We start from the raw sequence: 144179 nt of genomic DNA on the forward strand, positions 1-144179 counted from the left end.
GATGGACATGAGTAAGAGACTTGACTCTAAAGGACCCTGATTTAAATTACCTCTCAGCACCAGTTCAGAGGTTTTTTACCCTTGAGACTTGTGCTTCATGTTCAGACCAACCTGAACAACGTTGGAAGTCTCAAGCGCCTTCAAACCAGTTCTTTTGGCACCAGAGGAAGATCCTGAGTCTTCAAACATAGGCCATCTGAACTGGGGTTGTGGTTTGCTCCGGCATTCACAGCCATTGAGGAAAGAGGAAGCTTGGAAAGGCTTCTCAGCTTCAAACACCTTGGACCCAGGACTAACTGAGACTGTAACGTATATTTTCCTTCACTCCTCTGAAGTTTCCAGCTCATTGCTTTAAAGAAATAACTCTTTGTGATCAATAAAACTTATTTTGAGATATTTACAGTGTTTTGGGTTTTTCGAGAGTTCCAGTTTCCTATAGGAGGGCAAGAAGCAATCCCTTGGGGGAAAGATGCCACGTCCATGCCTCCTTCATTAAGAGTTATAGCCCCCAGGCACGATAGCACAATTAGTGTCCTTTACTGCAAAAGTTCTTTCCACCCTTCCCCCTCTTCTCACTCCATCTGAATTTACTGGACATGAACTTCTGGAGTCTTTGAAATCAAACTCGTGTTTCTTGCCCTTCTTATATTTGCCCTTCTCCAAATCTTGGCTGCAATGTTTTACCGGGGAGAGAAAATAGACTACATAAATCAATCAGTGCTGTTGGCACCCAAAGAACTGAACCAGTTTTAATATTAAGATGTCACTGATTTGAAAAAATAAAGTTGTGACATCTCAGTATTTTGAAGTAGGAATAGAAGAATATGAAAGGGTACAAAAGGAGAAGAAAGAATCCTTTCAATGCTTTAAAAAAATGTTGCTGTTATTTAGTGTTTATCCAGCGCTAAAACAGAGTAAGAAACACGGTGGCGTAAATCTAATTATGGTACTAATCTCAATTTGCAATCAATGGGATTTAAATTGGTGCAGTTTACTATACAGAGGTGTTGATTTGCCATTTAATAACTGACGCAATGCTCTGTCCTGGTTGGAACTTGCAATTGCATGTAGGCCAATGGCCAAACCCAGACTGTCTTCAGTAGCAAGCTTGTTTTCTGCTTCCTTGGAGACTAGGATGCAGAACAATGGCTTCAAACTACAAGAGAGGAGATTCCATCTGAACATGAGGAAGAACTTCCTGACTGTGAGAGCCGTTCAGCAGTGGAACTCTCTGCCCCGGAGTGTGGTGGAGGCTCCTTCTTTGGAAGCTTTTAAACAGAGGCTGGATGGCCATCTGTCAGGGGTGATTTGAATGCAATATTCCTGCTTCTTGGCAGGGGGTTGGACTGGATGGCCCATGAGGTCTCTTCCAACTCTTTGATTCTATGATTCTATGACTTCAGCCCTTTGAGATACTGGAAAGCAGGTTCTCTCTTTTCCACCACTATCTACTATGGATCACTTTTGGTTACTCATTGAATACATAGATCAGCCATCTGCAACACTGCTTTCCAGATGTATAAGACTAAAACTGCTTTCATTCTTGGTTATAGCCAGGAAGGTTGGGGATTATAGGATGTATAGTTTGGATATCCAGCGGGAATGTCCAAATGTCCAAGGGGCCATACATCTTCCTCTATTCTTGGGCCCCTTCTACGCTGCCATATAATCCAGATTATCAAAGCAGACAACCCACATTATCTGCTTTGAATTGGATTATATGAGTCTATACTGCCATATGGAGCCCCCGGTGGCGCAGTGGGTTAAAGCACTGAGCTGCTGAGCTTGTTGATCGAAAGGTCGCAGGTTCGATTACGGGGAGCGGCGTGAGCTTCCGCTGTCAGCCCTAGCTTCTGCCCACCTAGCAGTTCGAAAACATGCAAATGTGAGTAGATCAATAGGTACCGCTCCAGCGGGAAGGTAACAGCGCTCCACGCAGTCATGTCGGCCACATGACCTTGGAGGTGTCTACGGACAACGCTGGCTCTTTGGCTTAGAAATGGAGATGAGCACCACACCCCAGAGTCAGACATGACTGGACTTAATGTCAGGGGACTAAATTTACCTTTATACTGTCATATAATCCAGCTCAAAGCAGATAATCTGGGTTTTATATGCAGTGTAGAAGGGGCCATGGTTTGCTTCAATTGCTCTAATTCCCTCTATTCATATCTCCCTACTTTTCCAAATCTTTCTCTATTTATCTCCTTCTCATTTGGCTGCATTGTACACCAAACAAAACAGAGTGGTGCTAACAAAGTTGGAACTCACTTGAGATCAAATGAAGCTTCTTTGATACTGACATTATTGATTCCATGTGGCCATTATTGCTTACTCTAACACATTTGTAATACATGTGTGTTTGTGCAAAGTTGCTGTTTTTTGCTGGAAAAATGCCTTCCTTTTTGCACCATAATAATAATAATAATAATAATAATAATAATAATAATAATAACTTTATTTGTACCCCACTACCATCTCCCCAAGGGACTCGGTGCAGCTTACATGAGGCCAAGCCCACAGTACATAATAAACAAAAGCAATAATACAAAACAGTTAAAATAAACTCAAAAACAGAAAATACACAATAAGCAATAAACAATAACAATATCAAAACATATGGCATTTAAAATCTATGGCCGGAACAAATGTAATAATTCAAATTTAAAATTAAAAAATTAAAAATGCTGGGCATTAACAAGGTAAGGCAAATTAGGATAGGGTTTTCAAAGAAAGTTGAGGGCACGCAAGCAATCCTAAGTCAATATTAAAGTGCATTTGAGGACATATTGCTAAGAGTTTTCCTTATTCTGGGAGGCACACTGGAACACAAAAAGTTTTTTAAAAACAAAAGTACCCTATAGGAGCATCTAAAAACAGTTGTGGAATGTATTGTCGAAGGCTTTCATGGCCGGAATCATTGGGTTGTTGTAGGTTTTTTCGGGCTATATGGCCATGTTCTAGAAGCATTCTCTCCAGACGTTTAGCCTGCATCTATGGCAAGCATCTCAGAGACCTCACTACCTCTGAGGATGCTTGCCATAGATTCAGGTGAAACGTCAGGAGAGAATGCCTCTAGAACATGGCCATATAGCCCAAAAAAACCTACAACAACCCAGTTGTGGAATGTTTATAAAAATTGTTGAAAAACACATTTCTCTCACTCTTTCTCTCTCTTATATACACACACATACACAACTGTTCTAGAAAACTCACATAGTTTTTTCTGCAAGAATTGCACTTTTTGCACAAACCCTACTATTTTATAATGAAATATTTTTGTGGATTTCTGGGTGTTTAGTTATGTTAAAAATGGCTTTTGCACAAAACATTATATTTCATGCAATACCCAATTTTCGAAGAAATTAAGTTTTGTGTGCAAAGTTGCTGGGCTTTCAACAAAAAACCAAGCGACGATCAAACTAAGCTATACATTTATCATGTCTGTTTGTTTTTTAGTTTGTTTTGCATAGGTCAATGTAAGGAAGTGGCAATGCTATCTCTGAGCATTCCTTGCCTACGAATCTATATAAATAAAAATGTAATGTTTGTTTGTGGAATTAACATAACACAGAAACCACTGGACAAATTGCTACCAAATTCGGCCACAAGACACCTACTAATCCAAGGAGTGACCATCACTCAAAAAAATGATTTCGTCATTTGGGAGTTTTAGTTGCTGGGATTCATAGTTTATTTACAATCAAAGAGCATTCTGAACTCCACCAATGATGGAATTGAACCAAAAGTGGCATACAGAACTCCCATGGCCAACAGAAAACACTAGAAGGGTTTGGTGGGCATTGACCTTGAGTTTTGGAGTTGTAGTTCACCTACATCCAGAGAGCACTGTGGACTCAAACAATGATGGATCTACACCAAACTTGGCACAAATATTCCATATGTCCAAATATGAACACAGATGGAGTTTGGGGGAAATAGACCTTGACATTTGGGAGTTGTAGTTACTGGGATTTATAGTTTACCTACAATCAAGGAGCATTCTGAACCCACACCAATGACAGAACTGGGGCAAACTTCTCACACAGAACCCCCATGATCAACAGTGTCACAAGAGATCCCAGCAACCTTGATAGGCTAGAAATTTCTTTTCTGCTGCTACCTGTGATAAGAAAATGTACCAAACATGTTTTTCTTTTTTTATTTGGATCATATAAGTAGAATATAATATATCCACCTTTTGTCATGAGAATGTTTAGAAAACAACAAAGGCGACATATACAATGTGTGTGTGTGTATTCCATATGTATTTGCCCCCTTCTGGTATCACCTATTGTCCACACCTTATTAATTCTCTATTTGTCTCCTATTTATATCAATCCATTTTCCATCGTACTCTCTGCATGTAGGTGAAGTACAACTCCAAAACTCAAGGTCAATTCCCACCAAACCTTTTCAGTATTTTCTGTTACTCATGGGGGTTCTGTGTGCCAAGTTTGGTTCAATTCCATCATTGGTGGAGTGCAGAATGTTCTTTCATTGTAGGTAAACTATAAATCCCAGCAACTGCAACTCCCAAATGTTGAGGTCTATTTCCCCCAAACTCCACTAGTGTTCACATTTGGGCATATTGAGTATCTGTGCCAAGTTTGATCTAGATTTATACCAAACTTGGCACAAATACTCAATATGACCAAATGTGAACACTGGTGGAGTTTGGGGGAAATAGACCTTGACATTTGGGAGTTGTAGTTGCTGGGATTTATAGTTCACCTACAATCAAAGAGCATTCTGAACCTCAGCAATGATAGAATTGGGCCAAACTTCGCACATAGAGCCCCCATGACCATTAGAAAATACTGTGTTTTCTGATGGCCTTTGGTGACCCCTCTGACACCCCTTCATGACCACCTCAGGGGTCCCGACCCTCAGGTTGAGAAACACTGTGTTAAGGGGAATGTCCCTGTAGTTAATGCAGAAGAACTACAGCCTCTTCCCTCCCACCACGCCAGAAAGCAATTGCCATGACTTGTAGGAGCAGCTATTATATGACTGTATCCTCACAGCAGGCGCAAAATGATAAGCAGGGCTGAGGCTTTTGGAAAGAATACAGTGGATCTCAGTGCTGTTGTAATCATTTCACATCTGGCTGTAGGCACATAGCCAGACACCTCTCTGATCCTTCTCAATAATAATAATAACAATAACAATAATAATAATAGAGAGCCAAATTGACAAAGAAAAAACATGGCTGTGGCTCTCAAATGGAACTTTGAAAAAGGAGACGGAGGGCCTGATTCTGGCAGCCCAAAAACAAGCCATTAGAACCAATGCCATCAAAGCCAGAAGTCGACAACAGATCCCAAATGTAGACTCTGCAAGTAAGCAGGTGAAACAATAGATCACATCCTCAGCTGCTCAGGCCCGTAGCCAGGATTTCGTTTCGGGGGGGGGCTAAAAAAATTTTCAGGGGGGGGGGGTTTCGGGGGGGGCTGAGTTTTGGGGGGGGCTGAGTTTTGGGGGGGGCTAAGTCTGAGTGAAAGAGGGTCTAGCCTAGCAAACCTTTTGTATCATTACCCCAATACCCCCATGCATATGGGATATATTGAATATGGTGATCAGATCATGATATGAATAAACATAACAGTTTCAATAATGCACCAATAAGGCCTTTTCGCGAACCACCATGAAAATTTCGGGGGGGGGCTGAAGCCCCCCAAGCCCCCCCCCCCCTGGCTACATGCCTGCAGCTGCTGCAAGAAGATCGCACAGACAGACTGCAGATGAAACAATAGATCACATCCTCAGCTGCCATAAGAAGATCGCACAGAGAGACTACAAGCAGAGGCATAACACCATTGCTCAGATGATTCATTGGAACTTGTGCCACAAATACCATATGTAACTGTAAACAACATCACTGAAAAGGCCCTCTCCCTCGTCCCCACCAACCGTGTTTGAGACGACGGAGGGAGGGAGAGCAGTGCCTCCCCAGATGATCTCAAGGTACACGCTGGTTCATAGGGGGAAGATGCGATCACGGAGATAATCAGGTCCCGAACCGTTTAGGAATGTCTGTGGGGAGATTTCAAAGGCTGCAGAATTCTGAGATGTGTAGTTTGATCTGGTACTTAGATTTCTCCACCTGATATTTCTAGGGCCCCTTCCACACTGTCACTATATTACCAGAATTTGATCCCAGATTATACATTAATCCTAAACTATCTGTCAGTGGGGACACATATAATCCAATTAAAGGAAGACAATCTGGGATCAGATCCTGTGATATAGGGCAGTGTGGAAGGGGCCTAGAATTCTAAGTATCTTACCAAATTACAACTCCCAGATTTCCATATGATGGAGCCAGGGCATTTAATATGGTATCAAAATGGTATATACTGTGTAGTGTGGACACACCCACTGTGGAGCAATTTAATTATGTCTAGCAATTCAACCTTTGGCTTGAGAAGAACTGCAAGCATCCAAAATAGGTGCATTTATAACATCAGGAATATTACCGTGTATTTTTCATGACTTCCATAATCACAGTACTTCTATTTTACAAAATAATGCATTAACAATCTCTTCATCATAACCTTCAAAAGTAATGATGCAAGGCATAGGACAGTAGCGTATTGCATCAGGGAAAATGTACACACAGAGCTATGTAATGAGAGATGCAAGGAGAAGATGCCAATTCACGACAGAGTCAATCAAACCTTAGAATGTGCTCTTGGGTTTCCAGAACATTGCATTCTGGAAACAACTGGCCACACTTAGGGGAGGGACTGAACTTGTGGAATAGGTGACATTTAGTGTATTTAGATCAGGGGTAGGAATCATGTAGCCTTCCAGATGTTGTTGAACTGCAACATCTGGAAGACTGGGTGTTTCCGGATCCTAGTTTAGATCCTTCTGAATTTAAAATAACTTGGGAAAAGCCTTTCCTTCACAATCAACAAACAAGTTGGACATTCTGATTTTCCAGATTTTTTTTAATCCTCCCAATCTATCTATATAAATAAAAAATGTAATGTTCATTTGTGGGATTAACATAACTCAAAAACCACTGGACGAATTGACACCAAATTTGGACACAAGACACCTAACAAGCCAATGTATGCCTTTCACTAAAAAAATTGATTTTGTCATTTGGGAGGTGTAGTTGCTGAGATTTATAGTTCACCTCCAATCAAAGAGCATTCTGAACTCCATCGACGATGGTATTGAACCAGACTTGGGACACAGAACTCCCTTGACCAACAGAAAATACTGGAAGGGTTTGGTGGGCATTGACTTTGAGTTTGGGAGTTGTAGTTCACCTACATCCAGAGAGCACTGTGGACTCAAACAATGATGGATCTGGACCAAACTTGGCACAAGCACTCAATACGCCCAAATATGAACACACATGGAGTTTGGGGAAAATAGACCTGACATTTTGGAGTTGTAGTCACTGGGATTCACAGTTCACCTACAATCAAAGAGCATTCTGAACCCCACAAACGACAGAATCGGGGCAAATTTCAGACACAGAACCCCCATGAACAACAGAAAATACTTAAGGCCATCCAGTCCAACTCCCTTCACCAGGGCAAGAACACGTAATCAAAGTCCTCCTGACACACAGCCATTCAGCCAAAGAGAGAGAGAGAGAGAGAGATGTGATTCACACACACAGAGAGAGATATATAGTATCATAAATTTGAAAGGGATCCTTTAAGAAGGGCAATTACATGTTGCATGTTCCACGATGGGCAAACCAGACACTCTCCACATCAACGATGACAAAGAAACAACAAAAAATATTGTTTACCCACAAGCATAAAGAAATGACATATATTAGAAACCAACACTTTCTCATTACTTTATTTTCCAGAACACCAGACTGGGCCACAGCAACGCGTGGCAGGGAATGGCTAGTCTATATATATATAAATGCTCTTTTCGTTTTGAGTGACTTCATAACTCAAACTCCGCTGGACGAATTGCCACCAAATTTGGCTACAAGACAAACCAACCCAAGGAGTGACCATCATTCAAAAAACATATTGTCATTGGGAGTTGTAGTTGCTAGGATTTATAGTTCACTTACAATCAAAGAGCAAGAAATTCTGACAAAAAAAACAGCAAGAAATTCTGTTTACCCACAAGCAGAAGGACATTACATATATTAGAAACCAACACTTTCTCATTACTTTATTTTCCAGATCAACAGACTGGGCCACAGCAACCCCTAGCAGGGGACGGCTAGTATTAGATAAAAGTGTTTTAAAAATCCAAGGATATGAAAGACATAAAATACGTTGAATTTTTTTTATTTGTTCAAACTGAGCATTTTAAGTGTGCATTTTCAAATTGCATGAAATCTGAAAACAGATATAAATTTCAAGGTTTATTTCGCTCTCTTCAGCTTTATGCAATAAATGTTCTAAGAGTAAGACCATTCTTCCTGCAACAAAATTTACTGGTTTTTATACAAAATGCATTTCACAGAATTAGAAAATTGACTGCTATTCTTTGGATCCTTATAATTAATTGTGAACAGCTTGTTTGAAATAGCAGGTGTTGTTTCACTAAAAGACCTCTAGTTGCTTCTACAGTCTCAACTGCTCATATAGATACAATATTCAATACTGTGCAACGTTGTGCTTCTTTCTATGCACAATGCACAAGAACCCTAGATTTCACGTTAGGAGGATGAGATTAAGGGTTAGGAAATTGCCTAAGATAATTTAGCAAATTCACAACAGATACTCTAAAGTGGATTAGTCACTCTGCTGGGTCACTCTAGACCACTGCATCCCCTTAGTTCAATATTGAAACCTTTAAGAAACCAACAACTGAACAAAAATTGTCACTGTGCTATAGAGAGGGTCCTAACCTACTGCATCTGTGCATGGTTTGGTAACTGCACAGTGGCAGATAGGAAGGCGCTCCAAAGGATCACCACTTCTGCACAGAGTATCATTGGTTGCATTCTACCCTCTTTGAAAAATCCTGCAGATCTCTTGGGAAGACAAGCGGACAAATGTCAGCGTGCTGGAAGAAACAAAGACCACCAGCACTGAAGCGATGGTCTTCCACCATCAGCTCTGCTGGACCGGCCACATTGTCTAGCTGCCCGACCACCGTCCCCCAAAGCAGTTGCTCTATTCCGAACTCAAGAACGGAAAACGAAATGTTGGTGGACAGGAAAAGAGATTTAAAAATGGGCTCAAAGCCAACCTCAAAAACTCTGGCATAGACACTGAGAACTGGGAAGCCCTGGCCCTTGAGCGCTCCAGCTGGAGGTCAGCTGTGACCAGCAGTGCTGTAGAATTTGAAGAGGCACAACTGGAGGGTGAAAGAGAGAAACGTGCCAAGAGAAAGGCGCATCAAGCCAACCCCGACCGGGATTGCCTTCCACCTGGAAACCAATGCCCTCATTGCGGGAGAAGATGCAAATCAAGAATTGGGCTCCACAGTCACCTACGGTCACCACCAGTACACTGATCTTGGAAGACTATCCTACTCGGACAACAAGGGATCGCCTAATGAAAATGACCCTCTTTGGAAGAACTTTGTAGGTCCTGCAGCCTTAAGAAAGTTCAGTGCATTCTTGGGGATCCATCTCAGCTGACATATTTGTTTCTTAAATTATTACCATTTGGCAAATGGTACAGAGTGACAAACAAACTGAGAGACAATTTTTATCCTAGAGCTGTAACTATATTGAACTCCATGGCTTCGCTTTGATGTGGCATTGGAAGCTATGTGGTGGTGGTGGGAGTGTGGAGGGATGAGCGTGTTGTTTTGTGGTGTGTGCTGGGGAAAGCATTGGATTTCATTGTACAATGACAATAAAGTTATTCTATTTTATTGGCATCACAAAAATTTTGGGAGGTTTTTTGAATGCCGCTCACACGAATCTGTTGGCAACAATCTGCAATATTTACAATGGATTCTGCAGAAAATGCTTCAGCTGTATTCTGCAAAAAGGAAAATCAGCCTATTTAGTAAGCCTTGCAAATGCTGAGTTATTATCAATAAATCTTTGTACCTACTAGCCATCCCCTGCCACGCATTGCTGTGGCCCAGTCTGTGTATATGTGCTTTGTATGTATATATGTGTATATATTTGTGTATATGTGTGTGTGCATGTGTGTGTGTGTGGTTTTGCACATGCGTTGTAATGTGGTGAGGTTTTTTTGGGTTTTGTTGTTGTTGTTTTTTGTTTGTTTTTTTGCTTTTTAGGATGGCTCTTTGTCAGGAGGGCTCTGGTTATGTTTTCTTGCCCTGGTGAAGGGAGTTGGACTGGATGGGCTTAAGGCAGTATTTCTCAACCTGAGGATCGGGACCCCTGCAGAGGTCATAAAGGGGTGTCACAGGGGTCACCAAAACCATCAGAAAACAATATTTTCTGTTGGTCATGGGGGTTCTGTATGGGAAGTTTGGCCCAATTCTATCATTGGTGGAGTTCAGAATGCTCTTTGATTGTAGGTGAACTATAAATCCCAGCAACAACAACTCCCAAATGTCAAGATCTATTTTCCTCAAATTCCATCTGTGTTCATATTTGGGCATATGGAATATTTGTGCCAAGTTTGGTCCAGATCCATCATTGTTAGAATCCACAGTGCTCTCTGGATGTAGGTGAACTACAACTCCCAAACTCAAGGTCAATGCCCACCAAACCCTTCTAGTGTTTTCTATTGTTCATGGGAGTCCTGTATGCCACGTTTGGTTCAATTCCATCATTGGTGGAGTTCAGAATGCTCTTTGATTGTAAGTAAACTATAACTCCCAGCGACTACAACTCCCGAATGACAAAATCAATTTTTTGAGTGGTCACTCCTTGGTTTAATAGGTGTCTTGTGGCCAAATTTGGCAGCAATTCGTCCAGTGGTTTTTGAGTTCTGTTAATTCCACAAACGAACATTAAATTTTTATTTATATAGATATTTATCTATTGTTTTTTATTCCTCTTTTATATACCTATATATATCTGGGGTCACATGAACATCTCTCAGGTGGGAAAGGGTCATGAGTGGAAAACGTTTAAGAAGCCCAACTGCAGACTAGCCCAAGTTCCTGAGAAGTATTTCTCACATCCTGAAATGCTCATCATCTTATTAATAAATAACATCCCAAGTCATGCAACAAATTCCATACGGTCAATTCACCAGCTCTTTCATGTAGTCTCTCCTTGCTTCACTGCAACACCATTGTCATTTTTCTTTCTTACCTGTCAAATACTACTGCAGCATAGGCTCGTTCTGCAAAAATTACATCTCCAGCCCAAAATTCCTTGCTTGTCTTCAGCCCCCTGCCTTTGCCATCCGTGTCAAACACCTCCACTGTTTCCATGCCTCCTTTTGTTTCCTCAGGCTATCCAAGCTTGTAACACGGGACAATTCCAAGTGACTCAAATCTCTTATCACTTCTGCTCTTTAAAGCTTTCAAAGGACCACTCCTCTCAATGGGCTGTCTCTGTGCACCTCCCATCTAGTACTGCATTTCCATAGGGAAAAGGGGGGCATTATTCAGGTTGCCAAAGTGGCTTTGTAGGGGATGGGGGTTAGAGAAGAAAAAGGTGAGCTACATCTATCTATGGTAAGTGTTTGCTTCATTAGGAAAATGAAGAAACAACCTTCTTTCCAAAATCCAACATTCTTGTGCTTCCAACACAACATTTAGTTTACACTCTCCTATTGGGAAGATAATGCGTGTTCTTGGGAAGTATTTTTAGAAACCACATGCTTCTGCCTGTCAGGGGCCAACAGCTGAGAAAGTGCTAAGTAGCATGGCTGGTATGCAACACGCAGGAAGAGTCTATGCTATCTGCTTTTTTAAAAAACGAACTGAAACAATGCTACGTTTAGTTGACACAAAAGACTTCTCTGTGTGGCTGTATTTTGGAAGATCACAGACTGAAAATATACTCTTTGCAGCACAGAAGTTGCTCACAGGACACCAACTGAAACGATGGTAGAAGCTGGGTTGTTGTAGGGTTTTTTCGGGCTATATGGCCATGTTCTAGAGCAGTGTTTCTCAACCTGGGGACCCCTGAGGGGGTCGCGAGGGTGTGTCAGAGTGGTCGCCAAAGACCATAAGAAAACATAGTATTTTCTGATGGTCATGGGGATTCCATGTGGGAAGTTTGAGCCAATTCTATTGTTGGTGGAGTTCAGAATGTTCTTTGATTGTAATGAACTATGAATCCCAGCAACGACAACTCCCAAATGTCAAGGTCTATTTTCCCCGGACTCCACCAGTGTTCACATTTGGGCATATTGAGTATTCATGCCAAGTTTGGTCCAGATCTACCATTGCATGAGTCCACAGTGCTCTCTGGATATAGGTGAACTACAACTCCCAAACTCAAGGTCAATGTCCATCAAACCCTTCCAATGTTTTCCATTGGTCATGGGAGCCAAGTTTGGTTCAAATCCATCGCTGGTGGAGTTCAGAATGCTCTTTGATTATAAGTGAACTATAAATCCTAGTAACTACAACTCCCAAATTACAAAATCAATCCTCGCCCAACCCCACTAGCATTCACATTTGGGTGTATTGGGTATTTGTGCCCAGTTTGGTCCAGTGAATGAAAATGAATCCTGAATATCAGATATTTACATTATGATTTATAACAGTAGGAAAATGACTGTTATGAAGTAGCAATGAAAACAATATTATGGTTGGGGGTCACCACAACATGGGGGACTGTATTAAGGGGTCACACCATTAGGAAGGTTGAGAACCACTGTTCTAGAGGCTTTTCTCCTGACGTTTCACCTGCATCTATGGCAAGCATACTCAGAGGTAGTGCCATAGATGCTTGCCATAGATGCAGACGAAATGTCAGGAGAAATGCCTCTAGAACATGGCCATATAGCCCGAAAAACCTACAACAACCCAGTGAATCCGGCCATGAAAGCCTTCGACAATACGATGGTAGAAGCTGGTGGAAGGAGTTCGAAGGTTTCAGAGAAGTCTGGCACCACCTTCTGAAGCAGATGTGACAACGTCAGGAGAAAATGCTTCTAGAACGTAGCCATACAGCTCGAAAAACCTACAACAACCCAGACGTGACATCTTTGCTCGTCTCGTGGGTAAATGCTAGGTTATTCTCAAGCCAATAGGAACCCGACCAAGAGTGTAGGTAGGTCTTGAGTGCTAAAATAAAAATGAAAAAGAAGTTTTTGCATCACATTAAGTCAAATTCTGTGTTCTGCAATGGGTAGATTCCACAACCTAGTTGTGAAAATTAAACAAATTTGATTGGTTAATGTTGTTGTTGTTGTTGTTATTTTCCTGTTTTCTCTTAGAACTGTGATCCAAAGTGGCTCACAACTTTAAAATTTTATAATGGAAAAACCTACAAAATATAAATATAAATAGAGTTAAATGTTACAATTATTAAAAGAATTTAGTTAAAAAACTCACTAAAATGAGTAAGTGAAAAGCTGTTAACAACGCATTTATATTGCAAGTTCCACTATTCTATAATATTTTCAATGTTTCTGATTCATAGTAAGGGTGGGCAATGGGTTACATGCAGGCCCGTAGTCAGGATTCGAGGGGGTAGGGTCAGTTTGATTTGGGGGGGGGGGGTGAGGATCTACCCTAGTAAACCTTTTGTATCATTATCCCAATACCCCCATGCATATGGGATATATTGAGTATCATGATCAGATCATGATATGAATAAACATAACAGTTTAAATAATGTACCAGTAAAGCCTTCTCACGGACCACCCTGAGAATTTCGGGGGGGGGGGGCTGAAGCCCCTCAAGCCCTGCCCCCCCCCCCCCCGGCTACATGCCTGAAGGAGAAGAAAGCTTGCAGCTTAGATGCTGGGAGCTATAGTCTGAAAGAAAGTGTGTATAGGCCTTCTCGTGGATCACCCTGAGAATTTGGGGGGGGGGGGGCTGAAACCCCTCAAGCCCCCCCCCCCCCCCCCCCCGGCTACATGCCTGGTTACACGGCTTCTAGAGGTTACTGGACCACAGCTTCATCTCCCTAAATTAATAAAGCTCAGGACAATAGGACTTGCAATCCAAGAAGCATTTGGAAGGCCACAAGTTGCCCACTCCTTGTGAAAACCCTGATGCTACTCTTGCACCTGTTGGTTGTATTTAAAATACTGGAGGAAGGACAATATTTAACAGTGGTTTTGGCAGCAATATTTTTAAGTTTCTTCCTAATAACGGAGTGAACTAATTATATCAGTTTGCTGATATAATGCGGCATGTCCCATTAAGAGCCACATCCACTGTTTTAGAGTGGTGAGATGTGTTCCACACTGGGCATGCATACTCAGCAGCAGAGTAGCATAGCACAAAGGCAGATGTCTTCACTGTGTCTGGTTGTGATCCCCAGGTTGTGCCAATAAGCTTTCGTATGATATTGTTTCTAGCACCCACTTTTTGCTTGATATTCAGGCAGTGCTTCTTGTAGGTCAGAGCATGGTCCAGGGTGACTCTCAGGTATTTGGGTGTTCTGCAATGCTCCAGTGGGATTCCTTCCCAGGTAATCCTCAGAGCTCGGGATGCTTGTCTGTTCTTAAGGTGAAAGGCACATGTCTGTGTTTCAGATGGATCAGGGATCAGCTGGTTTTCCCTGTAGTAGGCGGTAAGGGCACCTAGAGCTTCGGAGAGCTTCAGTTCTACTATCTCAAAGCTCTCTGCTTTGGAATAACTGTCTTGCTGAAAATAACTGAAAAGCAGAAGGTTATTAAATGCCAGCCAGGGTTCTGGCTTCAACACAAATCACAGCTACAAGACAAAGCCTGTACTTGACCTGTTGGAGAAGAGGTGAGCTTTATTACTGAATTTGTCTAGTATACCACTCGGTAGAAACACATTCCACTAATTTAAGACATTAATTTCATTCTTATCTCGGGTCAGAGAGAACTCAGTAAAATAGCTCCATCATGTGGTGAAGAATGAGTCAGCCACTGTCCTAAAAATCACTAAGAACTTCAGAATCTGTCATGTCTTTTCTCTCTTTCTTTATAAAAGACATGACAGATTCTGAAGTTCATGTCTTTTATAAAGAAGGAGAGAAAAGACATGACAGATTCTGAAGTTCTTAGTGAATACATCACATGTATTTATAATATGCTACTTGGCTGGAAGACGGAGACAGAAACAGTCAAGGAGTGTATGATAAAATGGGCAAGGAACATCGGCAGACCCATCAAACTAGAAGAATGGGAAAAAATCTGGAGCAAGAAGATAAAGTACACCTACTCCACAGATTTAAGAGAAAATTGGTATAAGCTCTTCCACAGATGGTATATGACGCCCCAGAAATTGGGACTCATGTACAAAAACATCAAGAACAACTGTTGGAAGTGTGAAAAGCAAGTCGGAACTTTCTTCCATCAGTGGTGGACTTGCCCTATAGCCCAAACATATTGGAAGAAGATAAATGACTCCTGCGAAGAAATACTGGAGATGAAGTTATACACCAAAGCAGAAAGTTACCTGCTAGGTATCTTTGAAGAAGAATGGGAACTGGACACGAACAAGGATATTCTACTAACCTATCTAACAACTGCGGCGAGAATAGTTTTTGCGAGATACTGGAAATCGAATAAAGTGCCATCAAAAGAAGAATGGATAACAAAAATATGTGAAATAAGAGAGATGGATATTTTGACCTTTGCTCTGAAGGACTCGTACGGTCGCCCTCTGAAAAGAACCGACTGGAAACCCTTTGACAACTTTATCATAAAAAACAAAAAATAATATATAATAAAAAAAAGGGGGGGAATAGAAACAGATCGTCCGCCACCCGCATCTTTGGAACACCTCAATTAAATAAAAATCTGCTTTCCCCAGGGGTAACAGGGGTAACAGAAACTCAAACAAAATGAAAGACAGGGTATATACCACTAACAGAAACACTAATAACAAGAAGCAAAAGGAACTCAGGAAAGAGGTGAGAAGATACAACAATGAGACGAAGAATGGGTCTAAAAGGGAAAAACTGCAAGAAGAAAACATACAAAGAAAAGAAAAAAATTGCATGAAGACCAAGACGCGGAAAAGGAAGACATGGAAGTCGCATTCCCTCCCCCCTCCCTCCCTCTTACCTCCCCCATCCTTACCTGATCCTTCCCCTCACACACGCTTCCCTCCCTTCCCCCCTCCCCTCCCTTTCCCCCCTCCCCCACCCCTCCCTACCTTCTCCATTTTATATATGTACTGAAAAATTTTTGAATAAAGATTATTTAAAAAAAAAAAAGAACCTGTCATGTCATAACTTAAAATGGCTTTGCTCTGCTGAACAAGAATGGTATTGCAAAAAAAGAGAGAGAGAAAAGAAGTAATACTGATCCTTATTTAACTAAGTTTATTGTGACCACCAAAAGCAAAGTGGAGTTTTTAATTGTAACTACCTAGAGTCCCACGGGGTTGAATTAAACACAATTTCCCCTATAAATTTTTGGAATATACGAAGAACATGTTTTAACTAGACCAATGTGGGAATGCCGTGGATGTAGTGTACCTGGATTTCAGTAAAGCCTTCGACAATGTCTCCCATGACCTTCTGGCAAACAAACTAGTCCAATGTGGGCTAGGTAAATCTACGGTTAGGTGGATCTGTAATTGGTTAAGCGGACGAACCCAGAGGGTGTTCACCAATGCTTCCTCTTCATCCTGGAAAGAAGTGACAGGCGGAGTGCTGCAGGGTTTCATCCTGGGCCCGGTCCTGTTCAACATCTCTATTAATGAATTAGATGAGTGCTTAGAAGGCATGATCATCAAGTTTGCAGACGACACCAAATTGGGAGGGATAGCCAATACTCCAGAGGACAGGAGCAGGATTCAAAACGATCTTGACAGATTAGAGAGATGGGCCAAAACTAATAAAATGAAGTTCAGCAGTGACAAATGCAAGATACTAAACTTTGGCAGAAAAAAATGTCAGGACTGAAGACTGACAGGTCGCAGGTTCGAATCCGGGGAGAGGCGGATGAGCTCCCTCTATCAGCTCCAGATCTTCATGCGGGGACATGAGAGAAGCCTCCCACAAGGATGATAAAAACATCAAATCATCCAGGCGTCCCCCGGGCAACGTCCTTGTAGATGGCCAATTCTCTCACACCAGAAGCGACTTGCTCCTGACACGACAAATAAATAAATAAATAAATAAACATGTCTTTATTCCATCATAAAGTTCAAATGTAATTTCTTTTTAGAAATTGTCCTTTCATTTTTTTTACCTTAAACTCCTTGAATATATGAATTTTTTGATGTACCATTGTAAGATAACACAGGTTGAAACACAACAGATGTATAATCTTATATTTGTTTAAAAGACGACATTTATTATTAGTACATTAGGAAAAGACACAATAGTCATAGTCCTTTATAGTCCTGTCATTCACAAGTCTAAACAGAAATCCCAATGAGATCAATGGGATTTATTCTCTGATAAGCAAATAGAGAATCGTATCTGGGTATATTTAATGAACGCTCCACAGTCCTTGTCTGATGTCACTTTTGTGAATTACACGAAAGGGGTTTTGTCACTTGCTCTGGCAAACACTGTAGGATGCAGGTGATTTCTGGGTCCAATCTTAGTTCATCACCACCAAAGGAGAAGATAGCAAACTAAAATAATTATGTACAGTTATAAGAGAAACAGTATTGCCTTTGTCCTGGTCTTCAGAGGATGATCTAGTCCTGTTTTGCAGGAAAAATCCAGGAATGAAAGTGTTGCAGACAGAAAAGGACAGCATCAGCAGTAGTGGAATCCATACACAACATTAGATACAATTCTTCTAGGCTACACTCCCAGAAAAACCAATGTATATTCAATTTTGCAGATACAACAGTACAAGGCGTTAGTGAAAATTAACTCAACAGTGATTGAATATGGTGTGAAATAAATATTTAAAGTCTTCTTCAATTGTCTACTGCAGAGCTAAAGAAGGGATGGGAAACATGTGGCCCTCCCAATACTGATCAAGTGTATTTACTAGGCTTGGGCAATCCATGGTTCTAAATGGTTCTAAAGTACTTACAAAACTAAAATTCTGGTGGTGAAAATTTCAGAACTCTAACAAAACTCTCAAAATTTCATAATAAATGGCAGTTCCTAATTGGTTCTGTCATTAAAATCACCAATAATGAAATAATAATTAAATTTTGAAAGTTTTGTTAGAGTTCTGAAATTTTCACCACCAGAACTTTAGTTTTGTAAGTACTTTAAACCCATTTAGAACCATGGATTGCCCAAGCCTAATATTTACTAGGCATGTGCAACCATGGTTCTAAATGGTTCTAAAGTATTTACAAAACTAAAGTTCTGGTGGTGAAAACTAGGGGGCACTGGTGCTTTGCTTCTACAGTGTTGTGAAAGTTCTAGTGGTGAAACTTTCAGAACTCTAACACAACTTTCAAAATTTCATTAAACAGCAGTTCCTAATAGGTTCTGTCATAAAAATCACCAATAATGAAATAATAATAAATTTTTGAAAGTTTTGTAAGAGTTCTGACATTTTCACCACCAGAATTTTAGCAACACTGTAGAAGCAAAGCACCAGCGCCCCCTAGTATTCACCACCAGAACTTTAGTTTTGTAAGTACTTTAGAACCATTTAGAACCATGGTTGCACACGCCTAATATTTACTATGGGTTGCTGTAGGTTTTTCAGGCTATATGGCCATGTTCTAGAAGCATGGTCTCCTGACGTTTCGCCTGCATCTATGGCAAGCATCTTCAGAGGTTGTGAGGTCAGACCCCACAACCTCTGAGGATGCTTGCCATAGATGCAGGCGAAACGTCAGGAGACCATGCTTCTAGAACATGGCCATATAGCCCGAAAAACCTGCAACAACCCAGTGATTCCAGCCATGGAAGCCTTTGACAATACATTGCATATACTATCTTTGACCAATAGCCAAGTTGGCTGAAGTAGATTTCAACTGAAATCTAACAATGTATTGTCGAAGGCTTTCATGGCTGGAATCACTGGGTTGTTGTAGATTTTTGGGGGCTGTATGGCCCTGTTCTAGAGGCATTCTCTCCTGACGTTTCGCCTGCATCTATGGCAAGCATCCTCAGAGGTAGTGAGGATGCTTGCCATAGGTGCAGGGGAAACATCAGGAGAGAATGCCTCTAGAACAGGGCCATACAGCCCCAAAAAATCTACAACAACCCAGAAATCTAACAATATCTGGAGAGTCGCAGGCTCTTCACTCTAAACTATAATTTACGGGATGTATGTTTCTTTAATTGCCTTGATGATACCCCTAAATTGTAATTACATTTTTATACAAAAAAGCAGCCATATACATTCTTATAAAAGTAATTCAAGAAAGTATTTACAGACAGTTTGAAACAAAGGATTAACCATCATTTTTCATATCTTCTTCTCAAGACATCAGCCGTATAGGGAAGAAAAAAAAATCTAGGCATGCACCTCAATAAAAGCAATGCAATACTTTCCATAGGACCATCTCAATAGTACATCAAAGGTCATGGTACAAAATAACATTTTAGTAAAGTCACATAACTCTTGTTTAAGATGAGACGCATGGCCGAGAAAAATTGTTATGGCTTTTTTCGGGTTTGCAGCTTTTGCCACCCAATTCTAACAAGAGTGTACACAATGAAATAATGATTAGAAGGGGGGAAACTGCCAATTGGCAGAGAAACACATTGACTGATCATGCAAAGAAGCCTCAAAAACAATGCTATCTCATAATAAAATATCCCACTTTAATACTGTAATAATAGTGTCCCCGAGTAATAATGAATCCTAGGTGTGTGGCATACATTTGCTCATCTTGATATTCTAGTTCCATTGAATCAGAGCAATGCTCAATTGCATTATGTATCCGAAGACACTCTAAAAGTCACAATTTCTCAACTCTTTTCCATCATTGAAAAGATACTCAACATGGCATTTCCAAACTCTCATCAAACAATTATAATGCATCTCTTTCATATGCCAAACCAAAATATAAAAGGGGTCAGATGTTTTGAGCATCACCAGCAAAATACATCCCTGCCATATAAAAAAACAGAAACACATTAAATTATCATTATAGCTCTTTGTAAAAATACAACATTCAAATCTAAATGTCATTATATTTATTCCTGAAAGCATTATTAAATTTCACGATTTATGAGATCAGTCTTGTGCTAAGTATGGCTACAATTTCCCTTTCATCCTGATGAACTCAAGAAGTTGAGAAGAGTTTCTCTCCTGAAAACCGTAAGGCATTTATGAAAATCCCTGGTTTCCCACACAAAACAGATCCAATTCCACAAAATACAGGGTTACAAATAAACTGTAAACAATAACCTTTGTTCGTTCTGCTGCATTTATTTTCAAGTCACTAATGCTATGAAAAAGATCAAGATGAAAGGCCGCTTGTGAGAGTTCGGAACCTGCCAGCAGGCGTCTTTGACAATCTGTAATGTTGAAATAGAAAGTAACTGTCAGAATATGTTTGATGATGATAATGGTGATTCTATTTCCGACCGATTTTATTTATTATTTATTATTTATTATTATTTATTAACTTTATTCATACCCCGCTACCATCTCCCCAAGGGACTCGGTGCGGCTTACATGAGGCCGAGCCCAACACAACAACAAAAGCAATAAAACATCGATACAAGCAATTAAAAAACATAGACAATAAATACACAACATCATTAAAGAAGCAACACATAATTAAAACAGTGGGAAGGCCAAATGTAGAGTTAAAATTGGAAATAATGCTGCGCCATAAGCGAAAGGTGATACTAGTGTTTGTGGAGGGCATACGAGCAGACTCAGGGAAATGTAAAGTGCTTTGGAGGACAAAGTGCTATGGGATTCATTATTCTGGGAAGGCACACTGGAACAACCACGTCTTCAAGCTCCTCCTGAAGACTGCCAGGGTTGGGGCCTGTCTGATGTCTTTAAGGAGTGAGTTCCAGAGTCGAGGGGCCACCACCAAAAAGGCCCTCTCCCTCGTCCCCACCAAACGCGCCTGCGATGCTGGTGGGATCGAGAGCAGGGCCTCTCCGGAAGATCGAAGGGATTGTGTGGGTTCGTATACAGAGATGCGATCATGTAGGTAGGCAGGTCCCAAACCATTCAGGGCTTTATAGGTAAGAACCTGAACCTTGAATTGGGTCCGGTAGATGAATGGCAGCCAGTGGAACTACTTGAACAGGAGGAATGACCGCTCTCTGTAAGGTGCCCCAGTTAACAACCTGGCTACCGCCCATTGGATCATCTGAAATTTCCGGGCCGTTTTCAAGGGCAGCCCCACGTAGAGTGCATTGCAGTAATTCAGTCTAGAGGTGACTAAGGTGTGGACCACCTTGGCCAGATCGGCCTTCCCAAGGTACAGTCGCAGTTGACACACAAGTCTTAATTGTGCAAAGGCCCTCCCGGCCACCACCGACGCCTGAGCTTCAAACGTAAGTGAAGAATCCAGGAGGACCCCCAAATTGCGGACCTGTGACTTCAGGGGGAATGCAACCCCGTCTAGCATAGGTTGCCACCCTATACCCCGGTCTGGTTTACGATTGACCAGGAGGACCTCTGTCTTGTCGGGATTAATCTTCAGCTTGTTTGTCCTCATCCAGACAGCCACAGCGGTCAAGCACTTTTACCTTTTATCATGCAGATTAGTGCCTTGCAGAAATAATTCCTTTTATAAAATATTTTTTATTATTTTATCGTAGTTCAATACATTTGTTATACATTATTTATTTTCCAGTAGATTCAATACAACCTACCATACTTTAACTATTGTCATCTGCTGTTATTTTTCTGCTTATACATATTATCTATCTCTCACCGCTGTGCTCCTCTCCACCCCTTCCAAGCCACAGGTTTCCTTCTTTCTTTTTTAATCCTTTTTCAATAAATTTTCTCCATGCATCATCAAAATCATTTTGTTTCCATATATCTCTTTTAACTTTTAATACACATGTCAGTTTATAATTTATTGCCAATTTCCATACTTCCTTGTACCACTCCTCTATTTGTATATTTATTTCGCTTTTCCAATTCCTTGCTATAAGCAGTCTTGCTATCTATATAAATAAAAATCATAGAATCATAGGATCAAGGAATTGGAAGAGACCTCATGGGCCATCCAGTCCATCCCCCTGCCAAGAAGCAGGAATATTGCATTCAAATCACCCCTGACAGATGGCCATCCAGCCTCTGTTTAAAAGCTTCCAAAGAAGGAGCCTCCACCACTCTCCGGAGCAGAGAGTTCCACTGCTGAACGGCTCTCACAGTCAGGAAGTTCTTCCTCATGTTCAGATGGAATCTCCTCTCTTGTAGTTTGAAGCCATTGTTCTGCGTCCTAGTCTCCAAGGAAGCAGAAAACAAGCTTGCTCCCTCCTCCCTGTGGCTTCCTCTCACATATTTATACATGGCTATCATATCTCCTCTCAGCCTTCCCTTCTTCAGGCTAAACACGCCCATCTCCTTAAGCCGCTCCTCATAGGGCATGTTCTCCAGACCCTTGATCATTTTAATCGCCCTCCTCTGGACACATTCCAGTTTGTCAATATCTCTCTTGAATTGTGGTGCCCAGAATTGGACACAATATTCCAGGTGTGGTCTAACAAAAGCGGAGGGGTACAATGACTTCCCTAGATCTAGACACTATGCTCCTATTGATGCAGGCCAAAATGTAATGTTTGTTTGTGGGATTAACAGAACTCAGAACCCACTGGACGAATTGACACCAAATTTGGACACTGCACACCTAACAGACCAACAAGTGACCATCACTCATAAAATCCCACAAAAAAAGCAGTGGAAAGGACTTTAAAGCCCCCAAAATGCTAAATGACGATACAGGAAAAAAGGAAGGAAGAGGGAAGGAAAGAAGGAAGGGGAGAAAGAAAGAAAGAAAGAAATAGTATAATAATAATAATAAACTTTATTTTTACCCCGCTACCATCTCCCCAAGGGACTCAGTGCGGCTTACATGAGGCCAAGCCCAAAGTACATCAAACACAACATCAATAAACAATCAATAAAATACAAATCATATAAATCACATAAACAAAAAACAATCAATAGTGACATAAACAATTTTTAAAATGGCCGGGCCAAATGTAATAGATTAAAATTGAAATATGCTGAGGTGAACAAGGTAAAATATAACTAGGATAGGATTTTTTTGAGAGAAATGAGGGAGCACAGTCCATCCTAAGTCAGTATTAAAGTCCATTGTGAGGACATATTGCTGAGAGTTCTCCTTATTCTGGGAAGGCATACTGGAACAACCACGTTTTCAGGCTCCTCCTAAAGACTGCCAACGTTGGGGCATGTCTAATGTCCCTGGGAAGTGAGTTCCAGAGTCAGGGGGCCACCACCGAGAAGGCCCTCTCCCTCGTCCCCACCAATCGCGCCTGCGAAAGAAAGAAAGAAAGAAAGAAGCATGGAAGCATGGAAGCAAAGAGCGAAGGAAGGAAAGAGGTAGAGAAGGAAGAAAGGAGAGAAAGAGGAAAAGAAAAGGGGAAGGGAAAAAAGGGGGTAGAGAAGGAAGGAATGAGAGAAGGAAAGAAAAAAGGAAAGAAAGGAAAGAGGGAGCGAAGGAAGAAGGGAAAGAGGTAGAGAAGGAAAAAAGAAAAAGAGGGAGGGAGGGAAGGAAAGATAGAAGGAAGGATGGAAGCAAAAAGAGAAAGAAGGAAGGAAAGAGGTAGGGAAGGAAGAAAGGAGAGAAAGAGGAAGGGAAAGAAAAGGGGAAGTAAAGAAAGAGGGAGAGCAGGAAGGAAGGAAGGAGAGAAGGAAAGCAAAAAGGAAAGAGGGATTGAAGGAAGAAGGGAAAGAGGTAGAAAAAGAAGAAAGGAGAGAAAGGGAAGGAAAAGAAAAAGGGAGGAAGGAAAGAGGTAGAGAGGGAAGAAAGGAGAGAAGGAAAGAAGAAAAAGGAAGGAAAGAGGGAGCGAAGGAAGTAGGAAAAGGAGAGAAAGGGGGAGGGAAGGTTGGCCACAGCAACGTGTGGCGGGTACAGCTAGTTGTTAATATATTTGTTATCGCATCTTTATCCTCTTTTTTCCAATGTTTATAATTATATAATGATACTAAAGCTATACTAGGACTTCTTTCTATTTTAATGTTCATTATAACCTCTATTTCTCCAAATACTTTCCCCCCAAAATTATTTACATATTTACATTGCCACCTCATATGTATATATGTTCCTGATTCTTGGCATCCTCTCCAGCAATTTTTGAGTAGTTTTTTTATTTATATTTGCTATTCTTACTGGTATTAGGTACCATTTTCATATTAACTTATAGTAATTATAGTAAAAACCCCAAAAGGGAACATTTACATGTACAATTTTATTTGTAGCGCCAGAGCATATAGCACTTCTGCAATGCCCTTACCTTCACACAAGGTCTGTCTCTAGTACATCCTCAGTTTTAACAGGCAATCCCTTTTCATATGTTCCCATTTCGTCCGCTTTTCTCTTCCGACATTTCTTTTTGAAATAACTTGAAAAAGAAGATGAAAATTACATCTCAACAAAGTGATTTGTACCAGGAGCTCCAAATTTATTTGCTTTGTATTAAATGTTTGCTTGCAGCCCTGGGTTTCAGGGACTCTGCAGATAGGTGGCTTCCTTTGGTTGCAGTCGTAGGGCAAGTCACCTGTCCATCATCGTTAAGTTTTGGTTCCGCCCCTTGCTCAGGGCAATTGGGAAGGGAGCCATTTTTAGTTAGTCTCGGCAAGGAAAGCTAATGTACAGGACGTGTGCAAGCTTCCCCTGTACAAAAGCTTCAACCCTTAAGACTTTCCGGGGGGAAACAGTCTTAAGAGCATCAAGACATTCCTAGGGAAAACAGTCCTAAGAGTCTCCAAAGATTTCCAGGAAAACAGCCCTAAAGACCAAAGAACTCCAGCTGAAGAATATCTAAACCTTTACTGGTAGGTCCACTCGGTGCTTAGAGACGCAGTTCGACCCGGCAGCGGAGCCCACATCAGTAAGGGTTAGATTACAGTCAGCCTGGGAGAAGTTAAAAAGGGGATTTTCCTTTAAAGTAAAGAAGAAGTTATTGAAGACAGTTGCCTGTCCTTCATGGGCAAGATTAGGAAGTCACCAGTTGCATAAAGCCTGGAAGCATTTGTTTAGCTTTATTGTAGACAAGAAAAGTTTCTGTTTGATTGTTCATTAATAAAAGACTTTGTTATACTTCACAAGCCATCTAAAGTTCATTTGTGGTGGAAAACCTCTGAGAACTTCTCCTTGGGCCCCCTGGCTTCCCGTTGGCCAAAGGTTGCACGCCCTGTTCTAAAGGAAATTCTTTACAGGCCCAGCACACAACAGAACAGCCCAAGACTATTCAACTTTTTTCCAGTGTGGTCCTCCATAGTTTTTCTGGGTGTCCCCCTATCCCCTGATATTTGCCCATCCTACTTTAGATTAATGAAAGGAATCTTGTATATTAATTGATCAACAACTGTTGATTAACCAAATACACCTAGTGTGAGTTCACTTGGGGTACTATGCCAATCTGATCTTGAATGTAGCGCCTCAGCACTATTCAATATGGCTACTAATTATTTAGATGAGAGAACAGAAGAAAACAGGGAGGAACTGCAAAAGCAGGATCATAGAATCATAGTATCATAGAGTTGGAAAGATACCTCATGAGCCATCCAGTCTAACCCCCTGCCAAGAAGCAGGAAAATCACATTCAAAGCACCCCCGACAGATAGCCATCAAGCCCCTGTTTAAAAGCTTCCAAAAAAGGAGCCTCCACCACACTCCAGGACAGAGAGTTCCACTGCTGAACAGCTCTCACAGTCAGGAAGTTTTTCCTAATGTTCCAGTGGAATCTCCTTTCCTGTAGTTTGAAACCACTGTTCTGTGTCCTAGTCTCCAGGGCAGAAGAAAACAAGTTTGATCCCTCCTCCCTATGACTTCCCCTCACATAATTTATACATAGCTATCGTGTCTCTTCTCAGCCTTCTCTTCTGCAGGCTAATAATGCCCAGCTCTTTCAGCCGCTCCTCATAGGGCTTGTTCTTCAGACCCTTGATTGTTTTAGTCACCCTTCTCTGGACAGCCTGTCAACATCTCCCTTAAATTGTGGTACCCAGAACTGGACAGTGTGATTCCAGGTGTGGTCTGACCAAGGCAGAATAAAGGGGGAGCTTGACTTTCCTGAGACACTATACTCTTATTTATGCAAGCCAAACAGATTAGTACAAGTCCATACATTTCATATGAAAGAATCGGTCTCAACAATAATAAAGTTGAAAACTTGGATTTGCAAGAGCACATATTAAGAAGATGTAGGCAGCTTAGAATCTTATCACATTGAGATATAATCCATTTATATGAGTATGCATCCTATTATTATTATTATTATTATTATTATTAGGACTGGGTCCATACTGTATTGAGACAGGATGCGTACTCTCCTCCTCGCACCTGATTCTTACGATTCTTACGATTTGAAAATACTGCGCTTTGACTCATCGTACCACAGAAGGCTGGCTCTTCCCAATCCATTCAAAACACTGCTTACATCACTCTATGACCTTTTTAAAAGTATTGTTGCTGACGGGATGAACTCAGATTTTTGCTATCACACACAAAATAGCATTTTAGCAATGGAAGAATACGTAGTATTTCAAAAAACACAATGAGAATTCCTTCTGCAAATTATTAGTTTCTACGACGCTTTGCAGATGGATCCTGACGGAATACTGATGGGATGAGGCAAACATGTGATGGGACCTGTTCTAAATAATTCTCAAACAGTCTCAGAAACAGAGTATTTCCTAATGTGATAAAAAACAGAATATTTCCTAATGTGGCCATGGTGGTCCATGCCATAGTTGCCTCTAGGTTGGATTACTGCAATGCACTCTACGTAGGGTTGCCCTTGAAGATGGCCCGGAAGCTACAGTTGGTCCAGAGATCTGCAGCCAGACTACTCACAGGAGCTGGTTACAGAGAGCAGTCAACCCTCCTGTTTAAACAGCTCCACTGGCTTCCAATAAGTTTCCGGTCCCAATTCACAGTGCAGGTCATCACCTATAAAGCCCTAGATGGTTCGGGACCTGCTTATATTCGCGATAGCATCTTCCCCTATGAACCAGTGCGTACCTTGAGATCTTCTGGGGAGGCACTGCTCTCTCTCCCCATGCCGTCACATGCACGGTTGATGGGGACGAGGGAGAGAGCCTTCTCGGTGGTGGCCCCCAGGCTCTGGAACTCCCCCCCAAGGGAGATCAGACAGGCTCCCACCTTGTCCTCCTTTCGTAGTCAATGAAAAACCTGGATGTTCCAGTGCGGTTTTGATTAAACAGCTCACCAGTAACTTTCTTGTCCCTAACTTGAAGTTCCGCACTTTACACCGGCCCGCACTTTACACCAGCCCACACTTTACACTGGCATACGTCTACCTCAACATGTGTTATGACAGTATTTCCTGCCCAGTTTACTGTATTGTTGCACTTTCCTGCACTCCTGTAAAAATGTATTGCACTCATTGAATCTGTACCTCAGCTATGTTTCTTTCAGCCGTATTGTTTTTATATTGCTTTCAACTGTGTTGTTATTTGTTTTATCTGATATTTTAATTGGTTAAAGTGTTTTACATGTGTGTTTTAATTGTAATCTTGGGCGTATCCATTGTAAACCACCCCGAGTCCCCTAGGGGAGATGGTTGGCGGGGTATAAAAATAAAGTTATTATTATTATTATATTATTATAAGGTCCATAGTGTATAAGAAGCTGAAGCCTTGGTATTGGATCAAATGCCCAAGAAACCCAGATTTCTGGTGCTACTGTAGTCAATCAAATGTCTATGGAAGCAATTGTATTTATTTATTTCAACTGCATGAACTAAATTTATTAATTTATTTATTGGGGTTCTTTTACCCCGCTCTTCTCATCCCGAAGGGGACTCAGGGCGGCTTACAGAAGCAAAGGCACAATTTGATGCCTGCAGCACAGAACAATCAAGACACAAAATTACATCAATTCACAATTCACACTAGTTCATGCATTATACAAATAAAATCAATAAAATCAATAAAACCAATACAAACCCAATTCCTCCTCTTACATGGTCAGTGATCGCTAACTCATAGTTCTAGTTTTCCGTTCCACTTCATCAATCCTTTTGGTCTTACTCACCTGATTGTCTTATTTAATTGCCAGATTGCCCAAAGGCCTGGTCCCATAATCACGTCTTCACCCTCCTCCTGAAGGAGAGGAGGGATGATGATGACCTGATTTCCCCAGGAGTGAGTTCCACAGGTGAGGGGCCACCACTGAGAAAGCCCTGCTCCTCGTCCCCACCAGCCTCACTTGTGACAGTGGTGGGGTCGAGAGCAGGGCCTCCCCAGATGATCTCAGACTTCGGGATGGGACGTAGAGGGAGATACGTTCGGACAGATACACTGGACTGGAACCGTACAGGGTTTTGTAGGTCAAAACCAGCACCTTGAATTGTGCTCGGAACTGAACCGGCAGCCAGTGGAGCTGGCACAATAGGGGGTGGTATGCTCCCTGTATGTCGCTCCGGTGAGCAATCTGGCTGCCGCTCGTTGGACTAATTGAAGTTTCCGAACAGTCTTCAAGGGCAACCCCACGTAGAGCGCGTTGCAGTAGTCTATTCGGGATGAAACAAGAGCGTAGACCACCGTGGCCAGATCAGACTTCCCAAGGTACGGGCGCAACTGGTGCACAAGTTTTAATTGCGCAAAAGCTCTCCCGGCCACCGCCGAGACCTGGGGTTCCAGGCTCAGCGGTGAGTCCAGGATCACTCCCAAGCTGCGAACCTGCGTCTTCAGGGGGAGTGTAACCCCATCCAGCACAGGCTGTAACCCTATACCCTGTTCGGCCTTACGACTGACCAGTAGGACCTCTGTCTTGTCTGGATTCAATTTCAATTTGTTAGCTCTCATGCAAAGGCATGTAGGCTCTTCAGATGCAGGGGGAGAGGGGGTCATAAGTATTTTTACGTCATTGTTTCTAGTCTTATCCCCTTCACAAGGGAAGTCATGAAGGGATGAGTGTGTTTTGTCTGAATCACGAAGGATCTTCTTTTGTTCCTGGAACCGATCTCTCCTCCAACTCCATCCTCACATACATACACAGACACAATTAAAAGTTTCTGAATGGGATGAAGTTTGGCCTGGACAGGTGACATCAAAAATTGAACAACTTCCGTAATATACAAGGGGTATTTTTTAAGTAAGGTCCGTTTTGTTGTAGACACTAGTAGTTTGCGCGCATACGTCGGTACAACGAGCACATGCGTCGTGTACCGGCATGCCTCGGGAACAACTGTGCTCAGTTTCCCCTCTGTAGCTAACCTGTACGGTTCTGTTCTGTGCTTTAAAAATGTTTAAGACTATCAACTCACCCGCCGCATGTGAGGTTCGCTCAGTGATACGGTTTTTGTCAGCAAGGAACCTGCCTGCTGCAGAAATTCATTGACAGATTTGTGAAGTGTACGGTGATACTGTTATGAGTGAAAGCAAAGTGCGTAAGTGGGTACGACAATTCAAAGATGGCCGTGACAACGTCCATGATGAGGACCGCTCTGGTCACCCTTCTTTGATTACAGACAATTTGATTTGATCGCACACTCAAATCTTTGGTTTTTGTGGTCCTCTGTCAGGAGTTTCGGGACCCAACGGGAGCACAGTTTCCTAAACTTTAGGTGTTCAGAAACAATGTTGTAAAGCAGTGATCTTGACACGTCGGGAAATTCGTTTGTGAGACCTGTTATTGTGAAGCGCCTGTTCTCACGAATCCTCGCTGAATCCTCACGAGTTCCCACGGAAGCCACCAAATCGTCTGTAATCAAAGAAGGGCGCTCGTTGCGGTATGCGCGTGAACTACTATTTTATTATTATTTATTTATTTCGGTTTCTTCTACCCCGCCCTTCTCACCCCAAAGGGGACACAGGGCGGCTTACAAAGGCACAATTCGATGCCAGCATCACATAACAGTAGTAAAACAAAATAACATCAATTAAACAGTTAACAATTGAACAGTTAAACAACAATTCCTGCATTACAACCCTAAAACCAATAAAAAAAATACAGACCCAATTACTCCTCATAGACGGTCAGCGTTCGCTATCTCATAGTCCAAATTCCAATTCCACATTGTCAGTCCTGTCAGTCCTAGTCATTTGATTGTCCTTATCTAGTTGTCAGATTGCTCAAAGGCCTGGTCCCACAACCACGTCTTTACTTTCCTCCTGAAGGAGAGGAGAGATGTTGATGCCCTAATTTCTTCCGGGAGTGAGTTCCACAGGTGAGGGGCCACCACCGAGAAGGCCCTGCTCCTCGTCCCCACCAACCTCACTTGTGATAGCGGTGGGGTCGAGAGCAGGGCCTCCCCATATGATCTCAGACTCCGGGGTGAGACACAGAAGGAGATATGTTCGGACAGATATATTGGACCGGAACTGTACAGGGTTTTGTAGGTCAAAACCAGCACCATGAATTGTGCTCGGAACTGAACCGGCAGCCAGTGGAGCTGACACAGCAGGGGGGGGGGGGTGTGCTCCCTGTATGACACTCCAGTGAGTAGTCTGGCTGCCGCTCGCTGGACCAGTTGAAGTTTCCGAACAGTCTTCAAGGGCAACCCCACGTAGAGTGCGTTGCAGTAGTCTATTCGGGATGTAACAAGACCACTGTGGCCAGATCAGACTTCCCAAGGTACGGGCGCAACTGGTGCACAAGTTTTAAGTAGTGTCTACAACAAAATGGACCTTACTTAAAAAATACCCCTCGTAATACATCTTTGTAGGGAAAAAAATAGTGATATTTGAAGCATTAGAGATTGTCTACTTATCTGCTTTCAGGGGACATAATACTTACTGAGTGCAAATGCATATGCAAACAACCAGGATTATTAGTATCACCATGACAGCTATCAAGGAAACCACCATGAGTTCACCCTGTTCACCGGTCTGATAAAACAAGTCCAGTCTGTCACATCTTGCACCAGTGAAACCGTCCTCACATCTGTAAAGAAAAGATGAGAGATGTTAAATAATGACGCAGTGTATACTCCTCGCCTACTAAAACATATGTCTTCTAGTTGACCACTATACCAAGCAAATACTTAGCCTAGAGAGATAAATTGCTGAATGTACAATCCTGTTGCTCCCTCATTTTAAAAGAGGAATAAATCAATATCATATTCCTTCCTCCTTGCTTTCCTGGGAACTCCACTATTTATCAGGTTATGTCGGAGGAAGTGAAGTGTACTGTCTTTTCTTTGGCAACACCACGACTAAAAAATTTATTGCTTAGATTAACTACAGGAATTGTTAAACTGCTCCTCTTTTTAACATTTAATTAATTTATTTATTTACAATATTTATATTCCGCCTTTCTCACCCCGCAGGGGACTCAGGGCAGATTATAACGTACATATACATGGCAAACATTCAATGCTATAGACACACAACATATATATTTCAGGGCATTACTCCTGAAACAGCTGCCTTGTTGGAAAACTATTACAGGCTCCACAACGAAGACCCATTTAGTGAGCAGACCCTTCAGGCAGCACAGAGCATTGTGTCCTCCATCTCTGAAACCAAGAAAAAACAGTGGATCAAGCTGATCACAGAGGTCGACATGGGCAGGAGCAGCCAGAAGGCATGGAGGCTGCTAAGACGGTTGAGCAATGACCCCTCACAAACGAATACCCATGCCAACATAAAGGCAGATCAGATAGCACACTAACTCTTGAAGAATGGGAAACCCAACCTTGCCACCAAAGTAGGAAAGAAACCAATAGCCAGACAACCAGAGATGAGAACAACAACCTCCACGAACCCTTTACATCTACTGAATTGGACATGGCTCTCAATAAATGTAAGAATGGCAAAGCAGCTGGCCTGGATGATCTATGGATGGAACAAATCAAAAACTTTGGTCCAAAAGCAAGGCGCTGGCTGCTGGAGCTGATGAACAACTGCACTGCATCCTGTCAGATCCCCAAAATGTGGAGGAAAGCAAGAGTCATCGCCATCCTGAAGCCAGACAAAGACCATAATGATCCAAAAAGCTACAGACCAATCTCTCTGTTGTGCCACCTCTACAAAGTTCTGGAGAGACTTATTTTGCATAGAATTATGGAAAAAATACACCCCTGTCTGATTCCACAGCAAGCTGGCTTCAGGAAAGGCAAAAGCTGCACATCACAAGTGCTGAACCTAACTCAGCACATAGAAGATGGCTTTGAAAGGCAGCAAATCACAGGAGCTGTCTTCATAGACCTGTCAGTAGCCTATGATACTGTGAACCACCACCTCCTCCTGAGAAAAATGTATAATATCACAAAGGACTACCACCTCACCCGCCTCATAGGAAACCTGCTACAAAACAGGAGCTTTTTTGTTGAGTTCCAGGGCCAGAGAAGCAGATGGCGGAAACAGAAGAATGGCCTGCCTCAGGGGAGCGTGCTTGCTCCATTCATGTTCAACATCTACACAAATGACCAGCCACTGCCAGAAGGGACAGAGAGTTTCATCTATGCTGATGATCGTGCCATCACCGCTCAAGCAGGGAGCTTTGAGATGGTAAAACAGAAGCTCTCTGATGCTCTAGGTGCTCTTACTGCCTATTACAGGGAAAACCAGCTGATCCCCAACCCATCTAAAACACAGACATGTGCCTTCCAACTTAAGAACAGACAAGCATCCTGAGCTCTGAGGATCACCTGGGAAGGAATCCCACTGGAGCATTGCAGCACACCCAAATAGCTGGGAGTCACTCTGGACCGTGCTCTACCTACAAGAAGCACTGCCTGAACATCAAGCAAAAAGTGGGTGCTAGAAACAATATCATACGAAAGCTGACTGGCACAACCTGGGAGGTTGTGAAGGGCAGGGTAGAAGCGCTCGAAATAAATAAATAAATTATCCGGGTGGAGGCCACATGGGGGTGCAAGAGAGAGAAGGATAGTCCATTTTACAGGGGTAGAGTGTGGGTTGAAGTAGTAAAATCATTTCCCCTTGTTTTCTGTCGCCATTGTGGAAACAACCCTCTTTTATGAAATGGGTAGTGGGGAGGGGGAATAACCAGCGAAAACGGAGAACATGGTTTTCCTCCTTCAACTCCCCCCTGTAAAATAGACTATCCTTCTCTCTCCTTGTGGCCTCTGCCCGGATAATAGAACAGTGCCAAATATGCAAACTTAGCACATCTAGGTTATTGTAGGTTTTTTCGGGCTATATGGCCATGTTCTAGAGGCATTCTCTCCTGATGTTTCGCCTGCATCTATGGCAAGCATCCTCAGAGGTAGTGAGGTCTGTTGGAAGTAGGAAAATGGGTTTATATATCTGTGGAATGACCAGGGTGGGACAAAGGAGTTTTGTTTGTTGGAGCTAGGTGTGAATGTTTCAACTGACCACCTTGATTAGCATTTAATGGCTTGGAAGTGCCTGGGTGGAATCTTTTGTTGAGAGTGATTTGATGTGCCCGATTGTTTACTCTCTGTTGTTTTGCTGTTGTAATTTTAGAATTTTTTTAAAATATTGGTAGCCAGATTTTGTTCATTTTCATGGTTTCCTCCTTTCTGTTGAAATTGTCCACATGCTTGTGGATTTCAATGGCAAGGATCCTCAGAGATAGTGAGGTCTGTTGGAACTAGGAAAAAGGGTTTATATATCTGTTGGAACTAGGAAAAGGGGTTTATATATTGGAGCTAGGTGTGAATGTTTCAACTGACCACCTTGATTAGCATTCGATGGCCTGGTAGTTGTTTGGTGTGGTTTGTTGGTGCCTGGGGCAATCTTTTCTTGAGAGGTGATTAGATGTCCCTGGTTGTTTCCTGTTTTGCTGTTGTAATTTTAGAGTTTTTTTTAAATACTGGTAGCCAGATTTTGTTCATTTTCATGGTTTCCTCCTTTCTGTTGAAATTGTCTACAAGTTTGTGTATTTCAATGGCTTCTCTGTGTAGTCTGACATGGTGGTTGTTAGAGTGGTCCAGCATTTCTGTGTTCTCAAATTTTAACAGGAGCGGAGCGCAGGGAGCATACAACCCCCTGTTGTGCCAACTCCACTGGCTACCGATTTGCTACCGGGCTCAATTCAAAGTGCTGGCGTTGGCCTTTAAAGCCCTAAACGGTTCCGGCCCAAGATACCTATCCGACCGCATCTCTGCCTATGAACCCACCAGGACTTTGAGATCTTCCGGGGAAGCCCTGCTCTCAATCCCGCCTGCTTCTCAAGCACGGCTGGCGGGGATGAGAGATAGGGCCTTCTCGGTGGTGGCTCCTCGACTGTGGAACGCCCTTCCTACGGATATTAGACTAGCACCATCTCTAATGGTATTCCACAAGAAAGTGAAGACCTGGCCGTTTGAGCAGGCGTTCGAATAATTAGTGCAATGATTGCTTAATGAACATTGGAACGGAATAATGGATGTCAAATCTGGATCATGTTTTTGATGATGAGACGATAGTGAATAGTGAATGGTTATTGTAGTAATTGTTTATTAATTATGTAATATGTTAGGTTGTTAACTGTTTTTACACTGTAGCATTGAATTTTTGCTGTTCTTATTTGTTGTGAACCGCTGTGAGTTGCCTTCGGGCTGAGAACAGCGGTATATAAGTAAAGTAAATAAAATAAATAAATAAATAAAATGCTGTGTCCAGGTTGGTTCATCAGGTGCTCTGCTATGGCTGACTTCTCTGGTTGAAGTAGTCTGCAGTGCCTTTCATGTTCCTTGATTCGTGTTTGGGCAATGCTGCGTTTGGTGGTCCCTATGTAGACTTGTCCACAGCTGCATGGCCATATAACCCCCCCAAAAAACCTACAACAAACCCAGTGATTCCGTCCATGAAAGCCTTCGCCATTGTGCTTTTATGTTTTTTTATGTTTTTTATGCTTTTAACTGTATACTGTTGATTGTTATATTATGTTGTAAACCGCGTTGAGTCGCCGGCTAAGCTGAGAAACGGCGGTATATAAATATAGCAAATAAAAATAAATAAATATAGCAAATAAATACATTAGCACGTCTATTTTCCCTATAAAAAATAATTTGGAACACATCTTTCTCCAGATTCTGTTATATCCAACTGCTCTACTCTTGGAAGAAATTTGAATCTTTCTCTTGACAAAACTTTTTGATCACTCGTCGCCATATAAAACAATTTGGGGGTGAAATAGAATCAAAGTTTCCACATAAGTATTTCATCATTTTCATACTATGGAAGAAGCCCCAGAACTCAATTAGAAAAAGAAGAAAAACCTGATCCAGTTAGCAAATAGATTAGTAGCCAAACAGGTCCAGAATCCATCTTGACAGAAGTCAACTACTGCTAAATGCAATATTTTGAATGCTTTGAAATTTCCACATACAAGCATGATGGTGTCTCTTCTACTGCAATGTAACGACATCTCCCCTTGAAGCAGTAGTACTTATATTCCTCAGGACACAGAGAAAAATGTCCCCCTTTTCGCCATCCTGTGGTGCCATCTAGAGATTTTAAAAAGACAAAAATATTTTAAAATTTTCATTATAAAAATAACTATGCATTCAAGCAACTTCAAACAACTATGCTCCTGTATTCATTTCTAATCCAATTTTCCCATGTCCGTTAAACCATTGCTTCTAAATCATAAATGCTGTATATTACTTTAAGCATTCACATACATTCTCTACAAGGCGAAGGAAAAAATAGCACCAAATTCACTGATCTTGGAAGTTAAACAGGTTTGGTTCTGGTTAATAATTGGATGGAAAGTTACCAGTGAATACCAGGATACATTTTATTTTTATTTATTTACTAAACCCTGCCACGCGTTGCAGTGGCCCAGTCTGGTGATCTGGAAAATAAAGTAATGAGAAAGTGTTGGTTTCTAATATATGTAATTCCTTTATGCTTGTGAGTAAACAGTATTTCTTGTTGTTTCTTTGTCAGTGTTGATGTGGAGAGTGTCTGGTTTGCCTACTCTGGAATATGCAACATATCGTCCTTCTTTAGGGGTCTCTTTCAAATCTATGATACCATATCTCTCTGTGTGTGAGAGCATCATATCTATCTATCTATATTTATGACTGGATGGCTCTTTGTCAGGAGGGCTCTGATTACATTTTCTTGCCCTGGTGAAGGGAGTTGGACTGGACGGCCTTAAGTATTTTCTGTTGGTCATGGGGGTTCAGTGTGGGAAGTTTGCCCCATTTCTGTCGTTTGTGGGTTTCAGAATGCTCTTTAATTGTAGTGAACTATAAATCCCAGGAACTACAAATCCAAAATGTCAAGGTCTATTTCCTCCAAACTCCATCTCTCTTCATATTTAGGTACATGGGATTTTTGTGTCAAGTTTGGTCCAGATACATCATTGTTTGAGTCCACAGTGCTCTCTGGATGTAGGTGAACTACAACTCCCAAGCTCAAGGGCAATGCCCACCAAACCCTTCCAGTGTGTTCAGTTGGTCATGGAAGTCCTGTATGCCATGTTTGGTTCTATTCCATCACTGGTGGGGTTCACAATGCTCTTTGATTGTAGGCGAACTATAAATCCCAGCAACTACAACTCCCAAATGTCAAGGTCTATTTCCCTTAAACTCCATCTGTGTTCATATTTGGGCCTATGGAATATTCGTGCCAAGTTTGGTCCAGATCCATCATTGTTTGAGTCCACAGTGCTCTCTGGATGTGGGTGAACTACAATTCCCAAACTCAAGGTCAATGTCTGTAGCAAATTGCTGTACAAAAAACATAACTTAGCAAATAATCTGGATTATCCTGGTATATAATCTGGGATAACAGAACGTTCAAGCAAACTGCTTCAAAATCACAGGGTTAGAAAACACAAGGAAACAAGGTGGAAGCAAGGAAACGTGTTATCAAAAAACTGTCCCAAGCCCATAGCACGTCCAAAGGCAGAAGATTAAGTCAGAATGAGATATCCATCCAAAAACAATCCGAAGTAACAATGGAGTCAGCACTTACAGGAATCCAGTCTTTAAAACGCTTTAAAACGGCTTGTCTTAACCCCCCAAAATATCCATCCTTTTTCACCTTGTCATGCCCAGCATTTTTAAACAAAATTTAATCTTTACATTTGGCCCTGCCAGGTTTTTAAATTGCGTCGTGATATTTTGTTAGTGTTTTTGTTTTGCTATGAGTTATTTATTGTTGTATTGTATTGTTGTGGTTGTGTTTTTTGTTCTGATGTATTTTGGGCTCAGCCTCTTGTAAGCTGCACCGAGTCCTGCAGGAGATGGTAGCGGGATATAAATAAAGGTTATTATTATTATTATTATTATTATTATTATTATTATTATTATTAAATGCAGTGTGGAAGACTCTGGAGCCCCAGAGCCAACATTATTTGGCTAATGTGATTATTTAGCACAAACTGTCTAGTCTGAGTTTTCTGTTTTAAAAAATGGAAATGACATGAACTCTTGGACAAAGGAGGGGTCACCATTGGTTCTGGTCTCCCTCTTACTAAAGACAGTTTGTGGACCACACAATTCACATCACTGCTGGAGATAGAGGCAGACAACAAGTGTGAGTAAACAAAACTCAATCCAGAATGGAAGAAACTATAGCCTAATGCTTAATACAGTCCCTCATGTTGTGGTGACCCCCAACCATAATATTATTTTCATTGCTACTTCATAACAGTCATTTTACTACTGTTATAAATCATAATGTAAATATCTGATATGCGGGATGCATTTTCATTCACTGGACCAAACTGGGCACAAATACCCAAATACACCCAAATGTGAATGGTAGTGGGGTTGGGGGAGGATTGATTTTGTAATGTGGGAGTTGTGGTACTGGGATTTATAGTTCACTTATAATCAAAGAGCATTCTGAACTCCACCAGCGATGGATTTGAACCAAACTTGGCTCCCATGACCAATGGAAAACACTGGAAGGGTTTGATGGCCATTGACCTTGAATTTGGCAGTTGTAGTTCACCTATATCCAGAGAGCACTGTGGACTCATGCAATGGTGGATCTGGACCAAACTTGGCATGGATACTCAATATGCCCAAATGTGAACACTGGTGGAGTCTGGGGAAAATAGATCTTGACATTTGGGAGTTGTAGTTGCTGGGATTTATAGTTCATTACAATCAAAGAACATTCTGAACTCCATCAACGATAGAATTGGCTCAAACTTCGCACATGGAATCCCCATGACCATCAGAAAATACTATGTTTTCTTATGGTCTTTTGTGACCCCTCTTACACTCCCTCGCGACCCCCTCAGGGGTCCCGACCCCCAGGTTGAGAAACACTGGGAGCTTCTCAGTCTTTATAATGTGAGAGACAGACAAATTGTCAGGAACTGATACTATTTGTGCTCCTTTTCATAGAAACCTGAATTTAATGAACACAGCTAGAGCATTCATAATCTTCTGCATGCCAGGAAGATGTTAATGATGCCATAGTAAGGCTGGGCAGAAAGACAGGTCATTCTGCAAATAATTTCGTTGATCAGCTTCCTTTGCACTGAATCTTTATACAGCCTTGGGCAATGTTAGAAACTGGCAAGTCCTTAGAACCAGAATTTAAAGTTCAAGTTGCACAATTTATTGGGCCTTGACAAAACGAAGGAATGAAACACACCTTCTAACCTTTTTGATTATATCATATCTGAGCATGATATCAGTTCAACAGCCAATCACAAGATCCTCCTGTTACACATCCATGAAATACTGACAGTCTGTGCCGAATTGATACATTATACCATCTTTGTAGTGTGAGGACAGTGGCACATCCACTCTTCCACCAATCAGATTTTTCAGAAAGTTGGTTTAACTTGCAATAAACTACTGTATATACTCATGCCTATAAATGTTGGTTAAAAAAAATCCTCCCAAAAACCTATGTTACTTTATCTCAATCTTCCTAATGCCGTGACCCCTTAATACAGTTCCTCATGCTGTGGTGACCCCCAACCATAACATTATTTTTGTTGCTATTTCATAACTGTCGTTTTGCTACTATTATGAATCGTCATGTAAATATCTGATATGCAGGATGTATTTTATTCATTGGTCAAAATTTAGCACAAATACCTGATATGCCTAAATTTAAATACTGGTGGAGTTGGGGGGGGGAGGGGAGTGATTGATTTTGTCATTTGTAGTTTCTGGGATATATAGTTCATCTACAATCAAAGAACATTCTGAGCTCCATCGATGGTGGAGGGTTTGGTGGGCATTGCCTTGAGTTTGGGAGTTGCAGTTCACCTACCTCCAGAGAGCATTGTGGACTCAAACAATGATGGATCTGGACCAAAGTTGGCACAAATACTCAATAGATCCAAATGTGAGGTTGGGGGGGGGGGGGGATAGACCTTGTCATTTGGGAGTTGTGGTTTCTGGGATATATAGTTCATCTACAATCAAAGAACATTCTGAGCTCCATCGATGGTGGAACTGAACCGAACTTGTCACACAGAACTCCCATGACCAACAGAAAATACTGGAAGGGTTTGGTGGGCATTGCCTTGAGTTTGGGAGTTGTAGTTCAAATACATCCAGAGAGCACTGTGGACTCAAACAGTGATGGATCTGAACCAAACTTGGTATGAGTCCTCAATATTCCCAAATGTGAAGTTTGGGGGGGGGGGGGGGATAGACCTTGTCATTTGGGAGTTGTAGTTTCTGGGATTTATAGTTCATCTACAATCAAAGAACATTCTGAGCTCCATCGATGGTTGAACTGAACCGAACTTGTCACACAGAGCTCCCATGACCAACAGAAAATACTGGAAGGGTTTGGTGGGCATTGCCTTGAGTTTGGGAGTTGTAGTTCAAATACATCCAGAGAGCACTGTGGACTCAAACAGTGATGGATCTGAACCAAACTTGGTATGAGTCCTCAATATTCCCAAATGTGAAGTTTGGGGGGGGGGGGGGGATAGACCTTGTCATTTGGGAGTTGTAGTTTCTGGGATTTATAGTTCATCTACAATCAAAGAATATTCTAGACCCCACCAACGATAGAACTGGGCCAAAATTTCCCACACAGAACCCCTATGACCAACAGAAAATACTGTTTTCTGATGGTCTTTAGTGACCCCTCTGACACCCCCTTGTGACCCTCCCCAGGGGTCCCGACCCCCAGGTTGAGAAATGCTGATCTAAGAGTTAATGTGATGTTGTTGTTGTTGTTGTTCATTCGTTCAGTCATTGCCGACTCTTCGTGACTTCATGGACCAGCCCACGCCAGAGCTCCCTGTCGGTCGTCACCACCCCCAGCTCCTTCAATGTCAATCCAGTCACTTCAAGGATACCATCCATCCATCTTGCCCTTGGTCGGCCCCTCTTCCTTTTTCCTTAACTACTGCATCTTAACTTTTATAAAAAAGAAAACAGCTCCTTCTCTGAGTAGAGTGGCAAATGGCAAATGGCAATAGCTTAGTCCATCTTGGGAAAACCTAAAAGAGAAAAGCAGTATCGGCCCAAAGCAGCTGGTCATCTGAGTTGGCATTGGCACCTTCCCCTTCTCACGGAATGACCCTTGATTTATCCACAGTCATATCAAAATCCATACGCCTGCCCCCCAAATATGCCTTAAACTTATACATGAGGTCAACTTATACAACAATTAATTTAAAATATTCATTTCTAATTGGCAACATATATTCAGATTGAGATATTTTATTCCGCATTCTTGCTTATACGACTTCCTTATTAAAGAAGTTGATGGCAGCGGTAAACTCAAGCAAAGTGCCAGCTGCATTTAGTATTCATGAAGGCAACAATACCTGAAAACTGAACTGAGAAGTCTTGAATGCTCTGTACCATAATCTTTGGAAATCCAACAGCACATGAGAACAGAAAACCAATCTCTTGCATTCCAGAAACTATCATCAAGGGGGTTAAAAGTTAATGCTGCTACAAAAGAATAATTAGCTGTACAGATAGGGTTACTAGACTGGGTACTAAATGACACTTTGTTAAGAATGCACAGCCAGAACCAGGGCAGATTAGGATCTCCACAAAGGAATCGCTTAAAACTGAGAGTTTGTGAAAACATACTTTTGCATAGCCAACAGGTTGTCGCACGCTTAAAACAGGCATGAGCACTGGCCATTTGGGAACCCCTCAAAGAACAACTTAAGGTAGTGGGTGACTGCTATGGGGCAATTAATTTGGCTCTTTCATTAGGAGCCACTGTTTATAGCAGTGTTTCTCGACCTGGGGGTCTAGACCCCTGGGAGGTATATTTATTTATTTATTTCGAGCGCTTCTACCCCGCCCTTCTCAACCCCCTAGGGGGGACTCAGGGCGGCTTACAAAAGGCACAATTCGATGCCCAACAGTTCACTTAATACAATATACAAAATACAATATAACGACAACAGTTATAACTAGTTAAAGCAATCAAATTAATACAATGGTAGCAATAAAATCATCTTGTGGTCAACGTTCGCCAATTCATAAATCCATAATCTATCCAGCATCGTCATTGTCCTTTCCTACTCTGGTCGTCATTGTCTTTTATCCATCTGCCAGCTTACCCAAAGGCCTGGTCCCATATCCAGGTTTTTAACTTCCTTCTGAAAGAGAGGAGGCATGTTGATGACCTAATTTCCCCAGGGAGTGCATTCCACAGGCGAGGGGCCACCACCGAGAAGGCCCTGTACCTCATCCCCACCAGTCTCACTAGTGATAAAGGTGGGGCCGAGAGCAGGGCCTCCCCAGAAGATCTTAAACTCCGAGGTGGGACGTAGAAGGAGATACGTTCAGACAGGTATGCTGGGCCAGAGCCGTATAGGGTTTTGTAGGTCAAAACCAGCACTTTGAATTTTGCTCGGAACTGGATCGGCAGCCAGTGGAGCTGACATAACAGAGGGGTGGTATGCTCCCTGTATGATGCTCTGGTGAGTAATCTAGCCGCCGCTCGTTGGACTAATTGAAGTTTCCGAACAGTCTTCAAAGGCAACCCCACGTAGAGCATGTTGCAGTAATCTATTCGGGATGTAACAAGAGCGTGGACCACCGTGGCCAGATCAGCTCTTCCAGCCACCGCCGAGACCTGGGGTTCCTGGCTCAGCGATGAGTCCAGGATCACTCCCAAGCTGCGAACCTGCATCTTGTGGGGGAGTGTAACCCCGTCTAACACAGGCTGTAACCCTGTACCCTGTTCGGCCTTACGACTGACCAGTAGGACCTCTGTCTTGTCTGGATTCAGTTTCAATTTGTTAGCTCTCATCCAGTCCGACACAGCAGCCAAGCAGCGGTTCAAGATCTGGACAGCCTCCTTGGTGACAGGTTAGAAGGAGTGACAGATTTGGACATCATCTGCATGGAGATAACACCTCAGTCTGAAACTCAGAATGATCTCTCCCAGTGGCTTCATGTAGATGTTGTGAGGGGGTGTCAGAAGGGTCACCAAAGACCATCAGGAAACACAGTATTTTCTGTTGGTCCTGTGAGTTCTGTGTAGGAAGATTGGCCCAATTCTATCATTGGTGGGGTTCAGAATGTTCTTTTATTGTGAGTATACTATAAATCTCAGCAAGTACAATTCCTAAATGTCAAGGTCTGTTTTCCCCAAACTTCACCAGTGTTCACATTTTTTTACAGTATTTCTATGCCGCTTTTCTCACCCTTAGGGGGACTCAAAGCGGTTTACACATAACTGGCAAAATTTCAATGCCATACATTGGACACTAACACGATGCCAATCCATAACAACTACAACAATAAAATGACAATTAAGCATAAATCATAATTAGACAGTACATAAGCAATCATTAAAGCAATCTATATAAATAAAATGTAATGTTTGTTTGTGGGATTAATGGAACTCAAAAGCCACTGGTCAAATTGACATCAAATTTGGACACAAGACACCTAACATGTCCTTCACTAAAAATATTGATTTTGTCATTTGGGAGTCGTAGTTGCTGGGATTTATAGTTCACCAACAATCAAAGAGCATTCTGAACTCCATCAACGATGGAATTGAACCAAATGTGGCACACAGAACTCCTACATCCAAGAGAAAATAATGGAAGGGTTTGGTGGGCATTGACCTTGAGTTTGGGAGTTGTAGTTCACCTACATCCAGCAGGCACTGTGGACTCAAACAATGATGGATCTGGACCAACTTGGCACAAATAATCCATATGCCCAAATATGAACACAGATGGAATTTGGGGGAAATAGACCCTGACATTTGGGAGTTATAGTTACTGGGATTTATAGTTCACCTACAATCAAAGAGCACTCTGAACCCTACCAATGACAGAATTGGGGAAAACTTCCCACACAGAACCTTGAGGACCAACAGAAAATACTTAAGGTCATCCAGCCCAGCTCCCTTCACTGGGGCAAGAAAATGTAATCAAAGCCCTCCTGACAAAGAGCCATCTAGCCATAGATATAGATAGATAGATATGATTCATACACACACAACCATATAGTATCATAGATTTGAAAGGGACCCCCCAAAAAGGACAATTATATGTTGCATGTTCCAGAGCAGGCAAACCAGAAAATCTCCACATCAACACTGACAAAGAAACAACAAGAAGTACTGTTTACCCACAAGCATAAAGAAATTATAAATATTAGAAACTAACACTTTCTCATAACTTTATTTTCCAGATCACCAGACTGGGCCACAGCAACGCGTGGCAGGAGACAGCTAGTAAATAATAAAAACAGTCTCGCCAGTCGTATTGTCATTCTAGTCCATGTCCTTTACAAACATCTACTGTCCAAAGGCCTGGTCCCAAAGCCATAATTTTAATTTCTTTCTGAAAGCCAGGAGGGAGGGAGCAGATCTTACCTCATTTGGGAGTGTGTTCCATAGGAGAGGGGCCACCGCCGAGAAGGCCCTGTCTCTCGTCCCCGCCAGGCGCATTTGCACAATTGACAGGAGCGAAAGCAGGGCCTCCTCGGATGATCTTAGATTATGAGATGGGACGTAGGGGTGGATGCATTCGGACAAGTAAGCTGGGCCAGAATCGTATAGAGCTTTATAGGTCAAAACCATTACTTTGAATTGGGCTCAGAGATGGACTGGAAGCCAGTGGAGTTGACACAACAGGGGGGTGGTATGCTCCCTGTATGTCGCCCCAGTTAGTAATCTGGCTGCTGCCCGTTGGACTAGCTGAAGTTTCCGAACCATCTTCAAAGGCAGCCCCACGTAGAGCACATTGCAGTAATCTATTCGGGATGTAACCAGAGCATGGATGACCATGGCCAAATCAAACTTCCCAAGGTACAGGCGCAGTTAGTGCACGAGTTTTAACTGTGCAAAAGCTCCCCCGGCCACTGCCGAAAACTGGGGTTCCAAGCTCATTTGGGCATATTGCATATTCAGGCCAAGTTTTGTCCAGATCATTGTTTGAGCCCACAGTGCTCTTTGGATGTAAAACTACAACTCCAAAATGTTGGTCAATTCTCTGGGAATTCTATGTGCCAAGTTTGGTTCAATTCCATTGTTGGTGGAGTTCAGAATAACTAACTACAACTATAAATCCCAGAGTTCAGAATGTTCTTTGATTATAGGTGGACTATAAATCTCAGCAACTACAATGACAAAATCAAACTCCCTCCCCCCCAACTCCTCCAGTATTCAAATTTGGGCATATCGGGTATTTGTGCCAATTTGGTGCAGTGAACGAAAATACATCCTCCATATCAGATAGTTACATTATGATTCATAAGAGTATGAAGTAGCAATGAAAATAATGTTATAGTTGGGGGTCACCACAACATGAGGAACTGTATTAAGGGGTCACAGCATTAGGAAGGTTGAGAAACACTGGTCAGAGAATACCAAATTATCATGGAGAGTGCAACCACAAAATCGATACTTTATTTCTCTGAAGGACTCATCACAATGGAAAACACTTTATGGTAAATTAAATTTAATGGCTCTACAAACTAAAGATTGGTTAAGTTCATTTCAAAGTGGTAAACAAATTAGTTACAATCAGCTCTCCACATTTGTTGGGGTTAGAGGAAACGGGACCCCCATAAAAGTGAAAAACAATGACTAACGGCTGTCTTACCTGAGAGAATATATCTTTAAGGGAATCCCCTGGTTCTTCACTACGACTCTATGATCAACATCTGCTGGACGTTGACCATAAAATTGCAATGGATAACCTAGAGATTTCTAGAGAGACTATCTAAATCAAATTTGTGGTTAATGGAATCAATAAAAGGCAAACCCACAAAGGTAGAGGGTTGAGTGTACATGGATGTTGTTGTTCATTCGTTCAGTCATCTCCGACTCTTCGTGACCTCATGGACCAGCCCACGCCAGAGCTCCCTGTCGGCCGTCACCACCCTCAGCTCCTTCAAGGTCAGTCCAGTCACTTCAAGGATGCCATCCATCCATCTTGCCCTTGGTTGGCCCCTCTTCCTTTTGCCTTCCACTTTCCCCAGCATAATTATCTTCTCTAGGGTTTGCTGTCTCCTCATGATTTGGCCAAAGTACTTCAACTTTGTCTCTAGTATCCTTCCCTCCAGTGAGCAGTCGGGCTTTATTTCCTGGAGGATGGACTGGTTGGATCTTCTCGCAGTCCAAGGCACTCTCAGAACTTTCCTCCAACACCACAGTTCAAAAGTATGGATAAGATGTGTGTATTAATTACACAGTAGTAGTCATGGTTTTTACCGATGAGCAAATTCTCTTTTCTTTTTTACAAGATGCATGCACCAGCCTCACATATGACAATAAGCCATGTGTTACCTGTACAGTTTTCATTTGGGTAGCTGCACGAGATTTTCTTGGTTTCTTGTTCAGTTGTTGCATTCCCATTGCCGGTTACACAGTTGAAAACAGCAAGACCTTTGTGGAGACAGGAAAGGAAAAGAGATTGAATTAAACTATGTTTGTTCCAATGAAAATTACATTTTGGAAATAAAGTTAGCCTTTCCCTTATACTTCAAGTTATATCCCATTTTCATGACTTCCTGATTGCGGCTTTATTGCTGAAATAAAATGTGCATTCCAAGATCATTGATAATTTCAAGATACAGGGGGTATTTTTAAAGTAAGGTCCGTTTGACCATAAGTACACAACGAAAGTTTATTTCAAAAAAGTAAATTTATTTTCAGAAAGTACATACTTCACTCTATTTTTCAACATAGTTGCCAAGTTTGTTCAAACACTTATCATACCTCTGAACCAATTTTAAAATACCCTCTTCATAAAAACTTGCTGCCACCAAAAGCCACCAAATCGTCTGTAATCAAAGAAGGGAGACCAAAGCGGTCCTCATCATGGACGTTGTCAAGGCCATCTTTGAATTGTCGTACCCACTTACACACTTTGCTTTCACTCATAACAGTATCACTGTACACTTCACAAATCTGTCGATGAATTTCTGTAGCAGGCAGGTTCCTTGCTGACAAAAACCGTATCACTGAGCGAACCTCACAAGCGGAGGGTGAGTTGATAGTCTTAAACATTTTTAAAGCACAGAACAGAACCGTACAGGTTAGCTACAGAGCGGAAACTGAGCACAGTTGTTCCCGAGGCATGCCGGTACACGACGCACATGCTCGTTGCGGTATGCGCGCGAACTACTAGTGTCTACAACAAAACGGACCTTACTTAAAAAATACCCCTCATAGAATCATAGAATCATAGAATTGGAAGAGACCTCATGGGCCATCCAGTCCAACCCCCTGCCAAGAAGCAGAAAAGTTCATTCAAAGCACCCCTGACAGATGGCCAATCCAGCCTCTGTTTAAAAGCTTCCAAAGAAGGAGCCTCCACCCCTCCACCACACTCTGGGGCAGAGAGTTCCACTGCTGAACGGCTCTCACAGCCAGGAAGTTCTTCCTAATATTCAGATGGAATCTCCTTTCTTGTAGTTTGAAGCCATTGTTCCGCATCCTAGTCTCCAGGGCAGCAGAAAACAAGACAAAGTTGTATCAGCCGTTAAGGTAGCAATCCTATGTACGCATACGTATATGTGAGTACATTTCCCATGTATTAAACATGCATTATGCTTCAGCCAGACTTATCCCAAGGAAACCTCCTTCCAATGAGTGTTGTAATTATACAATATAATTACAACCACATCTGTTCTTTGCTGCCAAGCTCTATATTACAATACAGGAGTTTTCCATAAGTCTTGCACACCCATATATTAGATATCCAATACCAACATTTAGCTCATTCATATGATGTAGCGCTGCCCCATAATTGTTCTCTTCTGGAAATTAGCTTTGATAATGATTCCTATGATGCAAAAAATGTGATATAGGAATATGCATATATTTCGCTGATTAAAACTTTCCAAACAGATTCTTCATACATGGCAATCAGCCAAGCATATGATATACTACATGGGAAGAGGAATCCATATCCTCAACCCAATAACTCCACCCTTCTATTTTTGAACTTGCATTCTATCCCCCCCAAAAGTGTCAAGAAACTCATGCAAAAATTTGATTGGCTCTTACACACATGTGCAGCTTTTGCCTTTTCTGAAGCCAGCTTGCTGTGGGATCAGACAGGGGTCTATATTTTCCATAATTCTATACAAAATAAGTCTCTCCAGAACTTTGTAGAGGTGGCACAACAGGGAGATTGGTCTGTAGCTTTTTGGATCATTACGGTCTTTGCCTGGCTTCAGGATGGCGATGACTCTTGCTTTCCTCCAGATTTTGGGGATCTGACAGGATGCAGTGCAGTTGTTCATCAGCTCCAGCAGCCAGCGCCTTGCTTTTGGACCAAAGTTCTTGATTTGTTCCATCCGTAGATCATCCAAGCCAGCTGCTTTGCCATTCTTACATCTATTGAGAGCCATGTCCAATTCAGTAGATGTAAAGGGTTCATAAAGGTTGTTGTTCTCAATCTCTTGTTGTCTGGCTATTGGTTTCTTTTGGGATGGTAATGTTGGTATTATTTCATTGACTCGTATACGTATATTTTTATTTGTCTCAGTGCTTTAGATGGAGAAGAAGCAAGAGCAAAAAGGCTCCAGACCAGAGGGAACTCTTCCTCAGGTTCAGGCTTCTACATCCCAAAACCCTGAACCTTTTCTAGTGGAGATGGAGTTGGTTCAAGTCTAAGAGCCTTCAACACTAATCTCTGTTGAATCCAGATGCTCAACTCATTTCAATGAGCCTCTAGCTCAAGAACCAGGATGTTCATGTAATGACTGTGTATGAAAGTGACAAGGTTGATTCTTCTCAAAGGGTTCAGAGATCACCAGCTTCAGATCTCTTCCTTCTAACTCCATCAACAACAACAAAAAATCATTTCTCCTTGGTCAACTTATCTGCCTACTTGACATCATCTCTCAGTTTCCAGATCAGATCCAAGCAGTTCCCACAAGCTTCCAGTTTGAGATTGTATAGTTCATGGTGGTGGTCTCCATCGCACTGTCAGCACCATTATAACGCTGAGCACCACTGTTTATTGTTTATTGTTTCTCTTGAGCTAACTGCAAACCTGTCCACAGGGCATAACTAGGGATCATGAACCATACCAAGCTGCCTTATGGCGATCCCTCTTGGGAAAAGTGAGGTGTCCCAAGCATCACTTAAATGGCTTTCCAGCACCTGTAAATAGTACATTTGGACATAGATAATAACAGACAGGAACAGGAACAACACAATCTACATTCAGTGAAGGCAAAACACCCCCTTCCTTCCTGGCGCAACAAACTAGACCAGTGGTTCCCAACCTGTGGGTCTCCAGATGTTTTGGCCTTCAACTCCCAGAAATCCTAACAGCTGGAAAACTGGCTGGGATTTCTGGGAGTTGTAGGCCAAAACACCTGGGGACCCACGGGTTGAGAACCACTGAACTAGACAATATAAACATGTGCCTGAAATTTGGCAGCAATACCCGCCCCCGCCCCCCACTAGCCCCATACACATCATAAAATGAGCATTTCCTCCTTGTTTTGAAGAAAGGGTTCCACAATTAATCTTAAAATTCAGCAACACCATTCGCAACTGATTTTCAGTCTCATGGCACCACTCTTGCTCTCTTTTCTCCTGGCCAAGTTCCTCTCCTGCCTTTTCATGGGCAACAAAGTTGGGTTGAGGTGTCATGTGGGGATAGGAGAGTAGAAGAAACACAAAACAGATGGGCTGGCAGCCTTTTTACTCTTTACAAAATCCCTGCCCCCCTAACAGTACTATATCACCATATGCTGTCATGAGCACTTTAGGATATAAAATATAAGCAGGTGTCAGTAGCCACTTGAAGTAGTCCTGCTGTCTCCATAAAGCAACAAAGAAAGCTAAGCTAGGGTTTTCTCCCAAAAATAATCCTCAAACTTCAAACTACAAGAAAGGAGATTCCATCTGAGCATTAGGAAGAACTTCCTCACTGTGAGAGCTGTTCAGCAGTGGAACTCTCAGCCCCATAGTGTGGTAGAGGCTCCTTCTTTGGAAGCTTTTAAACAGAGGCTGGATGGCCATCTGTCGGGGGTGCTTTAAATGCAATTTTCCTGCTTCTTGGCAGAGGGTTGGACTGGATGGCTCATGAGGTCTCTTCCAACTCTATGATTCTATTAATTATTCCCCAACTTTGAGTCCTAAATCCTTATCTATGACTTCATTACACACAATTAAATAAGCATTTCTACACTCTTAAGAAACTGCCGCCAATGGTGCCTTTCACATAATGCAAGCTTCAAATGTGGGGCAGAGGTATCCTGCTTTTTCTAAAGGGTGGGTTTTTCCCATGATTCTTGAGTTGATTGGCTCAATTTCTCAATTCCCCACGTAGAAACATGTAAAAACGACCAATTTAACATATGAAGGGAATCCCCTCTTGCCGGTTGGTTAAAAAAAATGATGTTGTCATAGAGGGAGGAGACGAGATGGGGAGAATTGATTCCTTTCAGCCGCCATTAAAATTTGGGACTGAGGAGGTATAACAAACAAAATATTCAAAACATTCAGGATTAAATAACAAGCATGCAAATCCTGAGCTTTGTGTCTTCTTAGCAAGCTCCCTCTTTCAGTGGGGGAAACAGGTCTTCATGGATTCAACCAGTGCCTTGGACTGCGAGAAGATCCAACCAGTCCATACTTCAGGAAATAAAGTCCAACTGATCCTTGAAGGGAAGGATATTAAAGTGATGGTCACTCCTTGTATTGTGAGATGTTTTGTTGCCAAATTTGGTGTGATTTTGTTCATTGGTTCTTTTGTCTTTATGGTACTCATTATGCACCGAGCATTTATATATATATATATATATATATATATATATAAGGCTTGGGCGGTTTCATTCGTTAATTTCGTAATTTGTTATTAATTCGTATTTAAATTAGCTTACGATCCAATATTGAGCCATTTTGGAATAGTGTGAGGAGTAATTAAGAATCGAAACAATTTTTCCAATTTTCGTAATTATTTCGTAATTATTTTCGTAATATAATATAATAATATATAATATATAATACAATATATTATTATAATATAATATAATATAATATAATAATAATATAATATTATAATATTATAATATTATAATATATATATTATAATATTATAATAATAATATAATAATATTATATTATATTATATTATATTATATTATAATATATTATAAGAAGAAAGCGCAAAAGCCGGGTTGCAGCTAAACGTCAAAAAAACCAAGATTATGGCAACAAGAATGATTGACAACTGGAAAATAGAGGGAGAAACCGTGGAGGCCGTGACAGACTTTGTATTTCTAGGTGCAAAGATTACTGCAGATGCAGACTGTAGCCAGGAAATCAGAAGACGCTTACTTCTTGGGAGGAGAGCAATGTCCAGTCTCGATAAAATAGTGAAGAGTAGAGACATCAGACTGGCAACAAAGATCCGCCTAGTCAAAGCCATGGTATTCCCCGTAGTCACCTACGGATGTGAGAGCTGGACCTTAGGGAAGGCTGAGCGAAGGAAGATCGATGCTTTTGAGCTGTGGTGTTGGAGGAAAGTGCTGAGAGTGCTTTGGACTGCGAGAAGATCCAACCAGCCCATCCTCCAGGAAATAAAGCCCGACTGTTCACTGGAGGGAAAGATACTAGAGACAAAGTTGAAGTACTTTGGCCACATCATGAGGAGACAGGAAAGCCTAGAGAAGACAATGATGCTGGGGAAAGTGGAAGGCAAAAGGAAGAGGGGCCGACCAAGGGCAAGATGGATGGATGGCATCCTTGAAGTGACTGGACTGACCTTGAGGGAGCTGGAGGTGGTAACGGCCGAAAGGGAGCTCTGGCGTGGGCTGGTCCATGAGGTCACGAAGAGTCGGAGACGACTGAACGAATGAACAACAACAACATAATAATATAATATTATAATATATAATATAATAATATTATAATAATATAATATATATAATATAATATTACAATATATAACATAATATTATAATAATATAATATAATATATAATGATATAATATAATATAGTTGTTGTTTGTTTTATCACACCAACAGTCAACAACAGAGGGAGAGGGAAGCTTCAGAAGTTCCCCCTGTCCCATTTGGAGGTTTTTTTTAGCATATTGCGCAATCGCGTCCGCCATTAACGAATCAATTCGAAATTTACAAAATTTCGTAATTTCGAAATTTTTTAAAGAAAAAAATCAGAATTCTTAAAAAAAACGAAACGCAATGGACCCCTAAAAACGAAACGAGTTTAGAAAAAAAATTTCAGTTGTTACCCAAGCCATATATATATATATATATACACACACACACACACACATTAAATTATTGGTGGGATTCTACGAAGGAAAATAAGCAGGCCCAGAAAGGTATGGAATTGTATCACCAAAACATTTTGCCGTTCAGCTTAAAAGGGTTGGTATTAAAACATTCCAGGAGTTCCAGAAAAACATGTCATCCAGCTTCATCGCTGGCAACATCCCAAAGTAAATGTCACATAACTAGAATAGGTTCCAACTTTTAAAGACGCCACCAAAGGAATAATACCACATGCAGCTGAACTAGCTTCTAGTGCCTTTCAAATGATTACTGATCAGATAAGGCCGAGCTCAAGACAGACAAGAGTGTTGTAATGCTCATTTGCTTTAATCATCCTTGAGCAATTACGCAGTTGTGTATGACCTGACACCAGGTGGGAGAGGGCTGTTACCAAGAGTATAATTTAGGAATTATAGTTTATACTCTTGAATACTGATGGGTTCATTAGGTGTGGCAGGATTTGGATGGAACATCACTGTTAGATTACTGTAAAACAGCACATTGCACCATATGGATAATATTCTTACACCCAAAAGGTTGTAAATGGTTTGAAATTACACTTGATTATGCGAGCACTAGGACCCCTCAATATGTGTAACTCTCTCCAAGCGTTGCTAGATCCTATGGCATCTTAAAATAAACACACAGGGCTAAATATAGAGCTTGCTCTTGTTCAGTGGGCAGGCTGGCAGGTAGGACTGTTCAACTGCGATGAACTGGTATAGCATGATCCAGCATTGTATCCCCACCACCGCTACCACTAATTTAAAATTATGAGACAAGTCCTGTTATTCAAGAAAAATTATGGTGTTAAGACCCCCATCTACACTGCCATATAATTCGGTTTCCAAATCCAGATTATCTGCTTTGAACCAGATGATATGGCAATGTAGATTTATATAATCCAGTTCAAAAAAAAAAAAGCTGACTGGCACAACCTGGGGATCACAACCAGATACAGTGAAGACATCTGCCCTTGCGCTGTGCTACTCTGCTGCTGAGTACGCATGCCCAGTGTGGAACACATCTCACCACACTAAAACAGTGGATGTGGCTCTTAATGAAACATGCCGCATTATCACAGGGTGTCTGCGCCCTACACCACTGGAGAAATTACACTGCTTTGCACCACCTGACATCCACCGGGAAGTAAGCAGCCAATAGTGAAAGGACCAAGGCAGAGACATCTCCAGCTCATTCCCAGTTTGGGTATCAGCCAGCACGTCAATGACTTAAATCTAGAAATAGTTTTCTAAGATCTACAGAGACACTCGCTGGAACACCTCAGCAAGCGAGAGTCCAAAAGTGGCAGGCTCAAACCCAGAACCTCAACCAATGGCTGATACCAAATGAGAGACTCCCTCCTGGGCACACAGAGGACTGGGCGACTTGGAAGGCACTGAACAGACTGCGCTCTGGCACCACGAGATGCAGAGCCAACCTTCAGAAATGGGGCTACAAAGTGGAATCCTCGACATGCGAGTGTGGAGAAGAGCAAACCACTGACCACCTGCTGCAATGCAACCTGAACCCTGCTACATGCACAATGGAGGACCTTCTTGCAGCAACACCGGAAGCACTCCAAGTGGCCAGATACTGGTCAAAGGACATTTAACCAACTACCAAACTCACAAGTTTTGTATTTGTCTGTTTCTTTGCTTTGTTCTGTTAGAAATGTAATATAATGGACTGGTTGCTCTGACACGACAAATAAATATAAAAGTCTCCAGGGAAGCAGAAAAAAAGCTTGCTCACTCCTCCCTGTGGCTTCCTCTCACATATTTATACATGGCTATCATATCTCCTCTCAGCCTTCACCTTCTTCAGGCTAAACATGCCCAGCTCCTTAAGCTGTTCCTCATAGGGCTTGTTCTCCAGACCCTTGATCATTTTATTCGCCCTCCTCTGGACACATTCCAGCTTGTCAATATCTCCCTTGAATTGTGGTGCCCAGAATTGGACTCAATATTCCAGGTGTGGTCTAACCAAAGCGGAATAGAGGGGTAGCATGACTTCCCTAGATCTAGACACTATGCTCCTATTGTTGCAGGCCAAAATCCCATATGGCAATGTAGACTTATGTAATCCAGATCAAAGCAAAAAATGTGGATTCAGAAACTGGATTGTGAGGTTTTTCCATCATTAGAACCACAAAAAGTCTGCTTTTTGAATACTTCTTTAACAACAATACCTGGGATTTCTTCGGAATCTCAAATTTTATTGGCCAAAATTTCTATTGTTAAGATAAATAGCAGGGGAGCAAGAGAACATCCTTGCCTAACTCCCCTCTAGATTGGAAAATACTCAGAGTGTACTCTGTTATTTTGTACTGTTGTTGGAGTATATTCTCTTTAGTTCAATAACTCAGTTGAGGAATTTGTCATTGCAATTTATCACTTTTAAGTTCTCCTCCATGAATTTCCAATTGATCTTATCAAACACTTTTTCCATATCCAAGAGCAGAAAGGCTGCCTGTCTATATTACATTGTAGAAATTCAATTAAGTTATCATTCGCATTTTATTTTTGGTTTGCCTACAAGGCAGGAAACCTTCCTTGTCCTCATTTACCCAAGTTCTTAATACTTTTTTATTCTGTTGGCCAATATGGTTGCAAATAATTTGTACTCTATGTTTAGAACGGAAAACAGAATGTTGATGGGCAGGAGAAGAGATTTAAAGATGGGCTCAAAGCCAACCTTAAAAACTCAGGCATAGACACTGAGACACTGAGAACTGGGAAGCCCTGGCCCTTGAGTGCTACAGTTGGAGGTCAGCTGTGACCAGCAGTGCTGTAGAATTTGAAGAGGCACGAATAGAGGGCGAAAGAGAGAAATGTGCCAAGAGGAAGGACCAGGATGACCTTCGTCTTGTCGGGATGTTAAACATAGATTACTTACTTACTTACTTAGGCGATCCCTCGTAGTCCGAGGATGATGGTCCTCCAAGATCGGTGTTCTGTTGGTGGGTCCATAGGTGACTGTGGAGCACTATTCTTGTTCTGCATCTTCTCCCACAGTGAGGGCATTGGTTTCCAGATGGAAGGCGGTCCCAGTCGGGGTTGGCTTGACATGCCTTCCTCTTGGCACGTTTCTCTCTTTCGCCCTCTATTCGTGCCTCTTCAAATTCTACAGCACTGCTGGTCATAGCTGACCTCCAGTGGAGCACTCAAGGGCCAGGGCTTCCCAGTTCTCAGTGTCTATGCCTGAGTTTTTAAGGTTGGCTTTGGGCCCATCTTTAAATCTCTTCCTCTCCACCGACATTCCGTTTTCCATTTTTGAGTTTGGAATAGAGCAACTGCTTTGGGAGATGATAGTCAGGCATCCGGACAACATGGCCGGTCCAGTGGAGTTGATGGCGGAGGACCATCGTTACAATGCTGGTGGTCTTTGCTTCTTCCAGCACGCTGACATTTGTCCGCTTGTCTTCCCAAGACATTTGCAGGATTTTCTGGAAGCAGCGCGGATGGAATCATTCCAGGAGTTGCATGTGACGTCTGCAGACTGTCCACATCTCGCAAGTGTATAGCAGGGTTGGGAGGTCAATAGCTTTATAAACAAACTCTCTGCTTCATTCGGAAAAAAGCTGCACTCACAGAGCTCAGGCAGTTTTGAATTTCAGTGTCAATGTTGACTTTTGTGGAGAGGTGGCTGCCAAGTTGGTGGAAATGGTCAACATTTTCTAATGTTACTTGTTGAATGTTAGCAAACCAACCCCTTATAAGAAATAAGGATTCATACATGAACTGTAATAACAAAATTACAGAACCTAAGATAACTCATATTTCATTTATATTTTCAGAAATTCAAATTTTATTGCTCACAGACACAGAGGTTTGGCGTGGCCAGGGAACGCCGGCTTCCCTGGCCCGTAAGCCCCACACAGGAGGGAGAAGCCTGGCCCGGCGCGACCCCGCTCAAAGCAGCTCCGGAGGGAAGAGAGGGAGAAACACCGCTGATGCTAGTGGGGAGGGGCTTTGCGCAAGGCCAGGCCAGGCCGCACGGGCCGGAGAAATGCCCCCGGAGGGCCACATATGGCCCACGGGCTGTAGTTTGAGGATCCCTGGTTTAAAGCTACTGACAATAATAATACTTTATTTATAAGCCCGGTCCTGTTCAACATCTTTATTAATGACTTAGATGAAGGGCTAGAAGGCATGATCATCAAGTTTGCAGACGACACCAAATTGGGAGGGATAGCCAATAGTCCAGAGGACAGGAGCAGAATTCAAAACGATCTTGACAGATTAGAGAGATGGGCCAAAACTAACAAAATGAAGTTCAACAGTGACAAATGCAAGATACTCCACTTTGGCAGAAAAAATGAAATGCAAAGATACAAAATGGGGGACGCCTGGCTCGAGAGCAGTACGTGTGAAAAAGATATTAGAGTCTTCGTGGACAACAAGTTAAACATGAGCCAACAATGTGATGTGGCGGCAAAAAAGCCAATGGGATTTTGGCCTGCATCAACAGGAGCATAGTGTCTAGATCTAAGGAAGTAATGCTACCCCTCTATTCTGCTTTGGTTAGACCACATCTGGAATATTGTGTCCAATTCTGGGCACCACAATTCAAGAGAGATATTGAAAAGCTGGAATGTGTCCAGAGGAGGGCGACTAAAATGATCAAGGGTCTGGAGAACAAGCCCTATGAGGAGCGGCTTAGGGAACTGGGCATGTTTAGCCTGAAGAAGAGAAGGCTGAGAGGAGATATGATAGCCATGTATAAATATGTGAGAGGAAGCCACAGGGAGGAGGGAGCAAGCTTGTTTTCTGCTTCCTTGGAGACTAGGACGCGGAACAATGGCTTCAAACTACAAGAGAGGAGATTCCATCTGAACATTAGGAAGAACTTCCTGACTGTGAGAGCTGTTCAGCAGTGGAACTCTCTGCCCCGGAGTGTGGTGGAGGCTCCTTCTTTGGAAGCTTTTAAGCAGAGGCTGGATGGCCATCTGTCAGGGGTGATTTGAATGGAATACTCCTGCTTCTTGGCAGGGGGTTGGACTGGATGGCCCATGAGGTCTCTTCCAACTCTTTGATTCTATGATTCTATGATTCTATAACCCACCCTCTCTCTTCCTGAAGGGACTCTAGGCGGTTTCCAAAAATATAACAAAAATGGCAAACATTCAATGCTCAAAAACAGGCAACCAACAATCAAGGAGAAACATGAAATAAAATGAATTCAATATAACTTATAAACAACTGAAAACCGAGGGTTACACATAATAAACACAAGGAGTCAGCCCAGTTAAAACACAACACATCAAGAGCATAATATGGTATATCACATCAGCGGTTGCTGTTGCCCGTTTTTAGTCTAAAATTATTTAGCCGCTCTATTTTATCAGTTTTAGACTTGTTTGTTCATGCAATGCTTTTGACATGAAATAAAATAGATAAATAACTATGAAAAAAAAATGTGTTACATAGTGTAGTAATAATCTATATAAATACAAATGTAATGTTTGTTTGTGGGATTAACAGAACTCAAAAACCACTGGATGAATTGACACCAAATTTGGACACAAACAACCCAATGTATGCCCTTCACTCAAAAAAAATTGATTTTGTCATTTGGGAGTTGTAGTTGCTGGGATTTATAGTTCACCTACAATCAAAGAGCATTCTGAACACCACCAACGATGGAATTGAACCAAACATGGCACACAGTTCTCCCATGACAAACAGAAAATAATGGAAGGGTTTGGTGGGCAGTGTCCTTTGGTTTTGGAGTTGCAGTTCACGTACATCCAGAGACCACTGTGGACTCAAGCAATGATGGATCTGGACTAAACTCTACATGAATACTCAATATGCCCAAATGTGAACACTGGTAGAGTTTGGGGAAAATAGAATCTTGACATTTGGGAGCTGTAGTTGCTGGGATTTATAGTTCACCTACAATCAAAGAGCATTCTGAACACCACCAACGATGGAATTGAACCAAACTTGGCACGCAGTTCTCCCAAGACCCACAGAAAATACTGGGTTTGGTGGGCAGTGTCCTTTGGTTTTGGAGTTGTAGTTCACCTACATCCAGAGATCACTGTGGACACAAACAATGATGGATCTGGACCAAACTCTACATGAATACTCAATATGCCCAAATGTGAACACTGGTAGAGTTTGGGGAAAATAGAATCTTGACATTTGGGAGCTGTAGTTGCTGGGATTTATAGTTCATCTACAATCAAAGAGCATTCTGAACACCACCAACGATGGAATTGAACCAAACATGGCACACAGTTCTCCCATGACAAACAGAAAATACTGGAAGAGTTTGGTGGGCAGTGTCCTTTGATTTTGGAGTTGCATTCACATACAGCCTGAGATCACTGTGGACGCAAACAATGATGGATCTGGACCAAACTGTACATGAATACTCAGTATGCCCAAATGTGAACACTGGTGGAGTGTGGGGAAAATAGAATCTTAACATTTGGGAGTTGTAGTTGCTAGGATTTATAGTTCACCTACAATCACAGAGCATTCTTCCCCTCTGGGCACATAGAAGACTGGGCGACTTAGAAGGCCCTGAACAGACTGCGTTCTGGCACCACAAGATGCAGAGCCAATCTTAAGAAATGGGGCTACAAAGTGGAATCCACGACATGCAAGTGTGGAGAAGAGCAAACTACAGACCACCTGCTGCAATGCAACCTGAACCCTGCCACATGCACAATGGAGGACCTTCTTGCATCAACACCAGAGGCACACCAAGTGGCCAGCTACTGGTCAAAGGACATTTAATCAACTACCAAGCTTGCAAATTTTGTGTGTTGTCTGTCTGTTTGTTTGCTTTGTTCTGTTAGAAATGTAATACAATTGTCTGGTTGCCTGACACGATAAATAAATAAATACAGAGCATTCTGAACCCCACCAACGATAGAATTGGGCCAAACCTCCCACACAGAACTCCCATGTTGGCCACAGCAACGCGTGGCAGGGGACGGCTAATAATAATAATAATAATTTGAATAGAAACAACTGGAAAAGCTGACACGATATGAGGATTTAAAGATCGAACTGCAAAGACTCTTGCACAAGCCAGTAAAGGTTGTCCCAGTTGTGATCAGCACACTGGGTGCAGTACCTAAAGACCTTGGCCTGCACTTAAATACAATCGGCGCTGACAAAATTACCATCTGCCCACTGCAGAAGGCCACCTTACTGGGATCTGCATGCATTATTCACCGATACATCACACAATCCTAGACACTTGGGAAGTGTCCGACGTGTGATCCGATACAACAGCCAGCAGAATGATCTTGTTTGCGGTGGACTCATCTTGTTATGTTCCAAATAATAATAATAACAATCATCATCATCATCTATATAGGAGCCCCCGGTGGCGCAGTGGGTTAAAGCCCTGTGCCGGCAGGACTGAAGACCGACAGGTCGCAGGTTCAAATCCGGGGAGAGGCAGATGAGCTCCCCCTATCAGCTCCAGCTCCTCATGCAGGGACATGAGAGAAGCCTCCCACAGGGATGATAAAAACATCAAAATCATCCACGCGTCCCCTGGGCAACGTCCTTGCAGACGGCCAATTCTCTCACACCAGGAGTCACTCCTGACACGAAAAAAAAATCTATATAAATAAAAATGTAATGTTTGTTTGTGGGATTAACATAACTCAAAAACCACTAGACACAAATTTGGCCACAAGACACCTACTAGCCTAAGGAGTGACCATCACTCAAAAAAATGATTTTGTCAGTTGGGAGTTGTAGTTACTAGGACTTATAGTTTACTTAAAATTAAAGAGCATTCTGAACTCCACTAATGATGGAATTGAACCAAACGTGGCACACAGGACTCCCATGATCAACAGAAAACTCTAGAAGGGTTTGGTGGGCATTGACCTTGAGTTTGGGAGTCGTAGTTTACCTACATCCAGAGAGCACTGTGGACTCAAACAGTGATGGATCTGGACCAAACTTGGCACGAATATTCCATATGCCCAAATATAAAAACAGATGAAGTTTGGGGGAAATAGACCTTGTCATTTGGGAGTTGTAGTTACTGGGATTTATAGTTTACCTACAATCGAAGAGCAAGCTGAACCCCACCAACGTCAGAACTGGGGCAAACCTCCCACACAGAGCCCCCATACTTAGAATCATAGAATCATAGAATCAAAGAGTTGGAAGAGACCTCATGGGCCATCCAGTCCAACCCCCTGCCAAGAAGCAGGAATGTTGCATTCCAATCACCCCTGACAGATGGCCATCCAGCCTCTGTTTAAAAGCTTCCAAAGAAGGAGCCTCCACCACACTCCGGGGCAGAGAGTTCCACTGCTGAACGGCTCTCACAGTCAGGAAATTCTTCCTCATGTTCAGATGGAATCTCCTCTCTTGTAGGTCATCCAGTCCAACTCCCTTCACCAGGACAAGAAAACGTAATCAAAGCCCTCCTAACAAGGAGCCATCCAGCCATTGATATAGATAAATATGATTCACACACACAGAGATATAGTATCATAGATTTGAAAGGGACTCCTAAAGGAGGACAATTCTATGTTGTATGTTCCAGAGGAGGCAAATCCAACAATCTCCACATCAACACTGACAAAGATACAGCAAGAAATACTGTTTATTTTTTATTTACTATATTTGTATACCACTTTTCTCAGCCCTCGGGCAACTCAAAGCAGTTAACAATAGCAAAATTCAATGCTCAGAACAAAATAAAACAGTTAAAAACAATTAAAAGAGTAGCATATTAAGCAATCAGTTATACATCAATAAATATCTCGTTAGCGTCTCATAATTAGAATCAAGATCCAGTTTTGTCATCCAATTGTTCCATATTCCTATATTCTTTACACTGCCTATTCAAATGCCTGCTCGAACAACCAGGTCTTCACTTTCCTCCGGAATGATAACAAGGAAGGGGCTGATCTAATATCTGTAGGAAGGGCGTTCCACAGCCGAGGGGCCATCACTGAGAATGCCCTGCCTTTCGTCCCCGCCAGACGTACTTGTGACGCAGGCAGGACCGAGAACAGGGTCTCCCCAGACGATCTTAATGTCCTAGTGGGTTCATAGGAGGAGATGCGTTCAGACAGGTAAGTTGGGCCAGAACCGTTTAGGGCAGAGGTCATCAAACTACGGCCCGGGCGCCAGATACGGCCCTCCAAGGTTATTTACCCGGCCCTCGCTCAGGGTCAACCTAAGTCTGCAACAACTTGAAAACACACAACAATAATGCTATCTCATCAGCCAAAAGCAGATCCACACTTCCCATTTAAATACTAATAAACTTATATTTGTTAAAATTATTCTTCATATTCATTATTTTTTAATTATGTTTTTGCACTACAAATAAGGTATGTGCAGTGTGCATAGGAATTCATTCATGATTTTTTCAAATTATAATCCGGCCCTCCAACAGTTTGAGGGACTGTGACCTAGCCCTCTGTTTAAAAAGTTTGAGGACCCCTGGTTTAGGGCTTTATAGGCTAAAACCAGCACTTTGAATTGTGCCGGGTAGCAAACTGGCAGCCAGTGGAGCTGGCGCAGCAGAGGAGTTGTATGCTCCCTGTTAGTAACCTGGCTGCTGTCGGCTGGACAATTTGAAACTTCCAGACCATCTTCAAAGGCAACCCCACGTAGAGAGCGTTGCAGTCATCTATACAGGATGTAACCAGAGCATGGACTACCGTGGCCAAGTCAGACTTACCAAGGTACGAGTGCAGCTCGCGCACAAGTTTTAACTGTGCAAATGCTCCCCTGGTCACCACCGAAACCTGGGATTCCAGGCTCAGCGATGTGTCCAAGATCACACCCAAGCCACAAGCATAAAGACATTAGATATATTAGAAACCAACACTTTCTAATTACTGGGTTGTTGTAGGTTTTTTCGGGCTATATGGCCATGGTCTAGAGGCATTCTCTCCTGACTTTTCGCCTGCATCTCTGGCAAGAATCCTCAGAGGTAGTGAGGTCTGTTGGAACTAGGCAAAAGGGTTTGTATGTCTGTGGAATGACCAGGGTGGGACAAAGGACTCTTGTCTGCTGGAGCTAGGTGTGAATGTTTCAACTGACCACCTTGATTAGCATATAATGGCCTGACATTGCCTAGAGCAAACTTTTGTTTGGCACAGTCAGACCGTTATATGCTAATCAAGGTGGTCAGTTGAAACATTCACACCTAGCTCCAGCAGACAAGAGTCCTTTGTCCCACCCTGGTCATTCCATACCCTGGTCAGGTAGTTTCAGACTTAGATTGACCCTGAGCAAGGGTCAGGTAAATGAGCTTGGAGGGCCGTATCCGGCCCCTGGGCCTTAGTTTGAGAACCCCTGCTCTAGACCATGGCCATATAGCCCGAAAAAACCTACAACAACCCAGTGATTCCGGCCATGAAAGCCTTCGACAATACTTTCTAATTACTTTATTTTCCAGATTGTTTGTCGTGTCAGGAGCGACTTGAGAAACTGCAAACTTGCTTCTGGTGTGAGAGAATTGGCCGTCTGCAAGGACGTTGCCCAGGGGATGCCTGGATTGATTTGATGTTTTTATCATCCTTGTGGGAGGCTTCTCTCATGTCCCCGCATGAGGAGCTGGAGCTGATAGAGGGAGCTCATCTGCCTCTCCCCACATTCGAACCTGTGACCTGTTGGTCTTCAGTCCTGCCGGCAGGGGCGGCTCAACCCATTATGCAAAGTAAGCATTCGCAGTACAGTTGATTTTGCCCAGGGGCACTCTTGAGGCGCTGTTGGGGGAAAATAGACCTTGACATAGGCGAGTTGTAGCTACTGGAATGTATAGTTCACCTAAAATCAAAGAGCAGTCCGAACTCCACCAATGATGGAATTGAACCAAATATGGCACACAGAACTCCCATGACGAACAGAAAATATATATCAATGTATTGTCGACCGTTTACAGAAAACCCACACACACAGATAGATATCTACATAAAAGCTCCAACCATCACCCAAGTCAAAAAAGAAGCACCATTAAAGCCTTGGCAGACTGTGCAAAAAGAATCTGTGAACCCCACCTCCTCCAAGATGAACTGAACCACCTCAACTGGGCTCTACAGGCCAATGGATACTCCACCTCAGACATCAGAAGAGCTGCAAGACAGAGAACAAGCCATGAGAGTAAAGGCAAAGATCCACCCAGAGGAAAAGTGTTCCTGCCATACATCAAGGGAACCACTGACCGCATAGGGAAGCTGATGAGGAAACACAACATACAAACCATCTACAAACCCACCAAGAAAATCCAACAAATGCTACGTTCAGCAAAGGACAAGAGGGATCCTCTCACCTCTGCAGGAGTCTGCCGTATAACATGCAGCTGTGGACAAGTCTACATGTTGTTGTTGTTCATTCGTTCAGTCGTCTCCGACTCTTCGTGACCTCATGGACCAGTACACGCCAGAGCTCCCTGTCGGCCGTCACCACCCCCAGCTCCTTCAAGGTCAGTCCAGTCACTTCAAGGATGCCATCCATCCATCTTGCCCTTGGTCGGCCCCTCTTCCTTTTGCCTTCCACTTTCCCCAGCATAATTGTCTTCTCTAGGCTTTGCTGTCTCCTCATGATGTGGCCAAAGTACTTCAACTTTGTCTCTAGTATCCTTCCCTCCAGTGAGCAGTCGGGCTTTATTTCCTGGAGGATGGACTGGTTGGATCTTCTCGCAGTCCAAGGCACTCTCAGAACTTTCCTCCAACACCACAGCTCAAAAGCATCGATCTTCCTTCGCTCAGCCTTCCCTAAGGTCCAGCTCTCACATCCATAGGTTACTACAGGGAATACCATGGCTTTGACTAGGCGGATCTTTGTTGCCAGTCTGATGTCTCTACTCTTTACTATTTTATCGAGACTGGACATTGCTCTCCTCCCAAGAAGTAAGCGTCTTCTGATTTCCTGGCCACAGTCTGCATCTGCAGTAATCTTTGCGCCTAGAAATACAAAGTCTGTCACTGCCTCCATGTTTTCTCCCTCTATTTCCCAGTTGTCAATCATTCTTGTTGCCATAATCTTGGTTTTTTTGACGTTCAGCTGCAACCCGGCTTTTGCGCTTTCTTCTTTCACCTTGATTAGAAGGCTCCTCAGCTCCTCCTCGCTTTCGGCCATCAGAGTGGTGTCATCTGCATATCTGAGGTTGTTAATGTTTCTTCCAGCAATTTTCACCCCAGCTTTGCATTCATCCAGCCCCGCACATCGCATGATGTGTTCTGCATACAAGTTAAAAGTCTACATAGGGACCACCAAACGCAGCATTGCCCAAACACGAATCCAGGAACATGAAAGGCACTGCAGACTACTCCAACCAGAGAAATCAGCCATAGCAGAGCACCTGAAGAACCAACCTGGACACAGCATTTTATTTGAGAACACAGAAATGCTGGACCACTCTCACAACCACCATGTCAGACTACACAGAGAAGCCATTGAAATCCACAAACAAGTGGACAATTTCAACAGAAAGGAAGAAACCATGAAAATGAACAAAATCTGGCTACCAGTATTAAAAAATTCTAAAATTGCAACAGCAAAAACAGCAGAGAGAAAAACAGGCAGGGACATCTAATCACCTTTCAAGAAGAGTTTGCTCCAGGCACAGTCAGCCCATTGTATGCCAATCAAGGTGGTCAGTTGAAAGATTCACACCTAGCCCAACTTACAAAAGCCCTTTGTCTCACCCTGGTCATTCCACAGATATATAAACCCCCTTTTTTCCCAGTTCCAGCAGACCTCACCTCTGAGGATGCTTGCCATAGATGCAGGCGAAACGTCAGGAGAAATGCCTCTAGAACATGGCCATATAGCCCGAAAAAACCCACAAGAACTATATATCAATGATTGGGGGGGGGGGGGTGCCAAAATACTGTTTGCTTACCATTGAAAATTACCTAGGGCCGCCTCTGCCTGCCGGCACAGGGGTTTAACCCACTGCGCCACCGGGGGCTCGTTTTCCAGATCATGGCAAGGGTTGGATAATAATAATAATAATAATAATAATAATAATAATAATAGGGCTAAGTTTCTGAACCACTGTTAAAAAAATCAAATGGCAAAAAGGCAATATTTTGAAGGCACAGCCGTTCTGGGTTTCTGCCTCAGATCACTTCCAAAACTCCTAACTTTATTGAAAGGGTGGGGAGGTAGTAGTAGTAGTCCTAAAAGTAGGGATTGGGTGATAACATTTTCCCCCCTGCGCCTTTTAGAGTAGGAACCTGGAGCAAGAAGCTACACCTGTTGAGTGCCTGGGAGGAAGCTTAGAAAATGCTCCTTCCATTCACCCCGCTTTCCCTCTGGCCCGCCAAGGAGATACTCCCCATCGAAGACCCCCAACCCAACCTACTACATCCCTCAATGATCCCCTTGCCCCTCACCTAGGAGCAGCAAAGGACTGCAGCCCAGCAGCACCGCCGGATCCATCCCCGTCCGCAGGAAAAGAGCCTGAGAAGCAGGGAGAGGAAGGCGGAGCCGACAAGACAGGCAGGCAGGCGGGCGGGCGCTTCCTCCTCTTCCTCCCAGTTGCAGATCCTTCGGATGGGAAGGAAAGGCGAGAGGAAGGGGGCTCCTGGCTCTTGCAAACCCAGCTGGTAATGAAGCATCTGAGAATACAGGCGCACCTTGTGTTGCGCAAACACCTGTGAAACGCCTTGGGTTTTTCCACCTTGTGTTTTCTGCCTCCTTCTGCTTCCACCTGTTGCCACACATGGACAAGGCCTGGAGGAGGATCTTCCCCCTCCCCCTTGGAAAGTGGGGTATGAATAACTACAACAATAATAACACAATAACCCCTTCTTTAAACGCCTTTAAAGAATGCTCAGTTCCCAAGTTGGGAACAAGATAGTTTCTGTCGGTGTGTTCTTAAGTTGAATTGGCATGTAAGTAGGAACAGGTACAGTTTTAGAGTGTAACTCCCTATATATACACCAGGGTTGAATGAAAAGTAATGCCTCCACCTTCGTTACTTGGAGTTTGGATGGGCTCAAAGCCAACCTTAAAAACTCTGGCATAGACACTGAGAACTGGGAAGCCCTGGCCCTTGAGTGCTCCAGCTGGAGGTCAGCTGTGACCAGCAGTGCTGCAGAATTCGAGGAGGCAGGAGTGGAGGGTGAAAGAGAGAAACGTGCTAGGAGGAAAGCGCGTCAAGCCAACCCCGACCAAGACCGCCTTCTACCTGGAAACCAATGTCCTCACTGCAGAAGAAGATGCAGAACAAGAATAGGGCTCCACAGCCACATGCAGACCCACATGGAAACCCATAATGCAGTGGTTCTCAACCTGAGGTCCCCATATGTTTTTGGACTTCAATTCCCAGAAATCCTAACAGTTGGTAAACTGGCTAGGATTCCTGGGAGTTGTAGGCCAAAACACCTGGGGACCCACAGGTTGAGAACCAATGCCATAATGGAAGACCATCTTACTTGTCCAACGAGGGATCACCTAAGTAAGTAAGTAAGTAAGTTGGATGGGAATCTATATAAATAAAAATGTAATGTTCTGGGTTGTTGTAGGTTTTTTCGGGCTATATGGCCATGTTCTAGAGGCATTCTCTCCTGACGTTTCGCCTGCATCTATGGCAAGCATCCTCAGAGGTAGTGAGGTCAGTTGGAACTAGGAAAAGGGGTTTATATATCTGTGGAATGACCAGGGTGAGACAAAGGACTTTTGATTGCTGGAGCTAGGTGTGAATGTTTCTTTTTTATATATATAATTATCTTTATTGAAAGACAGAATTTTTTCCATTTTGTGCAGAGAAACAATAGTGCAAATAGTGGTGCAAAAATGAATAAAATTAAATTAAATTAAATTAAAAAGAGATGATAGTTGAAAGGCAAGTAATCAGATACAGAGAGAAAAGCAAATAATAATAATAATAAAAATAAATAATAATAAAAAGTTTACAAATTAACTTAAATTTCAAATCTTTCTTACCTCAGTTTCCCCAACTACTCCTCTTCTCACCTTTGCAACTGTATGCTGTAATATTCAATATGCTTTTTCACTAACATGTAATAAGTCTACCATTTTTTCCCCTCACTTTACTTTCTTACACTTCATCTAACCCTTGGCAACATAGAAGAGATTGTATTGTCGAAGGGTTTCATGGCTGAAATCACTGGGTTGTTGTAGGTTTTTTCAGGCTATATGGCCATGTTCTAGAGGCATTTCTCCTGACGTTTCGCCTGCATCTGTGGCAAGCATCCTCAGAGGTAGTGAGGTCAGTTGGAACTAGGAAAAAGGGTTTATATATCTGTGGAATGACCAGGGTGAGACAAAGGACTTTTGTCTGCTGGAGCTAGGTGTGAATGCTTCAACTGACCACCTTGATTAGCATTTGATTGCCTGGCAGTACCTGGAGCAATCTTTTGTTGAGAGGTGATTAGATGTCCTTGTTTGTTTCCTCTCTGTTGTTGTGCTATTCTAATTTTAGAGTTTTTTTAATACTGGTAGCCAGATTTTGTTCTGGTCTTGACCTATAAAACCCTATACGGCTCCAGACCAGCTTACTTGTCCGAACATATCTCCCTCTACGTTCCACCTCGTAATTTAAGATCTACTGGGGAGGCCCTGCTCTTGGTCCCACCGGCCTCGCAAATGCGTCTGGTGGGGACAGGGCCTTCTCAATGGTGACCCCCACTTGTGGAATTCGCTCCCCAGTGAGATTAGATCGGCGTTCTCCCTCCTTTCTTTTAGGAAAAAACTAAAATAGTGGTTTTGGAACCAGGCTTTTGGCTAGTGGGCACAGTAGTGCTTTAGACATTGAACCCGGACCACAGGACTGCTACAATTGAAAACGGCTATGCGGCTATGTGACTATGTGAAAAAGGAAGAGGGGCCAACCAAGGGCAAGATGGATGGATGACATCCTTAAAGTGACTGGCTTGAACTTGAATGAGCTGGGGGTGGTGACGGGCGACAGGGAGCTCTGGCGTGGGCTGGTCCATGAGGTCATGAAGAGTCGGAAGCGAATGAACAAATGAACAAGGAGAACAGACTGTCTTAATCAGTGGTCTTCTAGGTAAATATTAACTAGGTCTGACCCTCCTTAGGTTCCAAGATCAGGATCTAATGCTTTTAGGGAAGTGTGATACTATGGTGGATTACACTATGTAAGATCATTTTTGTTCCTGGGTTATGAATGTCATTTCCTAATTGGTTCTGTCATAAAAACATGGGAAAAATTATTAAACTGCAAAAACTTTGTTTCTGCGGGATATTTATTTATTTATTTATAATTCAGACGTATATGCCGCCACTCCCCTGGGGCTCAGAGCGGCTTACAAGAACAGGCTAAAATCTAACACAATTTAAAAACAATTTAAAACAATTTAAAAACAATTTGAAAACAACAATATCAGAGATCAAAGGCCTGTCGAAACAGATATGTGTTACATGCCCTGCGGAAAGCTGATAGGTCCCGCAAGGCATGGACTTCAGAGTATTCCAGAGTGATGGTGCCACTGCTGTAAAGGCTCTGCGTCTGGTTGCTGTTAGACGCAAGGTCTTGACACTGGGAATTTCCAACAAATCTTGGTCCTCAGAATGGAGGGATCTCTGGGGTTGGTAGGGGGTGAGGCAGTCCCTCAGGTACATCGGCCCCAGACCATGCAAGGCCTTAAAGGTGAGTACCATCACTTTGAAAGTGTTCCGGTGCTCAATTGGTAACCAATGCAGCTGTAGTAAGATTGGTGTTATGTGGCATCTCATCGGAATTCCCGCAAGAAGCCGAGCAGCTGCATTTTGTACCAACTTGAGCTTCCGGATCACCAACAGAGGAAGGCCAATGTAGAGGGCGTTACAGTGGTCCAGTCTTGAGATGACCGTGGCCTGGATCACTGTAGCTATGTCGTCCCTGGACAGGTAGGGGGCCAGCCGTCTAGCCTCAACCTGCTGGCAGCCATCCAGTAACGGCCTCGAGGCACTGATGGAAATAATCGGGTACAGAGTCTGGTCTGCCCTCCATCCTCAGCACCAGCTGAGTGTCATCAGCGTACTGGTAAAACTCCAGCCCAAAACCTCAAACCAGCTGAGCAAGTGGTTGCATATAGATGTTAAACAACAGAGGGGAGAGAATGGCCCCCTGAGGAACCCCACAAGATAGAGGGGACCTCTCAGAGACCAGGCCTCCCCTCTCCACTCGCTGTCCACGGCTGTGAAGAAAGGAGGACAGCCAATTTAAAGCTGTCCCCCTGACTCCATCAGCAGCAAGGCGGTGGGTCAAAAGATTGTGGTTGACTGTGTCATCCTGCAGCACATTTTGTCATAGTTTTTCAATGAATAGGCTCTCAACCAATTCAACATAGTTTGTGGCAGCCACAAAAACAAAGCTGCTGGAGTATAAGAACTACAGTACTTTCAAAGTAAGTACCACACATTTTAACAGGAAATAATACTTTCAGACCAGGAACAAAAAAAAATCAAATTTTGTTACATAGCGTTATTGCTAAGATGTTACCTTGGACCCAGGATATGTACTAGGCCGGGGTAACAACAGAAAAAATTGTTTCTAAAATCGATTTGTATTTGGGGGTTTTTTTTGTTTCGATATTTAAAATAATTACAAAATTTTCCTTTTAAAAAGTTCGATATTTACGAAATTTCGTAAATGGTAAAAAATTAATGAATCGATTTCCGAAACAATAACGAATCGATTCGTTAATGGCGGACGCGACAGCGAAATACGCTAAAAAACCTCCAAAACCTTCTAAAGCTTCCCTCTCCCTCTGTTCTTGACTGTTGGTGTGATATTATAATTTTTTTTCACTAATTAAACCATAAAACTGGCCCAGACATGCGGAAATAATAACGAAACGACCTCAGAACAATAACGAAACGAATACAATATCGAAATACGAAGCATTTACAAAACGTTTTTGAAAATTCGTTTTTTTTAATAATTGCTCCAGAATGGTTCGTTATCGTTTTGTAATTGAAAAAATTAACGAATTATTAACGAATTACGAATTAACGAAATGAAACCGCCCAGCCCTAGTATGTACATTTACTTATGCTGTTTCTTTTTTGCAGCTTTACACTGGTGGAAAGGCAACACCCTACTGTCGGAGACTATCAAAGGTACACTTAATGGGACCGTACCCTAATCTTCTTCCATCTCATTCCCCAGAACTGCCTAGATCCATTGTTTTATGCTAATTCAGCTATTATGACATCGGAGTGAAACTGAATCACAATTGTAAGTTCGTCATTACATTTCTTATGTAATTTTAAAACTTGAAGTTGCTGCAACAAACAACAATACTAATCCTAGGCTTGTCTAGCTGACATCATTGAAAAGTGAGTTTGTGTTGTTGGCTTCTAGCTGTTTTACATAGATATAACTTGTCACAAATGGTCAAGAGTCACTAAATGTAAGACCCAACTAGGGAAGAAAAAAAAGATTGGGCTAACAATTGGCCATTGTTTCTCTGCAGCTGTAATAACCAATTTTCTTACCATTAACACTTCTTAGCAAGGAATGCAGCCAGTATGAAGTACTATCATTGCCTTCCTTGAAAAATAGGATGGGAATTTCAGTATGACCCCACCTTTCTACCCACTGAAGCCAGCAATGAAAATAACATACAACTTTTTACAGTGGGGAGAACATTTACTGAGCAAAACTATTTTAATCTCCCGTACCTAGAAGGGCTATGCGCTCTGGAAAAACTTGAGTAAACAAATTCTAGTCTCCAAGATGTAGAGTTTTTTCTTCACTCGAAATGCCTTTCCACACATTATGGAGTGTTAGGAAATGCAGGGCGGTTGGTAATTAATTTCCCTTATTAATAAATACGTATACATAACAGATGCACTGCGAAATTGGCACTGCAATGTCTGTACCTCTGAATGTTGCTCAACTGAAGTGCCAGTCATTCCTTACGACTGGTTAGAACTGATAGGAATTTTAGTTCAGCCACATCTGGAAAGCCAAAGTTTGCCCACCTCTGCTTATCAGTTTCAAATATCCACTTTAAATGTCTTAGGTTACACATAAATATGCATGAAATGTTGCTGGTCTTGCAAAACACTTGATATGAGCAAAAAAGTAAGCGGATGGAATCAGTTTCATTTGGGTCCAAGCTTCTGTTCACATTGATTAATTTCTAAGAGTGCATCTGCAATCATAGGAGTTATAGTTTGATTTTTCTTTTGTCGTGTCAGGAGCAACTTGAGAAACTGCAAGTTGCTTCTGGTGTGAGAGAATTGGCCATCTGCAAGGACGTTGCCCAGGGGACGCCTGGATGATTTGATGTTTTTATCATCCTTGTGGGAATCTTCTCTCATGTCACCGCATGGGAAGCTAGAGCTGATAGAGGGAGCTCATCCGCCTCTCCCCAGATTTGAATCTGCAACCTTCAGTCCTGCCAGCACAGGGGTTTAACCCACTGCGCCACCGGGGGTTCCTATAGTTTGATGAGGCACCAGCATTATGGGTCTTGTAATCAATTGCACTACATTGGAAAGAACACTACCAAAGCCTCCTGAATCACAGCTCCAATGTGGCTGAAGAGGTTCTCTTACAAATCCCACAGCAACAAATCAGGGATGAGCTTGCAACACTGCCTAGTTTGGAAGAAGTCAGCAATGCCATCAGCCACCATTATTATTTATTTATTTATTTATTTATTTATTTGATCAATCATATGACCATTTCAAAATAGAACATGAGTAAAAAAACAAGGCAAAAAGGTGAGGCAGCTGATCTTCTATTTATAGTCAGAATCTTATTTTCCTGGTTCTTCTTTCAGGAAATCTGCTCTTTTCTTAATAGCTTTCAGAATAAAAAGGCTTACTCTGATTATGCTGGATCTTTCCTGCCCTTGCAAGAGGGATGTCAGAATATCATTTCTGTTGGGGGACCTGCAGTTGGATAATATTGGATGTAAATATCTGTCTCGCAGTTCAGTATATGCTGGACAGTCCATTAAGAAATGTTCAATGTCTTCCGCTGTTTGTTCTCCCCAGATGCAGAATCTCTCACTTCTTGGGATGTTACAGTAGCGCCTGGTTTGCTCCATAATACCGAGTTGTTCAAATCTAGCCCTAGTATATATTCTTCTTAAGGGTAGTGGAAGTGGAATAGTTAGGTAGTGCTCTAAATGAGTATTCCTTTTGTGGGAACCTTGTGGCTGAAGACCTACCTATGCTCTCTAGGTCCAGCTGTGCATAGACATCCCGAATGCGCCACTTGAGCACTTGCCCTGCCCCTGGACCCAAAACACCCAGAAATTGCAAAGGCAGCCAACTCATTATGCAGAGCCGCTATCCACGATGACTTCTGGTCATGCTGGACTTGATCCTCTAGACATAGGCGAGGAAGTCTACTGGGATCCATAGAGTTTACTTTTGACCAGTAATTAAACTGTCTCATTAAGATTTGAGCTTTGACTGGGAGTATTCCTAGCTCAGCCCTTACTGCCCCATCAGCCACCAAATATATATATATATATATATATATATATATATATATATAGCAAAGCCAGCAGACTTGATGGGATCCCTGCTGAAATCTTTAAAGAGCACCTGACCTGACACAACAACTCCACCTCATAGAAAAAGTATGAGTGACTGAGAAAATCCCAGCAGATTTCAAGGATGCCACCATCATCACCCTCTTCAAAAAAAGGGGAAAGAACAGACTGCGGAAACTATTGAGGTATCTCCACTGGGAAGAATTCTTGCAAACCGCCTTCTACCCCTCTCAGAAGACACCCTCCCAGAATCCCAGAACAGCTTCCACCGCTCCAGAGGAACAGTGGACATGATCTTCACCTGGAAACCAATTCCCTCATTGCAGGAGAAGATGCAGATCAAGAATAGGGCTCCACAGTCACCTACGGACCCACCAGTACACTGATCTTGGAAGACTATCCTACTTGGACAACAAAAGATCGCCTAAGTAAGTAAGGGTCTTGTAAAACTAGAATTCCTGTGATTTCATCTCTAAAATGATATTGAGCTGCATTAATTCTACAGTGTAGATGCACCCTAAGACTGCCATATAAGAACACAAGATATCCCATCACCATCTTCCAGTCCTTAACTAAGCAGTATAACAGCAATAGTCATGACATAAAGCCATGTTATAAGTTGGAAGAAACAGAGCAAGAAGTCAAATAGCAGAAGTGCTCTTTCACTGGCAGCACCTCACTCTACCAGAGGTGTCTTCCTGTAAAATATAGGAGGAAATACCTTCTATTTCCTTGGAATTTTTTTGCTTCATCTCTAATAAGATGGGTAGTCTGAAGAACTCTGCTTTTCCAAGCTTCAATTTTGATGTGAATGCAGGGTGTGCACAACTCTGGGTGTCTGAAGCAACACCATTAGATCTTGAAGTGTGAGAGTACCTCATCCCACACACCCACTGTCATTTTCCACCACACTTGCCATCACGTAATGAGGTGTGGCACCATAAAGTATATGCAGCTGACTCTGAGAAAATGCACGAGCCCAGAAATGTGCCAGAGCTGTCAGAAGCACTACATCCAATGGATGCAGGGTGAAATCTATACTAATAATTACAAAGGCAGGATTCAGCTGGCATGAACAAGACTGATCAAGCTGACAAGTGTAAAATGGCAACATTTAAAGACTTTTGAGCATTTGGTATTCAGTATCATGCTAAGCCCCATTCTGTAAATACTAGGCTTGGGCGGTTTCGTTCGTTAATTTCGTAATTCGTTATTAATTCGTATTTAAATTAGCTTACGATCCAATATTGAGCCATGCAAGAATAGTGTGAGGAGTAATTAAGATTCAAAACAATTTTTTCAATTTATTTCGTAATTATTTCGAAATTATTTCGTAATTAATTCGTAATTATTTTGTCATTATTTTTGCATGTCTGGTGCAAGTTTTATAGTTGTTGTTTGTTTTATCACACCAACAGTCAACAACAGAGGGAGAGGGAAGCTTCAGAAGTTCCTCCTGTCCCATTTGGAGGTTTTTTTAGCATATTGCGCAATCTCGTCCGCCATTAACGAATTGATTCGTAATTTTACGAAATTTTGTAAATTTCAAAAAAAATTTAAAGGAAAATTTCGGAATTATTAAAAAAAAAAACGCAAGGGCCCTCTAAAAACAAAACGAGTTTAGAACCAAATTTTTCCGTGGTAACCCAAGCCTAGTAAATACCATTTGTCACTGCATAATAGTCACACTTTTCCCCTTTTCTGCCGTCAAAAAAAGAGTGGTGCAACTATTATGTGATGAAACTCTATGTAACAAAATCTGAACAATTTTCTGTTCCAGGTTTGAAAGTGTTATTTCCTGTTTAATTATGTGGTAATTACTTTGAAAGTGGTTGCTAAACTCCAGAAATTCAGTTTTTGGGGCTGTCACAAACTATGTTGAATTAGTTGAGAATTTATGAGATATTCATTGAAAAACCATAGCAAAACGTGCTCTAGGGTGTTCCACAAAAACAAAGTTTTTGCAATTTAATAAGCTTTCCCCATGTTTTAATGGTAGGGCCAATTAGGAAATGACATTTATAACCCAGAAACAAGACTCAAGTTGCATTGTTTCATGCTTCCCATTTCGCTGAAGTTCAAAATCTCTTTGTAACATCAGTTTCTTTGTGAAGTGAATGGATTCACAAGGCATTGGCTTTCCTCAACATCCTCAACATGCAAAGATACAGAACGGGGGGCAATGCCTGGCTCGAGAGCAGTACGTGTGAAAAAGACCTTGGAGTCCTCATGGACAACAAGTTAAACATGAGCCAACAATGTGATGTGGCGGCAAAAAAGCCAATGGGATTTTGGCCTGCATCAATAGGAGCATAGTGTCTAGATCTAGGGAAGTAATGCCACCCCTCTATTCTGCTTTGGTTAGACCACAGCTGGAATATTGTGTCCAATTCTGGGCACCACAATTCAAGAGAGATATTGACAAGCTGGAATGTGTCCAGAGGAGGGCGACTAAAATGATCAAAGGTCTGGAGAACAAGCCTTATGAGGAGCGGCTTAAGGAGCTGGGCATGTTTAGCCTGAAGAAGAGAAGGCTGAGAGGAGATATGATAGCCATGTATAAATATGTGAGAGGAAGCCACAGGGAGGAGGGAGCAAGCTTGTTTTCTGCTTCCCTGGAGACTAGAACGCAAAACAATGGCTTCAAACTACAAGAAAGGAGATTCCATCTGAACATGAGGAAGAACTTCCTGACTGTGAGAGCCGTTCAGCAGTGGAACTCTCTGCCCCAGAGTGTCGTGGAGGCTCCTTCTTTGGAAGCTTTTAAACAGCGGCTGGATGGCCATCTGTCAGGGGTGATTTGAATGCAATATTCCTGCTTCTTGGCAGTGGTTGGGACTGGATGGCCCATGAGGTCTCTTCCAACTCTTTGATTCTATGATTCTATGATCCATTTATTTATACATTATACAGGCTAAGCGGATAGGAAGCACAGAAGAACTAAAATTGTTCAGTGGACCCTTGGTATCCATTTAGACTTAGTTCCAGGAACCCCCCCCCCCCACCATGAACACAAAAATCTGTGGATGCTTATGTCCCATTATGTCCCATTATGTGCACCACTGTAGCGAAATGATGTCCCTTATATAAAATCAAGGTTTTCTTTGTAGAGTTTTTAAAAATACATAGGCAAAAATATGTGGCAACCTTTGCACAAAAAATTGATTGAATGCTACAAAAAACCAATCAATTTTCTGGATCTCACCCTAATTTATTATTTATTTATTTATTTATTTGCTTTATTTCTATACCGCATTTTTCAGCCTAATTAGGCGACTCAATGCGGTTTACACAATACAGGTTATCACAACAATATCCTAAGCAATTAAAACACATCAAACACAACAAACAAAATCAAACAATCATTATCATAACGCCTCAATAACAAATCAGAATCCGTTCTCATAATCCTTGTACCATTTCCTATGTTCAATTTTACCGTCTTCCTGTGTTCAGTTGCACTGTTTAGCCAAACGCTTGTTCGTAGAGCCAAGTCTTAACCTTCCTCCGGAACGCCAACAGCGAAGGGGCCTGTCTAATGTCTACAGGTAAGGCATTCCATAGCCGAGGGGCCACCACCGAGAAGGCCCTGTCCCTCGTCCCCGCCAACCGCGCCTATGACGCAGGCGGGACCGAGAGCAGGGCCTCCCCGGACGATCATAATGTCCTAATTGCACCCTAAGGCCCCTTCCACACAGCTGTATAAAATCCACATTAATCTGGATTATATGGCAGTGTGGACTCAGATAACCCGGTCCAAATCAGATATTGGTTCCCTCCACACAACTGAATAAAATCCCATATTATCTGCTTTGAACTGGGATATATGGCAGTGTGGACTCTGATATCCCAGTTCAATGCAGATGGTGAACTGGCCCTCTATTTTAAAAGTTTGAGGATGCCTGACTTAGAGCCTTGGAAAAAATTACATAATTTTTGGGCTGATCTCTTTTTAGGGAAGGTCTGGCACCTACTGACTCAAGATTGAACTACAGCCTGCAAACCAATGTTAATCCAATGGACTTCCTATTGTCCATGCCAAGTTGTGGCTGTTTAGGTAAAAGACAGTATTTTTAACTTACACTATTTGTTTGTTTGTTTGTTTGTTTGTTTGTTTGTTTGTTTGTTTCGAGCATTTATATCCTGCCCTTCTCACCCCTGAAGAGGGACTCAGGGTGGCTTACAATAGGCAACTATTAAATGCCAAACAATATGTTAAAATACACAGTTACAATTAAAACAGCACTTAAAAACAATTGTAAACATTCAATTTAAAACAGTCTGCTGGCTCAAAATCAGAGTCCAGGTCAGTCCATAGCAGTCACTTAAAACATTGTCTTCCTAGTTTCTTAATCTACTGTTCAAATGCTTGAGCCCACAGCCAGGTTTTAAGTATAAAACAGTATTTTATTTATTTATCGTGTCATCAGCAACCATTGTATTACAATTCTAACAGAGCAAAACAAACACAGAGATTAAAAAGAAAAAGAAAAAAAGAAAGAAAAAAAACCACACAGATTTTGTAAATTTGGTATTTGGTTAAATGTCCTTTGACCAGTATCTGGCCACCTGGAGTGCCTCTGGGGTTGCCACAAGAAGGTCCTCCATCGTGCATGTGGCAGGGCTCAGGGTGCATTGCAGCAGGTGGTCAGTGGTTTGTTCTTCTCCGCACTCGCATGCCGAGGATTCCACCCTGTAGCCCCATTTCTTAAGATTGGCTCTGCATCTCGTGGTGCCAGAGCGCAATCTGTTCAGCGCCTTCCAAGTCGCCCAGTCTTCTGAGTGCCCAGGGGGGAGTCTCTCATCTGGTATCACCCATGAATTGAGGTGCTGGGTTTGGGCCTGCCACTTTTGGACTCTCGCTTGCTGGGGTGTTCCAGCGAGTGTCTCTGTAGATCTAAGAAAACTATGTCTTGATTTAAGTCGTTGACGTGCTGGCTGATACCCAAACAGGGGATGAGCTGGAGATGTCTCTGCCTTGGTCCTTTCACTATTGGCTGCTACTTCCCGGCGGATGTCAGGTGGTGCAATACCGGCTAAGCAGTGTAATTTCTCCAGTGGTGTGGGGCGCAGACACCCTGTGATAATGCGGCATGTCTCATTAAGAGCCACATCCACTGTTTTAGCGTGGTGAGATGTGTTCCACACTGGGCATGCATACTCAGCAGCAGAGTAGCATAGCGCAAGGGCAGATGTCTTCACTGTGTCTGGTTGTGATCCCCAGGTTGTGCCAGTCAGCTTTCGTATGATGTTGTTTCTAGCGCCCACTTTTTGTTTGATGTTCAGGCAGTGCTTCTTGTAGGTCAGAGCACGGTCCAAAGTGACTCCCAGGTATTTGGGTGCGCTGCAATGCTCCAGTGGGATTCCTTCCCAGGTAATCCTCAGAGCTCGGGATGCTTGTCTGCTAGATTATCATTCTAACCTAGCAGTCTCAATAACATCTATGGGAGAATTTATTTGGTTTACTTTTACCCCGCCCTTCTCACCCCGAAGGGGACTCAGGGCGGCTTACACATCCAAGGCACAATTCGATGCCAAACTGTTTTAACTGTTTTATACTCTCTGGATACAACCCAGAAGCAACCAGAGAGTATAAAACAGTTAAAACATATGTAACAGTAAGTCGATTTTAAAAATGGAAAGTGCCGAGTCATAACTTCCAAACTTCTTTGTTCTCCCATAGATGTTATTGAGACTGCTAGGTTAGAATGATACAGTAGCTACTAGGCTTGGGCAATCCATGGTTCTAAATGGTTCTAAAGTACTTACAAAACTAAAGTTCTGGTGGTGAAAATTTCAGAACTCTAACAAAACTCTCAAAATTTCATAATAAATGGCAGTTCCTAATTGGTTCTGTCATTAAAATCACCAATAATGAAATAATAATTAAATTTTGAAAGTTTTGTTAGAGTTCTGAAATTTTCACCACCAGAACTTTAGTTTTGTAAGTACTTTAGAACCATTTAGAACCATGGATTGCCCAAGCCTAGTAGCTACAGTAGTCATCCCTCCCTAAGCCTCCCTAGCAAGCAGTCACCTGATCCCCTCCCTCCTTGACACAACCTAAAACTTTGATAGACTATGATCTTATAGGTTGTTATCATGAGGTAATGCAGTATAAAGTGCTATTGTGTGAGGATATAAGGTCAAGGGTACAAGGTGCCAAGATTTTTAAAGCAGTTAACCATAGGGTGAAGGGGTTAACTCCCAGTGTTGCTGACTTTTGGGAGATCCACTCCATCCACCTGAATGGTACCAGTCTCCTTCTCCCTGGCTGTCAGATACTCTGTCTTTTTGATGTTGAGGCAAAGACTGAAATGTGCCAATCGATCACACCATGCTTGCACTTGAAATTTACGTTCTTCCTTGTCCTCAGAAGCAAGCATTATTGTAAGACTGTAGGATCTATATAGCAATATTAAATAACCACTCACAAGCTGTTTTTGCTTTGAAATGGATATATTGCTTATATCTCTGCAGCAAAGAAAGACACTACTGACTTTTTCCCACCACCACTTCCTTTTATACACCTTTCCTGCCCATCTCCCCCGTCTTTTCAGTTTCCTTGTTAGAACTTGTTGCTTCACAAGTTACAATACAAGGCTTCCAGCGCCCTCTGCTGGCTTCAAAATGTCACAGAGCGAGAATTGATTCAGCCAGGATGATTCAGTCAGGATGTCATGGAGGGAATTTGTGATGTCTTCATGCAGTCAGAAATTGACTCCTGACAATTATGCCTTCAGCATACAGCAAAGTCCAAGGCGACGGTTTCTGCAGATCTCTAGTAACTGCATCCATTACAATAACAAAAAGGAGGGCAGAACACAGAAATATTACAAATTAATAAGTAAGATGATAAATTCTTCAGAAATCTTCAGGCAAGGGAGCTAGACAGGGGGAGTGTGTCCCTGTTAGTTCTGCTGGACCTCTCAGCAGCCTTCGATACCGTCGATCACGGTATCCTTCTGGGGTGCCTCATGGACATGGGGCTCGGAGGCACTGCTCTGCGGTGGCTCCGATCCTTCCTGGAGGGACGGACCCAGAAGGTGTTATTGGGTGACACCTGTTCGGCTCCGCAACCGTTGCTGTGTGGAGTCCCACAGGGTTCAATTCTGTCCCCGATGTTATTTAACATCTACATGAAGCCGCTGGGAGAGATCATTCGGAGTTTCGGACTAAGATGTTATCTCTACGCAGATGATGTCCAAATCTGTCACTCCTTCCCACCTGTCACCAAGGAGGCTGTCCAGACCTTGAACCGGTGTTTGGCTGCTGTGTCGGACTGGATGAGAGCTAACAAATTGAAATTGAATCCAGACAAGACAGAGGTCCTACTGGTCAGTCGCAAGGCCGAACAGGGTATAGCGTTACAGCCTGTGTTAGACGGGGTTACACTCCCCCTGAAGACGCAGGTTCGCAGCTTGGGAGTGATCCTAGATTCACCGCTGAGCCTGGAACCCCAGGTCTCGGCGGTGGCTGGGAGAGCTTTCGCACAATTAAAATTTGTGCGCCAGCTGCGCCCATATCTTGGGAAGTCAGATCTGGCCACGGTGGTCCACGCTCTTGTCACATCCCGGTTGGACTACTGCAACGCACTCTACGTGGGGTTGCCTTTGAAGACTGCTCGGAAACTTCAACTAGTCCAGCGAGAAGCAGCCAGGTTGCTCACCCGAGCGGCGTACAGGGAGCATACCACCCCCCTGCTGCGTCAGCTCCACTGGCTGCTGATCCAATTCCGAGCACAATTCAAAGTGCTGGTTTTGACCTACAAAACCCTATACGGTTCCGGCCCAGTGTATTTGTCCGAACGGATCTCCCTCTACATCCCGCCTCGAAGTTAAAGATCTTCTGGGGAGGCCCTGCTCTCGACCCCGCCACTCTCACAAGTGAGGTTGGTGGGGACGAGGAGCAGGGCCTTCTCAGTGGTGGCCCCCCACCTGTGGAACTCACTCCCCGGGGAGATTAGATCGACGACTTTCCTTCTGGCGTTTAGGAAAAAACTGAAGACCTGGGTGTGGGACCAAGCCTTTGGTCATTCTGACAACTAATTTAAGGATCTGACGATAGACAAGGGCAAATGGAATGGAATGGATATATGGACTCTGAACCCTGAGCATGAGATTGTTTTATTATTGTATGATGTATTGATGTTTTTAATTTAACTGTTGAATTGCTTTGTATTTTGTACTGCTTGTCAATGGATTTGGGCATCTAATTGTGCCTCCTCTGTAAGCCGCCCTGAGTCCCCCCCGGGGTGAGAAGGGCAGGGTATAAGTAAGTGAAATAAAATAATAATAATAAATAAGATCAAAGACTGGGAACATGAGGTTTTTGGGATGTTGGAATGTAACATCCATCATTCCTGACCATTGGCTTAGGTTGATGGGAATTACATCAGTAGGGCCAAATATTCCCCACTTGTGAGCCTAGGTGTAAGTAAAAAGTGGAAGGCAAGGCAAGTTCGGGTTCAATAATTAAGTAATTAAATTTTAAATGTACAAATGTACTGGGAGTTAACACTCAATGATCAAATTCTGTTAGGAATCAAAACAGTGAAGATACAGTGAACTGTTGATATACGAAGCAGTCAACGCTGACAGATATCAGCCAGCATGCCAACACCTTAAGTGAAGAAATAGTTTTTTAAGATCGACAGAGATACTCACAGGAACACCTCAGCAAGCAAGAGTCCAAAAGTGGCAAGCGAAAACCCGAAACCTCAAGCCATGGCTGAGACCAAATGAGAGACTCCCTCCTTGGCACACAGAAGACTGGGTGACTTGGAAGGCGCTGAACAGACTGCGCTCTGGCACCATGAGATGCAGAGCCAACCTTAAGAAATGGGGCTACAAAGTGGAGTCTACGACATGCGAGTGTGGAAAAGAGCAAACCACATACCACCTATTACAATGCAGTCTGACCCCTGCCACATACACAATGGAGGACCTTCTTATAGCAACACTGAAGGTTCCAAACCGTCTTCAAAGGCAGCTCCACATAGAGCGCGTTGCAGTAATCTATTCAGGATGTAACCAGAGCGTGGACCACCATGGCCATAATAACTTGTTGTTTTGGCTCAGATCAAAGTCCATTAAATGTAACAAGTAATATTCAAGTTTTAAGTCAAATTTTATCCTTAAGATTTTTTGAACGTGGGAATGTATAACTTTCCAAAACTTCTTTACGACTTTGCAGGACCACCAAGCATGATAATATGTACCTATTTGCTCCCCGCACTTCCAACAGCTGTTGTTCAATTTTGTGTAAAATTTAGCCACCTTTTGTGGTGTTAGATGCCAGCGAAAAAACATCTTATACCAATTTTCAATGAATCTTGAGTATTTAAAGTTTTTTTCCATATTCCCTCCCAGTCTTTTAAAAGGATGGAATGTCTGAGATCTACTGCCCATTTGACCATATTATCTTTTATTAGTTCTCCTAAGGCTTTTCTGTACACGAAAACTTGTCACTCCCAAACAGTACAGCCAATGGTGAGAAAGAATAGGGTTTGAAATTTCACTATGGATGCTAGCTTTCTTTTCTAATGGACCAAAAATCCAGCTAAGATTTTTGCGACCAGTAGATGGCAGACATAGTTCATCAGATGCCCATAGAAGGAAAGTATTTGATTTGCATACTCTACACTTGAGCAAAATACCTGGTGCATGATTATTTTAATAACTGCAAACATAATGGTGCTAATTACAAGTGTTTGAAATTGATTTCTAAAGAGCACATGATAAATAGCATTTAAATAAGTCCAAGGTACTTGTATGTGGATTATTTTGTGAGGTTTATATTCTCCCCTACGAACCATCAAGACCACTAAGATCGTCTGGAGGGGCCCTGCTCTCGGTCCCTCCGCCTGCACAAGCACGGCTGGTGGGGAGGAGGGACAGGGCATTCTCGATGGTGGCCCCTCGACTTTGGAACTCCCTGCCATTAGACATCAGAACTGCCCCCTCCCTCATTACGTTCAGGAAACTAACAAAGACCTGGTTGTGGAACGCGGCATTTGACAACTGATTTAATTCTTTGCCCACATGAAAGGAGGATGATGAATGGGATTGTGATGGTGTCGGACGATTTGGCTCTTTTAACTGTGATGATAATGTTTTAACGTGTATAGTGCTGATATTTTAACCGTGTAATGAAGTAGCATTGTGTTGTTATTGTATATTTTTTGTATGTTAACACATGTTGTGAACCGGTCCGAATCCCTCTTTGAAGGTGAGAGGGTTGGTATATAAAACCTCGAAATAAATAAATAAATAAATAATAGTCCTGTAATGTAAATCAGCATTAACCCCATAGTAAACAAGAACTAAGTGGGTTGTTGTAGGTTTTTTCAGGCTATATGGCCATGGTCTAGAGGCATTCTCTCCTGACGTTTTGCCTGTATCTATGGCAAGCATCCTCAGAGGTAGTGAGGTCTGTTGGAAATAGGAAAAAGTGTTTATATATCTGTGGAATGACCAGGGTGGGACAAAGGACTCTTGTCTGCTGGAGCTAGGTGTGAATATTTCAACTGACCACCTTGATTCACACCTAGCTCCAGCAGACAAGAGTCCTTTGTCTCACCCTGGTCATTCCACAGATATATAAACCCTTTTTCCTAGTTCCAACAGACCTCACTACCTCTGAGGATGCTTGACATAGATGCAGGCAAAACGTCAGGAGAGAATGCCTCTAGACCATGGCCATATAGCCCGAAAAAACCTACAACAACCCAGTGATTCCGGCCATGAAAGCCTTCGACAATACAAAGAACTAAGTGCCCTTCCACGATGCTATATAACTCAGAATATTAAGGCAGATAATCCAAAATATCTGCTTTGACCTGGGTTATCTGAGTTCACACTGCCATATAATCCAGTTCAATATGGATTTTATACAGCTGTGTGGAAGGGGCCTTAGGCATATCCTGATTTGATAGGGACAGTCCCAATTAAATGTAGTGGGCCAATTGTTACTTGCTTTTTACTTTGGATCATCAACTCAGACATAAAAAGGGGGGCATCACCATCATCATCATTACCATCATCATCTCTCTCTACTTTTTAATATTTCCAGTGAACTTATACTACAGACGAGGGGAAGAACAGAAAGGAGGGAGTAGTTATTAGTATCTCTGAGCCATTTCTTGAAATTTGGCTAGCGTTGTGCTCAAAACATATTCTAGACCATTATTTAAAATATGTAAGGTTTAATATTTATTTTAGTTATATTAAATTATGTTTAAATTTTAATGATTTTGTGTTTTAATTCTGACATGTTTATTTTGATTTTCACTAAAACAGACGTGGTTGTTCCAGTGTGGCTTCTCAGAATAGAAAACTCCAAGCATCATGTCCCAAATGCACTTTATTAGAGATTTAAGATTGTCTGCACACCGCACCTGTCTCCAAAAACCTATCCATTTCACCTGTCACGTCCAGCATTTTTAAAATTTTTAATCATTACATTTGGCCCGGCCTTAGTTTTAAATGTGTCGTGGTGTAATTGTCTAATGTTTACTGCTAGTCTTTTAATGTTTATTGTTTTGTTTTATGAGTTTATGAGTTTATGAGTTTATTTATTGTTGTATTTGTTATGCTGTTGTTTTATTGATGTGTTGGGCCTCGGCCTCTTGTAAGCCGCACCAAGTCCTTCGGGAGATGTTAGCGGGGTATAAATAAAGGTTTATTATTACTTATTATTATTACTGTGTGCAGTTCTGGAGATTTCAGCAAGGTGAATCTATTCTGAGGTGCAACAGTTGCTGTGAATTTTATTTATTTATTTATTTATTTGATGCATTTATTAACCGCCATTCTCAGCCCTTTAGGGCGACTCATGGCGGTGTACACACATATAAAAGACAATTTACAAAGAGGCAATTACAACAACATATAAACTACACAACAATTACAAAGCTACACTAAAAATCCGCTTCGTCTCATAGTGGAATCGTAACCAATCTCATATTCCTTGTTCCATTCCAGTCATCTTACCACATTGTTATAGCACTTAATTAAATGCCTTCTCGAACAGCCATGTCTTGAGGCTTTTTCGGAAGGACATGAGGGAGGGCGCCTGTCTGATGTCTGCAGGGAGAGTGTTCCACAGCCGGGGGGCCACCACCGAGAAGGCCCTCTCCCTCGTCCCGTCAGATGTGCCTGTGAGGCAGGCGGGATCGAGAGAAGGGCCTCCCCAGACGATCTCAAGGTCCTCGTGGGCTCGTAGGCCAAGATGCGGTCCGAAAGGTATTTTGGGCCGGAACCGTTTAGGGCTTTGTAGGCCAAAACCAGCACCTTAAATTGGGTCCGGTAGCAAATCGGCAGCCAATGGAGCTGGGACAACAAAGGCGTTGTGTGCTCCCTGCCACCCGCTCCAGTTAGTAACATGGCTGCCGCGCGCTGAACCAGCTGAAGCTTCCGGGCCGTCTTCAAGGGCAGCCCCACGTAGAGAGCGTTGCAGTAGTCAAGGCGGGATGTGACCAGAGCGTGTACCACCGTGGCCAAGTCAGACTTCCCGAGATACGGGCGCAGCTGGCGCACGAGCCTGAGCTGTGCAAATGCTCCCCTGGTCACCGCTGACACCTGGGCTGTATGGTCATCTTCCAGAAGCATTCTCTCCTGACATTTCACCCACATCTATGGCAAGCATCCTTAGAGGTGACCTCAAAACCTCAGAGGATGCCGGCCTTAGGTGTGGTTGAAACGTCAGGAGAGAATGCTTCTGGAACATAGTCGTACAACCCGGAAAACTCACAGCGACCTAGTAATTCTGACCATGAAAGCCTTCGACAACATATTAAAATCAATATTCAGTAAACAGCACTGCCATTTCAAAAACTAGTCCGACAAGTTCTAATGTGTCAGAATGCTGTGCAACTGATCCACATGACATGCAGGTGATACTGAGGTTCTATAAATAGATTCACTGCTTTCAACAGATAAATAATGACTATGTGATGTGTTCTGATTCATGTTTGTTTTTATTCCAGCACTAGCTTGGGGACTCGGCGCTGCCCAGGTTATTTGAGAAGGCATTGTTTGTTTTGTGAAGTTTGGTAATATCAGTTTGGTAATGTGTAATGCTATTTATTAGGAAAACAAACAGTCTTTCTTTTTGGTTTTTTTAAATTAATGCTCCCATTAGAAAATGCATAAAGATGTGGGTGAACTACAATTTCCAGAATTGTGGGTCAGTCATTCCCAAACCCTGCCATTACTTACATGATCCATGTTGGATCTGTGTGCCAAGTTTGGTCCAGATCCGACAGCAGCTGAGTTCAGTGATATCTAGTAGGCTTGGGCGATCCAGTTCGTTAATTTCGTTATTCGTTATTAATTCGTATTTAAATTAGCTTACGATCCAATATTGAGCCATGCAGGAATAGTGTGAGGAGTAATTAAAAATCGAAACATTTTTTTCCAATTTTCGTAAATATTTTGTAATTATTTCGTAATTATTTCGTAATTATTTTCGTATGTCTGGTGCAAGTTTTACAATCTCGCATTTACCCCACTTCCGGTCCCTTTGCTCTGCTGCTTCCCTCCTCTTTCCTCATGCTTCTTCTTGCCTCACTCTGGGCTGCACTGGGCTTCCTTCCTTCCTTCCTTCCATCCTTCCTTCCTTCCAGCTGGCAAATCCCACATTCCCCCCTCCCTCCTCTTTCTCCTGGCATCCTTCTTGCCCAAAATTTCTCATTACTTTATTTTTCATACCCTCACTCTATGCCACAGGAATGCGTTGCCAGGTACAGCTATAATATAATATAATATAATATAATATAATATAATATAATATAATATACAATTATAATATATAATATATAATATAATAATATTATAATATATATTATATTATATTATATTATTATAATACTATTATATTATAGTATTGTATATTATATTATTATATTACTATATTATATTATAATTGTATATTATAATATAATATTATATATATAATATATTATATTATTATTTATTATTTACCTTACTTATATACCGCTGTTCTCAGCCCGAAGGCGACTCACAGCGGTTCACAACAAATACGAACAGCAAAAATTCAGTGCTACAGTATAGAAACAGTTAACAACCTAACACATTACACAATTAATAAACAGTTACTACAATACCTATTCACTGTCGTCTCGTCATCAAAAACATGTTCCAGATTCGTCATCCATTGTTCCATTCCAGTGTTCATTAACCAATTATTGCACTAATTATTGGAACGCCTGCTCAAACAGCCAGGTCTTCACTTTTTTGCGGAATACCATTAGAGATGGTGCTAGTCTAATGTCCGTAGGAAGGGCGTTCCACAGCCGAGGAGCCACCACCGAGAAGGCCCTATCTCTCGTCCCCGCCAGCCGAGCTTGAGAAGCAGGCGGGATCGAGAGCAGGGTCTCCCTGGAAGATCTCAAAGTCCTGGTGGGTTCATAGGCAGAGATGCGGTCGGATAGGTCGGATATTATAATAATATAATATACAATAATATAATATAATAATATAATATAATATATAATAATATAATATAATATAATAATATTATAATATAATATATAACAATATAATATAATAATATTATAATAATATAATATAATAAAGTTGTTGTTTGTTTTATCACACCAACAGTCAACAACAGAGGGAGAGGGAAGCTTCAGAAGTTCCCCCTGTCCCATTTGGAGGTTTTTTTAGCATATTGCGCAATCGCGTCTGCCATTAATGAATTGATTTGTAATTTTACGAAATTTCGTATATTTCGAAATTTTTAAAAGGAAAATTTCGGAATTCTTAAAAAAAACAAAACACAAGGGCCCCCTGAAAACAAAACGAGTTTAGAACCAAATTTTTCCGTGGTTACCCAAGCCTAATATCTAGGTAAGGGCGAACTACAACTCCCAGATTCCCAGGGTAATCACCCCCAAGCTCAGCCAGTATGTACAATTGGCCATGTTGGTTCTGTGTGCCAAGTTTGGTCCCGCCGACCCATCGTTGGCCGAGTTCACTGTTCTCTAGATAAGGGTGAACTACAACTCTCAGGGCAATCACCCCTAAACTCTGCAAGTATGGACAATTGCCTATGGTGGGTCTGTGTGCCAAGTGAGTTCCAGGTCCATCATTGGTGCAGTTCAGAGTGCTCTTAGATTGCAGGTGAACTATATGCATCCCAGTCCCTACAACTCCTCTAAATCATTGTGAATTCTCTCCAAACCTCTCCAGTATGTTCAGTTTGCTGATCAATTCCTCTGCTGTGTGCCAAAGGAAAGGGTTGGAATGGGATAAGAGAGAAGCAGTGGGTGGGGTCATGCAAACAAAGAGAGAAAGGAACACTGGGATGTGCTTGCTATAACCTGCAATGTCCTTCAAGAGAGTGACTTGCTGTTTTCTCAGCACTGGAAACAATAGAATCATAGAATCAAAGAGTTGGAAGAGACCTCATGGGCCATCCAGTCCAACCCCCTGCAAAGAAGCAGGAATATTGCATTCAAATCACCCCTGACAAATGGCCATCCAGCCTCTGCTTAAAAGCTTCCAAAGAAGGAGCCTCCACCACACTCCGGGGCAGAGAGTTCCACTGCTGAACGGCTCTCACAGTCAGGAAGTTCTTCCTAATGTTCAGATGGAATCTCCTCTCTTGTAGTTTGAAACCATTGTTCCGCGTCCTAGTCTCCAGGGAAGGAGAAAACAAGCTTGCTCCCTCCTCCCTGTGGCTTCTTCTCACATATTTGAGAAGTGATTGGTTGATTGGTTTGTATTGATTATCAACGCATCGTTTTTCCATCTAACTTGAAACAGGCTGTGGTTCGTCCACTCCTCAAAAAGGCCTCCCTTGACTCCACGGTGCTGAGCAACTACAGGCCAATCTCCAACCTCCCTTTTTTGGGTAAGGTGCTGGAGCGGGTGGTCGCCTCTCAGCTCCAGAGCTTCTTAGACGATACCAACTACCTAGATCAGTCACAGTCTGGTTTCAGGCCTGGTCATGGCACCGAGACGGCCTTGGTCGCCTTGGTGGATGACCTCCGCAGAGAGCTGGACAGGGGGAGTGTGACTCTGTTGGTTCTCTTGGACATCTCAGCGGCTTTCGATACCATCGATCATGGTATCCTTCTGGGTCGTCTCTCTGGGATGGGCCTCGGGGGCGCGGTTCTATCGTAGCTCCGGTCCTTCCTGGAGGGACAAACCCAGATGGTGAAGCTGGGAGACGCCTGCTCGGACCCCTGGCCTTTGACCTGTGGGGTCCCGCAAGGCTCTATTTTGTCGCCCATGCTTTTCAACATCTACATGAAACTGCTGGGAGAGGTCATCCGGAGTTTTGGAGTTGGGTGCCATCTTTATGCGGATGACACACAGCTCTACTACTCCTTTCCACCTAATTCCAAGGAGGCCTCTCGGGTGCTGGACGAGTGCCTGGCCGCTGTGTCGATCTGGATGAGGAGGAACAAGCTGAAGATCAATCCTGACAAGACAGAGGTCCTCCTGGTCGATCGTAAACCGAATCGGGGTATAGGGTGGCTACCTGTGCTGGACGGGGTTACACTCCCCCTGAAGCTACAGGTCCGCAGTTTGGGTGTCCTCCTGGACTCGTCGCTCACACTTGAGGCTCAGGTGTCGGCGGTATCCGGGAGGGCCTTTGAACAATTGAGACTTGTGCGCCAGCTGTGACCGTACCTTGCGAAGGCTGATCTGGCCGGGGTGGTCCATGCCTTGGTCACCTCTAGAATGGATTATTGCAATGCGCTCTACGTGGGGCTGCCCTTGAAGACGGCTCGGAAACTTCAATTGGTCCAGCGGGCGGCAGCCAGGATGCTAACCGGGGCTCATTATCAAGAGAGGTCTACCCCTCTGCTTAAGGAGCTCCACTGGCTGCCATTTATTTTCCGAGCCTAATTCAAGGTGCAGGTGCTCACCTACAAAGCCCTGAACGGTTTGGGACCACCCTACCTGCGTGACCGCATCTCCATCTACGAACCCACACGCTCGCTCCGGTCATCTGGGGAGGCCCTGTTCGTGATCCCACCCACGTCGCAAGCGCGCTTGGTGGGGATACGGGACAGGGCCTTTTCTGTGGCGGCCCCCCGACTTTGGAATGCCCTTCCAAAAGATCTTCGACAGGCCCCTTCTTTGGCAGCTTTCAGAAAGAACCTAAAAACTTGGCTGTTCCGACGTGCCTTCTCAGATTAGGAATCCCCACCCCAAGTCCTAGAAGCACTTTAGTACAATTAATATTACTGCACACCGCACTTTTTTAATCCTATGCTCCTCCTGCCACTCCATCACTTTTAACCCTGTACCCCATTGCTCTGGCCGGCCCAGTTTTAAAGTGTCTTGATGTATTGTCACTGTTGTTGTTATTTGCTTAACTATTTGATTTGCTTTGTTTACTATTGTTGTGTTATTTTTTTTACTGTATTGTGTTCTGAGGCTTCGGCCTGTGTAAGCCGCATCGAGTCCTTCGGGAGATGCTAGCGGGGTACAAATAAAGTTAATAATAATAATAATAATAATCTCCTCTCAGCCTTCTCTTCTTCAGAGGAGGATGATCATTTTGGTCGTCCTCCTCTGGACACATTCCACCTTGTCAATATCTCTCTTCAATTGTGACTTAAACATGCCCAGCTCTTTAAGCCGCACCTCATACGGCTTGTTCTCCAGATCTTTGATCATTTTGGTCGCCCTCCTCTGGACACATTCCACCTTGTCAATATCTCTCTTCAATTGTGACTTAAACATGCCCAGCTTTTAAGCCGCTCTTCATAGGACTTGTTCTCCAGACCCTTGATCATTTCGGTCGCCCTCCTCTGGACACTTTCCAGCTTGTCAATATCTCTCTTCAATTGTGACTTAAACATGCCCAGCTCTTTAAGCCGCTTCTCATAGGGCTTGTTCTCCAGCTCTTTGATCATTTCGGTCGCCCTCCTCTGGACACATTCCACCTTGTCAATATCTCTCTTCAATTGTGGCTAAATATGACCAGGTTTTTAAGCTGCTCCTCATAGGGCTTGTTCTCCAGACCCTTGATCATTTTGGTCGCCCTCCTCTGGACACTTTCCAGCTTGTCAATATTCCTCTCCAATTGTGGCCAAACATGCCCAGCTCTTTAAGTTGCTCCTCATAGGGCTTGTTTTCCAAACCCTTGATCATTTTGGTGGTCCTCCTCTGGACACTTTCCACCTTGTCAATATCTCTCTTCAGTTGTGACTTAAACATGCCCAGCTCTTTAAGCCGCTCCTCACAGGGCTTGTTCTCCAGATCTTTGATCATTTTGGTCACCCTCCTCTGGACACATTCCACCTTGTCAATATCTCTCTTCAGTTGTGACTTAAACATGCCCAGCTCTTTATGCCGCTCCTCATAGGGCTTGCTCTCCAGACCTTTGATCATTTTGGACACATTCCACCTTGTCAATTACTCTTCAATTGTGACTTAAACATGCCCAGCTCTTTAAGCCGCTCCTCATAGGGCTTGTTCTCCAGACCTTTTATCATTTTGGACGCCCCCCTCTGGACACTTTCAATTGGTCAATATCTCTCCTCAATTGTCACTTAAACATGCCCAGCTCTTTAAGCCGCTCCTTACAGGGCTTCTTCTCCAAACCTTTGATCATTTTGGTTGCCCTCCTCTGGACACTTTCCAGCTTGTCAATATCTCTCAATTGTGACTTAAACATGCCTAGCTCTTTAAGCCGCTCCTCATAGGGCCCTTGATCATTTTGGTCGCCCTCCTCTGGAAACATTCCACCTTGTCAATATTTCTCTTCAATTGTGACTTAAACATGCCCAGTTCTTTAAGACGCTCCTCATAGGGCTTGTTCTCCAGACCCTTGATCATTTTAGTCACCCTCCTCTGGACACTTTCCAGCTTGTCAATATCTCTCTTCAATTGTGACTTAAACATGCCTAGCTCTTTAAGCCAGTCCTCATAGGGCCCTTGATCATTTTGGTCGACCTCCTCTGGACACATTCCACCTAGAATCATAGAATCAAAGAGTTGGAAGAGACCTCATGGGCCATCCAGTCCAACCCCCTGCAAAGAAGCAGGAATACTGCATTCAAATCACCCCTGACAGATGGCCATCCAGCCTCTGCTTAAAAGCTTCCAAAGAAGGAGCCTCCACCACACTCCGGGGCAGAGAGTTCCACTGCTGAACGGCTCTCACAGTCAGGAAGTTCTTCCTAATGTTCAGATGGAATCTCCTCTCTTGTAGTTTGAAGCCATTGTTCCGCATCCTAGTCTCCAAGGAAGCAGAAAACAAGCTTGCTCCCTCCTCCCTGTGGCTTCCTCTCACATATTTATACATGGCTATCATATCTCCTCTCAGCCTTGTCAATATCTCTCTTCAATTGTGGCTAAACATGCCCAGCTCTTTAAGCCGCTCCTCATAGGGCTTGTTTTCCAGACACCTAATCATTTTGGTCGCCCTCCTCTGGACACTTTCCACCTTGTCAATATCTCTCTTCAACTCCCACAATTCCTGACAACTGAACAAGCTCGTTAGGGCTTCTGGGAGTTGGAGGCCCAAACAGCAGTTTTGATGGTGCCTGGTTTCACCCATTGCGCCACTAGGCTTGCCAAAGCCAAACCTGGGCACAGCAAGCAGACACCTAGAGACGATGAGGAGAGGAACCACCTGCGCGCATGCGCACTTGAGGCCGGAAGGCGGGGAGCAGAGAGAGAGGGCGGGAAAGAGGGGAAGGGGGGCACGTCAGGAGTGACAGCGGGGAATATGGTACTTTATGATGTTTTAAAACAGGGAACTCCTCAAAACGGACAAGAAGAAGGTGTGGAGGAGTCCTCAGCGGCTCCTGAAAGAGGTTTTGCCTGAGGGAAGGCTGCTTTCTCTCCCTTGAAAGCGGCCGGCCTTCTTTCCCGTCGAGGAAAAGTTGGGAAGGAAGGAGCGCGCGCTTGCCGCCCAGCAGGGGGCGCCCTGGAGCAGCGCGGAGGAGGAGGAGGAGGAGGGAGCGCGTGAGAGCCGGGCGGCGCGAGCCAAGGAGGGAAAAGGCACCGGGCGGCTCATTCGGAAGCCCCAGAGCGGCGGCGCTCTCCTCTTCCTCCTCCTCCTCCTCCTGCTGCTTCTGCTTCGCCCGCCTCGATCGCCATGGCTCCGTCGCTCCCCACCCTCGTCGCCCTCGCTGTCATCACAGCAGGTAAGGAAGACCTGGGAAGCCCGCAGAGAGTGCCACTCAATCAGACCAGGAAGATGCCTTGCCATTATCCAGGATCAGGGACCCCCGGTACACCACCTTTCATACAGGCATGGGCAAACTTCACAAGGTTGTTTTTGGTCCACATCAGAAACTCCAAGTCGCTTCTGGTGTGGGAGAACTGGCCGTCTGCAAGGACGGATGTTTTGATGTTTTATCATCCTTGTGGGAGGCTTCTCTCATGTCCCCATATGAGGAGCTGGAGCTGGTAGAGGGAGCTCATCCGCACTCTCCCCGGATTCGAACCTGCGACCTGTCAGTCTTCAGTCCTGCCAGCACAGGGGTTTAACTGCCACTACCTCTAAAAACCCATACATTTCACCTGTCATGTCCAGCACTTTTAAATTATATTCATTACATTTGGCCCAGCCTTAGTTTTAATTGCGTCATGGTGTTTTGGTTTTTAATGTTTATTGTTATTGCTGTAATTTTTTGTTTTGCTTTATGAGTTTTATTGTTGTATTTGTTATGCTGTTGTTTTATTGAGGGCCTTGGCCTTTTGAAAGCCACACCGAGTCCTTCAGGAGATGTTAGCGGAGTATAAATAAAGTTAATAATAATAATAATAATAATAATTAACCCATTGCACCACCAGGGGCTCCTTGGTAGTAGTATGATAGCTGGTAGTTGTAATAGTATGATAGCTGGGACCAGAAGCTCCAAGCGTTACGGAGATGCCGCATCTTTCCTTGCGCAAGAGAGACTTGCTGATGTCAGCCAGGCCGGACACAGATAATATAGAAGGAATGTAAGAGTTCTTTAATGGTGAAACCCCAACCTTTATTCTAACCCTTACTCTAACCCTGAACCGTACCGTAAGCCTAAGCCTAACTCCTTACCCTAACCCTTACGCAAACCCTAAACCATACCCTAACCCTAAACCAGTGGTTCTCAACCTGTGAGTCCCCAGGTGTTTTGGCCTACAACTCCAAGAAATCCCATCCAGTTTACCAGCTATTAGGATTTCTGGAAGTTGAAGGCCGGAAATATCTGGGGACCCCAGGTTGAGAACCACTGCCCTAAACCATAACCCCAAACCCTTACCATAACTCAAACCCTAGACCTTACCCTAGAATCATAGAATCAAAGCGTTGGAAGAGACCTCATGGGCCATCCAGTCCAACCTCCTGCCAAGAAGCAGGAATATTGCATTCAAATCACCCCATAACCCTTAACTCTTACTGTAACCCTAATTCTTACCCTAACCCATACCCTAACCGTATCCCCTAACCCTTACTGTAACCCAAACCCTAACCCCAACCCTTACGCTAACCCAAACCCTAAACCATACCCTTACCGTAACCCAAACCCTAACTCTTACCCAAACCCTAACCCAAACCCTAAACCAGAGGTCCTCAAACATTTTAAACAAAGGGCCAGGTCACAGTCTCTCAAACTATTGGAGGGCCAGATTATAATTTGAAAAAAATGAATGAATTCCTATGCACACTGCACATATCTTCCCTGTAGTGTAAAAACACTTAAAAACAATACAATAATTAAAATGAAGAACAATTTTAACAAATATAAACTTTTTAGTATTTCAATGGGAAGTGTGGGCCTGCTTTTGGCTGATGAGATAGGATTGTTTGTTGTTGTTGTGTGCTTTCAAGTCATTTCAGACTTAGGTTGACCCTGAGTGAAAGCCAGGTAAATGACCTTGGAGGGCTGTATTCAGCCCCAGGGCCTTCGTTTGAGGACCCCTGCCCTAAACCATACCCTAACACTAAACTATACCCTAACTGTAACCCCTAACCCTTACTGTAACCCAAAGCCTAACCCCAATCTTTACGCTAACCCAAAGCCTAAACCATACCCTAACCCTAAACCATAACCTTACCGTAACCTAAACCCTAACTCTTACCCAAACCCTAAACCAGGGGTCCTCAAACTAAAGCCTGGAGGCCGGTTATGGCCCTCCAAGGTCATTTACCCGGCCCTCGCTCAGGGTCAACCTAAATTGGAATGACTTGAAAGCAAACAACTACAACAACAATCCTATCTCATCAGCCAAAAGCAGACCCACACTTCCCACTGAAATACTAATAAGTTTATATTTGTTAAAATTCTTCTTCATTTTAATTATTGTATTTTTAAGTGTTTTGCACTACAAATAAGATATGTGCCGCGTGCATAGGAATTCATTCATTTTTTTTAAAAAAATTATAATCCGGCCCTCCCAACAGTTTGAAGGACTGTGACCTGGCCCTCTGTTTAAAAGGTTTGTGGACCCCTGCCCTAAACCATACCCTAACCCTAAACATACCCTTACCGTAACCCAAACACTTACCCAAACCCTAACTCAAACCCTAAACCATACCTTAACCCTAACCGTAAGCCCTAATGCTCACCGTAACCCTAACCCCAACCCTTATGCTAACACAAACCCTAAACCATACCCTAACCCTAAACCGTACCCTAACTGTAACCCCTAATCTTAACCCTAACCCAAACCCTAAGCCATACCTTAACCCTAAACCGTACCCTAACCCTAAACCCTATCCCTTACTGTAACCCTAACCCAAACCCTAAACCTTGCCCTAACCCTTACGCTAAGTGTCCCCTCCTTTCTATCCTTCCTTCACTCTCCCCGCTCTCACTCCCCGCTCTACCAGTCGGAAGGCTGTTAGGAATTGTGGGAGTTGGAGTCCAAAACACCCGGAGGGCCGAAGTTTGCCCATGCCAGCTTTAATAGGACACCCAATGGTTCTCCCTTATTGTGTTTCTTATTTGTATTATTTTTTATTAATTTCCCACTCTATGTACGGATAGATACATACTTCTGAACCGCTCTCACATTGAGGAAGTTCTTCCAATATATACCTCCCTACCTGGACATCAGGAAGAACTTCCTGACTGTGAGAGCAGCTCATAAAATCATAGGGTAGGATAGGGCCGCCCTGAGTCAGAAATCACTGGAAGGCACACCACAACAAATAACTTCTTGGCTAGTGTTCAAAAATAATTATGTCTAGCACAGTCATCTCACAGAAAGGTATTCTCAGTCACACAGTGTGACAATTACCTCAGAAAATTCTGGACATTTAAATTAGCTTTGCCACTCACACTTATTGTAGAGCATCCTTTCCCCTAAAACTCAGGAATATGTCCTGTTCCAGTACTCAGATCTGTAATGTACAAATTGAGACCCTTATCGTTCATTCATCTCATAACAATATGAACAAGTTCTCTGCAAGTTCAGCAACTGACTGGTTACAGATAATAATAATAATAATAATAATAATAATAATAATAATAATAATCAACTTTATACCCCACCACCATCTCCCCAAAGGGGACTTGGGGTGGCTTACATGAGGCTGAGCCTAAAAATGCATTACAATAAAATAACATGAAAAATATCAAATAAAAGCATCACAATAAAATAAATAAAACATAAAAATACAATAAACAATGCAAAAATAATACAGTGAAAAATCAAACACAATCGCAGTGGGCGGGCACATGTGCAAGATACAATGATTTTGTTTTCTCGTGTCAGGAGCGACTTGAGAAACTGCAAGTCGCTTCTGGTGAGAGAGAATTGGCCATATGCAAGGACGTTGCCCAGAGGACGCCCGAATGATTTGATGTTTTTATCATCCTTATGGAAGGCTTCTCTCATGTCCCCACATAAGGAGCTGGAGCTGATAGAGGGAGCTCATCCGCCTCTCCCCGGATTTGAACCTGCGACCTGTCAGTCTTCAATCCTGCCGGTACAGGGGTTTAACCCACTGCGCCACCGGGGGCTCCTAAAATACAATGATAAAAAACTCAGGATGAGATAGAAAATAAAACAGATAAATTTATAAAGGAGAGACTCATAAACGATGAAGTAGTGGAGACAGGCCTTCGTACAGACAGGAGATAGTGCCATATGGGGACAAACGTAATGAGGAGAGCAACAAATGGAGATGTGAGATCACTCTCCAAAGGCGCGACGGAACAGCCAAGTTTTGAGGTTCTTCTTAAAGGTTTCTAGGGTGGGAGCTTGCCTAATCTCACCGGGCAATGCATTCCAGAGTCAGGGAGCCACAGAGAAGAAGGATAAGGCATCTCTCCACAAACATTACATGAATTGGATTGTTGTAAGTTTTTCGGGTTGTATGGCCATGTTCCAGAAGCATTCTCTTCTGACGTTTCACCTGCCTCTATGGCAGGCATCCTCAGAGGTTGTGAGGTCTATTGGAAACTGGGAAATTGGATTGACCAGATGACTTCTTACAAAACTCACACTTTTAGGAAGTGGTCCTGTATATCTAATTAGAACTCAAGGTACATGTACACTGTAGAATTAATGCGGTTTGAGATCACTTTAACTTTTGTGGCTCAGTATTATGGGATTGTAGGAATTTTATAAGGTCTTTTGCCTTCTCTTCCAAGTAGCGCAGATGCCTTGACAAATCACAGCTCCCATTATTTCATAGCATTGAGCCATGGCAGTTAAAGTAGTCTCAAACTGCATTAATTTTACAGTTTACATAAACCTCCGTGAGGTTTTTTTGTTTTTTGTTTTTTGCATGTAGACTAATATGGATAGCACTAAATAGCCAGCAGTAAACATACCCCCAAGACAGCTCATAATATTGTTAGTCAGTTGGATGATTTCTTCAGCACCACTCTTGAAAGTTTAAAAATAGAATGGGGAGCTGATGTGGTAGGAGTAGAAGAGTTGGAAGAAGTGGCCTGTGGGGGATGTAGCATTTCATAGAATCATAGAGTTGGAAGAGACCACATAGGCCAGGGGTCCTCAAACTTTTTAAACAAAGGGCCAGGTCACAGTCCCTCAGACTGTTGGAGGGCCGGATTATAATTTGAAAAGAATATGAATGAATTCATTTGCACACTGCACGTATCTTATTTGTAGTGCAAAACCACTTAAAAACAATACATTAATTACAATGGAGAACAATTTTAACAAATATAAACTTATTCGTATTTCAATGGGAAGTGTGGGCCTGCTTTTGGCTGATGAGAAAGAGTTGTTGTTGTTGTTGTTGTGTGCTTTCAAGTCATTGCAGACTTAGGTTGACCCTGAGCGAGGGCCAGGTAAATGACCTTGGAGGGCCGCATCCGGCCCCCGGGCCTTAGTTTGAGGACCCCTGACATAGGCCATCCAGTCCAAACCCCTGCCATGCAGAAAAAGGACAAAGTACCCCCGACAGATGGCCATTCAGCCTCTCTTTCAAAGCCTCCAAGGAAGGAGCTTCCACCATACTCAGAGGCAAAGTGGGGGAAATAGCATTTCATAGAACAGGGGTCCTCAAACTAAGACCCAGGGGCTGGATACGGCCCTCCAAGGTCATTTACCCAGCCCTCGCTCAGGGTCAACCTAAGTCTGAAACTACTTGAAAGCACACAATAACAACAACAGTCCTATCTCATCAGCCAAAAGCAGGCCCACACTTCCCACTGAAATACTAATAAGTTTATATTTGCTAAAATTGTTCTTCATTTTAATTATTGTATTATTTTAAAGTGTTTTTTGCACTACAAATAAAATATGTGCAGTCTCCGTAGGAATTAATTCATGGGTTTTTTTCCCTTCAAATTATAATCTGGCCCTCTAAAAGTTTGAGGGACTGTGACTTGGCCCTCTGTTTAAAAGGTTTGAGGACCCCTGGCATAGAATCATAGAGTTGGAAGAGACCACATAGGCCGTCTAGTCCAAAACCCTGCCATGCAGAAAAAGGACAATCAAAGTATCCCCGACAGATGGCCATTCAGCTTCTCTTTAAAAGCTTCCAAGGAAGGAGCTTCCACCACACTCCGAGGCAAAGAGTTCCACTGTTGAACAGCTCTCACTTTCAGGAAGTTCTTCCAAATATTCAGGTGGAATTTCCTTTCCTGTAATTTGAACCCATTGCTCCAAAGCAAAGGTGAACCTACTCTGAACAAACCTTGCCAGGAAAACCCCATGATAGGTTTGCCTTGGGGTTGCTATAAGATAGAAAGCACACAAATCATACATCACATAAGTTAATAAAAATCCTTTAAGCAGCTTACAATAAAATTTTCAGCATTACTTTCATGTCTAGCTTGGTATTAAGGAAAACACAATGAAATTCTAGGATCTGATGGAAGACTACCTTGCTGTGGTGGAGGCTCCTTCTTTGGAAGCTTTTAAACAGAGGCTGAATGGCCATCTGTCAGGGGTGATTTGAATGCAATATTCCTGCTTCTTGGCAGGGAGTTGTACTGGATGGCCCATGAGATCTCTTCCAACTCTTTGATTCTATGATTCCATACATGCATGCTTTGGAGATTGTTGTCTTGTCGGGGGCTGCCCTTCTTTTCTTTCCCTCTTGGCATCCCATCCTCATATCCCCCCCCCCCCCCCGAGCCTATATCTACCCATTCCATACCCTGTCTTTTTACCTTATTTTCCATTTCCCCAAATTTTCCTATATATTTTCTTTTTAACCAATTGTGTAAATTTTAATAAAAAAAATATTCATTAAAAAGTTTCCAAGGAGAGAGCCTCCACATTAACACAACTGTCATTCATCATCACCTGAACATTTGAAAGAACTTCCTGACTGTAAGAGCTGTTCAGCAGTGAAACCCTCTGCCTCAGAGTGTGGAGGAGGCTCTCTCCTTGGAAACTTTTTTTAATGAATATTTTTTATTAAAAGTTTGTACAACTGGTTAAAAGAAAAATGTGCATGATAATATGGCTACTCTCCAAAAGCGCATTGGAAAAACCAGGTTTTGAGATCCCTTTTGACAATTTCTATGGTGGGGGCCTTCCTAATCTCACCGGGCAATGAGTTCCAGATTCGGGGGGGGGGGGGGCAGAGGAGAAGGCTCTTTCCCTTCTGCTTACAAGACAAGCCTGCCTGTGATAATGGCAAGGGCGAAAGGAGAGCCTCCCCTGAGGATCTAAGAGCTCGGGCTGGTTCATGGAAAGAGATCCAACTTTTGTGATAAATTACATGCTTTTTGTAATAGTGGTTTTCTGAAGTTTTCTGAAGTTTTCTGAGTTTTCTGAAGTTATCCTCCAAATTGTTTCTTTCTTAAAGGAACCCGTATTCTCTCCAAAGAGCATTTTCAAATAGAGTTTTCCTGAGTTTTAATCCCAACAGTGTTGCTAGATATTTATAATAGTAATAAAAGTTTGATAACTTGAAAGTAGCTGTTAACAAGTTTGAATTCTGTGTAAATATTAAACGAAAATATTGAATTCAGTCAAGTCAGTCATGTCTTCTTTTGCAAAATTAACATATTTTCCATATTCATAAATTTGCATGCAGCACAGATTTGTATCTTTATGAAGGACCCATAGCCCAGAATATAGGGAAAAGTTTGGCTTCTTGTTTAGGTTATAAAAAAGGAAATGCTTTCCAGGGAATATCCCTATAATAAGGGGCATTGTCACACTAATAAGGGATACTTTTCTGGTCTTCAAATAAGTGATATCCCTTTTAATAAGATATGCCTAGTATTCTTGCATTCCAAGCACATGTACAAGGAAGTAAGATCAGTAGCTCTTTCTTGCAGATAAAGATGTGTTTGATTAAAGATTATATAGAATTTGCAAGAAGGAAGTGGAGAAGGTTGGGGAAAGTGAAACTTAAGTTTTGTTAAAGTGGCTTGTGTCAAACAGCAAGAGTGCTGCTATAAAGGCATTAGCCCAGTGTAAATTCAAAGACCAAATATTTCAAAATACCACTGTCTAAATAGCTGTGAAAACTGAATACTGTACAATGTGCAGGTCCCCATGTTTTTGTCTTTCTTTCTTTCTCTCTTTCTTTAGGGCTTTTATATCCCATCCTTTCTCAACCTCCGCAGAGGGACTCAGGATGGCTAACAAAGTGGCACCCCATGGCGCCCACATCAAAACATAAATATACAATTAACAGTAATGTAATTATAACAATATAAAACAGTATAAACAGTATAAAACCATATAAACAATATAAAAACAGACAACAAATAGTCAGTGGTCACCGATTTAAATCATTATCCAAGTGCAGTCCATCAGTTCTAAATAAGTCAACACGTCAGTAGGTCAGTCTATTCTCCAAAGGCCTGATCCCATAGCCAGGATTTTACTTGTTTCCGGAAGGTCAAGAGGGATGCAGCAGATCTAATTTCACTCGGGAGGGAGTTCCACAGCTGGGGGCCACCATAGAAAAGGCCTTGTCCCTTGTCCCCGCCAGACGCGATTGTGACAATGGGGGGACAATGAGCAGGGTCTCCTCAGATGATCTTAGGGCCCTAGGTGGATCGTAGTGGGAAATACGTTCGGACAAGTAAACTGGGCCAGAACCGTTAAGGGCTTTATAGGCCAAGGCCAGCATTTTGAATTGTGCTCGGAAACTGACAGGCAACCAGTGGAGCTGGCGTAACAAGGGTGTTGTGCACGCCCTGTACCCAGCCCCAGTGAGCAGTCGAATGTTGGCTGCCGAATGTTGGACTAGTTGAAGCTTCCGGGCAGTCTTAAGAGGCAGTCCCACGTAGAGTGCGTTGCAGTAGTCTATTCGGGATGTAACAAGAGCGTGGACCACTGCGGCCAGGTCAGGCTTCTCAAGGTACGGGCGCAGCTGGCGCACAAGTTTTAACTGTGCAAAAGCTCTCTCAGCCACCGCCAAGACCTGAGGTTCCAGGCTCAGCGATGAGTCCAGGATCACTCCCAAGCTGCGAACCTGCACCTTTAGGGGGAGTGTAACCCCATCAAGCACAGGCTGTAACCCTATGCCCTGTTCAACCTTGCGACTGACCAGGAGGACCTCTGCCTTGTCTGGATTAAGTTTCAATTTATTCCATATTATCCAGTCCATTACAGTGGCCAAGGACATGAACAGCCTCCTTAGTTATCCTCTTGTTATGCAAAAACTATCTAAAGACACACTAAAACCATGTTGATGGTTTTCCATTATACAACTTAGCAAAAAAATTAGTTGAATAGCTATAAAAACTTACATCAAAGATAGTCACTCATAGAAAACTATCTTTAAAAAAAAAGATGACTGTTGTGTTTGGAAGAACATCTGTCGGGTACATTCGTCAATGTGCCAGGATCGGCTTCCTGTTAAAAAAATTATTAAGCAGAATACAGAAAGTTCATTGCTGTGTACTAAAAGAAACAGTCTGAAGATATTCTGTGTTGTTGAAAATTCGTAGTTTTGTTTCCAGTTGCCTTCTTTCTGCATAATGACTTATCTGCCTCAATGTATACACAGTCAGCTTTCTGTATCCTCCATCCATGGCTTGAAAATATTCCATGTTTTCTTCAAAAAGCATACCTCAATTTTCCCTTTAAATATAAGGGATATCATTTTACTATGCCATTGCGCATAATGGGATTTGAGCATTCACAGATTTGGTATCCATGACGAGTCCTGAAATCTAAACCTCTAGATATCAAAGGCCCACTCTGTTTTGAATAAAGATATCCCATATTTCCTTGTACATCAAGGTAATAGTTTAAACTTGCATTGAAATGCAAATACATAAACCATTACAATTTGCTAAGTAGAGTTGCATATTCAAACCTTTTAATTCTAAATATGCTATCAGTTTGAAAATCGTAATGGAAAAACTCAAAAAAGCATTTCCACTGGGGCACGGCAGTTGTATTTGTTGTGGTTACACTCATGTTACTTATGAAATACACAATCTGATATACAGAAGTTAGTCTCTAAACCAGGGATAGGAATCAGGTGGCTATTCAGATTTCGTTGAACTTCAATTCCTATCATTCCTCCCCACTTCTGTGCTGGTGATTAAGGGTTGCTGGGATTTATGGTTTAACAAACTTCACATCATTCCCAGTGCCCATTTATACTATTACATAAAATCCAGATTTGAATTGGATTGTGAGACAGTGTAGATTCATATAATTCAGTTCGAAGCAAATAATCTGGATTATATGGCAGTGTAGATCCAGTCCCACTCTTTCTCCAAATGCTTATAATATGTCAAATTATCCTATCCTCACAGTTACTGAAGTCTGAGAGGTTATGTTCTATGTGATGCTTAACAAATACATATAACTAGCTAATAGTTGTGTGACTAGAAGTTTGTGGCATGTCTAATGGTGCAGAACATAATTCCTATTCCTATTTCCAACTCCCAAATAATGAAGATCTTGTAGAGTAGTTTCTCTGTCTTCTGAGATTCAGCAGGTGTTTTGTACATGTTCAAGTACAGTTTTCTACATTAGAGTTCGAAACCTACGTTTTTAAAAGCTTTTTTCCTACTAAATTATCTTTTAATCTTTTCACAGCTGACTTTTTTTTTGCACAACTATGAGATGGGGAAGGAAAGCTGCAGAAACAAAATATAGGCAACACATGATAGCTGTAAAAGCTGCGCACTTATCGATAGCAGCTACACATTTTTCAGAGAAAGCTTCCTATCATTCCTATCCCACACCTCCCAACAGCACAGGAAGAAAATTGGATATTCTTTTTCTCAACATGGGAAAAATTGCAAATTACCATCCCTAGAGGACATGTAAAGGCCGGGGGGGGGGGGGGGATGGGGGATTTTCGGAGTCCTTTCTGCCAGCTTTTTTCTAGGGAAAATGAAAGCAGTGTATCCTAGAGTATTTTCATTTATTATGATGTTTACAATAAGGACAGGACGTATTTATTCCCTAGAAATAGTTCTAAAAATATGCACCATAAAGACTTTTAGGTGAGAATATTCATAATATATCACTCTGAGTCCCCTCGGGAAAAGAGGGCAGTCTATAAATAAAGTTATTGTTGTTGATGATGATGATGTTATTATATCATTGCAATTCCTGGTCATTTTTTTTCTAATGGGAATGACTGCCTTATGTGTGTCAGACCCTTTATAGAACTAGAGATGACAAAACAATGTATTTCATTTACTATTTTTGATGGCTTCTTTGGGGTTTTATTTTTATTTTCTTTAGAGACGTTTGTTGTGGTTTTAATTTTTTTTTTTGCAAGGTCAGGGCCTTATAGCTCCATTTGTAACTCAAAGTAAAAGTTTTAAAAATATATACAGTTTGTACTAAAAGTTTGAATCTAATGTATTTTAATAGATCGGACATGCTAATTTTGTGTTAAGCCCAGCTATAGATAATACATTTTATAGCAGGGGTCCTCAAACTTTTTAAGTGTAGGGTCGGTTTGTGTTGGAGGGCCAGACTATAGTTAGAAAAAAACATGAACAAATTCCTATGCACACTACACATACCTTTTTTGTAGTACAATATTTTTTTGAAAGAAAAAAAAATAGTCTAAAGTTTAGGAATGGGCTGGTAAATGATCTTGAAGGGTTGCATCTGGCCCGTGGGCCTTAGTTTGGGACCCCTGCTTTATAGTTTACAGAGTGACTGCTATTCTATAATTTTTATTCCCCCCCCCCCCAATGTTTTTTCTCCTTGAGAAAATTGTATGTTTTTCCATGATTTCCAAATTTTTAGAAGTTTTATTATTCTACATAGGGGGCACAACTACCAAAATGTTGAAGGGAAAGATAATATTCAGGAAGAATCCCCCCCAGGGGTGAGAAAGGCGGTATATAAATACTGTAAATAAATAAATAAGGGATTGCTAGCCTAACTAGAGACAGGATTTGGGCCTACAGGATTTGGAATGTGTGGAGTTAGCCCAATTTTCATCCATGCCTCCAGCAGACCACACCAACTCACTTTCAGCTGATAAATATAGGGAAACAATTAAGTTCAGAGATCTAGAATGGTTCGGGCCAGTTTCCATAGCTTCCTTCTAATGATCTAAAATGAATGCCAAAAGAATTATTAGCTTTTTATTTGATGCAACCTATTTAGTAGTTACCCCAAAATAATTGTTTTCACTGTTCCAAAATAGTAAACTTCCATAAGGGATTCAAAATGAGTGTCACACAGTGCAAAGTATACAGCAGCGCAGTTGATCAATAAACATCCAGTTAACAGCTGAGAGCATCTAGCATTAGACCAGAATATTAAAATGTCAGTCTCAGTACAAAGAAAATTATCATAGGGTGTTGTGTGGTTTCCGGGCTTCATAACTGAGTACTGTAAATAGAAGCCAAAGGGATTACAGGTTCCTTGTCTCCTTTGATCCATCTCATGTGCTGATGTAGTTCATAGGGTGTACTGTCAGTAATTCCCCAAATCTGTATAACTTCACTTCACTTTTGGAAGTTCGGTTTACTTTAAAGCAGCTGTGAGGACGCTGTGATGTTCACAAAAGAAGTAAGCTCAGGAATTTTTGAAACCTTCTCTATTGCTTCCCTGGATATCATTTAATGGATTTAGATTATGAACTTGTTCTCAGCTGACACTTAGAATCATAGAACCATAGAGTTGGAAGAGACCTCATGGGCCATCCAGTCCAACCCCCTGCCAAGTAGCAGGAATATTGCATTCAAAGCACCCCTGACAGATGGCCATCTAGCCTCTGTTTTAAAGCTTCCAAAGAAGGAGCCTCCACCACACTCCAGGGCAGAGAGTTCCACTGCTGAACGGCTCTCACAGTCAGGAAATTCTTCCTCATGTTCAGATGGAGTTTGAAGCCATTGTTCTGCGTCCTAGTCTCCAGGGAAGCAGAAAACAAGCTTGCTCCCTCCTACCTGAGACTTCCTAAGCTTCTTAACATGCAACCAAGCTTGGTCTTATATTGCCTATTACATCTATTTTGCCACTGTGAGTGATTTTTTCTTTCATGTCAGGAGTGATCTGAGAAACTGCAAGTTGGTTCTGGTGTGAGAGAATTGGCTGTCTGCAAGGACGTTGCCCAGGGGGCGCCCAGATGTTTCACCATCCTGTGGGAGGCTTCTCTCACGTCCCCGCATGAGAAGCTGGAGCTGACAGATTGTAGCTTCCCTGCTCCCCAGATTCAAACCACTGACCTTTTGGTCAGCATTCCTGCCAGCACAAGGGTTTAACCCTTTATGCCAATGGGGGCTCATCATTGTGAGTGGTGATGGGATACATGCAAAAGGATCCCCATTAAAAGCACTGACCAAGAAAGTTACATATTGTTCCCTTACCACTTCTCCTTCAATCAAAATTGAATTCCATTATGACTGCTTTTCTGTAAAAGATATGAAAATCCATTCACAGAACTTATGTGTCATGCTTCCTATGCCCCAAGAGAAGGCAAAAAACAGGCAGGATTAAAAAGTGTCAGAGTAAAAAGCTTCTGATGATCAGAAGCTACAGAACTAGGAGATCTCTGTTCTGGTAAAACAAGCCAGAAGGGTAGTTCTAGTTTGGTTGCATGTTGTGATGTTTTCTAAGTTTTGTCTGTATTCTGCCTTCAAGCCAGATGTATAATCTGCTTTTACGTCTCCCAGTGACTACTTTATGGATTTTTGATACTCTTTTCAAAATAATGTCAGTCTCCCAATTACTATGATTATTGTTGCATGGTTTTGTGGTTGCCTGGGAACAGAAAGGTTTTTCTGTCTGTTGCCACAATTTGAAGTCCTTTGTCTTTTCTTTTGTTGTGACAGTGTTTACTGTTTTGGTATAAAGCAACCCTGGCACACAGGATTTTCAGCAAGCCTTGAAACAAGCCTAATTCAATGAAAGGTGTCCAGCAGTTTCAGCTGTCAAAAATATTATACACTCAATTGAATTCTGTTCTTTGCTACCCTTTTCCTTGTGCGTAGTATTAGACTAGTGTGGGCAGCATTTGTCAAATCTTCCTTTCACTCTGATAATCTTTTGGTATTATTTATTTATTTAGTAGAGGGATACACATAGTACTGTATAAACACAGAACAGTAAAACAGATATGCATGCCAAAGATATACAACTTGATATTACATATTATTCTGTTATCTTGCATGCAGTTGGAATTCTCCCCAAAAATGTCACAGATCTGAGACTGCTCCTCACATTTCTTTGACTTCTAGCTTTCATATTTCTATTTATTTTTACTATGCAGTGCATATATAGATAATGTGTTTCTATAGATGATATATTAACGTACTTGACACAGTGGACTGTAGTCCACAAAAGTTTGAAGCCATGTTAAAATTGTTGATTTATAACGTGATGTTATTCTCCAAAAGAAGAAAAATGCATTGTGGCCAATTCACACAAAAGATTGGAGGATGAAAAAAAAAAAAAACCTTTATTCACAACATGCACCGAAAGGAAAGTTCAGACACTACCGTAGCTCTAAATTACCTTGGCCTGACATCTAAAGTCATCAGTGTAGTAAACTGTTTTCTTTTCTAAATGACATTGTCATTTCTCAAAGAGATATACCTTTAAATACAGATTATTTCATTTTATAAGATACTAGCCATCCCCTGCCATGCGTTGCTGTGGCCCAGTCTAGTGATCTGGAAAATAAAGAAATGAGAAAGTGTTGGTTTCTAATCTATGTAATGTCTTTATGCTTGTGGATAAACAGTGTTTCTTCTTGTTTGTTTGTCAGTGTTGATGTGGAGATTGTCTGGTTTGCCTACTCTGGAAGATGCAACATATAACTGTCCTTCTTTAGGGGTCCCTTTCAAATCTATGATGCTATTTCTGCCATATACATGTGTGTGTGTGTGTGCGTGTGAATCATATCTATTTATCTATATCTATGGCTAGGTAGCTGTTTTTCAGGAGGGCTTAGGTTATGCTTTCTTGCCCTAGTGAAGTTGGACGGGATGGCCTTAAAGCAGCATTTCTCAACCCGGGGGTCGGGACTCCTGCAGAGGTCATAAAGGGGTGTCAGAGAGGTCACCAAAACCATCAGAAAACACAGGATTTAGTTGATCATGGGGATTCTGGGTGGGAAGTTTGGTTCAATTCTATCATTGGTTGGGTTCAGAATGCTCTTTGATTATGGGTGAACTATACATACCAGCGACTACAGCTCCCAAATGTCAAGGTCTATTTTCCCCAAACTCCATCTGTGTTCATATTTGAGCACATGGAGTATTGATGCCAAGTTTGGTCCAGATCCATCATATTGAGTCCACAGTGCTCTCTGGATGTAGGTAAACTACAACTCCCAAACTCAAGGTCAATGCCCACCAAACCCTTCTAGTGTTTTCTGTTGGTTATGGGAGTCCTGTGTGCCACGTTTGGCCCAATTCCATCATTGGCGGAGTTCAGAATGTAGGCGATTGTAGGTGAACTATAAATCCCAGCAACTACAACTCCCAAATGACAAAATAAAAAAAAATGAGTGAAGGACATACATTGGGTTGTTAGGTGTACACTGTCCAAATTTGGTGTCAATTGGCCCACTGGTTTTTGAGTTCTGTTAATCCCACAAACGAACATTACATTTTTATTTATATAGATAATGAGCATTCTGAATTGTGATCAGAACAGACTGATACTCAGGGAAGTTGTCATAGAATGGGTTATGATAGGAAGAGAAGCAACAGGAAGAAACTATCTTTGAAGGCTATTATTATTATTATTATTATTATTATTAGCATTTATGCTCAGCTCTTTGGATTCAGTGAGACATACCCATCGAAACATCTAAAAGGTCATAAACTTGACTTTCTTCTGAATTTTGAAATGAATCTAATATGGTAAGTGTTCTAAATTTTAACCCCACCCCAGTTATTTATAAAAAGCTGCTGTATTTTAAGAACATAAGAGCCACGTGGATCAAACTAGAAACCTCTGTAATCCTGGGTTTGGTTCATACACCAACCAATTTATATATAGGGCTTGAATACAACTGCATTCTCCCCTTCCATTCCTCAGCAACTGCAATTAAAAACATATGGCGGCAACATATAGTCATCATGGCCAGTAGCCATTTATAGCCTTATCATTAATTAAGTCCTTTTCTAAAGTTGTTTCCAAGTTAGTAGGCATCACGATATCTAGCAAATCCCACAGTTCTGTGTCTGGAAATATTTCCTTTTATCCCTCCTCCTATCAATTAAGGCCAGATTCTATGATTATAAGAAAAAGTGTCTCATTTGCTTTTGCCACATCAGGCTTAATTTTGTACACATCCCTTCCCTTTCCTCTCAATTTATCATTGTTGCCTTCCAGTCATTTCTGAATTATGACAACCCCATCATGGAGATTTCTTGGCAAGATTTGTTCAGGTGTGGTTACCTTTGCCTTCCTCTGAGGTTGAGAGACTATGATTGGCCCTAGGCTCAAACATAGTAACCTTTCATGATAGGGAAGTTGTTGTTACAGTTGCTTTGGTTCCCCTTTTCTGCAGCTTTTCCAGCTCTTTAATATCTTTTCTCAGGTGCAGTAACCAGAATTGTTCATATCACACTATAGATTTGTATAAAGGTGATTTTATTTTCCATTTTTTTCTAATTATGTCCAATGTGGAATGTGCCTTCTTTTAACATCGAGTCAACATTTTGTCACTGTTCAGATCTCCATTTCCTGATCACTCATTGCCAGCTGAGATTCATATCTCATGTATCAGTGGTTATGTGGAGTTAGGGTCCTCCCCCCCCCCCGCCATATTATCACATTGAGTTTTATTTCTGTTTTAATGTTCATTTCCCTCAATTTTGAGAGACACTTTTGGAACACTTCATAATCAGTTTTCTTAATGTAATTGCATTGTAAAACATATGAATAATAGATTTACAACCCCTCCAACATCGTGGAGAAACATAACATTTTAGAGAGTTTCTCTGGAGTAAAGTACGAAATGTGTAACAACTCATTAAAAAGTTCTCTAATTATTGCTTATATAAATTTAAATGGTGGCAAATTCCACAGCCTTGTCCATTGCGTATTCAATGCATTTTTCCACTAGACTTTCAATGCTGACCACATGGCATACATACAACATTTCTATCCTATTGTATTGACTTCCCGCCCTTTAGGTTGAAAACAATAATATATCATTATATGTTTTCTTCCTGCTAAAATAGTTTTCCATTCCATGCAAAGTATTCTAGCAAATAAACATTATTATTGTTATTGTTATTATTACTTATATCCCGCTTTTAGAGATTCAAAGTAGCTTACAGTAAAACTAATACAATCCAATCCAATCCAATTTAAAACCTAAAAATATAAAAACATTAAAATAGAATTAAATATTAAAACTCTTAAAACTGACTAAAATCCTTTCATAACTAAAACCACAAATTATGGAGCCTTCTATTTAAAAAATCCTCATTTCTTTCTTTTTACAAAATTTAGAAATGGTTCCCAGTCATGGAGACATTTTTTAAATAAGTCCCCCCATTCTTTAGGCTCAATTAGTTATCTAAACTAACTAACTAACTAACTAAGTCAAACTAACTAACTAACTAAGTCAAAGCAATGGTATTCCCTGTAGTAACCTACGGATGTGAGAGCTGGACCTTAGGGAAGGCTGAGCGAAGGAAGATCGATGCTTTTGAGCTGTGGTGTTGGAGGAAAGTTCTGAGAGTGCCTTGGACAGCGAGAAGATCCAACCAGTCCATCCTCCAGGAAATAAAGCCCGACTGCTCACTGGAGGGAAAGATACTAGAGACAAAGTTGAAGTACTTTGGCCACATCATGAGGAGACAGGAAAGCCTAGAGAAGACAATTATGCTGGGGAAAGTGGAAGGCAAAAGGAAGAGGGGCCGACCAAGGGCAAGATGGTACCATGGATGGATGGTATCTTTGAAGTGACTAGACTGACCCTGAAGGAGCTGGGTGTGGTGATGGCCGACAGGGAGCTCTGGCGTGGGCTGGTCCATGAGGTCACAAAGAGTCGGAGACGACTGAACGAATGAACAACAACAGTTATCTAAACAGATGCATGGGACTGGGAATAAACATTATTAATTAATGAGAAAATGGTTCCAAATCTTTGTTTTATAAGTATTGTCATTAAATGGGACCATTCAACCATATCAGAATCCTCTTAAAATGACATAATATTTTTGGCCTGATTGCCTTTTTAATTTAAAGTTCATTTTCTTTAATGAGGTGTCCTCTCCTAATAGCTCTAAAATAATCCTATAGCATAGTCTATTTTATTTCTGGTTTTTCATTTTTTGAAAAAGCTTTGTATTATTTTGCTTTATAGAGTCAGTTGTACATTTGTTGCTTAATGATAATAAAGCTGTGTGGAGCCTCCATTATTTGGTTCCATTGAAAGCAGTTTTGGAATTCAAACATATTTTATGAGAAGCTAGTTCTTGACTGAAAATAGAGCTGGTGTCTATTGAATTAATATACTGCATAAATGAGGAGCAAGCTCAGAATCAATCAATCAATCAATCAATTTTTATTATGGTCCAAAGACCCGAAGGGAAAGGAAAATATAAGGAACTGAACCAAAAAATCATCATGATCAAACAAATAATATAATTCAAAGAATAAAGTCATAACTGCTTCCGGGGGGAAGGGGGAGGGAGGGAGGGGGAGGGGCAAAATGGATAGATATAAGTAATAGATGTATAGAACTGTAAAGGATAGAATGTAATTAAAATAAAAATAATAATATATCATTATGAATATGCACTTGTGACATTGCAAATTACTTACATCTAACCAAATTAAAAGAAAAACATATATCCAATTTGTTCAGCAGAGAAAGTGCACAGCGTATGCATAAACTAATAAGCTCAGAAATGATCAGTATATGTTTACACTTTGCATCTTGATAAATAATCATAGAATCATAGAATCAAAGAGTTGGAAGAGACCTCATGGGCCATCCAGTCCAACCCCCCTGCTAAGAAGCAGGAATATTGCTTTCAAATCACTCCTGACATATGGCCATCCAGCCTCTGTTTAAAAGCCGTCAAAGAAGGAGCCTCCACCACACTAATGTGTGCAGTATTTCAGGGTAGGGTATAATAAATTATGTCACACATCAATCCATTAAAAATTTCTCAAGTAATTTGTGGTTCTCTTTTCCCCAACTGAATGCTCGTCAAGAGTGGTATCCCTTTCCATTATCAAATTTCCCTTAATAAAATTTTTATTGTTTTAAAAAATTATGTTTAAAAAAATTGAAGTTGTCCAAATTTCCTTAAGTAACATGTTTCCCTTCCAAATGTTTCTTACCAAATAAAAGTCAGCATTTAGGATCTTGTACTATATAATCTACTGTTATATATACTTTCAGATGTTTGAAAATATTTTTTGGAAGCCCCAGCATAAAACTGCATTGGAAATATGTGCATTTTAAGGCTATTTGTTCATTTTTTTAGGCAGTGCATCTCCTGAAGACAGACTACATCTGCTTTAGGTCTTTCAATTATTTTATGAGACTGGCTATGATTCTACTAAGAGACGAAGCGGATTTTTATGTAGTTTGTATTTGTTGTATAGTCATATGTTGTTGATACTGGCCTCTGTAACTGTCTTTTTATGTGTACTGTACACCGCCATGAGTCGCCCATAAGGGCTGAGAATGGCGGTCAATAAGTGCATCTAATAATAAATAATAATAATTATACAATTTTAAAATCTGTATTTAATCAATTTGTGTTACATAAAACAATCTAAGAGAGTTCATAGTTGAGTCAGGGTCCAGCATCCTTCATTATGAGATAATTAGAGCTAAGGGAAACAACTTTCTGCACCTAATCTTATATGAGCGACATCTTAGAAAATGATAAGGAAAATTATCAATTGAAGGGAAAAGCAACTACTGTTCACATAGTAACAAGATGGTGATTGCACCCAGTCTCAAGAACATCAAGCACTTTTGTTCATGCTATAACCCAAAGAGACGCTCTTCAGTCGAATGCTGCCATCCCCTAATTTTTCTTTTGCTTCTGATAATCAGTTGGGCTTTTCTTTTGATATTACAGGAGTTTGCTCATTCAATGAATGATACATCCAAAGCCTCTAACACAGAGGTCCTCAAACTATGGCCCGGGGGCCAGATATGGCCCTCCAAGGTCATTTACCTGGCCCTCGCTTGGGATAAACTTAAGTCTGAAACGACTTGAAAGCACACAACAACAATCCTATCTCATCAGCCAAAAGCAGGCCTACACTTTCCATTGAAATACTACTAAGTTTATATTTGTTAAAATTGTTCTACATTTTAATTATTGTATTGTTTTAAGTGTTTTTTGAACTACAAATAAGATATGTGCAGTGTTCATAGGAATTCATTCATGTTTTTTTCAAATTATAATCCGGCCCTCCAACAGTTTGAGGGACTGTGACCTGGCCCTCTTTTTAAAAAGTTTGAGGACCCCTGCTCTAGCAAATCTGCTTATGACATTTTGACTGCATAGGATTCGTCATGAACAGGAAACATTAATTTCAGTAGGAACCCCCACCTATAGTTTTAAATTGGTAAATTTAGAAATTTAACAGTTCTACCTCTTGCCCAATTTCCTTTTCTTGATGATGATGTGATAGAAATCAATGGATGAGTACATTCTATATTGTCTGAAGCACAATCTCTGGATAGACTTCTCAAAGCCATTTAGTTAGCAAGAAAAATATGTTATTTTTCTCTTGTGACTTCAGGACCCTTTTCAAGTATAAATTACATTGGGCAGCTTCCTGTAAATCAACTGTCATGTTTTTGGATTCTTGAGATGTTTGCTTGTTTGCTAGTTTTCAATGTTTTGTTAGATTTGCAATGCTGTCTTATCTTAGCTGACAGGAAGACTGATATGTCTCTATATAGAAGGAATATCTCCCTGCAACTTGAAGCTTAATTTCACTTTTCATGATCATGAGTATCTTCTGTGACAGATTGTTTGGCACTTGGTCTGTTTTCACTAGAGAAGATATGTATTCTTAGTTGCTTTCATTCTCTCAAGATTTCCATGTGTCATCTTGTACTTATTCATCTTATCATGCTTGTGACGGCTGTTATCCACCTCTTGGTCTTTCAAAAGAAAGGTTCTTGAGCAATCGATACCCTGTTAATTTGGTATTACTGGCATGTCTTGGTTTGCACCCGAGTTGTGTTCTTCAGTTTGCAATACAGTGTGTCCCCAAGTTACATACATCAAACTTACATTTGTTGTTGTTGTTCATTCGTTCAGTCGTTTCTGACTCTTCGTGACCTCATGGACCAGCCCACGCCAGAGCTCCCTGTCAGCCGTCACCACCCCCAGCTCCTTCAAGGTCAATCCAGCCACTTCAAGGATCCCATCCATCCATCTTGCCCTTGGTCGGCCCCTCTTCCTTTTTCCTTCCATTTTCCCCAGCATAATTGTCTTCTCTAAGCTTTCCTTTCTTCTCATGATGTGGTCTAAGTACTTCATCTTTGCCTGTAATATCCTTCCCTCCAATGAGCAGTCGGGATTTATTTCCTGAAGTATGGACTAGTTGGATCTTCTCGCAGTCCAAGGCATTTTCTTCCAGTACCACGGTTCAAAAGCATCTATCTTCCTTCGCTCAGCCTTCCCTATGGTCCAGCTCTCACATCTGCAGGTGACTACGGGGAATACCATTGCTTTGACTATGCGGAGCTTCGTTGCCAGTGTGATGTCTCTACTCTTCACTATTTTATCAAGATGGGGCCTTACTCTTACTAATATATATTAAAAACAATGATTTTCTTATTTTATTTTATTTTTCTTCCATTACACAAACAATGTAATTTCTTTTTCATTTTGATATTCATACTTTAATGCACTTGCTGTGTTTTAATTATATTGTGTCATGTTTGTCATTAGCCACCTTCAGTTCTGGGAGAAATGTGAGATTAAAATTAATCAGATAAAAAACAGTTCTCATACAGTAAGATTACCATTTTGCAGTCAGATGAACAGTTGACTGGCTAGCTGTTTTGAAGTTCTTGTTACAGCAGTCATGAAAAAGTTATCATTATACCAATTAAAAACTTTAGACCATTATTTGAGAATGAGAGCCCTCTTACTTGATAGCAGTTGCAATTGACTGGATCTTGTGCATTTGTGACCAATTGTCTTGTTGCTTTGTTTGCTTCAGGAATTTTGCATTTATGGCTACATAACTCTGAGCTTGTGCCAAAAAAAGTGTCTAAAGGCCAGAGTCCTTTTGAACAAAAGGGTACCTTTCCATTGTCATGGGTAGTGGCATTGTTTTTTAAATTGCTGGTTGCTTCTGTCACGCTTTTGCTGCTTCTGTGTAGCTATCTGTTGATTTTACTGTTGTTTTCAGCATGACGTTCATGAACTATGCCGAAGGAAGGAGAATGAGTTGACTCTAGAAGATCAAATTGACTCTAGAAGATCAAAGCAAAGTGTGGCATTAGTAAAAGTGAAAGGAAAAAACTGCCTTCTACCCCTAACAACAAGCAGTTCAGACCTTACTGTCCACTAGATAGGGACTTACAGAATCATTCCTGCAGTCCATGCTGTATATCATTCATTATACACCCAGCCATCATAATGGCTGGAGTTTTCTTAGCTTTATAGTAAAACTATTGTTGCTTTCATGAACTAACCATGTCCAGACTCCTTGCACATAATTAAGATCCCAGTACTGAAGTCGAACATGACCCCCCCCCCTCAATAAAAGATAGTAACTTATAGTTTTGCTAAGGACAAGGCCACCAGACTGGATAATAAGGGTTAAGCCTTGGTCAATTTGCCAAGACACTAACAACAACAACAACAACAACAACAACAACAACAACAACAACTCTTCCCATGTTAGATAGTGTGCACATTTAATCAAGGTTTTATGCCCTATGTTTCATATATAACAGAAGGTAACACATTTATTACTGAGAAACCACCTTCCTTTACATTTATGTACTCTCTTGAACTTCTATGGGATTTTTTCCCTTCTGAAGGGCTCTTAGAAACTTTTTGGAAACTACCTTTTCAAGCCCCCTTTGAATGACCTTTGCCTGGCCCTTCTGTCCTATTCCCTTTTATAAAAAGATGTATAAAAATATAAGAAGCCACTCTCAGTGACCCTGGAAGGAGGAAATCTCCTGTTTGAAAAGAACTTTGTCAAAAGACATATTTGCATGGACAATACAATGGGCTTTGACCCTGGGGCTCGGAGTTTGGCCCCCCAGCGGAAGGTGCCCACTTGGCATGATTGATCATATCTCAACAGGACAAAGGGCCTTCGGAAAGCCACAATCTGTCCTGATCTGTTCTCTTAGTTATCTTCCATCCACCAAAACTACAGCCAGGATTACCCCATTGTCTACATATCTCAGTTCAAGACAAATCCGGATTCTTGCCATCTCGCCAGACATCAACGTTGATTGCCACCCCTCAAGACAATAGGCCGGTTGGCTAGAAGGCCCCCTGAGGACTCACCGACCACATAGACACCACATATTTCCATAATCCACTCCAGTTCTCATTGTTTCCCTCTCGTCCCACCTCCTTCTCTCCTGATTGGCCAGGAGGCCGAAGTGGCGTGAGCTCACCCATTGGTTAAGGAGCTCAGAAGGCGGCCAAGCCTCCTCCCAGTTGTAGAGTGCCAACCAATCAGACAGCTCTGTATATGTATAAAAAGGCTTTATTTTGTATTCAATGTATGCTTTGCTTGGCGAATTATTGCGGTTTTGCATCCTTTCCAGCTCGATCGCAATAAAATCAACTCAGTGGCGCTACCTTCAGCTTTGGTGAGATTCTTTTGGAAACTTAGGGAAATCTTTTAAACTGCGGCTTCTTTTCTTTTGCTCACCAAAGTAGCAAGCCCTCTTTGGTGGGTCCGCAGGGTCTCTTCTTCAGGGCAAGACCCTTCCAAATTCCTCCTCGACTTCAGTATGTTATAAATAAACACACACCACCAAACAACATTTATTCTTAACCAATCTGTGTAGGAAATCATTACCTGAGAGAAGTTAGTTAAAATAAAGTTTGAGGTCTAAAAAATTGTATTTTGCAGGAGGGGCAGCATTTTATAAGGACCTGATGCTGTAAACAACTGTCCTAAAAAGTTCAGAGTTCATGCTGAGATAAAAATCTGCAAAACAAGCCAGCACTCTTATTATGCGTTTAAAATCCTAACTGGAGCCCTGTTGTTGCTTTAATGTAGAGACATGTGACAGTAAGCTAGGAAATTGCAGGAATCAGAAGCCCGATGGCTGGAAATTGAGCACATTGTTGTTCTGCTCAATAATGACAATTGAATAAGATGTTCCACATTTAATGGGTTGCTTTTAAACTCATTTGCTGAAAAGAAATTCAGGAAATGAATGAGTCCTGCACTCAGCCAGCGTTTACATTTTTGACTTCTTTTGGCTTTTTTATTATAGTACTCATTTCTTGAATTCTTGAATTATTGTTTAGATCAGTAAATACACAATACTAGCCTGTCTTCTTTGTTTAGATTTTGGTTGCAATGTTCTTGAAAAGAATGGGAGCAGCAGAAGAGCAACACTACCATTTTGGCTGATGCTACTCGTAGATCAGTTGTGGACAAACTTTGGGCTATTTCTTTATTTTGCACAATGGACGTTCAGAGTCAGCCGCAAAGTGGTGGTTTGGGGCAGAACCAGATTGCAGTTATATTCTGCATCTCATGATGAGCCATACACTTTGGTGATCTGATTGGGTTGCTGCATAATTTATAGCTGGGTTACTACAGATATTGTTCATTCGTTCAGTCATTTCCGACGCTTTGTGACTTCATGGACCAGTCCACGCCAGAGCTCCCTGTCGGTCGTCACCACCCCCAACTCCTTCAAGGTCAATCCAGTCACTTCAAGGATACCCTCCATCCATCTTGCCCTTGGTCGGCCCCTTCCTTTTTCCTTCCATTTTCCCCAGCATCATTGTCTTCTCTAAGCTTTCCTTTCTTCTCATGATGTGGCCATAAGAGATTCAAATACCATCACTGCTGCAAAATTTCTAGACTTATGTGTGAGTATATATAGTAATCATTATTCTCAGCATAAAAGAAAATTAGTCTTGAAGACATGGTAATGTTATCCTTGATGCAATACTAAGTAACTGGTGCCTTCTGAAGCTTCACATTATGCTCATGAGAAGATAATCTTTGGAACCTTCCTCCTTATTCTCTCTCCTCCTTCTCTTTTCTCTCTTTCATCCAATTCACTGATAAGTGAACACTTAAATAAGAATAACCCCCTACGAAAAAGTAAAATATGTTCTCCTGAGTAAAATTCATAGGCCTAGACCCATGGGATCATTCTCATAGAGTTGTAAGGTGAGTGATTTAGTCCATGGTTGGACTTGTTTATTTCGTGTTTATCTCGCCTGAGTATTTAATCTGTTTCTACCCAATTTTCTTTTATCCATTACATGTAGCTCACCCATGTTACCATGATTGTGTTTATTGTGTTTATTGTAATATTATATTGCTATGTTGTCTTTTGTTTTATGTAATTGCGCTATTATTGTTTATTATTTGCGTTTTCGGTTGTGTTTTATTTCATGTGATTGTTGTTTTGGGCTTGGCCTCATGTAAGCCACACCGAGTCCCCATTGATTATTATTATTATTATTATTATTATTATTATTATGGTAAGGAAAGAAGGCTTGGAGGAGATAGATCAAAGAAGTACGTTTAGGATTCCCCACAAGCGAATCTATGATCTACTGGTTGACGTTATGCCTAGCTTTGCCTTAGATTAAAAACCAACCAGTCAAAATCTATCTGGTTAAGATCAAAGGGCCATCAAAATATTTAATATACCAATAGTGGGAATTTGGTTGCATTCAGACGTTCATGTGGACTTATTAAGCTAAAATATGGATTAGTTATTTAGTCCTGCACACAGTTATTCTGTCTTTTTAAGTGGGTGAATAAATGAGAAAGTAGTCATCTGAAATCATGACTACTCCTGTAGTTTCAGAATGAGCCAAAGTACAGAGCTATGGTTTCAAAGTGTCTTTATATTGTGACTTGTTCTGAAGCAGTGAATCAGAATTACCTGTTCTGAACACAACTGGAAACTATAATTAATGGAAGACTCCCTGATTTGTTTGTCACAGTAGAAAGAGGAGGAAAGGGATGCATGCATACCCCTTGACTTATTCATATCTAATCTTACAAAGCCAAGATAATGCCATGTGAACATTTGAGCTTCTCCCATATCCTTTGCCATTCACTGGGAGCCACAACCATTCCTAGATCTTGGCTGAGTGTATCTTTGTGCTACATGTGTTACCAAAATCAGTGTGTCTTATTTGTAAGTTGGATTTTTCACTATACAGTGTTCCCTCACCTATTGCGGGGGTTTCGTTCTAGGAACCCCCATGATAAGTAAAAAACCGCAATGTAGGGACACTATACTGTATGTGTACAGTATAGCTCTGCCCACTCCTCTCTCTCCCCCTCCTCTCTCTCTCTTTTCCTCTACTTGTATGCTACTTGTATTTTAAATAATATTTTTTTGAAAAGCCGTGAAACAGCCTGCGGTTAGCGAACCGCAAAGCATCGAGGGAATACTGTACACCTAAAATATATGAACCAACTCCTCTTGTTATACCAATGAGTTGCAGTGATTGTGTGGTCTTAAAGAATAAAATGTGTTTTCCCAATAAGAAAGAAAATATTTGAATACTGGGAAATGTTTACTATGCCACAAGAGAACCAATGCCTTAAAAGTAAATCTGAATTTTGTGCAACAAATAAGGAATCACAACATGATGGAAAAAAACAAAACAAAAAGATGGCATGGAAATGTCCATAGTCATAGAACTGCCGAAGATATTGGTTTGTGTGATCATTATATGATTAGGAATAGGGTATAAACAGCATTACTATGATGCAAAAGAAAAACCACAATTCCCCTGGTTATTCTCATTCCCTTATTTTAGTTTCAGCTCTGCAAACTTGTTTCCCATAGTTTTTGCTTTTGATCTGGTTTCACTACTGAAATCCTCTCACACAGTCAAAAGACTTAATTGCTGAAGAGAGATGTGTGATCTGACCAACCTCCTCCATTCCGCAGTGTTCATGAGGACGGACTAACACTGTAGCCACATATATCTGGATGTAGTTATAGTCTCTTTGTGATCAAGGCTCTCTGAACAGTCATTTGCATGAAGGCTATAATCACATTCATTTCCCCATCCTTCTTTTCACCATCAACAAGAGAAAATGATGGGGAGAGTTATGTCATGTGTTTCCATCTCTGCTTTGCAACTAGAAGTGTTGAATATCTGAGGAAAGCTTGACTCTTTCTTGGTCTGATGGATTCTTTGAGAAATCCAAGAAAATAACATTTCTGAGCTCTGCTACCATTATTAAGTTGTTGTCTGAAGCTTTGCCACAATATAGACAAGCAACATTTCTCAAAATTTCAGCCAATATTCATATATTTTAAAAACTATGCTAATTTTCAGTCAGGACATCTAACTGATGTCTTTTCAAAATAAAAACCGATGTCTCTGCAGTGGTAAACTCAAGCTGGAGTTAAACTTCCATATAATCCACTATCTTTAAAAAAAAATTATTGAAAATGTTTAATACATAAAAACAGGAGGGAAGGGGGAAAAGGGGGAGAAGGGTCTTAGGGAAAGAGGAGGGGAGGGTATGAAAAGGACAGCAGAGGGTAGGAAAAGGGTAAGAGCTAGCGGGGAAAGGAAAAAAAAGGGGGGAGGAAAGGTTTTGGGTATGGGGTGGTCTTCCATGTGTCATCATAGTGGTTGTCTTCAATTTTTATTTTTTATTTTTATATTTTTTTGGTCTTTCTTTCTTCATATTTTACCTTTCTTCTTTCTCCTTATGGTGGTTCTATATGTCTTAATGCTTATAGTCTATTTTATATCAGTAGTTTCATTTTATTTTCTTTAATCCAGTTTTTTTAAATAAAGTCCAGTCTGTCTGTCCTCTTGATACATTTATTCTGTATCTTCGTAATCAGGAAAGTCAATTTGTCCATATCAATTCGTCAGTCCCACTACCTTCGCAATCGCGTCTGGTGGGGACGAGGGACAGGGCCTTCTTGGTGGTGGGCCCTCGGCTCTGGAACTCTCTCCCGATGGAGATTAGATCTGCCCCTTCCCTCTGACTTTCAGAAAGCTGGTAAAATCTTGGTTCTAGAACATAGCATTCTCAGAATGGTGATCAAGTCAATAACTGCTGATCACACTAGCGGATGGTGATGAATTTGTGATTTACCTTGACGACTTAGCTTTACGTAATTATTTAATCTGTATTTTAATGTATTAACGTATTATGATGTTATTATGTTTTAGCTTATTTGTGTATGAATTTCCTGTTGTTAACGGGCCTGAGTTCCTCTTCGGAGGTTGAGAAGACCGGGTTATAAAAGCTCTAAATAAATAATATTCATTATGCCTAGGATTTTCTCTATCCATTCTTCTTTCTGAGGTCTTAATTCTTGTCTCCAAGTCCTTGCATAAACAATTCTTGCCGCTGTTGTCATATAAATAAATAATTTATCCTAGTTGGAGTTTGGTTGTAAGTTTGTCATTCTTAAAAGAAAAATTTCTGGTTTTAATGGAATATTTTCCTTTAAAATCTTTTGACATATCTCGTGGAACTTGTTTCCAAAAAGCTGTAGCTATCTCACATGTCCACCACATGTAATCCACTATCTGATCCCAGATTATCTGCTTAGAACTGGATTATATTAGTCAAATATGCCATATAATCCAGTTCAAAGCAGATAATCTGGGATCAGGAACTGGATGATATGGCAGTGTAGATGAGGCCTAAGACCAGTTTTCTTCTTCATAAAGCAATGTTTTCTTCTTCATAAAGCAACGTGAGAAGCCCTAGGTGAACTGTCTTTTTAAAATGCTACATGTAAGAGATGGCTTCCTCAATTAATTCCAAATCTGCATAATAAAGGCAGAGCACATCTGCATGGTTTTGCTTGCTTTTCATAATTCATTCTGCAAGGATTGTTTTGATTTTGTTTTTTAAAGAATTGTACTGCTTCTCTTACATAGTAAAGACCAAGGTACCAAAGGTCCAATTTTCTGTCGGGTGAGATTCTGTTCAGCTATTATTTTAGTTTCTGAAATTGTTTAAATGTCAGGAAGCTGACTTCTCTGCTCAGCCCCCTTCTCTGCTCAGTTCAAATATAACCCCAGTTGTTGATAATTTAGCTGATTGGTTCTGGAAGAATTAAACGTTAAAAGCACAGATAAGCCTAGTTGTGCTGCAGTCTACTTGTTAAATGCCTATTCATAGTGGAAGCACAGTACAAAAACAGGTCATATCCTGTCACAAAGAAAGCCTGCATGTAGAGTTATCAGCTGACTTGTCACAGTGATTTGGTGACAGAAAACAGAGACCGTTAAACTCAATAGAAAGGGTCTGGCAGTGAAGGTTATTAACATGGTGATGGGACATAATCTTTTACGCAGCAGTTGCCCAGAACTGTGGAATTGAAGATGGTGATGTATGTAAGACCGACAGACATGCGTGACTCTGAGGACATGAAATTCAATTACTTTAGAAGAATGCAAGCTCTTCTAAGTCATAAACAGATGTGTCTTTTATGTTGAGTTTAGAATCCCTCCCTTATTTCCTTCTGCACCTCCTCCAGTATATATGAATTTAGGTTTTTACATGCTGTATGAGCAGATCCTTCAGCCACATACTAAATCTATATAAATAACAATGTAATGTTCGTTTGTGGGATTAGCATAACTCAAAAACCACTGGACGAATTGACACTAAATTTGGACACAATATGCCTAACGGTCCAACGAGTGTCCACCATCCCTAAACACACACACACAAAACCCCAGTGGAACAGACTTAAAAATGCAAAAAATACACAATATATATATATATATATATACACACACACACATATACACATGCACACATTCATACACACACACACATATATATATGCACAAACACACACAAATTTACACATATACACACATACATATACATACACACATATACATGTACACATGCACACATACATGCACACACATATCTACATATACACACATATACACACAAATATGCGTATAGACAAGCACACACTCATAAACTATATGCATGTACACATATAAACACACAAATACACATACATATATACACACACACACACATATATATATACATACACATACAAACACACATATATATTTATTTATTATTTATTTATAGCATTTATATTCCGCCCTTCTCACCCCGCAGGGGACTCAGGGCGGATTACAGTGTACACATATATGGCAAACATTCAATGTCAATTTTGACATACAACATATACAGACATACACAGAGGCTATTTAACTTTTCTGGCCGCCAGGGGAGCTGTCGCTTTCATCGTCCATCTGCGACACTGATGAAGTACTTCCACATTCCCCGCATGCTTTTTTGCTTGAGTCTTTTTTATGGCCTCATAAATTAGTTAATTTAAATATATATACACACACATAAACATATATATACACAGACAAAACACATATACACAGACTGGGCCACAGCAACACGTGGCAGGGTACAGCTAGTAGTAGTAGTAGTAGTAGTAGTAATAATAATCTTTATTTATACCCCGCCACCATCTCCCCAAAGGAACTTGGGGCGGCTAACATGAGGCCAAGCCCAAACGTATAATACAGCAAAATAAAGTACAAAATGAAGACAACAAAAATACATCAGAATAAAATACATACAGTAGCAAAATAAAGCAAATTGACATAAAATAAAATCAAATATAATGGGCAAGCCAAATGGACGAAGTAAAATGATAAAACCCTGGATGAGGTAGGAATAGAAAAAGTGTAATTGAGAGGAGTCCAAAAAGGATGAACAGTGGGGTTAGGCTTTTCGTTTAGGACGGGGGAAAGTGCATCATAGGGCAACACTGTAGATGGAACAAACAGAAATGGGATTAATGGTCACTCTCCAAAGGTACATTGGAAGTGCCAAGTTTTCTAACCAAGGCAGAATAGAGGGGAAGATGACTTCCCTAGATCTAGACACTATGCTCCTCTTGATGCAGGCCAAAATCCCATTGGCTTTTTTTTGCCGCCACATCACATTGTTGGCTCATGTTTAACTTGCTGTCCATGAGGACTCCAATATCTTTTTCACACGTACTGCTCTCGAGCCAGGCATTGTCCCCCATTCTGTATCTTTGCAAAAAATTTTGCCTAAGTGGAGTATCTTGCATTTGTCCCAACTGAACTTCATTTTGTCCCTCTTCTTCCTGAGTAGGTTTGGGAAAAGGGACTTTATGCCAGGGAAACTGTGCCGGAGGAAAGATTTAAGCTATTTCTTCCCTCCGTGCCAAGTCCCTGATCAAATTAAGCCAGCCTTACTTTGGCTCTGCCTTCAGTAAACATTTTCTGTGTGTTGTTACCTTAAGTTTTGTTTCCTAGCAAAGACCTTGAGAAATATGTAAATGATCGATACACAGTCAGGAGGGGTTAGGCTGTGTTGTGATGGCTTGTGTTTTTGTTTTGGGCAAAAGCATGTATTCTTTAAAGTTTACAGCACAAACCAAAAATGTGAAATTTGCTACTATTATTATCAGCCACATCAGCACCAAGCTATAAGACACAGTAGTCATTTTGCACTGCTACTTCATGACAACTTCAGGTTTTTTGACAGATCAACTGCTCAGTTTTCTTTTGCAGTTTTGTCCTCTTTTGCACATGTTCATAAATACTGAATGCTACAGCCTTGGTGGCAAGCAAAACTTGGTTACTGAGTTCCTTCCGGTTTCCTAGGGTGCCTGCCTCTTTCGGATTTGGAGGGCTCCAAGAGAAACCACTGTGCTTTTGACAACAGTACAAATATCCTATAAAGGCTTTTCTGTAATAAGCAGCCCCTACTCTGTTTCCTATCATCATTCTGCTATTAAAAATACAGGAGCTGAAAAAAACAACACCCCTGACTTCTGACCAACAGCAGCATCTGCCTTACTGCCTATCTATTAAATCCATGCACATTTATTTCTTAACCTGAAGTATAGGCAGAAATTATATGACAGGCTGAATTGGATACAGAAAATTATTCAGAACTAGCTGTCTCCTGCCACGTGTTGCTGTGGCCCAGTCTGGTGATTTGGAAAAGAAAGTAATGGTTTCTAATCTATGTAATTTCTTTATGCTTGTGGGTAAACAGTATTGCTTGTTGTTTCTTTGTCAGTGTTGATGTGGAGAGTGTCTGGTTTGCCTACTCTGGAACAGGCAACATATCATTGTCCTTCTTTAGGGGTCCCTTTCAAATCTGTGATATTATATCTGTGTCTGTGTGAAATCACTTTAGATGGCTCATTTGTCAGGAAGGCTTGGATTAGATTTTCTTGTCCTGGTGAAGGGAGTTGGACTGGATGGCCTTAAGTATTTTCTGTTGGTCATGGGGTTTCTGTGTGGGAAATTTGCTCCAATTCTGTCGTTGATGTGGTTCAGAATGCTCTTTGATTGTAGGTGAACTATAAATCCCAGTAACTACAACTCCCAAATGTCAAGGTCTATTTCCCCCAAACTCCATCTGTTTTCATATTTGGGTATGTGGAATATTTGTGCCAAGTTTGATCCAGATCCATCATTGTTTGAGTCCACAATGGTCTCTGGATGTCGGTGAACTACAACTCCCAAACTCAAGGTCAATGCCCACCAAACCCTTCTTGTTTTTTCTGTCGGTCATAGGAATCCTGTGTGTCACCTTTGGTTCAATTTGTTTACGAACCCACACGATCTCTCCGATCATCTGGAGAGGCCCTGCTCACGATCCCACCTGCGTCGCGAGTGCGATTGGTGGGGACAAGGGATAGGGCCTTCTCTGTGGTGGCCCCCCTACTCTGGAACTCTCTCCCCAAGGACATCAGACAAGCCCCAACGTTGGCAGTCTTTAGGAAGAGCTTGAAGACGTGGTTGTTCCAGTGTGCCTTCCCAGAATAGGACACTCCAAGCATCATGTCCCAAATGCACTTTACAGATTTAAGATAGTCTGCACACCACACTAATCTCCAAAAAAACTATTCATTTCACCTGCCATGCCCAGCATTTTTAAATTTTTTAATCATTTAATTTGGCCCAGCCTTAGTTTTAAATGCGTCGTGGTGTTATTGCTATTGTTTTAATGTTTATTGCTTTGTTTTATGAGTTTATTTATTGTTGTGTTTGTTACACTGTTTTATTGATGTGTTGGGCCTCAGCCTCTTGTAATCCGCACCGAGTCCTTCGGGAGATGTTAGCGGGGCATAAATAAAGGTTTATTATTATTATATTATAATTCCATCATTGGTGGAGTTCAGAATGCTCTTTGATTGTAGGTGAACTATAAATCCCAAGAACTACAACTCCCAAATGACAAAATCAATTTTTTTTTGAGTGAAGGACATACATTGGTTGTAAGGTGTATGCTGTCCAAATTTTAGGAAGTGGTCCTGTACATCTAATTAGAACTCAAGGTACATGTGCACTGTAGAATTAATGCAGTTTGATTCAGATCACTTTAATTTTCGTGGCTCAGTGTTATGGGATTGAAGTTTTATAAGGTCTTTCGCCTTCTCTTCCAGGTAGTGCAGGTGCTTTGACCAATTGCAGCTCTCATAATTCCACAGCATTGAGCCATGGCGGTTAAAGTGGTCGCAAACTGCATTAATTCTACAGTGTAAATACACCTCATTGAGGGGTAGCATGACTTCCCTAGATCTAGACACTATGCTCCTATTGATGCAGGCCAAAATCCCATTGGCTTTTTTTGCCGCCACATCACATTGTTGGCTCATGTTTAACTTGCTGTCCACAAGGACTCCAAGATCTTTTTCATGCCATGGCGGTTAAAGTAGTCACAAACTGCATTAATTCTACGGTGTAAATACACCTCATTGAGGGGTGTTTTGGGGGTTTTTTTGCATGTAGACTTATATAGATTGCATTCTAAATTGCCAGCAGTAAACATACCCCCAAGACAACTCATATCCAATTGTTAGTCAGTTGTATGATTTCTTCAGCATCACTCTTGAAAGTTTAAAAATAGAAAGTGTCAATTCGCCCACTGGTTTTTGAGTTCTGTTAATCCCACAAACAAACATTACAATTTTTATTTATATAGATGTTATGCTTCCACCAGATCTTGGTTCTGGCATTCAGTTTTCATACTATCAAAGAGCCAAGATGCACCGGAGACTTAATTAGTGTCTCTAGTAATTTTATTTTGCTACTTAGCACTTTCCAAATCAGATGCTTTGCTCTGGGAGGGGTTTGCACTGCAGCAAAAGCTTCTACCACAAATATGTGGCTGATACTTGTAAATGAAGCTTATTCCCTCACAGGTGGAGCTGCTTCAAATTGAACGAGAAATAGAAAATTAGTATAATCATCAAAGTAAGCTTTTGCTATATGAATAAACAACTTGAATTCTTGTAGCTTTTTGTGTGTTTTTGAGAAGTGGAGCTGATAAGCCAAAGCTTGGGTGGAGTAGGTTTTAAAGAAGTAATTGCCTTTTATCTGCACATTTTCACAGTTTGCTTCAGAGGACCTTCTCTTCCTTCTTTTATGGCAACATCAACTCTTATCAAATACCAGCCAACTGAAGCAGTTTCATCTTAGAAAATGGCTTCTACCTTGAGCAAGAAACAAAAAAAAAAAAGACCTTTCCAAGAAATGTCAATTTGTAAAGACAAGAAAAGAAAATATCTGACAGCAGTCTGCTTTTCTTCATACTTCAAGAATGAGTCTTTCAAGGTTCAAGGCTTACAGTGGTCCATTTTATAAGCAACAATCAAACACTCTTGTGACAATGATACAAAAGGAATGGTGGATGTGTGCAACAGATTTATTGCTGCCAACATTTGGAGGAAGGATAGAACCCGTCTATTCCATCACCCAAGTGTATTTTTAGAGGTTCCACACCTAAAGAGTTACAAAATATTCTTCTTCTTCTTAGGCGATCCCTCGTTTGTCGAGTAGTATAGTCTTCCAGGATCAGTATTCTGGTGGGTCCATAGGTGACTGTGAAGCCCTATTCTTGACCTGCATCTTCTCCCTCAGTGAGGGCATTGGTTTCCAGGTGGAAGGCGGTCTCGGTCGGGGTTGGCTTGATGTGCCTTCCTCTTGGCACATTTCTCTCTTTCACCCTGCATTCGTGCCTCTTCAAATTCTGCAGCATTGCTGGTCACAGCTGACCTCCAGCTAGAGCGCTCAAGGGCCAGGGCTTCCCAGTTCTCAGTGTCTATGCCAGAGTTTTTAAGGTTGGCTTTGAGCCCATCTTTAAATCTCTTTTCCTGCCCACCAACATTCCGTTTTCCATTCTAAACATAGATTACAAATTATTTGCAGCCATATTGGCCAACAGAACTAAAAAAGTATTAAGAACTTGGGTAAATGAGGAAGGTTTCCTGCCTTGTAGGCAAACCAAAAATAAAATGAGAATGATAACTTAATTGATTTTCCACAATGTAATATAGACAGGCAGCCTTTCTGCTCTTGGATATGAAAAAAGTGTTTGATAAGATCAATTGGAAATTCATAGAGGAGAACTTAAAAGTGATAAATTGCAATGACAAATTCATCAACGGAGTTGTTGAACTAAAGAGAATATACTCCAACAACAGTACAAAATAACAGAGAACACTGAGTATTTTCCAATCCAGAGGGGAGTTAAGCAAGAATGTTCTCTTGCTCCCCTGCTATTTATCTTGACAATAGAAATTTTGGCCAATAAAATTTGAGATTCTGAAGAAATCCCAGGTATTGTTGTTAAAAAAGTATTCAAAAATCAGACTTTTTGTGGTTCTAATGATGGAAAAACCTCACAATCCAGTTTTTGAATCCACATTATTTGCTTTGAACTGGATTATATAAGTCTACATTGCTTTGAGCCCATCTTTAAATCTCTTTTCCTGTCCACCAACATCTATTCCATCATCCAAGTGTATTTTTAGAGGTTCCAACCCTAAAGGCAGAGTTACAAAATATAAGAAGTACACAAATAGTTAATTACCCTGGGCTTTATCAGGAGCTAGTTCATGTGATGCTGTTGGAAAATAATGAACATAAAGTGCAGTCTAAATTAAAGTTCTGTTTAACATTCCAGTATGATAGGGTTGCCCTAAGTCAGAAATCACTGGAAGGCACACAACAACAAATATCTTCTTGGCTAGTGTTCAAAAATAATTCTGTCTAGCACAGTCATCTCATAGAAAGGTTCTTATTCTCTGTCACACACTGTGACAAGAACATAATAAAGCACCTCAGAAAAGTCTGGACATTTAAATTAGCTTTGCCACTCACAATGATTGTAGAGCATCCTTTCCCCTAAAACTCGGGAATATGTCCTGTTCTAGTATTTAGATGTGTAATGTACAAATTGAGACCCCTATCGTTCATCCATCTCATAGCAATATGAACAAATCTCTCAGCAACTGCCTGGTTACAGACAAAGCATCTCTCCACAAACATTACATTAATTGAATTGATCAGATGACTTCTTACAAAGATCATACTTTTAGGAAGTGGTCCTGTACATCTAATTAGAACTCAAGGTACATGTGCACTGTAGAATTAATGCAGTTTGATTCAGATCACTTTAATTTTCGTGGCACAGTATTATGGGATTATAGGAATTTTATAAGGTCTTTCGCCTTCTCTTCCAAGTAGCGCAGATGCCTTGACCAATTGCAGCTCCCATGATTCCATAGCATTGAGCCATGGCAGTTAAAGGTCTCAAACTGCATTAATTCTACAGTTTACACAAACCTCCATGAGGTTTTTGGTTTTGTTTTTTGTTTTTTTGTTTTTTGCATGTAGACTAATAATAGATTTTTGCCTTCTTTTCCAAAAGTATGATTATAAAGATCATACTTTTAGGAAGTGGTCCTGTACATCTAATTAGAACTCAAGGTAGAATTAATGCAGTTTGATTCAGATCACTTTAATTTTCATGGCTCAGTATTATGGGATTTATTGTCGAAGGCTTTCATGGCTGGAATCACTAGGTTCTTGTGGGTTTTTTCGGGCTATAGAGCCATGTTCTAGAGGCATTTCTCCTGACGTTTCGCCTGCATCTATGGCAAGCATCCTCAGACCTCTGCAGGCGAAACGTCAGGAGAAATGCCTCTAGAACATGGCTCTATAGCCCGAAAAAACCCACAAGAACCTATTATGGGATTGTAGGAGTTTTATAAGGTCTTTTGCCTTGTCTTCCAAAGTAGCACATTGTTGGCTCATGTTTAACTTGTCCACAAGGACTCCAAGATCTTTTTCTCGAGCCAGGAGTCTCCCTTTCTGTATCTTTGCATTTTCCTGTCAGAAGGAATTTCTACTCAGATACATATGGTTTGCTTAATTCAATTTAGCAACTGTAATGTATTTATGTAGCTATTTCCATTACAACATAAATCCTTTTGGAAACATCTGGCCCTTGCATAATATTTCTGTACTACATGCCTTAGTTCCCTGAATTACCTTGTTGAATTCAACTGTCGCTTCTGGTGTTTGCATTTAAACACACACACATCCCAAACCTAGTGCTCTCTTGATGTTTTGGACTAGAACAGTGATGGGCAACCTTTTGAGCTTGGTATGTCGGAGTTCACCAAAAAGCAAGCATTACTCTGGTGGGGTGTCACTTTGAGAGAGAAAAACTATAATTTCGTGATACTTATAGTTTAAATAACAAAAAGGTATAATAATAATATATGGCGGGAAATTGCACCTGTAACTCAGACTCTCACCTCTCCCAGCTCCCTCCTCCCCTCGCTTTTCTCAGTAATGATGGTCACTTAGAAATCCACAACATCCCAGAACAGTAAATTGGATTATGCTTGCTGTGATTATGTGGTTGCTGGTGATGGAGATCACAGGGCCCCCAGAGATGTGTCCCCCATGGCATTCTGCTGCTATCCCGGCCGGACGTGAGGCCAAAAATGCCCTAACGGCCTAACTGGAAGTTCCAGAACTAGACGCTAGACTACTGCAAATGTTTTATCCTCAGCTACTGCACCTGGCCATGCAGGAGCCGAAGATGAAATGTCCTTCTTGGGATACAAACTTCTCTGTATGCAGCAGCATACAGCCGCGTGTCATCGAAAATGTCTATGCGTGTCAGTGCTGACACCCGTGTCATAGGTTCGCCATCATGGGACTAGAACTTCCATCAGTAACTCGTCTGGTGATCTAGACTAACAGGACTTGTAGTCTATAGTATTTGCACCAGGTTTGAGAGAGTTGGTCTAAGCTCTTTGGTAATAGCTTCTGTGATATTTCCAAAGGAATCCTTCCTAGCCCTACTTAGAATATTGGTTTGAAGCCTTTGCATGGAGTGCAAGAGACACAACTGCAAAAGGGGGTGGTGGGAGAAGGGAGGATCGACCAGCACGTATGGTGCTGTTCTCATCTCAAATGAATGCTGTTCTGATTGCATGAGAATTGATCTCCCCAGTCGAGCTCCTAACATCCTAATGTCAGTGTCATGAGAGTGTTGATTTTCCTTTAAAACCCTCCTACTAGATACATCCTACCTACCTCTGTTCATGCCCAGGGTTTATTTTTAAAAATTTAAACTATTACATCTGGCCCAGCCATAGGTTTTTAAACCCTTGCGTGTTATTGTCTATATGTTGAGTTATATTAATGGTATTGTTTTATATGCTTATTGCTTGTTGTTTTTATTGATGTGTTGTTGGGCTTGGCCTCATGTAAGCTGCTCCGAGTCCCCTTGGGGAGATGGTGGCGGGGTATAAATAAAGTATTATTATTATTATTATTAAATCTCCATTCCAGTTTCCTGAAGCGAAATAGACAGTCACCATGTATATGATTAATATGGCACACAGGCGAATCTCCTTCCCAAAAAAGCCAGAGTATTATTTACTTAACATTACTGACTCGGATATTACCCTGGACCTAAATAACGACATTTTATTTACTTATATAGTTACTGCTGCAAGGATAATATATGCAAAGATTTGGAAAATGGACACCATACCTAAGTCTGAGGATTGGATAAATAAAATACAAGAAGTTAAAGACATGGACAAATTAACTGTCTTGTTGAAGAAAAGTTCGGGAAATCCTATAGGAGAGACAGATTGGTCATTTTTTGAAAAATATTTAAAGGAAAAGAGGCAGGAAAATAATTAAATGGTAATGTAATAATAGTAATAGGCCTCTTTCAATGTATGAAAAATAATAACATTTCCTGAGAAGGAATAGAGGTGACGAATATAATTGGATAGGATCATCAATATATGATAAGCAGAGACGCAGAATGGAAGTCAATTTTTATTTTTGGGTGGGTTTTTTTTCTTCTTTTGGACAATTTTTCTCTCTCTTCTCTCTTTCTTACTTTTCCTACTTTACTATACTTTAATGTTCTCCCACTTTCCTTGTAATCTCTATTTGGGGTACGAGGTGGTGGTTTTATATATATTCTATGTGAAAATTCAATAAAAACTTTATTTTAAAAAAATATGGCACACAGGCATCCCTGGGTCATCGGTGTTATCAGTCTATCTGAGGTTATCTAAACTTTAGGTTATCTTAACTTTCAGCTAAGGACAAAAATTACATTTTATGACCTTGTTATATACAGTATAAGAAAGAATTGTAATTGCATCTAGTGCATGATCAGTCTTGTTCTTGGGGAGTAGTTTGAAAAATGGCTCTGATGCGTTTCTATCTGGTTCCATGGAAATCAGTTGGGTAACATCCCAACTTGTCCCTTCCCTCAGTTCTCCAACAGGATCTTCCATCTGTGTCTGTGTTTTTCCCAGAAGAAGTTAACGTATAAACAGATCTCTGCATAATAAATTTTAAAGGAGAACAGTCCACCTGAAACACTTGGGACAAGGGAAGTGGAAGCAGTATTTGACTTAAGTGGTGCGTTCATGTTCCAGGCATTTGCAAATCCAGAATGATACCATGACTGATTAACCTTCTGTAATGAAACACTGTTAAATTTTTACATCTGTTTCTCTCCATTCTTATATGGAAAATTCCACTTGTTACCAGTTCATTGAACATTTAACCAATGCAAACTTGAAAAATGTGAGTATTCTAAAAATGGCATAAGACAAATCTAATAATGTTGGTGAATTCTTTTTAGTTTTGATACGTCTCTGTCCAGTTCTTTTGGCATCAATTTCTTGTATCCATCTTCTGCCAAAGCCACGCAAAAGCAGAAGAGAGTACATATAAACAGATGCCTTGGTGAGATCACCAGATCAGTTCCCCGTGAAGCCAAATTGGTTGTGTTAAATGTGATGCTATCTACCTGTTTCCAAGTCTTGCTATTGTGAAGCATTTGCCATTATTATTGAGGAGAACAGCAAAAGGCCAGAACTTGATGAACCCTGCATGAACATGTACTCTTTACACAAAAACAACAATGGCCTTTAAGGGAGATTTTCAGGACAAAAGAAGCTGTTCTTAAGTGTGTATATTATTAACCCCATTTGCCTGCACAGTACATATTTGCTAAAGTTCATGATGGTTTAAGTAGTTGCTTAATTTCTAGCTCAAAATGCAGGTGTGATACTGGCCATAAGGAATAATATAGATTTATTTTTTTAATAATATCTTTATTGAATATTTACAGATTGCAAAGTTAAAATTTTAAGAGAGGAAAGGTAAAAAAAGAGAAAGAAAGAAAAAAAGAGAAAAAGAAAAAAAAGAGATAGAAATAGAGATAGAAACAGAATTAGCAAAAATTACACTTGCCACGCGTTGCTGTGGCCCACATGGGGGTTCTGTTTGGGAGGTTTGGCCCAATTCTATCGTTGGTGGGATTCAGAATGCTCTGTGATTGTAGGTGAACTATAAATCCCAGCAACTACAACTCCCAAATGTCAAGTTTCTATTTTCCCCAAACTCCACCGTGTTCACATTTGGGCATATTGAGTATTCTTGTAGAATGTATTGTCGAAGGCTTTCATGGCTGGAATCACTAGGTTCTTGTGGGTTTTTTTGGGCTGTAGGACCATGTTCTAGAGGCATTTCTCCTGACATTTCGCCTGCATCTATGGCAAGCATCCACAGAGGTAGTGAGGTCTGTTGGAATTAGGACAATGGGTTTATATATCTGTGGAATGGCTGGGGTGGGGCAAGAAGCTCTTCCCTGCTGCAGTTAGGTGTGAATGTTTAGCTGATCACCTTCATTAGCATTTGAAGGCCTGTCTGAGCCTGGGAAATCTGAAACACCTCCCAGCAACAGATTTCCCAGGCTCAGACAGGCCTTCAAATGCTAATGAAGGTGATCAGCTAAACATTCACACCTAACTGCAGCAGGGAAGAGCTCCTTGCTCCACCCCAGCCATTCCACAGATATATAAACCCATTGTCCTAATTCCAACAGACCTCACACCTCTGAGGATGCTTGCCATAGATGCAGGCGAAACGTCAGGAGAAATGCCTCTAGAACATGGCTCTATAGCCCAAAAAAACCCACAAGAACCTATTCTTGTAGAGTTTGGTCCAGATCCATCATTGTTTGAGTCCAACTACAACTCCAAAACCAAAGGACACTGCCCACCAAACCCTTCCAGTATTTTCTGTTGGTCATGGGAGAACTGTGTGCCAAGTTTGGTTCAATTCCATCGTTGGTGAGGTTCAAAATGCTCTTTGATTGCAGGTGAACTATAAATCCCAGCAACTACACCTCCAAATGACAAAATCAATTTTTTGAGTGAAGGACATACATTGGGTTGTTAGGTGTCTTATGTCCAAATTTGGTGTCAATTTGTCCAGTGGGTTTTGAGTTCTGTTAATCCCACAAATGAATGTTACATCTTTAGTTATATAGATTATACTTGAATGATTACTTTTTTAAAGTAACGTATTAGTAGACCATTGCAAAAACAAAAAAAAAGTTTAATTTTGGAAAAGATGGGTGTTAGTGTCTTTCTATTTATAATTGCTTTTTTATTCTGGGGATGGGGGTCCGTGTGAAAAAATAGAAATGGGACAGGGGGGTCACCTAAAATGTCCTTTAAATACCTTTTTTGCCTTCATAAACTAAAAAGGTAAATGCTTTTACTCATCTCATGAGAAAAATTAGTGTTTCTATTCTTACATCATTTTATAAAATCCTTTCATCATTATACCTTCTTTATTCCACCATTGCTCCAAAGCAACATGTAACAGCTAAAATTGTCTATTAAATCCATATTCTGTGAATAAACATTTTCTTTTATTTATTTGCCCTGAATATCCGACAGTTTAGCTGTCGTGGATATCCCATTTTCTAGGATTGGGTGTGGGGGAGGTGTAGTCTTGTTGTCCATTTACTCCACACCATGCTTAGTTTTGTTTATTGTGTTTGCACATCCCTACTACACCTTTCCATTTTAAGGTGTGGCAGACAGGACTGTACACAGTGTGACTGCAGTTTAAATGTGTGTAAGTACAATGTAAAGGTGACACTTATAGTTCTTGGTTCTTTCTGGTTAAGGCCGACAGGGCCTCTGCCCCTCCTACACCACCAACATCTGGTTCAAAATGTATTCAGTTCTTCACCATAATTGTAGGATCGTGTTTTGTTTGTTGGTTTGTTTTGTTTTGATCTATCAGTGTGAACGTGGAAACAACAAGTTATTTCTGGTATTTATTACTTATTTCCGTATTTCTACCCCGTCTCTTCTCTACCCCCGAAGGGGGACTCAAAACGGCTTACATTAGGCAACGATTCGATGCCGCTTCATATAAACAATTACAATAATACAACACAATTGAAATACATAAAGCATTAATTAAAACAGTACATAAACATTAATTAAAACAATACTACAATATCATCACCAGTATCGTCATTCCAGTCAATTTATAAACATAAATTACACTGTTCAACGGAGAAAAGGTTGCGGGCCTGAAAATAGTTGTTTTTTTATGATTTCGGGGTGCTGAAAACAAAAATGACATTTAAAAATGTATATTGGCTCTAGATTTTATGATATAAGCAATCACGTGATCACGTATGGTTGAAAAATGCATGTTGCGACTTACACTATGGAAGATTCTAGAAAGTTGCGGGCCTGAAAATAGCTGTTCTTTTATGATTTTGGGGTGCTGAAAACGAAAATGACATTTAAAAATGTATATTGGCTCTAGTTTTTATGATATAAGCAATCACGTGATCACGTATGGTTGAAAAATGCATGTTGCGACTTACACTATGGAAGATTCTAGAATATTCTAGAAAGTTTGATGACGCAGTATTAGTGCCATGTGCAAAAGCCAGAAAGCCCCATATAAGGTCAGACTTTTGAACGGTGAGGGTCAGTCAGTTGAAGACTGAGACAGTATCGTTAAACATCGTTTTACATTGTTCTTTTTACTGTAGTTATGCCTCGCATGTGTGTAAATAAAGCACTATGGAAAAAAGATATCAAGGTAAATGGACTCCGTCAATGCTGTCAGACTACTGTTGGAGCATTGTAAGGGACAATCCTTTCCTTGAATACAAAAGAAAAGTCAAGAGAAGTAAACAGGATATAAACTAAAGTCACAATTAAAGCGACATTTAAACTTTCAGACTTTTCAACTGCATTAGGCCTACTAAGATAGTTTCTTGCTGCACAAACATAAACAATAGACTAATTAAATAAATATTTCTCATGTATAAACTATTGGCAATATAATTTGACTAAAATTTAGTAAATATTCACGGTTTATATACATGCAGTAAGGTTAGGCGCATTATCATAATATTAACGAATTACCTATTGTGGAGAAAATTGAAATAGCTGTTGCATAAAAACCAGAGCCAATTAACACATTTAATTATTATATTTGAATTTAGCATGTTAAATTTATTAAGAAACGGCACATTTTGTTTCCGAAACTGAGAAAAACTGAAAATTTGTAGAACAGTGTTATTACTTGCAGCTTTCGGGAAAGAGGGAATTAACAGGAATAATGTTGTTGGTTTAAAAAAAAACTCCCAAAATCTTGGAGGAAGGAATTAATGTAATGAGTAACACTACAACAGGTAGGAAAGAGTCTCTGGTTTGAAGGAAGGTAATAATAAATGTTATATTTATCTGTGCAGGACTAAATATCAACTGTGCTTCAACCAATACAACTGATCCCAGCATGGCTTCTCACACAAGCAGATCTACGACAGGAAGAATTGAAACTGATCATCCAGCATCCACATTCCACAATAACTCTCCAGCAAGTACTAGTCCACCAGCTGCACTGTCAACTACTCTGTCTCTTAGTACTGCATTGGAGGATTCAGAACACACTACCACCACAGGTACTACAACTCCTCTGTCAGCAGTGGAGATTTCAGCTACAACTTCTCCATCAAATACATCGGACATGAATATTTCAACAGCGTCACAGCCAAATACAGAACATACACTGTCTCCTGTGACTTCCTTTGCTAATGCCACAACAGAAACCTTTACCCACTCTCAAACCCCAGCATTTACCTCCTCACAGAGTTCAAATGATTCAGTCAGCATCACTACTCCATCACCATCTGACATTACCAAACTTAGCACAGCTGAAGTTACGCAGTTGTCAAGCACAGAAGCATCCGTACCTGTGAGCACAAGCAAGAAAGTGCACACCGTAGAGGCAACATCAAGAGAGACTCATGTGATATCCACCTCCTCAAGCCCATTGGAATCCCTTACCTCTTCAGAAATGACCCTATCAAGTAAAGTTTCTCTAGAGACTTCTCCTGCTGGGAGTACCACGTTCTCTTCAGGGATAACCATTCAGGCGGTTCAGCGTGCTTTGAGCCCAGGTGAGACAGTCAAGAAATCTGTTTTCAGAACTATTGCTGTGTTAACTTTGTTCCCTTTTGGAGTGGAATATCATTTAGGAGGACTTTTTTTTTCTTTTAAAGATGGTTCAGAAAGGCAGGTAATTCAGGTTCCCTCCCACCCCATTCTTCCAATATTAGACAGTGCAAAATGAAACAAGTACAGATAACTTGACTACTATAATAAACACAGCAAGGTAGTAGTAAGAGTAAAGATTTTAATTAATTTATGGATGGGGAAAAATACATATAAAATAAATCCCAACTCTCACTGCTTAGCCAAAATTATAATGCTCACAAAAGGTAGAGGGAGTATGGTTGCTGAACCAACTGTATATTTAGAAGTTAGGAACTGGGAACCACTGGAACTGAGAGACTTAAAATGATTCTTCAAAAGAATTTCACTGCCACCATTTCACTACTAATCAGGCTGAGGTAATATTTGAGAGTTTGTAACACACACTGTTTTGGTCTAACCAAGGAGGAATAGAGGGGTAGCATTACTTCCCTAGATCTAGACAAAACTACAAACCCCAAAATTCCTTAGGATGCAGTCCTGGCAGTTAAAGTGGAATCATAGTACTATAACTGAATAGTATGAAAGGGCCACTTGAAATATGTGAAGGCTGTTATTATTTTTATTAAACTACATTACTATTAAGCTACAATTAAGCCTGGAATATTTTCTCAGTCTGATAATTTAGGTTTTAAATACATCATGGTGTCCTTGTTTTTAGTGTTTTATTGTTTTGCTTGATGTTTTACTATTTGCTTATGAGTTTTATTGTTGTATTTGTATGCTGTTGTTTGTTGGTGGCCTTGGCCTTTGTAAGCTGCATCGAGTCCTTTGGGAGATATTGCGGGGTATAAATAAAGTTAATAAATAATAATAATAATAATAATAATAATAATAATAATAATTGCAATGGATTGAATTGTGTAACTGAAAACAAGTATCTAAAAATATTTATTCAGATGTTATGATTTACAGATTGTAAAATTCAGAACTAGAGTGTAAAACTCAATATCACTTGTAGTTTTCTGTGCTAAAATCATAATAAAAATATGGAAAGTTGGAGATGGAGATGTGATAACTGAGTATTCTACTTTTCCATGCAGGAAGCATTGCAGCTATAACTATAACAGTGATTGCAGTGGTTCTATTGGTGTTTGGCATAGCTGCATTCTTGAAGATCAGGTAAGAATTAGTACCCCCTAATTAAAGGAAGAAATAGTATTTTCTTGAAGAGATTTGTTTATTAACTGATGTTCAAAACAGAAATAAAAAGAGCCCATATGAAATCCACTTGATGAATTGACTCATTTTCCAAGTACTATAGACCCACCTTTGCTCCACAGATTTCTTTGAACATGACTGCAAGAATCCTTCATTATTGGGAATACAGTATAAGATTTCAGTGAATTGAAATCCAAAATATTGACACGACTCCAGGTTGGAGAAAGCTAGATCCTAATTACACAGTCTGAAGACTACATGCATGCCTTAATTAATTCAGTGAAGACACACATTTTAACTGCTTTTTTCTTTTATATTCATCTTCTGTTAACATGCTTTTTCTCTCAGTAGCCCACAGTATCCCACTGTTCTTTTGCTAAACCAGTTCCACTCGGTTTTTCTGTCACCATGCCTGAAGCTCCAATACTGCCAGACTGCATCCCCTTCTGTACATTCCCCCTTTTTTCATCACCGATCAATCTGTCTTTATATCATCTGCTATCCCGCTTTTTCTCTCTGTTCCCCATTACACTCTTTTATGAATTAGCAACACAAAACTACTGTATATACTTGAGTATAAGCCTAGTTTTGCTGCCCTTTTTTTAGGCTGAAAAAAGTCCCTCTTGGCTTATACTTGAGTCAAGATTATTTATTGTTCAATTCTGTTGTTAAAATTATGTAAATGTAATAAAAATAACAATAGAGTGAAAGAATAAATGTAATAATAATAACAGAGTAAAATTATGTAAATGTAATAATTTTATTTTTGTCGTGTCAGGCCAACCAGTCAATTGTATTACATTTCTAACAGAACAAAACAAACAAACAGACAAAACACAAAATTTGCAAGTTAAATGTTAAATGTCCTTTGACCAGTATCTGGACACAAGAAGTTCCCCCATTGTGCTCAGGTTACATTGCAGCAGGTGGTCAGTGGTTTGCTCTTCTCCACACTCGCATGTCGCGGATTCCACTTTGTGACCCCATTTCTTGAGGTTGGCTCTGCATCTCGTGGTGCCAGAGCGCAGTCTGTTTAGTGCCTTCCAAGTCGCCCAGTCTTCTGTGTGCCCAGTGGGGAGTCTCTCATTTGGTATCAGCCATTGGTTGAGGTTCTGGGTTTGAGTCTGCCACTTTTGGACTCTCGCTTGCTGAGGTGTTCCAGCGAGTGTCTCTGTAGATCTTAGAAAACTATTTCTAGATTTAAGTCGTTGACGTGCTAGCTGATACCCAAACAGGGGATGAGCTGGAGATGTCTCTACCTTGGTCCTTTCACTATTGGCTGCTATTTCCCAGCGGATGTCAGGTGGTGCAATACCTGCTAAGCAGTGTAATTTCTCCAGTGGTGTAGGGCGCAGACACCCTGTGATAATGCGGCATGTCTCATTAAGAGCCACATCCACTGTTTTAGTGTGGTGAGATGTGTTCCACACTGGGCATTCATACTCAGCAGCAGAGTAGCACAGAGCAAGGGCAGATGTCTTCACTGTGTCTGGTTGTGATCCCCAGGTTGTGCCAGTCAGCTTTCGTATGATATTGTTTCTAGCACCCACTTTTTGCTTGATGTTCAGGCAGTGCTTCTTGTAGGTAAGAGCACGGTCCAGAGTGACTCCCAGGTATTTGGGTGCGCTGCAATGCTCCAGTGGGATTCCTTCCCAGGTAATCCTCAGAGCTCGAGATGCTTGTCTGTTCTTGAGATGAAAGGCGCATGTCTGTGTTTTAGATGGGTTAGGGATCAGCTGGTTTTCCCTGTAATAGTCAGTAAGAGCACCTAGAGCTTCGGAAAGCTTCTGTTCTACCATCTCAAAGCTCCCTGCTTGAGCAGTAATGGCACAATCATCAGCATAGATGAAACTCTCTGTCCCTTCTGGCAGTGGCTGGTCATTTGTGTACATGTTGAACATGGATGGAGCAAGCACGCTCCCCTGAGGCAAGCCGTTCTTCTGTTTCCGCCATCTGCTTCTCTGGCCCTGGAACTCAACAAAGAAGCTCCTGTTTTGTAGCAGGTTTCCTATGAGGCGGGTGAGGTGGTAGTCCTTTGTGATATTATACATTTTTCTCAGGAGGAGGTGGTGGTTCACAGTATCATAGGCGGTGATAGTAATAATAATAATAATAATAATAATAATAATAAGAGTAAAATAATAAATATAATAATACTGTATATACTCGAGTATAAGCCTAGTTTTTTAGCCCTTTTTTAGGCTGAAAAAGTCCCTCTTGGCTTATACTTGAGTCAGGATTATTTATTATTGAATTCTGTTATTGTTGTTGTTGTTACATTTATCATTTTACTCTTATTATTATTATTACATTTATTATTTTACAGTCATTACTGTTATTATTACATTTATCATTTCACTCTATTATTATTGGAAGGATACATAAGCACATTTCCATTGAAGAAGGTTAGAATTACGGTTTAATCAGAGTTGGACAGTCTTATCTTAAATTACAGTTTTATGCAAATACTAAAAAACATTTAACCTTTTGATGCCTCAATTAATATAATTGTATTGGCATCTATTTATATTTTGAAATTGACCAGTTGCTGCTGCATTTCCCACCCCTCAGCTTATACTCGAGTCAATCTATTTTCCCAGTTTTTTGTGGTAAAATTAGGTGCCTCAGCTTATATTTGGGTTGGCTTATACTCGAGTATATACGGTACTATTTCTGCTCTCTCCATCACCACAATCTCTTGATTTTCCCCATGTCTTCCTCGCTCTGTGTTTACATTTTCATCACCTTCCACCTTATTAATCAGAGTAGCAGCCTCTCTCATGAGGCAAATTACATACCATACAAGATATAGGATCTCAGCATAGAAGGAAATGGTTATCTCTCATCTTCATGAATGGCACAATCCCAGTTTGTATCCACGCTAGCATCACTACCATCAACTTGCAGTGGTTTACTTTTAGCACAACATGTAGCTTTGCCCAAAGTTGGTTCTGGGAGAAAGATAGTGTTAACCTCCTTATGACTATGGATTCTCATACTGGGCTAAGTCAATCTTAATTTCCTTAGCACAAAATTCCACAAACTGATAGGAAGATGGACATGGTGCTTGTAAATATTACATTTTCTAGAATACAGCTCCCAAAATTTCTGGCCCAACATGACTTTGTGGGAGTTGCAAACCAAAAAAGAAGCATTTTTCAAAACTCTTGTAGAAGGATTCTAATGAAGAAATGAGATCGTCAATACTAGTCTTGATCTCCCATATAGCCGACACTTGATAGCCACTGTTAGATTTTTGAACATCAGCCCAGTAATTGAATTAATAAAACATCCACCTAGGGCCCTAAGATCATCTGAGGAGATCCTGCTCATTGTCCCCCCATTGTCACAATCACGTCTGGTGGGGACAAGGGACAGGGCCTTTTCTGTGGTGGCCCTCCGGCTGTGGAACTTCCTCCCAAGTGAAATTAGATCTGCTGCATCCCTCTTGACCTTCTGGAAACAAGTAAAATCCTGGCTATGGGATCAGGCCTTTGGAGAATAGGCTGACCTACTAGCGTGTTGACTTATTTAGAACTGATGGACTGCCCTTGGATAATGATTCAAATTGGTGACCATTGACTATTTGTTGTCTGTTTTTATATTGTTTTTATACTGTTTATATGGTTTTATACTGTTTATACTGTTTTATATTGTTATTATTACACTGCTGTTAATTGTATATTTATGTTTTGATGGTGGCGCCATGGGGTGCCACTTTGTTAGCTGTCCTGAGTCCCTCTGCGGAGGTTGAGAAAGGACGGGATATAAAAGCCTTAGATAGATAGATAGATAGATAGATAGATAGATAGATGTATTGTCGAAGGCTTTCATGGCCGGAATCACTGGGTTGTTGTAGGTTTTTCCGGGCTATCTGGCCATGTTCTAGAGGCATTTTCTCCTGACGTTTCGCCTGCATCTATGGCAAGCATCCTCAGAGGTAGTGAGGTCTGTTGGAATTAGGAAAATAGGTTTATATATCTGTGGAATGACCAGGGTATATCTGTGGGCCATATAGCCCAGAAAAACCTACAACAACCCAAATAAATAGACGTCAGTACTACCGAGGGAAAAGAAATGATGCTCAAAAGATTTATTCTTCAGCAGTTTCTGTGCAGGGGTATCCAACTTTTTCCTGGGGTGCCTTCACTCGTTTCTTGCGGAATAAACTACAAGTTTGGGGAAGGAAGAATAGTAATAAGCATAAGTCCACTAGAGTAATGTGTTGTTTCTTTTGTATCTCTAGGCATTCTTCTTATGGAAGACTCTTTGATGATCATGACTATGGATCCTGGGGAAACTACAACAACCCTCTGTATGATGACTCTTAATTTTCAGCCAAATATTGTCATTGTATGTATGAAGTATGTGTTCCTCTAAAAGCACCAAGGTTTGATATCCTGCTACACATGGCTCAATGTTTTTGTTCCTCCCCCCCCCCTCCCCCGGTGAACCATTTTGACTTCAGTACTGGCCAAAATCCTGGAAATAAGATGGACTGATGAGAAGCTTGCAGGAACAAACCAAGACAAAGTGTGAAATTTGTTGCCACTGGAGTAGGCACATCCACTGCAGGTTTTGACTCATTTTTTTCGGCAAAAGAAGGAAATCTGTGAGAAGTTGTCGTGACAGGACTGCTGTGACCATTGAGTTCCCAGAAAATTTGTTTAATTGAGAAGTGAAGCTTTATAGGAGATCTGCCAAGAAGAAAGTATGTGGCCTTTTTAGTTGTCAATTAGCAAAAGTTCGTGGTAGGCTTTGCTCAGGAGGGAGTCTCTAAAAATTAATACCAAATCTTGGGTTTTGTTTTATTTATCTTTAACTAGGTTGTCTTGAGAATATTCTAATTAAAATACAACTAAATGTTGGAGGAACACCTGATATTGCACTGAGGGTCTTGTTAAGTATCTACTTTTCAAGTGCTTCTACAGATGTCACATTTCCCTTCTTTGATTTCTTTAAGGTCTACCATGTGCCTTGTAGGCATTTCTGCCACCTGTTTAAGCAAATGGCATGGGCAGAGAAATGCACATTGGAATAGTGTAAAAAAATGAACATGCAAGCTGAGCTAGACATAATTCAGGAGAAAGAATGGGAAATCCACACAGTGCTGCCATTTGCAGCAAGAGTCCTTTTGTTTTCAGACCAAAGCTTAATGAGAGGGGAATACCACTGGCAAAGCCTTCCCATCTTGCAGACTGTCTTTCTGAGGCTATAGGAACACAAGATCAGCCATGATCCCTCATGTCTAAAATATCTACCCGCAAAGCATCTTTGTAGATTAAAGTTTTTGTTGCTTCCCAGATCACAGGCGATCTAATGCTGTGGACTTTAATAAAACTTGTTTTGCTGGGATTATTGGGAAAGCAATCTCTATTTTTAAAGAGTATATTTACATAAACCTAAATGTTTTCCAGTTTAAAACACATCTCAGAAAAGGGTGTTGGGTAGTTATGCCAGTAGGGACATCTATACTTTTGGTTTTAGTTGTTATTCCCCCACAAAATGGAGCTCAAAATGTAATGGAGCTCTCATAATGGCCTGTGGGGTCAGTGGCTCATATCATATCAGATCAAGATGGGGAAAGGAATACAGGGATTGGGGAAAAAGACAGATGAATGTGTGTGTGAGAGACAGAGTGTGTGTGAGAGAGAGATGTTCTCGCCTGATATTGATATTTGGTCTAGTACAGTTTAGGCACTTCCATAATCTATATAAATAAAAATGTAATGTTCGTTTGTGCTATTCACAGAACTCAAAAACCATTGGGGGAATTGACACCAAATTTGGACACGATACACCTAACAACCCAATGTATGTCCTTCACTCAAAAAAACACCCCAAAGAAACAGCAGAAACCCCAAAAATCCACACAAGGGAAGAGCTGCCGTTCCACATTGAGAGCCAAGCACGTGCGCACGCATGGCCATATAAACAGAACTGGCACAGCAGGCAGCACCGAGCTTTCTCCCTCACTGCGGCAGGGAGCTTCCTCCCTCACGGCAGCATACTTGGGAGCCTATCCCGCACACATGGCCACACACATACACACAACTTCGCCTTCCCCTTGCCCTTTGCTTTTTCTTTTAAAGGTGAGGTAAGCAGGCGAAAAAGAGGCATTTCACCCTGACGGTTGTGTGTGAGTGATGGGGGGGGGGAGGAATCTCCCCGCAAGGTTTGCAAGCCCTCCTCCTTTCTCCCTTCGGGCAGCTTCCTCTCTTTCTCATTCCTCCTTCTCCTGCCTCTTTCCTTCTCTC

At 41.4% G+C, this 144179-nt stretch overlaps 3 protein-coding genes across 4 annotated transcripts in view; 1 reads left to right on the forward strand and 2 right to left on the reverse strand.

Annotated features, from left to right (window-relative positions):
* Positions 1-11638, reverse strand: part of SMYD1 (SET and MYND domain containing 1) — a 57958-nt gene extending 46320 nt beyond the window's left edge. For both annotated transcript variants that reach the window (XM_060781351.2, XM_060781350.2), the window contains exon 1: positions 11189-11638. In XM_060781351.2, coding sequence (XP_060637334.2) covers positions 11189-11310 — 122 coding nt within the window. In that variant the 5' untranslated portion in view covers positions 11311-11638. The remainder of the gene's footprint in view (positions 1-11188) is intronic.
* An 8635-nt stretch (positions 11639-20273) lies between these two features.
* BTC (betacellulin) lies at positions 20274-65164 on the reverse strand. The gene is made up of 6 exons (XM_067469507.1): positions 64972-65164; positions 45642-45740; positions 35305-35422; positions 30799-30945; positions 24326-24433; positions 20274-20383 (listed from the first exon to the last, which is right to left on the reverse strand). The coding sequence occupies exons 1-5, from the start codon at positions 65015-65017 to the stop codon at positions 24328-24330; spliced, it is 516 nt and encodes a 171-aa protein (XP_067325608.1). The 5' UTR covers positions 65018-65164; the 3' UTR covers positions 20274-20383; positions 24326-24327.
* Positions 65165-91802: 26638 nt separating this feature from the next.
* On the forward strand, positions 91803-143277 carry PARM1 (prostate androgen-regulated mucin-like protein 1). The gene is made up of 4 exons (XM_060781352.2): positions 91803-92206; positions 135960-136667; positions 137805-137883; positions 142169-143277. The coding sequence occupies exons 1-4, from the start codon at positions 92158-92160 to the stop codon at positions 142251-142253; spliced, it is 921 nt and encodes a 306-aa protein (XP_060637335.2). The 5' UTR covers positions 91803-92157; the 3' UTR covers positions 142254-143277.
* The last annotated feature ends 902 nt before the right edge of the window (positions 143278-144179 follow it).

The sequence above is a fragment of the Anolis sagrei genome, chromosome 6 (assembly GCF_037176765.1).
Source record: "Anolis sagrei isolate rAnoSag1 chromosome 6, rAnoSag1.mat, whole genome shotgun sequence".
Lineage (NCBI taxonomy): Eukaryota > Metazoa > Chordata > Lepidosauria > Squamata > Dactyloidae > Anolis > Anolis sagrei.

Coding starts and splice junctions, on each gene's coding strand:
- BTC (XM_067469507.1), bottom strand. CDS start 65,017: ATGGATCCGGCGGTGCTGCTGGGCTGCAGTCCTTTGCTGCTCCTAG. Junction 30,946..35,304: donor GAAGAGACACCATCATGCTT/GTATGTGGAAAT, acceptor TTTTCTTTACAG/ATGTGAGGACGGTTTCACTG. Junction 24,434..30,798: donor TGCATATGCATTTGCACTCA/GTAAGTATTATG, acceptor TTCTTTTTCAAG/TTATTTCAAAAAGAAATGTC.
- PARM1 (XM_060781352.2), top strand. CDS start 92,158: ATGGCTCCGTCGCTCCCCACCCTCGTCGCCCTCGCTGTCATCACAGCA. Junction 136,668..137,804: donor TCAGCGTGCTTTGAGCCCAG/GTGAGACAGTCA, acceptor TTTTCCATGCAG/GAAGCATTGCAGCTATAACT. Junction 137,884..142,168: donor GCTGCATTCTTGAAGATCAG/GTAAGAATTAGT, acceptor TTGTATCTCTAG/GCATTCTTCTTATGGAAGAC.